This window comes from Gavia stellata, chromosome 35, assembly GCF_030936135.1.
Source record: "Gavia stellata isolate bGavSte3 chromosome 35, bGavSte3.hap2, whole genome shotgun sequence".
In the NCBI taxonomy this organism is placed as follows: Eukaryota; Metazoa; Chordata; class Aves; order Gaviiformes; family Gaviidae; genus Gavia; species Gavia stellata.
The window spans coordinates 1-126,953 of record NC_082628.1 but is presented as its reverse complement, the minus strand read 5'-3'; the positions used below and the strand labels follow the sequence as shown (position 1 = coordinate 126,953).

The 126,953-nt window shown below is 61.2% G+C and overlaps 8 protein-coding genes across 11 annotated transcripts; 5 read left to right on the top strand and 3 right to left on the bottom strand.

Annotated features, from left to right (window-relative positions):
- Positions 1-4,636: 4,636 nt before the first annotated feature.
- Positions 4,637-18,843, top strand: POU6F1 (POU class 6 homeobox 1). Its single transcript, XM_059832602.1, has 11 exons — positions 4,637-4,646; positions 7,400-7,496; positions 8,322-8,520; positions 10,338-10,459; positions 10,913-11,138; positions 11,856-12,091; positions 12,486-12,614; positions 12,770-12,988; positions 15,932-16,070; positions 16,777-16,951; positions 18,448-18,843. Exons 2-11 carry the CDS (start codon positions 7,443-7,445, stop codon positions 18,791-18,793), a joined length of 1,845 nt encoding a protein of 614 aa, XP_059688585.1. The 5' UTR covers positions 4,637-4,646; positions 7,400-7,442; the 3' UTR covers positions 18,794-18,843.
- A 2,012-nt stretch (positions 18,844-20,855) lies between these two features.
- TFCP2 (transcription factor CP2) lies at positions 20,856-39,419 on the top strand. Of its 3 annotated transcripts, none has more exons than XM_059832578.1 (15): positions 20,856-20,988; positions 27,486-27,637; positions 28,269-28,345; positions 28,770-28,875; positions 29,091-29,197; positions 29,877-30,029; positions 32,435-32,545; positions 33,350-33,438; positions 33,931-33,979; positions 34,488-34,581; positions 35,218-35,308; positions 36,231-36,337; positions 37,639-37,781; positions 38,454-38,505; positions 38,636-39,419. In XM_059832578.1, the coding sequence occupies exons 1-15, from the start codon at positions 20,867-20,869 to the stop codon at positions 38,671-38,673; spliced, it is 1,491 nt and encodes a 496-aa protein (XP_059688561.1). In that variant the 5' UTR covers positions 20,856-20,866; the 3' UTR covers positions 38,674-39,419. The 3 variants fall into 3 exon arrangements, with proteins under 3 accessions (XP_059688561.1, XP_059688560.1, XP_059688562.1); XM_059832577.1 differs by having other exon boundaries at positions 33,931-34,009; XM_059832579.1 differs by lacking the exon at positions 29,877-30,029.
- An 11,387-nt stretch (positions 39,420-50,806) lies between these two features.
- Positions 50,807-54,357, top strand: CSRNP2 (cysteine and serine rich nuclear protein 2). Its single transcript, XM_059832601.1, has 4 exons — positions 50,807-50,957; positions 51,467-51,726; positions 52,921-53,217; positions 53,476-54,357. The coding sequence occupies exons 1-4, from the start codon at positions 50,807-50,809 to the stop codon at positions 54,355-54,357; spliced, it is 1,590 nt and encodes a 529-aa protein (XP_059688584.1).
- A 2,755-nt stretch (positions 54,358-57,112) lies between these two features.
- Positions 57,113-64,093, bottom strand: LETMD1 (LETM1 domain containing 1). The gene is made up of 9 exons (XM_059832600.1): positions 63,969-64,093; positions 63,166-63,317; positions 62,896-63,011; positions 62,539-62,621; positions 60,503-60,689; positions 60,279-60,380; positions 58,958-59,110; positions 58,534-58,630; positions 57,113-58,063 (listed from the first exon to the last, which is right to left on the bottom strand). The coding sequence occupies exons 1-9, from the start codon at positions 64,091-64,093 to the stop codon at positions 57,993-57,995; spliced, it is 1,086 nt and encodes a 361-aa protein (XP_059688583.1). The 3' UTR covers positions 57,113-57,992.
- Positions 64,094-64,526: 433 nt separating this feature from the next.
- SLC11A2 (solute carrier family 11 member 2) lies at positions 64,527-90,396 on the top strand. 2 transcript variants are annotated; one of them, XM_059832662.1, is made up of 19 exons: positions 64,527-64,557; positions 66,064-66,236; positions 66,937-67,015; positions 73,994-74,080; positions 75,373-75,512; positions 76,260-76,385; positions 76,761-76,880; positions 77,984-78,090; positions 78,765-78,835; positions 78,919-78,986; positions 79,402-79,557; positions 79,972-80,130; positions 80,451-80,537; positions 81,050-81,169; positions 81,393-81,542; positions 81,866-81,939; positions 82,098-82,251; positions 83,845-83,898; positions 89,285-90,396. In XM_059832662.1, exons 3-19 carry the CDS (start codon positions 66,967-66,969, stop codon positions 89,360-89,362), a joined length of 1,800 nt encoding a protein of 599 aa, XP_059688645.1. In that variant the 5' UTR covers positions 64,527-64,557; positions 66,064-66,236; positions 66,937-66,966; the 3' UTR covers positions 89,363-90,396. The 2 variants fall into 2 exon arrangements, with proteins under 2 accessions (XP_059688645.1, XP_059688647.1); XM_059832664.1 differs by lacking the exons at positions 64,527-64,557; positions 66,064-66,236; positions 66,937-67,015 and adding an exon at positions 68,271-68,301.
- Positions 90,397-91,661: 1,265 nt separating this feature from the next.
- LOC132320324 (glycoprotein-N-acetylgalactosamine 3-beta-galactosyltransferase 1-like) lies at positions 91,662-99,128 on the top strand. The gene is given in 6 exon segments (XM_059832599.1): positions 91,662-91,811; positions 92,315-92,421; positions 93,816-93,994; positions 96,926-96,999; positions 97,001-97,588; positions 98,961-99,128. Coding segments are annotated over 6 exon segments (1,266 nt in total).
- A 2,320-nt stretch (positions 99,129-101,448) lies between these two features.
- Positions 101,449-117,782, bottom strand: AGAP2 (ArfGAP with GTPase domain, ankyrin repeat and PH domain 2). The gene is made up of 19 exons (XM_059832666.1): positions 117,623-117,782; positions 110,621-110,679; positions 110,453-110,540; positions 109,718-109,803; positions 109,500-109,641; positions 109,285-109,419; positions 107,555-107,676; positions 107,298-107,450; positions 106,731-106,817; positions 106,544-106,648; positions 106,303-106,465; positions 106,106-106,219; positions 104,778-104,927; positions 104,373-104,432; positions 103,916-104,067; positions 103,746-103,836; positions 102,791-103,013; positions 102,444-102,699; positions 101,449-101,655 (listed from the first exon to the last, which is right to left on the bottom strand). Exons 1-19 carry the CDS (start codon positions 117,780-117,782, stop codon positions 101,449-101,451), a joined length of 2,553 nt encoding a protein of 850 aa, XP_059688649.1.
- A 1,704-nt stretch (positions 117,783-119,486) lies between these two features.
- Positions 119,487-125,446, bottom strand: LOC132320323 (uridylate-specific endoribonuclease C-like). The gene is given in 9 exon segments (XM_059832598.1): positions 119,487-119,517; positions 119,832-119,910; positions 119,913-119,980; positions 120,076-120,218; positions 120,685-120,791; positions 122,939-123,055; positions 123,139-123,341; positions 125,176-125,221; positions 125,224-125,446. Coding segments are annotated over 9 exon segments (1,017 nt in total).
- Positions 125,447-126,953: the final 1,507 nt, after the last annotated feature.

Here is a 126,953-nt window from a genome sequence, read left to right as displayed (position 1 = left end):
TGGGGAACCGGCGCGGAGGGGAAAACGGGCGGAGAGCGGGGTGCAGCGCTGGGGGGGGGGGGGGGCACCGGGATTCTGGGGAGGGGATGCCTGGATTTGGGGGGGGAAGGCAGCTCGGTGGGGTTTTGGGGGGGCGTCGGGATTAGGGGGGGGGCAGTGGGACTTGGAGGGGGGTCACTGGGACTGGGGGGTGGTAAATTGGGGAGAACTGGGGGACACACACATGCTAAGAGTGGGTATGCGGATGGGGGGCAGCGAGGGAATGATGGGGGGCACGGAATGGGGGGGTTAGGATTAGGGGATGCCAGGGGAGACCACGGCTAGGTGGGGGTCCCTGGGGGGGACCCCGGAGCTCGGGGTGTCCAGGAAAGGGGGAAGGAGGGGGCTGGCGAGCCCCAGAGCGGGGAAAGGGGGTGACTGCCCTGGGGAGGGCTTGCGGGGGGGGGGGCAGGAGAAATTGGGAGCTGTGGGAGATGGGTTTTGGGGTGCAAGAGAGGAAAAACAGGGCTGGGGATGAGCAGTGCTGGGGGGAGCAGGACAGGAGGACAGTGTTGGGGTCCTGCCGGCGGAGGGCAAAGGGACCCCCGGGGTGGGAGATGAGGGAGTGGCCCTGCCCTTGGGGTGCGGGTGCCCGGGGGTGCAGGTGCCAGGCAGGGATTTGGGTGCCCGGGCGCTCCGGGGGGTGAGCAGAGCCCCGGGGGGGGGGGGGGTTGGCTGCTGCAGCTGGGGGGTGTGGATGGAGAGTAGGGCCGGAGGGGGTGCAAGGGCATTTTTGGGGTGCTGTGGGGCAGGGCGTGGGGTGCTGCGAGGGTTTGGGGGGGCTGTGCACCCCTTCAGGGGGGTCACTGCCCCGGGGGCAGCGCCCACAGTCACCCTGTCCCCCTCGGTTTGTGTTTCGGGGCGGGGGGGGACACCTTTCCTGGGTGCTGCAGAGCCCCGGCTGGCAGAGGTCCGGCAGCGCAGGGGTGGGGGGGTACGGGGGATCCCGACCACCCGGGGCGGGGTGAGAAATGCGATGGGGGGGCTGCGTTCGCTCCTTCCCCGCGGAGGGGAGGAGAAGGGCTGTCCCCCCCACTTAGACCCTTCCCCAGCACCTGCAGCCGCGGCCGTCTCGGGGTCAGGCTTGGTCTTCAGCCGATGAACCCCGCTTTAAAAGCCCCTGAAGGGGCCATGAGGGGCAGACCGCTGCCCCCCACATTGCATTTCATGGAACTGTAGGCTCAGTGGGGGGGCCCTGTGCCCCCCAAACCGACTGTGATGTCCCCTGGGCCCTCGAGGTGGCTTCCAGTCCCGGGGCGTTGGCAGGGCAAAGAGTGATTGCTGCTCCGGGCGCTGTTTTGGGGGAGACAGATGGGAACTCCGAGTGCACTGTCTTGGGAGATCCGAAATCTGCTCCTGGTTTTGCCACGCTCCTCTGGCATGACCTTGGGAGGTGAACTTAATCCAGTCATCTCCTCCATCTGGGAATAAAAATACTTTCCCGTCTCTCTGGAGAAAGGAACAGATTCCTGGGAAGTCACCGTAAGCTGATCCGGCTGCTCCCTGTGCTGGGCACCGCACGGCAGCCGGCAGGACGAGCCAGCTGGGGTTTGCGTTGCAAACAGGCAGCGAAGAGGGGACCCCCATCACCCTCAGCACGGCCACACGGGCAGGAGGTTTTATTCAGGATCAGGCTTTTGCCCCCAAAACCCCGTGAAGGTGGGAAGCAAAGCAAAGGTGAAGAGATTCAACCGAGGCCACGCAGCCCGGCGGTAGCAGAGCGGGGTGCAGCATGCCGGTCTCCCATGCATCTTCCCGTTCGTGAAAAAACACGCCATGGCCGGGAGAAAAATGTTTCTCTTTGGTGATGCAAAGAGGATTTTGCAAATAACAGAGATAAACCGCCAAACTGGCAGGAAAGCCTGGTCAACTGGTTTTTTCAAGGAGGTTTTGGGACCCTCCGTTGGGTATTTCCACTCCCAGAGTGTCAACAGACACTCTGATGAAGTGATTAAAAGATCATCTGTTTCTGCTCAGGATCGGGGTGCCGGAGCGAGCTGTGCTTGCACCGGGGCTCATCGCTGGCAGCTTTATGCAGGCTGCGGCCAAATCGATGCCAACCAACCTCTCCGTCTCCTGCTCCCATGCCGTTTGCATCTTTCGAGCCAGATAATCCAGGCTGGGAAGCACCCACTACATGTCAGCAGCTCCCATTTTCTCCACCGATGCAAATTCCCTTCCTGAGCCGGCTCCTGCCCTGCCAGGCTCCCCATGGCCACGCGTCCGGGCTCAACGGAGCCCCCCGGTTTGCTTGATAAACTTCATGATCAGCCCGGAGCGGCCCCGGCTGCGCCTTTTCACTGGCGTTGGGAGGATGAGTTGGGCCGGTAGATGAGTTTTCCCAAACTGTCCTTCAGGATTTGGCTGCCCCAGCCCTGGCACGAAGTTTTCCAGGCATGAAGTTGACTCAATACTGTGGATGAGGAATGCTGGGGAACTGCCATGTCTCTTCCAAAAGCCTCCCAGCGGAAAAAAAACCTCCGTCTTAAAAAAGATTTCACCGTCCTGCCAGTATGGATGCCACCAGCTTTCCCTTACAGTCCGATCTTCAGGAATTTTACAGCTGGCTGTAAAACCGTGCTCAGCAAGGCGCTGCATCAGCTGTCTGCAGGCCTGTGCCCGGACCCGAAGCCGGTACCACGTCGGGGGTTTGGTGCAGGGTAGAAATGGGGTAGAAATCAGATTTACATCATTTTGCTGCTTAACAGAAAGGTTTTGATCCGGAGGTTGGGGCTGGCTGGTTCAGCTCCTCTCCCACCAGATGGGATTTGAGGTCTGCCGGAGGCAATGCGTCGCATCTCATCCCCTGCCTCAGTTTCCCCATCAGTAAATGCAGTAAAGCCTTAAAAGGGATCAAGTTTAGAAGGGTAAAAAGGAATTTTATGAGGGAAGCTGATTTGTGAGGAGGGGAAAAAACCTTGCAAATTGCTCGGGTGCGCTTGGGTCCAGGACTCCACTGCTGTGACACGTGGAAGTATGCGCTGAAAAATAATTCCCGCTGATGGCATCATTTCCAGCCTGGACCTTTCCACTCCGAACGTGGTGGAAAAAAAAAACATGCGAGCTGGCGAGACCACGGCGAGGGGTGCTTGGGGTTGTGTTGTTACCGTAACGCTTCATTTCCAGGGCGCAGGACCACGACCCGGACCTGTCCCCCCTTTGCATCGGCCACGGCTTTGCCGGGAGGTGTCGGGGTGCCTGTACCTCCGCGTGCATTTGCACGCTTGCCACGTTGGGCTGCGAGCGTGCAAACCCGCCTCGGGGCAGGAACCGGTGTCTTAGCGCCGGCTTTTAGGGCTTGTCGACCTGAAGCCGGTGTCTGCTTATGGCGCGTTCGAACTCTTCAGCCTGGGATCGGAGCGTCCATCCAAAGGAATTAATCCAGGATAACGACAGCGAGTAATTAGCGAGCTGTAGCTGTGTCCAAAATGTCTTCTGCGCGGAGCAGGTTTAATTAACCTCTTAGGGTTTCTCACCTGTGGCAAGTTTGTTCAAACTTAGATTTCCACCCACTTGGGATCCAAGTGGCTACATCTCTGACTCATCAACACTTGTAATTAACACGGCAATTATATTCACAGTGAGACTCGGAGCATCTTAAATTATCCTTCCCCTTTTTTTTCCACCCCTTTCTTTTTTTTTTTAAATATTATTATTATTTTGTGCATTTCATTTCCTTGCCGCCATCTGTTGCGAAATGGCTGTCTTCTTGCTGCGTGCACTTAACACCACCATCTGGACAAATTATTTGTCCCATTAATTGCAAAAAAAAAAAAAAAAAAAAAGTGTGAAGAAACGAAATGAAATGGTACTGCCGACCTGCCGATCGTCTGCTAAAGGAGAAGCAGCCCACTCCGACATCCGAAGCACGCCGCCGAACTGCATCCAGCCTGACATTATGAAATGTCTGTTTAATCGTCTAGCGCGCTAATTGGTCTCCTTGCACGGCACCGAGAAAAATCTCTCTCTCCTCTTCACTCCGCTTTATTTGAGTCTTCCCCCACGGGGCAGGCCTGAACATATCTACGACTCGCACGGAGATAAATCCAGCAGTCGGAGCAGGGATATTATGCCCTCTTCAGCCTTTCGCCGCTCCGGTCGTGCTAGAATAAATCTGCAGTTCTGAGAGAGGCTCTTTAACTTAGACTGGGATGGATGGGGATGGATAGCAGCAAGGTCTGGTGTTTGCAGCGGCGTTCAGTGCTCCTTACGTCACCAAACTCCGAGGCTCCGAGAAAAGCCAACATGTGCATTAACTTTTCGGTACCGCAGACTTTAGGGGCAGCTCTCCAATTCAGCTCGAGTTCCCAAAGCTCCTCTGCCTTTTGGCAGCGATGAGAATAAGAGAGAATTAAGTTGCGAGGATGGGGATGCTTTTGAGTTGTCCCCTCTCGCCAGGAGCCTGGCGCACGGTCTCCTGTTGCTCCTCATCTCTTTCGGGGACTGTGGGAGCAGGCAGAGCTCAGCACCGAGACAGCTCTGGTTTTTCTTTCCCTACAGCCTAAATTCGGCGTGCCGCAGCCCAGCAGCCCGCCCTGAGGAGCAGGACGCAGCAGCCAGACCCGTCTCCTGCCAGGAGCATCCTTTCACCCCAGAGCAAACAGTGAGTGAGTACCCAGGGCTGCCGCCTCTCCCCACACTGCCCTGGAGATCACCTCAGCCTCAGCCATCCCACGGGATTTCGGCTCTGGGCTCCCCGCGCAGCAGCCCGGTGCTCCCCATCCGCTCCAGGCTCTGCTCTCCAGTGGCTCCACGGGTGGTTTTGGGTGTGCCAAGGCTGTGCAGGAAGGGTCTCCCCGCAGACCGAACCGCCCCTCGGCCAGCCCTTCCCTTCCAACTGCGGTCACTGTGCCCTCGCCTGCCAGTTTGGGATCTCGATTTGGGTTCAACTACCCCCTCTGATGAAGACCCCTATGTGACAGCCAGGGAGGGATCCCTGGGGCAGCGACAGTGGCCGGGAGGTGATGGGACGAGAGCAGGAAGCTTTCGCGCCTCTTCCAGGCTCAGGTGTAGGAAAAAGCTGCCACAAGACGCTGGGGAGTTGCTCCTCGTTAGCAGAGCCCGAGGGGCTGCTCCACTTGTGCCGGGATCCATCCCGGCCAGCGGGATCCATCCCGGCCAGCATGGCCCAGTGGTGCAGAGGGAAGATAAAGTGATATATAGCAGCTCCCCGGAGCAAGTGGGTTGCACCCTGCGGGGTGAATTCAGCAGGACATAGGGTCAGAGCCCATCCTGTGCCCCCAACAACCCTCCCCATTGCCAGCCACTCTCCAGAAAAGTTCCGAAAGCTCCTCCGGAGCGTTTTCCTTCCCTTGCTCGCTCTTCTTGCAGCGGGACACTTTGCACCTTTGTTTTGCTGGTTTGCCTGCGCTGCCTGCCCCTTGCAGGCAGCACAAATATCCCATGCTCCGGCTTCCTTGCCGTTTGCCGGGCTCTGGCTGCTGGAGAGCTCATTAACTTTTAATAATGCCAGCTGCCTGCATAAGCCACTCGCTTGTCCCTTGGTCTGTTCTCTGTTGCACTAGAATAAATTGTTAATTAAACTGTGCACCGGCATCCCAAGGTGTTTGTCTGCTCTGAAGCTAAGGCCAGGTTTAAAAATTCACAGCGGCTACCGGAGATCAGTCACCGGCTGCTCTAAAAATCCTCGCTGAATCTGGCAGCGGGGCTGGTTCTGGGTCCTGCGTGAATTTTGGGGTTAAGCCTGGCAGGGCCAAGGAAGGGGGAGAGCTGCGGCGAGCGGCTGGCGGAGGAAATAGCCCCGTCTCTGCTGGGACCCCAAGCGTCACTTCACTGCAGATAATAAATAACGAGTGGTGTGTACAAAAGCCAGCCTAAGGGAATTAGATGCTCGGCCCCTGTTGAGTTTCAAATGAGAATTTGGCTCTTAATTCAATTTAGGCCCCTTTGGATCAACAGGATCCAAATAACTACGTTTACTAATCGCATACAAATGCCGGCTACGGCTCAGGATATGCTCGGTGGCCCCAGCAGGAGCCTGGTGGCTTCTGAGACGCAGAGAAATGATAAAGGGCTTGTAAAACGGTGCTGGGGGATGTTTCCTGGATCCTGGAAATGCCTCCTGGGCTGACGTGATGGGCCGATGTATCATGGCGGAGCAGAGCAGCAGGGGATGCCTGCGCCGCACCGGATTCCCTGGCAGAAGTAAAAACCGATGGATGAAATGCACTAACACAAGTTTGGGGCTGAAATTCCCTTTTGGATGAGTTGTGAGCCCAGGGAGGCTCTGCCCGAGCTCTGCCTCCCTTTAACACGCTCGGATCTGCAGAGCTTGCTGGTCTGCGCGATGCCAGCATCCCTCGTGGGGCAGAGGCAGGATCAGGCCCAGCACAGAGGTGGTCAGCACCCAGGCTGGAGGTGAGCAGACGCTGCCCGGCGTTTTGGGACAGCTCGGGCAGGGAGAGCGGGGTCTGGCTGCACCTACCAGCGTCAACGTGCCCCCAGGCTCCCGAGCAGTTACGCAAACAAGGACACCTTCGCACATGCATCGAGTAATTTTGAATGTCATCCAGGCTGGCTGGTTAAAAGCGTCCCCGAGACATTCCTAATAAAAAATTCATAAGCCTCTTATAAAGGCAATTATGCTTCTGCAAGGCAGCGAGGGGACAATACGTGACCAAATGAGTCAACGAAGGGCGTTGGAAGAGGAAGAGTTCCTTCCAACAGGTGTGCCGAGCCCCTTCCCTCCATGAAAGACTCATTTCACCAGCTTAATGAAGTATCCCCATCAATTTAGGTCCCCTCAGGAAAGAGCAAATTGACTCTCCCACTTCTTATGGCCAGTGTCAGGGGCTTGGGGGAGCTGCGAAGTGTCATGCAGAAATTTTGGGGACTTGCTCTGGGCTTCAAATAGGGAGCACAGGCGGCTTCACGTGGGCTTTGCTGGTTTTTTTAGGGTTTTCGAAGCAGGCTGTAGGAATTGCATCTTCATCTCCCAAAGGAAGAGGAGAGGGGGAAAGTCTCGGCCCTCGGAATAACCCTTCCCTTGCTCTGCTGCTTGTGTATTTGATGCTCACCCAATAAATTACGCTACCCCACGCCGTCACCTCTTTGCCAAGAGGATGGGAGGTGGTGGGAGGTACCTGAGACACCAAAGCCTCCCCCGGGGAGGAGCATGTGTCCCCACGGCGTGGGGCAGGAGGGCATTAGCAAGCTCTGCTCTGCCCCAAATCGCAGCCGGGGCCAGCACGGAGCGGGAGAGGTGGGTGGTAGAGCCAGAGAGGAGCGAGGAGGCGGTGGGAGAGACCAGGTTTGCTCTGCACCCTGGGTCGAGCCAGCGTGTGACCCCCGAGCCACTCGCTGGGTTGGTGACGGACCCTCCCGTGTCCCCTGCTTGCAGCATGTGGAAGGTCTGAGCCCTCTCCCACCTTCGCCGGGACACCATGGACACCGAAGCCGTGCAGCCCCAGGAGGCTTCGCTGACGGTCAACGAGCAGGTATGGGCATCGCCAGCTCCATCCCCGCTGCGCCCCTTTGCACCCCACAACCGGAGGGCCAAAGAGTGGGGAGTTGGGGTTCAGCAACAGCCTGAGCCCCACTGCGTGAGGTGGAAAAACACCTTGTGCCTGCCCCACGCTCACAGCCAGCCTGTTTGCCCCCACGCTTGGGCACGCAGATGTTCAGCTCCATCTTTTGAAGCTTGGCTGCCTCATCTCGGGTTTTTTTAATGACGAAGAGGAGGCGCGAGGTCCTCGTCCCAGCAGCCCGGCGATGCTGCGGGTGCTGTTTGCAAGAGGTCTTTGCTCTGGGCTTTGGCTGCCTGCAGCCGCGGGAGAGCTGGAGGAGGAGCAGGTATCTCTGCTCGTCACCCTCCGTGTGTCCTCGAGTAATATCACACAGGGGAAATCGTATCATCGTTCAGAGGGCTCGCCCAACGCCGAGCCATGGGATTACAGATCAGCACTCGCTCTAGTGCTGCAGATACGGTGCTGCCGGCTCTGCCGGGGGTGCTGCGGCCGCCGACAGCCGTGTTCTACATGCTGAAGGCATCGCCTGCCGATGCACGTGGGGCTGGGGTTAATTAACTAGAAGCTGTTGATTAACTAAAGCAGCGAGGTGCTGGGGGGGCTGCGATCGCCCCATCCATCCCTCCTCGAGGGGACGGGGTGGGCTCTGCTTGGTTTGTTTTAAGGGTCACCCTAAGACGTGTCCCGCGGGGCAGGGAGAGCTGCTTCGCTCTGCCCTGGGGTGCGTGGCCCGGGGGGACACCGCCGTGGGGTCGGGTGCCTGGAGCTGATGGACATTTTGGGGCACATTTGCAGGTTATTGTCATGTCCAGCCATGAAACCATCCGAGTGCTGGAGGTCGGCGTGGACACCCCGCTCCCGGCCGAGGAGGACCGGAAAGCCTTGGAGATGCCACCAGGGGAGGTAGCGCGGGGCTCCCTGGGAGAGAGTGGCCACCCGGGCAGAGAGGATGTCCTACCCAGCACCCAGAGCTCATGCAGCGGGGAGGCAGCCGGTAAGACGCCTTCCTTCCCCGGGGCGCATTCCCTGGTCCATCCATCCCTGCAAGTGACGTTGGGCTCTGGACCGATGGGTTGGAGCCGGGAGAGGAGCTGCACCCATGGGTGCGAGGCAGACTCACACCCCACTCTGGAGCATCCCCATCCCCGGCGTAGGAGTTAGCAAAACGAATTCCTTCTGCGGGGGCTGATGGGGAACAGCACCCTGCATTGAGGACAGCCCTCAAACACCCGCTTAAAATAGAGAGGACATTTGTTGACGAGATGTTTTGCTGGGGAGCTCGGTTTTCCTGCAGCCCCGTAGAGCAGGGGCTTGGATTTCCTCTCCCCCTCGCCCCGGGGCGCTGAGCTCGCTGCGGGTGCACCCCTTCTCGCACAGGAATGCAGCTCTGGAAATAAGCCTTTCGGGGAGATCCCGCTTTATTCCTCGCTGCTTTTTGGCCAGCACCCCAATCCTCCTGCAGATGCAGCCTGGATCCGCCTGCAAGCGCCCCTGTCCCGTCCCCTCTCCTGCCACTCCTGTGCTTTAGTCATTACTAGGACTTCTCCCTGGTTGTCACCTCCGTGCTGCCTTCAGAGCCCTGCCAGATCCCCGTGCTTTTGCCGGAAGAAAATGGGCAGGATTGTAGCTTGTTGGAGGCCAGTTGGTAAGAGGAGGAGGTGAGCATCCCTCCACACTGGGGGATGCTCCGGGCTGGAGGGGAGGAAAAGCCCGGCAGGCTGCGCAAATCCCATCGGACCTGGCAGCATCGCTGCACGGTCTTCGCAATTTGGGAAGTGCTGGGTGTTACCTGCGCTTGGGTTTGGTAGGAAATTTAAAAAAAAAAAAAAAAGGAAAAAGGCTTTTTTAAATCTTCCAGACCTGTAGTTATTTCTGGGCGAGGAACCAAACCTGAGAAACGTCTGGCTCTTAGCTGAGAAAAGTGTTTATTTGGTAAAACTTTTTTTCTGCCACAGGAAAAGGCAGGAAAAGGGTGTTTTTCTTTTACAAAAATAGAAGAGGATTAAGTGGATTTTATACTCCAGGGTTGCCATTATTAGAAGTTGAGCAGAATAAATACAAGACGTTGCTCAAAAAACAAGTATGTCTTTTGCAAGTAATAAATATGGATTAGGAACAAGGTTTCCTCTTACTCGGATGTTCACGATAACTAAGGAATATGAATATATTCTGTGAATTTGGGCGGAGGGTTGAAAGACCCCACACGAAGCTCAGCCCACAGGGGAGCCGGCCGCTCTGCCGGCCGCTGGCCGGGCTATCTTGGTCCCTTCCCTTTCCAGCTCCCCATTCCCGTGTGAGCGGTTCGGGGGCTGACACCGCTTTAATTGCTGCTAATTTTGGAGCCGGCAGCTGGCAGAGGAAAATACCTCCTGCCGGATCCGACAGCCCAAGAGAGGCGCACACAGCCCAGCAAACCACTTACATGCAACCGCTCCTTTTCATCCCCTTAACCCCGCTATTTCCCACACTTATTCCTCCCCAAATCACCCAAACCTCTCCCTTCTCCCTCCCTTGCCTCCTCCGCAGAACGTCCCATAAGAAGCCCCCAAATGCCCTTCTCCTGCGTCCCGTAACCTGGGCAGCGACCCCACCCTGGGGCGCCTGGAGCGCTGCTCCCGAGGATGCCCCACGCTGGGTTTCACGCCGGCCCATGGGGCTGCGGCTTCCCCGGGACACCCGTGGGAGGGTGCTCATTCCCTGGGAGCACGTAATTTGGGTGCCCCCCACCCTCACCCCCATACTTTGCGCAGAGGAGCTGCTATCGCTCAACTGGCAGCACCTCTCCAACCCATCGTCTCTGCCCTTCCCCAGGCAAAGCCAAACCGGCGGCCGGAGTGTCCCCCAGCACCGTCCACTCCGTCGGCACCTTCAGCCACGCCACGAGCCAGCAGCCGCAGACGTTGGCCCCGCTGGCCGTGCAAGCCACCCCGCAGGTAACTACCCCGCAGCCGCGGAGCGGGACGGGAGAGGGGGAGAGGGCTGGGGTGGAGCGGGGGGGACACGGTGGGGACCCCCGGGGAGGCGTCCGCTTGCTGTAGGCAAACCCCGAGGGCAGAGACGACCGCTCGTGGCACGGGGTGTAGGACCTACGCCCCGAACCAAGGCGGTTTCCCTCTGCTTGGCGCCCTCGCCAAGGGCCTTGCGCCGCCGAGGTGCTGCCAGAGACGCGTCGGGTGGGGTGCGAGGTGGGGGGATCCCCCCCTGCCTCCGTCTCCCCACGGGGAGGGGGCTCCGCGGAGCTGGGAACCCAGCTGCTGAGATGGGAGGGACCCCGGGCCGCCCGGCCGCCGGGTCTGCGCGCCCCTTTGCAAAGACTTATGCTCCGCTGATGCTATCTGCAGTGGCGTTGATTTTTGTTCTTTTTTAAATCTTGTTTACTTTTGCAGGTCTTGACTCAGGAAAACTTAGCAACAGTTGTGACAGGAGTAATGGTTCCAGCAGGGACAGTTACTCAACCTCTTCTTATCCCCATCAGTATTGCAGGTCAAGTGGCAGGTCAGCAGGGGCTGGCTGTGTGGACATTTCCTACAGCAACGGTCGCTGCCCTTCCCGGATTGACGGCTGCTTCTCCTACAGGGGGAATTTTCAAACCGCCTATAGCCAATTTGCAAGGTAACCGGTGCTTTTCGGCTTTGCAGCCTCCTTAATCCGTCCTCCCCTAGCTTGTGCCGTATCCAGGCCGTCCTCTCCAGGAGGGGTCTGAAACGGCGTTTCATTTCGGGCAGTTGTTTGCGGCTCCCCGAGAACGAAAGGAGCCGGGAGCGTGGGAGAAGGGGAGGGCAGGATGAGGATGGCGACAGGGAGGAAGGCAGCGAGCGCACAGGGACGGGATGTGAGGTCCTGGTTAGATTTGGGGCTCTGGGTGTGGCACCCCGTTGCAGCGGCTGTGGTTCTGTAAGGGGGGAGACCTGCCGGCATGAGAGCAGGGGGATCGGTGCCTCTCCGGCAATGCCCGGGGCAGGATTCATGCCCTTCCCTGTAGGAGGGAATCGTCTCTTCATGAGCTCCCACAAGGGAAGGAGCCCGTCCCAGGAGTGATTTGTATTCAGCGGAGGTGCCGGGACCCCGGCAGTGCCCCTCACCCTCTGTGCTGGCAGCAGCGCCTGGTTTGGGTTAGACCCAGCACCCAGCCGGGCAGGATGGGTCCTGCTGCAGCTCTGCCTGTTACGCAGGAGCTGGGGGACCTATGACTGCGATAACACAAGCGTGCAGAGATGAATCACCTGGTGATTCGGTTCCCTTTGGGAAGGGACAGTGAGCAGTGGGGGGACACCGACGTCATCCCTGTCTCTCCCCAGCTCACGCTCTCTCCGTCTCTTTGCTTCGCAGCCGCTGCCGTACTGAACACAGCCATCCAAGCGCCGGTACAGCCTGCCCAGCCGCTGCAGGCTGCGGTCCAGCCACGGCCCCCCCTCCAGTCCCCCAGCGTCTTCCCTGCTGCGCCCGGCCAGCCCCCCATCCTGCCACAGCCCGCCGCAGCGCCCACGCCGCCCGTGGCCAAGCCTTTAGAGACGCAGACCCAGATCACCGTCCAACCTGCCGGATTTGCCTTTAACCCTGGCATAGTAAGGAGCCTGGCAGCCCGCGGCGTGGAGCCGGGCAAATTCGGCACCCGCTCCCCTTTATCCGGTGCCTTACGTGGCCGTGGAGAGCCACAAGAAGTCGTGCTTCCGCGGGCACGAAGCGTTCTGATTCAGCCATCATCTCCCGGGGGATCATGCAAGGTCCCAGCCTCAGTTTCCCCATCCCTGGCAAACGACAAGCGACCGAGCAGGCAGCATTGCTTTAAACAGAATCTAAAGGACGGATTTAAGGACATCAAGCGACTGCATCCCATCGCGGCGGCGAGGCAGGAGTTACCCTGCCACGGGGAATGGGGTGGCCGGCCGTGCGCGGGGGGGACGCGGTGACCTGGGTTGCCACCCACGTCTCTGACCCCTGGCTTTCGGTTCCCCGCAGATCAGCGCGGCTTCTCTGGGGGGCCAAACCCAGCTCCTCGGCTCCTTGGCAGCCACCCCCGTGATTGCAAACGCCATCTCCAGTGTGCAGGGCATCACGGGCCAGATCCTGACCAACGCCCAGGGCCAGGTACCGCCGGGGAGGGACCTGCCCTTGCAAACCCACCGCCATCACCGGCTGCCCCCCACGGGGAGGGGATGGATGCCGCCGGTGTGTCCCCCACCCCGGGGAAGGGTGTTTGCAGGGTGCCACCCCCCAGCCCTGGCTCTCCTCCCTTCGCCCAGGTGATCGGGACGCTGCCGTGGGTGGTGAACCCCCCCGGGATGGCGGCAGCCAGCCCTGCCCCGGCCGCGCTGCCGGCCCAGAATCTGCAGGTGCAGACGGTGACGCCCCAGCTGCTGCTCAACGCCCAGGGCCAGGTCATCGCCACGCTGGCCGGCAGCGCCATCCAGGCGGCCGCCATCAAGAAAACCGGCACCCCCGAGCCCCCCACCAAGAACGAGGTGAGCGACGGGCACGGGGCTGACGGCCGCGTGGCCAAAGGGCTGGCAGCGTCCCCGGCTGCGTGGCTTTGGGAGCATGGGAGCGTCTTTGGGACCCAGCCGTGTGGCTTCGGGACCCAGCCACGTTGCTTTGGGAGGATATGAGCATCTTTGGGACCCAAAGGCGTGGCTTTAGGAGCGTGGGAGCATCTTTGGGATGCAGCCACAGTTGCTTTGGGAGCACATGAGCATCTTTGGGAACTGGCCACGTTGCTTTGGGAGGATATGAGCATCTTTGGGACCCAAAGGCGTGGCTTTGGGAGCACGGGAGCATCTTCGGGATGCATCCACGTTGCTTTGGGAGCACATGAGCATCTTTGGGATCCAGCCACATTGCTTTGGGGGCACGTGAGCATCTTTGGGATGTGGCCACATTGCTTTGGGAGCACATGAGCATCTTTGGGACCTGGCTGTGTGACTTGAGAACCTGGTCACATTGTTTTGGGAGCACATGAGCATTGTTGGGAGGTGGCCATGTTGCTTTGGGAGCACATGAGCATCTTTGGGATGTGGCCACGTTCCTTTGGGACCCAGCCACGTTGCTTTGGGAGGATATGAGCATCTTTGGGACCCAAAGGCGTGGCTTTGGGAGCACAGGAACATCTTTGGGATGCAGCCACATTGCTTTGGGGGCACGTGAGCATCTTTGGGATGTGGCCACGTTGCTTTGGGAGGATATGAGCATCTTTGGGACCCAAAGGCGTGGCTTTGGGAGCACGGGAGCATCTTCGGGATGCATCCACATTGCTTTGGGGGCACATGAGCATCTTTGGGATCCAGCCACATTGCTTTGGGAGCACATGAGCATCTTAGGGACCTGGCTGTGTGACTTTAGAACCTGGTCACATTGTTTTGGGAGCACATGAGCATTGTTGGGAGGTGGCCATGTTGCTTTGGGAGCACATGAGCATCTTTGGGATGTGGCCACGTTGCTTTTGGAGCACATGAGTGTCTCTGGGACTTGGCCATGTGGCTTTGGGACCTGGTCACGTTGCTTTGGGAGCACATGAGCGTCCTTGGGAGGTGGGGAGGTGGCCATGTTGCTTTGGGAGCACGTGAGCATATTTGGGATGTGGCCACATTCCTTTGGGACCCAGCCACGTTACTTTGGGAGGATGTGAGCATCTTTAGGACCCGGCCGCATGGCTTTGGGAGCACGTGAGAATCTTAGGGACCTGGCTGTGTGGCTTTAGGACCTGGTCATGTTGTTTTGGGAGCACATGAGCATTGTTGGGAGGTGGCCACGTTGCTTTGGGAGCATGTGAGCATCTTTGGGATGTGGCCACGTTCCTTTGGGACCCAGCCACGTTACTTTGGGAGGATGTGAGCATCTTTAGGACCCGGCCGCATGGCTTTGGGAGCACGTGAGAATCTTAGGGACCTGGCTGTGTGGCTTTAGGACCTGGTCATGTTGTTTTGGGAGCACATGAGCATTGTTGGGAGGTGGCCACGTTGCTTTGGGAGCATGTGAGCATCTTTGGGATGTGGCCACGTTCCTTTGGGACCCAGCCACGTTACTTTGGGAGGATGTGAGCGTCTTTGGGACCCAAAGGCGTGGCTTTGGGAGCACGTGAGCATCTTTGGGATGCGGCCACGTTGCTTTGGGAGCACGTGAGCATCTTTGGGACCTGGCTGTGTGACTTCAGAACCTGGTCACATTGTTTTGGGAGCACATGAGCATTGTTGGGAGGTGGCCATGTTGCTTTGGGAGCACGTGAGCATCTTTGGGATGTGGCCACGTTCGTTTGGGATCCAGCCACGTTACTTTGGGAGGATGTGAGCATCTTTAGGACCCGGCCACATGGCTTTGGGAGCACGTGAGCATCTTTGGGACCTGGCTGTGTGGCTTTGGGACTCAGCCATGTTGCTTTGGGGTGTGGCCCCATTGCTCTGGAAGCATGTGAGCATCTTTGGGACGTGGCTGCATTGCTTCTGGACCCGGCCACGTTGCTTTGGGAGCACATGAGCATCTTTGGGACCTGGCTGTGTGGCTTTGGGACCCAGACACGTTGCTTTAGGGGGACATGAGCATCTTTGGGATGCGGCCATGTGACTTTAGGACCCGGTCACGTTGTTTTGGGAGCACATGAGTGTCCTTGGGAGGTGGCCATGTTGCTTTGGGAGCACGTGAGTGTCTTTGGGATGTGGCCATATTCCTTTGGGACCCAGCCACGTTACTTTGGGAGGATGTGAGCATCTTTAGGACCCCGCTGTGTGGCTTTGGGAGCGCGTGAGCATCTTTGGGACCCAGCCATGTTGCTTTGGGAGCACATGAGCGTTGTTGGGATGTGGCCACGTTGCTTTGGGAGCATGTAAGCATCTTTGCGACGTGGCCATGTTGCTTTGGGAGCATGTGAGCATCTTGAGACCTGGCTGTGTGAACTTGGGACCCAGCCATGTTGCTTTAGGGGGACATGAGCAACTTTGGGACCCAGACACGTGGCTTTGGGAGCCAGACACGTTGCTTTGGGAGCACGGGAGCATCTTGGGGACTTGGCCACGTTGGCCCGTGAGCATCATCGGGACATTTCCCCTCCTGCCCCACAGTGCTGCCCCGTGGGGCACCCTGCTCTCTGTGCCCACCAAATTTCCCAGCAGGGATGGGACAGACCAAGCCTCACCTTGGCGTGAGCAGAGGTGCTGGTCACCCCCAAACCGACGTGGCAGGACATGCCAACCCCAGTATGCAATTGTCACCTCCCCATTCCCAGCACGGAGCTGGGTGGCTTCCAGTGTCACCTCTCCATCCCAGCCTGTCTCACTTCCACCATCAGCAAAGGCAACACCGTGGCCGCTCTCCTGTCATGGCGCGGATGGAGCCGGTGGGCAGGGAGCAGCCCAGCCGTGGCGCTGGAAGAGGGGGAGCCCCCGCTCTGGGGGTGCTGACCCTCCCCTCTGCCCCAGGTCCAGCCCATCCAGCCGGCCCCGGCTCTCTCCCAGCCGGCCGTGGTGATGGCAAACCCTGCCGCCACGGTGAAGGCTTCCTCCGTGCCCGTCCCCATCACCTGCTCGGAGACCCCCACCGTCAGCCAGCTGGTCTCCAGTGAGTCACGGCGGGGGGTACTGGTGGGATGCCAGGGACTGGGATCCCCTGGGAAGAGGGATACTGGGGTCTGGGATCCCCTGGGATGGGGAGAAGATGCTGGGGATACTGCGGGGATGCCGGGGGGATTCCGGGGTCTGGGATCCCCCAGGAAGAGGGATTCCACGGTCTGGGATCTCCTGGGATGGGGAGAATGGTGCTGGGGATACTGGGGGGATTCTGGGGTCTGGGATCCCCCAGGAAGAGGGATTCTCAGGTCTGGGATCCCCTGGGATGGGGAGAAGATGCTGGGGATACTGGAGGATGCCGGGGACTGGGGTCCCCTGGGAAGAGGGATTCCCAGGTCTGGGATCCCCTGGGATGGGGAGAAGATGCTGGGGATACTGGGGGATGCTGGGGGGATGCCAGGGTCTGCGATCCCCCAGGAAGAGGGATTCCGGGGTCTGGGATCCCCTGGGATGGGGAGTGGATGCTGGGGATTCTGGGGGGATGCCAGGGTCTGGGATCCCCTGGGAAGAGGGATTCCGGGGTGCGGGATCCCCTGGGATGGGAGGAGGGTGCTGCGCACCCGTGCCCTGCATCCTTGGGGATGACAGCCAGCGCCCATTTCGTTAGGGAGCCTAACGAAGGGGATGCTCATTATGGCGGGGGGTGGAGGTGGCTCCGTGGCCGTTTCACGGCAGCCTCCGCGTCCCTCCACCGGCAGAGCCCCCCGCTCCCAACAGCAGCGCGGAGGAGGACGGGATTAACCTGGAGGAGATCCGGGAATTCGCCAAGAACTTCAAGATCCGACGCTTGTCCCTCGGCCTGACACAGACACAGGTGGGACAGGCCCTGACGGCCACCGAGGGACCTGCCTACAGCCAGTCGGCCATCTGCAGGTACCGGGGCCACGGCCGGGGTGACGGCAGAGCCCTCCTCCGGAGCGGGGAATCGGGGAGCAGGAGGGCAGTTCGGGAGCAGGAGGGAAATGGGAGGAGAATAGGGAAGTTAGAGAATGGGAGGGAAGTTGGAGAAAGGGAGGAGAATTGGAGAGAAGGGGGAGGATTGGGGAGAAGGGGGAAAATTAGGGAAGGGGAGGAAAGGAAAGTTGGAGAAAAGGAAAATTGGGGAAAAGGAGGAAAAACAGATAAAAGGAGGAAAAACAGATAACAGGAGGAAAATTGGAGAAAGGGAGGAAAATTGGATGAGAGAGGGGAAGTTGGAGAAAAGTTGGAGGAAAATTGGAGAACGGGAGGAAAATGGGAGAACGGGAGGAAAACGGGAGAAAGGGAGGAAAATTGGATGAGAGAGGGGAAATTGGAGTAAAAGTTGGAGGAAAATTGGAGAACGGGAGGAAAATGGGAGAACGGGAGGAAAACAGGAGAAAGGGAGGAAAATTGGATGAGAGAGGGGAAATTGGAGAAAAAGTTGGAGGAAAAATGGAGAAAAGGAGGAAAACTAGAGAACGGGAGGAAAATGGGAGAAAGGGAGGAATATTAGAGAAAGAGAGGGAAGTTGGAGAAAAGAAGGAAAATTGAGGGAAAGAAGGAAAATTAGAGAAAAGGAGGGAAGTGGGGAAAAAGGAGGAAAATCCGAGAAAGGAAAGTCAGGGAAAAGGAGAAAAATTAGAGAAAAAAGGGGGAACTGGAGAAAGGGAGGAGAATTGGAGAAAAGGAAAATTAGGGAGTGGGAGGGAAATTGGAGAAAAATAGGAAAATTAGAGGATGGGAGGGAAGGTGGAGAAAGGGAGGAAAATTGGAGGAAAGAGGGTAAATTAGGGAAGGGGAGGAAAGGAAAATTGGAGAAAAGGAAAATTGGGGAAAAGGAGGAAAAACAGATGAAAGGAGGAAAATTGGAGAAAGGGAGGAAAATTGGATGAGAGAGGGGAAATCGGAGAAAAGTTGGAGGAAAAATGGAGAAGAGGAAAACTAGAGAACGGGAGGAAAATGGGAGAACGGGAGGGAAATGGGAGAAAGGGAAGAAAATTAGAGAAAGACAGGGAAGTTGGAGAAAAGAAGGAAAATTGAGGGAAAGAAGGAAAATTAGAGAAAAGGAGGGAAGTGGGGAAAAAGGAGGAAAATCCGAGAAAGGGAGGAAAATCAGGGAAAAGGGGAAAAACTAGAGAAAAAAGGGGAAATAGGAGAAAGGGAGGAGAATTGGAGGAAAGGAAAACTGGAGAAAGGGAGGAAAATGGGAGGAAAGGAGGAGAATGGGAGGAAAGGAGGAAAATGGGAAGAAAGGAGGGTGGGTGGGGTCGCTGCCCACGAAGCTCCTCGCCGCGGCATCGCTCCCCGCCGCGGTCTCACCCACCGAAGGCAGCGGTGCCCCCAGCCCCGTCACGGTGTCCCCCCCCATCCTCGCCACGTCCCTGAGGGCTTCTCGGTGCCCGCCGCAGGTTCGAGAAGCTGGACATCACCCCCAAGAGCGCCCAGAAGCTGAAACCGGTGCTGGAGAAGTGGTTGAGCGAAGCCGAGCTCCGTAACCAAGAGGGGCAACAAAACCTGATGGAATTCGTGGGGGGGGAACCCTCCAAAAAGCGGAAGCGCCGTACCTCCTTCACCCCCCAAGCCATCGAGGCTCTCAACGCCTACTTCGAGAAGAACGCCTTGCCCACCGGCCAGGAGATCACCGAGATCGCCAAGGAGCTCAACTACGACCGCGAGGTCGTCCGCGTCTGGTTCTGCAACCGCCGGCAGACCCTCAAAAACACCAGTAAACTCAACGTCTTTCAGATCCCCTAAACGGGGGACGGGGATGGGGACGTCCCCCCACCCTCCGTGGCCCACCCCGACCTCCTGCCATCAAGCACTTTTGCCACCGACTCTGTCCCCCAGCCCCGCGGTGGGTGCCGGGGTCTCCACCACCCCACCGCGCCCGTAGGTGTGTCCGTGTGTCCGTCCGTCCCCTTTCCTCCGCATCACACATGACCTAAGCGTGTTCGCGTCGGGCGTCACGCCTGCCTCATGCCTCCTCCTGCCTGTAACGTGCGTGGTGACGGACCCCCTGCCTGCACGCGCCGCCTCTCCTGCCCCCCAAGTGTGTGTCCCCCCCAAAAAAAAGGAGTGGTTTTCATTTTTTGGCCGTTTTCCCGTGTTTCCGAGGTAGCGTCACGGCTCGCTAGGGGTGAGCCCCAATTTAATTCCACCCCACCTTCAATTTCAGCGGTCCCCCACCTCGTGCCCACCGGCACGAGGGGCTTCTCGGTGCGACCCCCCGCACCGTGGGGACGTCGCTGTGGGCGGTGGTTGGGGACTTCACCGGGCTCCCCACCGTCCTGAGAGGGTTTTCGGGGGGGGTGAACCCCGTAACGGAGGCAGCACCCCCTCCCCGCCCCTCCCCACCCTGAGCCTGGGGGCCAGGTGGGTTGGGGGGCTCCATCCGTCGCCCGGGGAGCGATGGGGAGAGGCGACGGCTGGAGCGGGGAGCTTGGGGGGGACGGGAGGGGACACCGGGTCGCCCTGCCGGGGACACGGCAGACTGATGCACTTGATGTAGTGGTGTGAAATAAACAGTATTTTTCTTTTTTCTTTTCCTTTTCCCTTTTTTTCCGGAGTGGTGGTGGTGGGGGGGTGTCACTACTCCCCCTGCCCGGTCCCAAACTCGGGGGGACGCGGAGTGGGGGCTGCTCTTGGCACCCAGCCGTGGCTCCCCATGCCACGGGGTTTCAGGGAAGCGGCTCCGAGGATGGAGCTGGGCCGGCATCATTCCCTTCATCCCCGCTGCAGCCCGGGGAGGGAGAAAACCGCCGCCCCCGGCCCGCTGCCGGCTGAGACCCGCGCAACTCAGCACACGCATGAGCCGGGCTCGGGACTCGAACCCGCGACTCTCCGGCAGGCGCCGCGCCGCCCCGAGCGCCACACGCCGCGCCGCTCGCTCCCCGCCCCCCCGCCCAATCCCCGCGCGGCGGACCCGGCGCGAAGCTCTCTATTGGCCACCGCCCGCCGCGCGTCACCCGGCGGCGCGCTGCTCCCATTGGCTGGGCGCGACGGCGGGGTGGGGCCGCCTCCCCGCTGGCGGCGGGGGCGGCGGGTCCGCGGCGCCGCCGCCTCCATCTTGCGGGGGCCGCGGCCCGGGGCCCTCGGCGGGGCGGGCGCGGACGCGGGCGCGGCGGGACCGGGGGGGGGGGCCTGCAGCGGGGCCCGGCGGGTGCAGCCCCTCGGGAAGGCGGCCCTGGGGGTAGCGCGGGGCCTTGGGGGCGGCCGCGGGCAGCCCCTGGGGGGAGGTTGGCCTTTGAGGGGGGTCTGGGGCCAGGGCGGCCCCGTGGGGGTCGGCAGGGCCTGGAGGGGCCCCGCGGGGGGCAGCCCCTTGGGGGGAGCCGTAGGGCTTTGGGGGGGTTGTAGGGCCGGGGGGTCCCCTGGGGTGCAGCCCCTCGTGGGGGGAGGTCAGTGGGGTCCCCCGGGGGTGCAGTCCCTTGGGAGGGGGGCTAAGGGGGGTGGGGGTCCCCAGAGAGCGGGGCCCCCTCGGGGGTGTCTGTAGGCCTGGGGGTGTTTGGGGCTCGCACAGCCCCTTGGAAGGGGGTCTGAAGGGTTTTGGGGGGGGTGCAGCAGCCTGGGGAGGTGGCTGTGGGTTTGGGGGGGGTCTTGGGAGTCCCCAAGTTAGCCACCCCAGGAGAGGGTCCCCCAAGGGGCGTTGGGGGGGCTGGGTGCCCCCAGGAGAAGGGGGGAGCGCAGCTGAGGCCCGTCGGGGAGCGAGCTTACCTCTCCGCCGAGAGGGGTGACGCGCCGGGGCACCCGCCGAGGAGCCCCCCGCTGCCCTCCCCCACGGGGGACGCGGCCCCCTCGCCCGGGGCTCGCGCCCCGTGCCTGTGGGTGAGGATGGCCTGGGCGCTGAAGCTGCCGCTGGCGGACGAGGTGATCGAGTCCGGGCTGGTGCAGGACTTCGACGCCAGCCTGTCGGGCATCGGCCAGGAGCTGGGCGCTGGGGCCTACAGCATGAGGTAGGTGGGCGGCTCCGGCTGCTCCCGCCACCCTGAAGGGTCCATCCCATGCCTGGGAGAGGGGCTGGCCACCCCGGGGGGCTCGGGGAGGGCTGAGGAGCCCCAAAATGCACCTAAAGATGGGGGACCGAGCTGCTCGCCAGCACGTTTGGCGGCCGCGGCGTCACACCAGGGGACGGTTCAGGAGGGAGCCGGGCCCTCAGCCCCGGCACCAGCCCTGGGATGTGGTGGTGGCCACTTCAAGTTGGGATGGAGTCGCTGCTGCAAAGAGCCCGTCGGCCGGTCGGGGCTTTGGGGGCTCGGCGGGCAGCGGTTTCGGAGAGTGGGTGTGCTCGAGGGCGTGGGGCTGTGCAGCCCCTGTGCCGCTCTTGGTCTTTGGCCTCCTGATGTTCTCAAACTGCAGCTAAATCATCCAGCGTTAGTCCCACGCTTCTCCTCCGCTGCTGGTTAGAAGAGCCCGTGGCCGGTTGCTTTGGTTTTGTGCAGCGTACGGTAATCGCCCCGTACGGTAATCGCCCTGGGAGCAGTACTTCGCCCTAATTAATTGCCCTCCCAGAAGAACATCGGCATGTTTTTTTTTGGGTCAGACTAGCTCTGGCCTTCTGACTGAGCAAAACCAGGAGCAGAGGAGAGGAGCAGGACCCCCACGGGGTCAAACACCCCGTGCACGAGTGCAGCGAACGGATCGGGACCTCGTCGCGTCGGATGCTCAAACCGTATTGCACAAGTACGTGGTTGCTCCAGAGATGGGTCCCAGCTTGCTTCACCACTCTGCCCTCCTGATCCTGGCACTGGCATCCAGCCGCTCGGCCAAGCCTCCGTGCAGCGGTGAGGCCAAAGTGCTGCGTCGTGCTCGCTGTTCAAGACCTGGTAACGCCTCGTTTCTGGCTGCGTCAGTTATAACGGGGAAGCGCAGCCGGTGGATGAGGTGTTGGACTGGACAGGGTCTGCCGAGTCGCTTCCCAACCTCTGTCCTTGATTAATTAGCTCCGTCGTGGGTCAGTGCAGATCCAGTGCCATCTGCGAGAGAGCTGCCTTGGTGTAATCTGGAGTGAGAGCTTTATTAGTTCAAATGCGACTTCGTTCCGCTTGTTCTCCTCCTGGGATCCCCCTCGGCTGGACATGAGGAGGGAGGATGAGATGGATCCCTCCCCGCAGACCTGAGGCAGGAGTTGGGCACGCGGGCGGGCGGCGAAGAAGAGTCCGGAGATCGGGGCTGAGGTTGAGCTATCCAGGAGGAGGATGCCACAGGAGGACACCTTGACGCAAGACTGGGGCTTTCTGAGGGGGCTGCAATTGGAAATGGTAGAAGTCAGAATGAAAAATGACTCGCCGGTGACTGCTCGCGGTAAAACAGGCTGGGAAGCAACTTCCAGCCCGCTGCCCTTATCCAGGGGAAGTGGAAGAGCAGCTCTTCCCATCCAGCTACCGTCTCTCCTTCCTTCCAGGGACGAGGAGAGCCAGCACCTCCCCAAAGTTGTCCCTGACCGCTGTTAGGATCTGTCACAACCTTTGGGGTTTGTTTAATTGGAGTGCTTGGAAAAAAACAGTCCCAAAGGTGTGTGAGCTCGGAGGGAGCGCCTCCGTCGCCTCTCCCGGCCGTAGCAACACCGAGCGCTGTGACCAGCAGCTCTTCGGAGGGGGGATTCCTCCTTTGTGGCCTTTGCTGGGGAGGGAGGGAGGGAGTTTCCAATGTGTGCAGGGGAGGGTCCAGCTTTGCTTTTGGGGGGAGTCATGAAGCTTCAAAGCTCCTTTTCCACACCTTTCCCCTTCCTTTTGGGCGAGGGGTCCTGTGCACAAACACTCCCCCCTCAGAGAGGGCGAGCAAAGGTGTCGTGGATCATCTTAATGTCTAGACTTGCCTTCGTTGAGCTAAAACCCATTGACTGTGTCTCAAAGTTTTAATTGCAGAAGGAAATCTTGCAGCTGCGAGCTTCAAAGCATTTACATCCTTTACCTACCACAGCTGACCCAGCTGGGCACTGTTTTTCAGCGCCGAAGGTTTGAGCGGAGGTTTCCTGAGGCCGCAGCTCTGCACGTCCCTGTGCCGTGCACCAAACCGGCTGCAAAGCTTTTCCACGCCGGTGCAAAAGGGCTTTGAGCTCCGTGTTGGCGACGCAGCGGTTATGCCGCTGCTCTGAGCCCGAGCTGCGCTCCCCGCAGGGCTCGCTCGGCCGTCTGAAATCCGACTCTCTTTTTCGGAGACTTTTCTTGACCTACGCTGCCCGTAAATAGAGCGTGTGCCCCCGTAGGTGAGCGCGCCGACCTTCCTGTCCTGACATCTGACATTTTCGCTCCGTGTCACGGGAAGGGGGGAAAGGTTTCAACAGGCACCTCGGGTTTTGAGTGTGTTTGTGGCTTTTCTGTGCTTGCCCCGTGGGGGTTTTCCGCTTTCATCCCTTCTCCCTATGGAAGAGGCACATTACTGCCTTGGGAACGAGCGCTGGTAGGTGGTGGATGATGAGGGTTGTCGCTTGGCTGGAAGCTTTTTCTCGTTTGAGTTGCACAGTAGGATCGTGCTTTGCGTTTGTTAACGAACCTCAATTCTTGGTGTTGCTGTTGTTCCCTGGAATTAGATTTTTAGGAGGGCAGAGGAGGCTTTGGAGGTGATAACGGAGCATTGGCTGAATGCTTCCATCCGCAGAGTTTTTCTGGAATTATTATTTTCCCTCTTTTCCAGGGGATTCTCTCCCACCCCAGAACCAGAGGCCTTAAGTGAAGAGTCTTTCCCTAAAAACATGTTAAATGGCACAGTGAAATACTGTTTTTTTAAAGGGAGGTGTGTCCCCAGGAGTTGCAGGAACTTCTCCAGGTGCCTTTGGAGCAGGCAGGACCGTGCGTGGGTTTGTCTAAAGAAAAATCCGCTGATGGCTGCGGGGTTTGGCCACGCTGGGCATCGCGGGGACGTCGCAGGCGGCTGCTCATGGGATGTCAGTACCTGAAGGACTCGCGGCTTCCTGGCCGGCCCCAAACAACCCCCAAAATGACTGCTCTTGAACTCGGTGGGCGATGGCAGGGTGGGAGGCTAGCAGGAGGTGAAATAACAAAGTGCTTTCTGTGCTGCCGTGAATCGCCTTGCATCGGCCGTGGCTGCGGTGTTCTGCTGCCGTTTGCAGGTGGCTGAGGTTGCCGTCCTCTGGAGATGCCGTGAAGATGCCAGGCCCAGGAGCTGCCGAGCTTTCCCCTGCTGTTTTATAACCGTGTTGTCTCTATAAATATTTAATTTTTTATTGCGCCCTGCAGCGCGTAACGCAGACCCTATTACCTGGGTCCTATAGCGCAGACACCTAACAGCGTCCGAGAGACCGGAGGTCACAGCCGAGGGGCTCTTGGCAAAACCCGTGGCCGTTGCGACGGCGAAGGATCGCTCCCGGCAGGCAGGGGTGTCGTGGCAATGCTCTGCCAACCTGTCCGTGTGTGCAGAGTTGCACCGAAAGCAGCTCTGTGCTTCCCCAATAGCTGCTTGTAAAAGCAAACTGTCATTTGCTTGATGATTATTCCTGATTAATTGGGTTGGACTCTTGTTACAGGGATGCGACTACCCTAAGTTTTTTCCCCTTTTGCAGCTCACAGTAAAATGTGGGTTTCGGATTGTGGTTTTGCGGGGTCTTAGTGAACACAAATCTGGAGGCTGGATTTGGGGAGGTTTCACAGGGATGGCTCTGCCCTTCCTCTTGGCAGGCTTCCGAGCAGCGTTAGTGGTCGTGTGGAGCTTCTGGAGCCCTGAAAAGCCGCTTGTGATGTTACAGCAGACCTCTGTGCTGCGTAATGTGGGTCCAGCATCGCGTGAGAGCTCCGTGTGCACGGGGAGCAGTGAGTGAAAGCTGGGATGACGGCGATGTGCTGCCTCTCCGTGTGGGGTCACAGAGCTTTGCCTCTTTCTCACCCAGACTGTTTTTGTGCGAGGCAAAGCAAAGGCAAGAGCAAAACCCGGGGTGCCCCGAGGCTGCAGAAGTGGGATTGAAGCATTGCCGTGTCAAAGCCTATGAGGAAAACGAGCGCTCATGCGTGCAGAAGTGCATCCTGCGTTCCTCCGGCTGCCGGGATAATTTGTGCAGGGTGTAGCCTTTAAATTAATTTTCCCATCTGTCTGGGCACAGCAGGTTAGTGCTGGTCTTCCCCGTCTTCACGCCTTCTTACGGGGATCGGTAACATCCGTGCTCCGTCCTGCCTCGGCAGCCTGCTCGGGCGAGAAATCCTGCGGGAGGAAACACCATTCCTCAGCTAATGAGATGGAGCTGCAGGGAAGTTTGTCCTCCGGGTTGTGTTATTTGCCTAATTGTGTACACGCGCCTTGATGCATCGTCGATGCTGAGATCCGGGCATCCGCACAGCTCTGTGTAATGTCTGATAAATTGGGATTTGGGCAGGGAAGGGCTCTCCTGTTCGGGTTTGGGCAGCAGTGATGGGTGTTACTTGCACAGCGCTCGAGGAAGGGTGGATATTTGATCTCTTGAGACCGACGGGTTAAAGCCCTGTTAGGGTGGGAGCTGGTATTTGGCCAGATAAGTCCAGTTTTTCCTTGGGATAGGTTTTTAATGTTCAACTAAAGGGAAAAAAAAGCTGATTTAACTCCTTCTTCATTGTACTCCCGTGAGCCCAAGGCCTGTAACGGGAGGGGCAGGCGACCTGACTCTTCATCAGGGCTTAGTGCTTTGCTGCTGCCCTTCGAAGGGACCCGAGTAGCTCTGTCCCCACGCTGCCTTTCACCTGGGGCAGTGGGATGGTGCTGGGTGGCCCTGGCCATGGATCCGCAGCTCTGCAGTCACGTCCGTGCCGCTTGAGTGCGTTTGCTTTGGGCTCTGCTTTTGCTCCAGGCTCTCCTCGTGGGGATGGGTGGGAGGATGTTCTGGTTTATGTACCACGGAGTAATCACTCTTGGCCATTGTTACAGCTCAAAACAACTGCCAAGAGTCAGCTTCTGAAACAATTTCTATTAAATACATGTCCATAGGCTCAGGGGTATCGCTGGTGGCTTTTTAAATTAACGTTATTCAGCAAGTTCTTGTTGTCACGTGGCCTTCTGAGTGTAAAAAAGTGTCTGTGATCGCAGGGGAGTGGAGACAGTGAGCGTTTTGCATAATCACAAGGACTTGAAGACATCCTTCTCCTGGGAAAACTTGGTAGCACGGGGCTTGAACACCCTCGCTTTTCCCAGCCAGCGCCGAGAGCAGCGTAACAGCGTCCAGAAGGATGACAAACCCAAGCTCATGCCAGCTGGAGCAGCTCCGTGCTGCTCTGTGGCACGGCGTGGAGCTCCCATATAACTCATCTCCTATAATCTGATAGCCAGGAAGGTGCTTGGGCTGTTGCAGGTTAATGGTTTGCGGTGAAGCCATCCTGACGGCTCCCCAGGGCAGTTCCTCCTGTCGTTTAAACATAGACTGGGCCGGAGTTGTGGCTGCGCAGGAGTCGTGGCGGCTTTTGGCAAGGGGCAGACCTGTAAGGTATAAAAGAGGTGCCTGCGCTTGTCTCAGAAACCTGGGACTGGTTTCTCCCACGTCCCGTGGCATGGCGACCCACAGCGTGAGCTGTGCCGCCCGTGACGTGCAGCATCTGCTGACCTCCGTGGGCATCCCAAGCTCTGGGTTTGGGCCAGGGCTGGCTGGTTGCGTGGTGCCCAGCACCAAAGGGCTCTTGGGTCTGGGGGCTTGTCGATGAGTTTGGGGAAAGCTGAGGGTCCATCTCCTGCTGCCTTCGTGCTGGAAGGGCTCTTTCCGTGTTGGAGCCTGCAGGATTTGCTCCACCGAGATGTTTGTGTGCATCGTGCAGCAGGTTACGGCTGTGGGATGGAGGGTTTGGTGCTCTGAGCACGTGTCCCCCCCGGGTCCGATGTGCCCCGAGGTCTCTGCCTCCGCTTTGGCTGACACCCCTGTTCGCTGGGGCGGTGGGGGGCTTCTGTAAGTACAGGGGAGGCCACGGCGAAAAAATTGACGATCTTGACCCGAGCAAGACTTCGAATTCCTGCCAAGCCTCTCCTGGCAGGTAAAGGAGCCCCTGGCCGCTCTGCTTGGAGCAGGGGAAAGGGTTAGGGGCCGGTTTGCTGGCAGAGGTGAGCAGGCTGGTACCACGAGGAAGAGGATGGGCCTTTATCGGCACAACACGGACGTTGTTCTGCACGCATCTGTCTTTGCAGCAGCTCTGCACTGAGGCACAAGTGGCGCAGGAGTCGCGCTGCTGGAGCAGCCGGGCTTCGGTCTGAAACACGAACTCTGTTGTCTCTTAGCTTTGAAGCAAGAAATGTGTGGGTTTTGGGTGGATAGGGAGGCTAACTTGAAAAAAGCTTTAGCATGAGCGGGTGTCAGGTCCTCTTCTCAGACTACTCGGTCTGCTTTAATGCTCCTTTGCAGTTCTGCAGAGAGATCTCAGGGTATGTTGGTGGGTTTTTTTAACTAAAAAAAACCTCAAAGCTCTTCCTAGGAGGAGGAACTAAATAACAAACGCATCATCTCTCTAGCCAGAGCTGAAATGAATCTGTCTGACAAATCTCTTCGCAGCGACGTCCTTGCCCTGCCCATCTTCAAGCAGGAAGAATCGAGTTTGCCTCCTGAAAACGAGAACAAAATTCTGCCTTTCCAGTACGTGCTGTGTGCCGCCACTTCCCCCGCCGTGAAGCTCCACGACGAGACACTCACCTATCTCAACCAAGGTGAGAGAAGCTCCGTGGGCCGCGTGCGCCCCATGTAAACACCCTGAAAAATAAAATTCTGCCTTTGGAAATTTCCTCTTGGGAATGGGAAGCGCCTGGATAGTAAACCCCAGATTGCTCCTGTTTGGAAGCGCACTTCCTTCGCTTTGCTGCCTGCTCTCTGCTTACGGCGGTGGCGTGAATTGCCTGTAGGACTTAACCTAATTAAAATCTGTGCGATGTGAGGCGGTTAACTGGTGTATCTGCGCTGGGGTGCTCTGCAGCGGGTGTGTTTTACAGGTTCAGGCTGTACCCGCTGCTTTCAAGTAGAACTGGAAGATCAGGGCTGGTGACCAAAGCCAGATGAAGCTTGTGTAATCAATTTCTTCCCTGTTCTTGGTCTTGGGTTAATAAGGGTAATTCCTGGAAAGTACTGCTGCAGGAAGAGGGGGGATTATCTGTTCCTGGAGAGGGGTGTTAGAGCTGTGGCTCTAATGGCTCCTGCTCATATGACCTCCCCACTAAAACACAGCAAGAAGATCAAGTGGCACATCTAGTGTGGCAGAAAAAGATGTCAAAATGCCAGAGGAGGGGCAGCAGCCAAGGTCCATCCCCGACTAACCGCAAGATGCCCTTGTCGTCTTTCCCTCAGGGCAGTCCTATGAAATCCGGATGCTGGACAACAGGAAAATCGGGGAGCTGCCGGAGATAAATGGGAAACTGGTAAAGGTAAGCGGAGAGCGTGGGTACGTGTGTCCAGCTGGGGCCATCCCCTGGAGCAGCGAGCGAGGCCTTGTCCTGCGTTCCTGCAGCAGCGTGTGTGGGATGGGTCTGGCTTGGTTGGGGGGTTGTTTTCCCTTTCCCCTTCTCCCACCTTGCTTAGACCAGCCTGGCTGGGGGTGTCCAACCAGTCTCGTGGGGCCTGGGGTCAAGCCAAGAGGCGATTGCTGATCACTTAGTGTTTGGGAAGGATAAGCTGTCGCCTTCATGCTTCTGTCGCAAGGGTCCGTCTGGGCTTTCTTTTATTGCTTTGGCTCCTTCATGAAGCCTTCAGGCCCCTCTGCTCCCCTCTGTGACTGGGAAATGCCTCGCAGCTTCAAGACTGTCAGGTTTCCTGGGGCAGCTCCAGGCACTGACTGTTTCTCCCCTCTAGAGCATATTCCGAGTGGTGTTTCATGACCGGCGGCTGCAGTACACAGAGCATCAGCAGCTGGAGGGCTGGCGGTGGAACAGGCCTGGGGACAGGATACTGGACATCGGTGAGTGCCCGTGGCAGCACCCTGGCCAGGGCTGGAGATGTGGGTGCCTGAAGTGCCGCCAGCCGGGCTCCCGGTCCCTTGACTCTACGGGACAAAGTGCTGTCACGATTCTGCACTTTGAGAGACATGGCTGGTTCTTCCATATGTTCCCTGTGAATCTCCTCCTTCTCCTTCTACTACAAACAGCAGCTTGTTCTCCGTATGTGCCCCTATAGATATCCCAATGTCCGTGGGCATCATTGACCCCAGAGCAAACCCAACCCAGCTCAATACAGTGGAGTTTCTATGGGATCCTTCAAAGAGGACTTCTGTGTTTATCCAGGTAAAAGAGGAGAACTGGGGAAATTCCTGTTGCGGGGGCCTGGGGAAAAAATAAAAGTTTTCCAAGGGGGAAAAAGATGCTTTTTTGGTTCAGAGCTCTGAAATAGCAGCCAGATGCTACGGTGGTAGAAGGATGTCAACTAAAATACACCCTACCTCCTGCCTCAAGCAGTGCAAGAGAGCAGCGGTTCACACTCTAGCGAGGCACAGACGCAGCTGACCACCAATAAGTTGTTTTACATGTTTTTGTGGTGGTTTAGGTCCCGCTGGTTTTGTGATTTGCGTCTCCACCTTGCTTAGATGCTTTTGCAGATCTCGCCAGCTGCCTAAACCTAAAACACCTCTTGGAAATCTGGCCCTCCCGCCTAGGATAAACAGGCTGCAGCGCCTGGAGGCTGGTGCAGCCGAACTCTCTGCCCTGCTGATCCTGATTGCTTGTAACATTGAGAGGTTGCAAAACTCGTTGGAAGAATGCGGCTCTGCCTCTGCTGCGGCATCCCCTTAACTCCTTAACGCTGGGGGGTACCCGGTGTGGTTCCATCCCAGCTCTGTATTTCACCCTTCTCACCGGGCTGCCCTTTACATGAGCGCTGTCCTGGCTCCCACGAGGGGAATGGGAAGTTCGTGGTCAGTCAGACACGGCAGAATTACTAACCGCAGGATGCCTTGCCTTCCCCCAGGTTCACTGTATCAGCACAGAGTTCACCATGCGGAAGCATGGAGGAGAGAAGGGAGTACCTTTTCGGGTCCAGATAGACACGTTTAAGGAGAATGAGAACGGGGAGTACACGGAGCACCTGCACTCTGCCAGCTGCCAGATCAAGGTCTTCAAGGTACCTCGGCCTGTGGGGCAGACGCTCGTCCGATGTGTCCTTCCCCTGCTAGGAAACAAACTGGGAGTCAGTCCCAGTTCACGCTGCAGCCCCAGCGAACGCCACGGGTGCAGGACCGTGGCCAAGCTTGCCTGCAAAAGGGCCTGTCGGTCCTTCTGGTCTTGTGTTGCTGTTCTCTCCCTGGTTCCGCTCTGTCAGTCGAGTCTGGATGCCATTGAGGCTACAAAACCAGTAAGCCAAGAACAATATACAGGGGGAACGTGGGTTGTGTTGTCTCTGTCTGAAACCTCCCACGTTCAGTCTTGAGTCTTATCAGCTTGGGAGATCCTCCAAGGAGCTTTGGTGTCTGTCTAAACTTCTGGCTATATTATTACCTGCATCTGATGGTCCATCTGGATCCAGCCTCTCCAGCGGCACAGGCGTCAGGTCCCTGTGGCGAATCATTTGCAGAAACCCAAAGTCACAACCGGGCGGTGGCAGCCGCAGCAGCGTGATGGCGCGGGTGGCCGAGAAGGGTCATGCCACGGGGGTGGCTCTGCAGGGAATAAGCGGGGGCACGCCATGCCCATGCTGTCTGGTATGCTGAAGTTGCCTCCGTTACCCCATCCTCCCGGTAACACCCCGCAAAATCTTGGCCGTGGCTGCTCTCTTCTTCTCCCTTTAGGGGCACTTGGTGTGCAGCGGGGTCGGTGGCCTGGCCGGGCGCCTGTGCTGCTTTGCAGTTCTGCCGTGAAGTTGCTGCGGGATATCGGGCAGCGTGCCCTGCTGCTGTTGACTTGGCATCTTTCCCCTTCTCTTTCTCCTCTTTCGCCTATTTGGATTATAACGTTTCGAGGGCAGGGGTGTGATTTGTTAGGGCTTGTTTGAGCTCTGGCTGGTATCTTGATGCAAATAGCCTAAGCGGATGGCTGCGGAGTAGGGAGTTAAGGGATAAGGTTGGTCGCAAACAAGCACACGGAGGGGTAGTGAGATTGCGAGGCATCTGGCGCTGTGTTTCTACTGAGCTTCAGCTCTTTGTGCCAGGGGATGGGTTGGGGTTTTTTGGCTCTGATAAGCTTGAACCAGGAAAACCCAAAGCAGGGAAGCTGTGGCTTCAGGGCACGGTCTCCCAGCAGAGGATGGTCTCTGATGGTCTCAGCCTTACCTCCTGCTCGTTTGACGCAGCCGCTGTCCTGGGGTCAGGGCTGCTGTTTAGGCAGCAGACTCAACACCGCATGCGTGTTTCCCTGTGCCTGCGTGCAATCTGTTTGCCTCAGGGTGTCCTTTGTGGGTTAACGTGATTGGGGCTCCTGCCCTGCTCTTTCCTTTCTCCCCCCTCTGCCCTTAAAGCTGGGAGCATATCAGTGCTTTCAAAATAGCTGCCGAGAGCCCCTTACCCACACTTGTTGGTGTCTGGAGCACAGATCCTTTCTAGCTGCCAGAAGCAGCAGCGCTGACCATGGAAAGATAAGAGCAACCATTAGATTTTCACAGCAGGAACTGGCTAATCAATCCCCAACTAACCAGCACCTCCTCGCCCAGCTCAGAGCGTAGCTTGTTCAGGTCTCAGCTTTGCTGTCCAGAGGAAAAGAGATTTGGAGCTTGGGGGAGTGGGAAGGCTGTGGTACCTGGCTGTATTTGTAGTCCTAAAGCTTCCCCGCCGGTGCCGTGCATGCTGCTCATCCACTTGGGAGGCGTCTGCGTGTTGGCAGGCAGCTGGGTTGGTCCACCAAGGCCAAATTCCTTTCACTTGTGAGTGCAGGCAGAGGAGCCAAGGCAGAGCCTGCGCACAGCCAAGTTTTAAGGGAATTTCTTTAGGGTTCTGCCGAGGAGAGCACCGGGATAGCTTTGGTGGTTATAACGGCGCTCTCTTACTTCCTGCTTTCCCAGGGCTTTGGGCATTTCATAAAGGCAGCAAGTAGAATCATCTTAATCTTGCGTATGAGAAAGTGCATGGTTTTTCAAGGTTGCGGCAAAGGCAAGGGCATAACTGAGCTCTCTCGTGTTCTGGTGCAGTTTGTGCTGCTGAAATGCCGCCTTTCAAAGGGGTTGATGAAGGTGCAGAAGACACAGCTCGGATATGTGACAGCAGAAACTGGCCTTTGTCTCCTTAGAGCCAACGTATGCTGTCAGGGGGAGTTTCTTCCGAAAAACGTTTCACCTCCTTGTTCAGATATTCCGGGCCCCGTTTTAGGGGCGTGTGTGTAGATCAGGATATTGGGGTTGTTACAGACGTGATGCTGTTGCCGTAGTTAATTCTCTGTGCAGATCGTCCCAGCCTTCTTCCTTTTCCCTCTGTAAAGCAACAAGTAGGTAAATAGAAGGATGAGTCACCTTTTCAGGTTCTTGTATTTCTTGCACATCTATCCAGCTGTCTGCTGCCGCTTTTCCACGCTGCTCTTCTAACAGGAATATCTCCTTTCCAGCCCAAAGGAGCTGATCGGAAGCAGAAGACTGACAGGGAAAAGATGGAGAAGCGAACACCTCATGAAAAAGAGAAATACCAGCCTTCCTATGAAACTACGATACTCACAGAGGTGGGATGCTCTTTCACGCAGCGCTGGGCATCATTGTTTTAATAAAACCTGGCTTACCTCGCTCGCAGGTGGCAAGGAACTGGCTGTTCTGCCATGAAACGTTTGGCCAAGTTGTTAATAGCAGCAAGACAAAAGCAAGATAAATTTTGTAGGCAGAGGAGGTGTTTCTTTCTAGATCTGAAAAAGGGCTCTTGTGCCTGGAAACGTGATGGGTTTTCCCTACTGTAATAGATCATCCAATTAAAGATTTTTAATCTTTAAATTTAATCTCTCCCTGCAAGCTTCATTTTGCCCCTGTGGCAACTGGCCACTGAGGTTGGGAGCTGGCAGAAAACCCCCTTGTTTCCTCCCTGTGCTGGTGGAAAGTGTCAGTCTCTTAAAATGCGATTGTCTGAGGGGTCAGTGCTGAACAGCCCGGGGGAGGGAGCCCTCATCCTGCCCCGGTGAATTCGGGGATGCTCGTCCGTGCCCGATTCAGGCTCAGTCCGCTGGTGGCTTGCTTCACGGAGGAGCCCAGGCTGGCGCGTGCCGTGTGTGTCAGCCCAGTGCCAGAGCGATGGTTTAGATCCCAGATCTCACTGCGTTTGAATTTTGTGTCTTTTGGCCTTTTGAGATTAAGAATTGCTAAATCTGAGCTTTGTGACCGTCTGCAGTGAATTGGCATGGCTTCTTTTAATCCCCTACTTTAATTCTGTTTCCTAGTCGGTTGTCGGTCAGCACATAGCTGTTAACCTGTGCCGATCAGAGCAGATGTGCGCGCTTGTTCAAAGCAATCCTGTGACTCTTCTGGGTTTTCCTTTCTAGTGTTCTCCCTGGCCAGAGATAACGTATGTCAATAATGCGCCATCCCCTGGCTTCAACAGTTCCCACAGCAGTTTTTCCATTGGCGAAGGGTAAGTCCGGAGAAGAGGCTGGCTGGCTATCAATTTCTGCCTTGCACAAGAGTTTGATGTGTCTGAGCTGGCAGTGACCGCTAGTGAAAGGAGGGACCTGGTTCCGGGATGTACAGGGGGGTGGAAGCAGCCTAAGAGGCTATGTCAGTATGGGAAAACCAAATTAAAGCCCTTGAAGCTGAGCGCTGTTACCTCTCCTGGCTGCAGCAAAGCTCGGCTCTTGCACAAGAAGCCTGCAGCTTCCAGCCCGCTTCGCTGTGCCTTTCCCCATCGTGCTAATACTCCAACATAAGCCGTTTGGTCTCACAAAGTACTGCACTGCAACAATGACGGTGTTGCCGCAGCCGCGTAGCTGTCTGTCCCTGTGTTTTGGTGGTCTTGGTTATGGGACTTAAAGGGTGGTGGTTGCTCCCTGCCGGGATCCCGTGCCGGAAGGGGAAGAGCGGCGCTAACCTCGTATTCTGCTCTGTCTGGCTCTTTTCCACAACCTAGCAATGGCTCTCCAAACCATCAGCCCGAGCCACCCCCTCCGATCGCAGATGTAAGTCACACCTCAGAGCTTATGCTTGTGGTAAGGATGGTGCACAGGTCAGAAAACGGGGATTTGGGGATGGGGCGGGGGCGGGTTCCTGGGTGGCTGCAGTTTGCTGGGGAAGAGACTGCCCTAGTTTAACATCTTTGGGGAGTTATAACTTCTTTTTGACTCCTAGTTGGAAAAAGAGGTGACAGGGTGAAAAATGTCCAGTACAGCGATGCAGAGCTGTGAGCAAGCTTTTTGTAGCTCGCTGTGACCTTTACATATTGCCTTGATCTTCACTGTGCTTTCCCCTTTGCTTCCTTCCTCTTTCTCTGTCCCTCTGAAGGCTTTTAAATCAAAACCTGGCCAGTCTGCAGCCTTTATTTGAGCGTGTGCTGTGAGCCTGGCTCACTAGGGTCTCGATTTAAGACTGTGATTATAAACACTGACTGAGCTGACCTGTGCTCGTTCCTCAGTGGAAATGCTTCCACGTCACCTCTGAGGCTGTGACCTTTCTTTTCCTACGTTGCAGAACCTCTTGCCCACCAGCACACCCCAGGAGGCCCAGCAGTGGCTGCACCGAAACCGCTTCTCCACTTTTTCTCGGCTTTTCAGAAACTTCTCAGGTAGGTTACGACATCCCCTCTGTGTCTGCCCCTTCTCTGTGCCGAGTCGCTCTGCCTCCTCTTGCTCCTGAGGTCATCTTCCTGTTAACCATTGCAAATATAAATGTTTTTTAAAATCTCATATTTTTTGTAACACAATAAAACTTGGCTTCCTGAAAGCTGTGTTCTTCATTTCTCACCTCGGTCTCAACTGGCAAAGTAGTGGGGACTGGGGTGGTTTCTCGTCTGAGAGCTCGCAGCACCCTCCGATCTTAAAACAAGCTGGGAAATGCTGATCTGGGGGAAAGCACTGTGCGTAAAGAAATGCTTCGCATTTATTTTCCTCTCCTTCCCTGGTGATACGGCCTCCGTTATCCAGGGTCACCGAGGCGCTGGATAGCCGGCTGTAAATGATAATACGGGACACAGGGTGGTACCGAAACACACTCTTGCAAAACCAGTCTGGAAAAAAAATCTTGCAAGCATCCTTCTGGGGGGAGCAGAGGGAGGTTGTTAGCAGAAGGCAGAAGCAATTCGGGAATGGGGTGAGCTCTGCGAGCGGGAGCCGGCACCGCTGCGGTGCCCAGAGCGCCCCTGTCCCGGACACTTTGGGCTGGATTGTGTGACTTTCTCTCCTTTTGATTTTTAAAACTGTAGGTGCAGACTTACTGAAGCTGACCCGAGAAGATGTTATCCAGATCTGCGGCCCTGCGGACGGCATCAGGCTCTTCAACGCATTAAAAGGACGGTATGTTGTTTGCTTAAAAGCTGATTGTGGATGTTAGGTAAATTGTATTTGTTTTAGCCTGTTTGCTTGGCTCTTGCTATTAGAGAGAAGAGAGTTTCATTAGCCTTCCTGAACCTCTTTCAGTCAAATTTAATAACTTAGCTAGCAGGGTAACCACTCCAGAGACAATTTGGGGAAGAAAATCCATGTGGGAGAGAAGCGTTAGGAATGATCTTACTCTTTGAGCATCAGAGAACCAAGCCACCAGCCAGAAAGTCCTGCCAACACAGTACTTGTTCCGTCCGTCCTCTGAACCGCCTCGCAGTGGAATTACCTTCCCAGAAAGGGAATATTTCTTTGCACCTTTCCCTGAAGAAGCAGGGACTGGTGTTTACTCTGACCTCCTGTCTGAGCTGGAGCCAGGTGGAGAGGCACAGGGTGGGCTGTATCCCGGAGGGAAGATCTGGGGAGGCATTGGCATGGGTGGGAAGCATTCCAGGGGGTTAATGTACTGCCTCCGATGGCTCGGGAGATAGCGGGGAAACGTGGTCGTGCTGTGCTGGGGAGAAGGGCACAAAGGACGGGAGACGCTGCCGGCTTTTGCACAGCAAAATGAGACTCCGAACGAGAAGGAGCGTGCGTGCTACCAGCAGAGCTTGGGCTGAACCGTGGCCACTCTGTCCTCAGGAGCGGACTGTCTGATGTAGCTGCTCGGTAGCCAGCTGGCACTGTGTCCCCATGCCGACTTCGTCCCCTTCTTATAAAAACCTTTGCTGCATCAGCGAGGTGGGGACGACCACAATGGTTTTGCTTTGAGATGATTTCATTGCTCTCCTCTTTTCCTTCTGAGGATACTGGGGAGGGAAGAGCGCTGGCAAAGTGTCGGGAACTGGAGGTGACCTTGAGCAAATCCGATGGCGTTCACTCGCTGCTCTGTCCGTAGGATGGTGCGGCCCAGACTGACCATCTACGTGTGTCAGGAGTCCCAGCAGCTGAGGGACCTCCAGCAGAAACACGAGGACGGGGACACAGTAACCAGTACTTTTTTTGGTAAGGGCCTGGCTGGGGGTACGTGGGCTTGGGTTGCTGCTGACAGGGCTGGGGGGAGAGTAACAGCCGGGGGGTTCAGCAAACAGAAATGCGGTGGGGGCTGTTTCCAGCCCCACCGGCACTGCCCACAGGCGCTCAGCACCAGTTGCCTCCGATCCCTTCGTCCCCACACTGCTGCCCTGCGGGTTTTGGGCTGGCAGAAGGCCTCTCTCGCAGCCAGGGCTGCGTGTGTTACCAGAGCCCACTGAGCCCGCACAGCAGCTCCAAGAGGGTCTGTGGCTTTTGCTTTCAGCTGCTACGCCTCATATTGGCTGCTGTCATTCTTGTCCCTTCGCTGCAAGGAGGCAGCGAGCTCATGTGCAAGCTCACCTGCAACCTTACGCAGGGTCCGTACACAAACCGAGGGGCCGTGCATGCTCCCCTTTGGTAAGGGTGCCGAAAGATTGTGGCAAACCCTTTTTACTTGCCCTGGTCCTACCCAGCTGATTTTTCTCCTTGTCCACCAAATGGGTGGCTGCAGAATCTGACTGTCGGCATGTTGCCTGCTCGGAGCAGACAAATGATAGCTCCTGCGAGAATCCAGCATTGCCCAGACAACAATGAGTGACCTACATTTGTGAAGCAGCCAGGCGCCAGTTTATCCACCTCTGTGATTGGAGCGGCAAGTGCAAAAGCAAACAGCTCGTCCTTTCCTTGCCCTGCTCCAATTCGGATCCTCTTGCTTCCCCCCAGGACCTGCCTCGCGGGAGTGGGGGAATGGGGGGGCTCTGGGGAGGCGCTAGGGCAGTGTTTCCATCCTGCTGGGATTGAAAACTGCCAGGAATGGTACAAAACGCTGCTCGGCTGATGCTAATCAAAATAGAAGCTTTTCGGGGCAAGGACCGCATAAATACAGGGCAAGCATTGCAGGACATGGATGACAGCCAGGTTACTGTGGAGCTGATGCTGATGTAGCTCAGGGCACGCTGCAGCCGCGTAGCAAGAACAGACACCAGAGACACGCTGCAGTCGCGTGTAGATTTAGCAGCTTGGGCTTGGAAAGATGATAGCCGCCTGAGTCGGGCGCAGCAGAGCGGGTGTTTAACCTGCTGAAAAGCAACTCTCGATAGAGGGGCCGTGCACAGTCCCTCCCCAACGGGGCTGTGATGTTCCTGGGCAGAGAGCAGCCTGTTTGCGGTGCTCCTCTAAGCATCTGCTCCCTGGGTTAGCGTGTGTGGCACTAGCTGAAGCATCTCTGCATCTGCGGTGTAGACATCGAAGCTGTGCTCGGTGTCTAGCTATAATAGTTCTTCTCCTCGCAGTGTACCACGCTATTTACCTGGAGGAACTGACGGCAGTGGAACTGACGGAAAAGCTGGCCCAGCTCTTCAGCATCTCTTCCCAACAGATCAGCCAGATTTACAAGCAAGGGCCAACAGGGATACACGTGCTGATCAGTGATGAGGTAACAGCCTCTGGGTGCTCCTTATTTTCAACCTCCTGTGCTGGGTTGCTTCAGCTGGTTCATGTCTGTGCTCTGAGCTCTGCTGTGGAGGTTGGGCAGGACCCTGGGGAAGGGGTCCCCCGGGCTGGTCTTCAGGAAGGGCCCTGCTCAGTCGCCTCTGGTTTCCAAAGGGTCGGAGTTAATTGTGGAAGCCTGCAGAGCCAAGAATGTTGGTGCTTGGGGACGCTGCTCTGTTGCCGGGGGCACCTCACTTAAACCCGTGAGGTTTATCAGGCGTGAAGAGCTCTCCCTGAGCTAGTCCAGGCTGCGTGCACACCTTCCGTGATGCTTGGATTTCTTCTAGCTTTGCTATAAAAAACAGGGAGGGGAATTGCTGTGGGAGGACTTTGCTTTCAGACCTGCATCCCGGAATGCCATGGTTTCTCTCTCGGCTTGCTGGTTCAGACCTTCAGTTCTGGAGAGCTGGAGGAAGGAATAAATATTTATGGCTGGTGCCCTTCCTACCTCCCAGAGCACTAAGCTCCTGCCTGAACAGCTTCTGACCCTTTTGGTACTCTAAATCTATGCCCATTGCTGAACAGCAGAACACAAAGCCTTCACTTAAGGCTGTGAAGCACTGCTGCTGTGTTTAAATACAGCTCAGACTAAGCTGGCTTTCGTGGCTTCTTTCAGATGATACAGAACTTCCAAGACGAATCCTGTTTCGTTCTGGACACCATGAAAGGTGCGTGGATGCCCAGGCTCCGTCTTGTATTTCCCTTCCTACTTCTTGGGGAGCTCTTCTGTCAGATCCGCTCAACCCAGCGGATTCCTTTCCTGTTGCGGGTGGCTCATGAACTTTGCTTCTTTTGCAGCTGAAACCAATGATAGCTACCACATCATCTTAAAATAGGAGGGGCTGGGATGAGGAACACCCACGATCCTCTCATCGCACATGAAGACCCTTCACTTCCAGCACAAGGACACGAGCAGAGATCTGGAAACTCCTGGGCACCCTCTGGAAAGACCCCGAGCTGTTGGTTACTCGGCTGTCTTTCTTGCAGGGGACTGCCTTGCTCTGATGGCATCTAAACGGCCATTGATGGTAACGTGCTGCTTAATTGCTGAAGCTCTGAGGCTTGAAGTTACCAGGTCGTGCTCTCGTGTAGCTCTCAGTAGAAATTTGCCGTTGGGACCTAAGACCTGCGTGAGAGCTTTTTCTGTGACAGGCGTGCTCTGCTTTTCTGAGAGGCATCAGCTCCCGTGACGCTCGCAGGCTGGCAAGAGAACATGAATTAAACTGGCCCAACAAAGCCAACTGGCCCTCGGGCACGTGCTGAGCTGAGCAGGTCTCAAATACGCTATGTACTGTGCTGATGGAGTGGTAGGCTAGGGCTGGGAGGGATTTTCTTAAGAGAATTTGTTAAGCTTTCATTTAATATTACTACGCATCTGTTAGACAAAGGTGGTGACTTCGTTTTTCTCCTCTCCACCCACCCCGAAAATGGTGTTGGCTGTGTGTGCGCGGGTGTGGTTGCGGTGCCATCCTTCCCTTGCGAGTGTAAGGTCGTCAGGAACTTTTATATACAGATTGAGTTGTATAAAGCTGGAGCAGAACGTGGAGTGAAGTGGCGTTGGATAAAGAAATAGCTAACTAGCTTGGTCTGTGGGATTCTTTTCTGCATGTTTTAGGGACAGAAAAAAAGACTTAGCTATCTCTGCTGAGTATTTTGAGCGATGTCTACCCGCTGCCTCGTTTTCTGCCCCTGCATCCCCCTGCCCAGCCTCCGTAGCTGCCCCGGCGTTGGTGTAGCCCCACGTGCACTAAGGAGGAGACAGAAGCAATTCAAAGGGTTATTGAAAGCAGTTGGACTTGATGGTGACAAAAGTGCCTCCGTGCAGGTTTCCAGGAGAGCCGTGAAGTCTCTGGGGTGAAGGATCTGCCACGCCGTGCAGGTGATGGATCCTATTCCCCGTCCGTAAGATCCCCCAGTAGCGACTGAGATGCCCGGGGTAACGCCTGCCTCGAACCATCAGCACTACCTGAGGACGTTTTGAGGCAAAAAATAGGGGAAAAATACAACGTAAAGCAGGGCTTTTATTTTAAAATAAGGCTGCAATGAGATCCAGGCCAAGGCAGGTGCTGTCGGTTGTGGCTCAGGCCGGGGGGGGCCCGTGGGGTGAGTAAAGGCACTGGTGGATGTGACAATTGTGACAGCCAGGTTCCTGCTGCTAAAACAGCGGCTGCTCTTCTGTGTTTGTAAGCCATAAAAGATTCTGTTCCCATCTTCCTCGGCCAGCTGTCTTCTTGGAGATGCAATCAAGATACCTAGCACAAATTAGAGCTGCTTCAGTCCTGGCCAAACCATCCCATCCTTCGCTTTGCACTGGCCGAGCTCCCGCAGCCGCTGCTTGTGACTCCGTCCTGGTGCAAAGGGCACCGTAGCATCCCTGTCTCCCTTCTCTGTCACGCGTTATGCTGCTCAGCGTGTGCTCGCTCCGGCACTGGAGGCAGGATGGCGCTGGAGGCAGGACGTAGGTCAGCAGCTCCCCGAAACTTGTTCAGGACTGTGGCAGCTCCCCCTCGCCCCCAAAATCGCCTCCCAGCTGCATGCAGGGCTGGGCAGCGTCAGGTTTGGCGAGGAATCAGAGGATCTGGAGGTTAATCCAGGGAATGGTCATAGCCGAGTGCTGGCAGCGGTTATCCAGGATCCTCTCCAACCTGGGCTTGTTCGCTCGGCGCCGCGTGAACACCAGGGCCGAAACCACTGGCTGGTAATTCCAGCAGGGAGGAGGAGGCCGCTCGGTCTTCTCGCCTGGCTTTGAGACAGCTCGCTTCTCTAACCCTGGAGCAGAGATGCAAGCACACCCCAAGCCGCTGCGGGTCCTGCCCTGAGCCGCCAAAGCCTCGTAAATCGGTCAGGGGTAAAGATGCCATGAAAAGTCATTAAAAAATGGAATAACTTTGCTCGCTTCTCCCTGTAAAAGCCAGCGAGCAGCCGGATTGCCAGCTCCGCTGGTGAAGGTGCTGGTCTTGGGCCGCTCGCCTTTTGTACACGGTTTGGTACCTCCGCGGATTGGGAAGATGCGTTTCTGCCATCCTGGTTTTTTTTCCGTTAGTATAAGAGACGTGCAACGGACCTGTACGGTAGCGACGGGGGTTTGGTAAACTCTTTGTATGGATGTTGCTGGGTGCGTGCAGCTGATTGTAATCCCTCAGCTGAGGAAAATGCCGGCAAGGTGATTTGTTGCACATGGTGGCTCTGGGAGGAGAAGGAAAGCTCCCAGCTGGACGGGGTAGCAACAGGCCAGTCCTTCCTCCAGACCCGGTTGCCGGCTGGAAACAAGGGCCGAGCCCAAGGGCTTGGAGCTGGGGCGATGAAGAGGATTTTTAATCCTATAACTTGACCTGCTTATTAGTTAATAACTCAGCTAATCCGTAATCCAGGGGGGAAGCGCTGCAGCCGCTCGCTGAGCTCTCAGGAGGAGCGTTTCGGGGCCGGGGGGGGGGGGGGGGGGGGGGGGGGGGGCTGCCGAGGTGAGTGCGGGGGTCTCGTGGAGGGGGGAGAAGCCGAAAGGAGGAGACCCCCCCCCCACCCTGGAGCTGCTCCGGCTCCTTGGGGCCCGCAGCCCTGTTCAGCCTTGCGCTGGGAGCCTGGGGACGAGGAGGACGGAGCGGGGGGCCGGCTGCCTTCGAGGGGGGCTGGCTGCCGCCGTACCCCCGAGCCGGGAGGGCCGAGGACAGGCCCTGGCCGGCCCCCCCCGTGCCCACAAGCCGGTTGAGCCCCCCCGTGGTGAGCTGCCCCGTGCCCTCCCCACCCTGGGAGCTGCAGCTGGTCCATTATTGCTAAAATAAGGCGCTTTTGGCCTCTTCCTGCTGTTTCCAGCCTCGCTAATCTCCTGTCTAGACTCCTCGGCCGGGCGGCTTTCGGCCGCCCCCCTCCTCCGGCGGCGTTTCCGCACAGCCCGGGGCTGCGGCCTAGAGCCCGGGGCTGCGGCCTGGAGCCCCCCCGGGAGCGGGTTTGGGGTGCCCCCCCTGTCCCCCCGTCCCCTTCGGGCCCTTCCCCAGCCCTGGAGGGGGTGAAGCCCCCCCAGGGCCCCGCGCTGGGTCCCGGCGAGGGCGGCGGGCACCGCTCCAGGCCGCGGACAGAGGAGAGGGCCCGGCCCGGTCCCCGCCCGCCGCCACTTCCGCACTACACTTCCCGGCGTGCCCCGCGCGTCTCGCTCCCGCCGCCGGACTCGCTTTCCCAGCCTGCCCCGCGGCGCGGGCGGTGGCCGGGCGGGGGGGCGTGTCCGTCACGTGACGCGGGGTATATAAGGGGCGGCGCAGCGCCGGCGGCCCCATTGTTGTCGGCGAGCGGCGGCGGGGCGGGTCCGCGCGGCCGCAGCCCCAGCGCGCGCCCAGCCGCCCCCGGGAGCCGCCCCCGCCCCGCCCGGCCCCGCCCCGCCCGTGGGGACCCGGTGAGTGGGGGGGGGGGGAGAGGGGGGGTCCCGTCTCGCTGCCCCTCCCCCGCCCCGGCGGGCTGAGGGGGCCCATAGGGGATTGGGGAGGGGGGGCGGCCTCTCCCTCCTCTTGCGGCTGTGGGGGCCTGTGAGGGATGGGGGGGCTTACACTGAGGGGGGCTATAGGGGCTGGGGGGGGCCCTTACACCTGGGAGGCCTATAGGGGACGTGGGGGCCTTTTCCAGCTGGGGGGGCCTATAGAGGATGTAGGGGCCTATAGGGGATGTGGGGGCCTTTTCCAGCTGGGGGGGCCTATAGGGGATGTAGGGGCCTATAGGGGATGTGGGGGCCTTTTCCAGCTGGGGGGGCCTATAGAGGATGTAGGGGCCTATAGGGGATGTGGGGGCCTTTTCCAGCTGGGGGGGCCTATAGGGGATGTGGGGGCCTTTTCCAGCTGGGGGGGTCTATAGGGGATGTAGGGGCCTATAGGGGTTGTAGGGGCCTATAGGGGATGTTGGGGCCTTTTCCAGCTGGGGGGGGTCTATAGGGGATGTGGGGGCCTTTTCCAGCTGGGGGGGCCTATAGAGGATGCAGGGGCCTATAAGGGATGGGGGCACCTTACAGCTGGGGGAGGCCTGTAGGGGATGCAGGGGCCTATAGGGGATGTGGGGGCCTTTTCTAGCTGGGGGGCCTATAGGGCATGTGGGATGCCTGTAGGGGTATGGGGGCCTTTTCCAGCTGGTGGGGGCCATAGAGGATGTAGGGGCCTATAGGGGATGTAGGGGCCCTTACTAGAGTCCTATAGAGGATGTAGGGGGGGCTTTGCAGTTGAGGTTCTGCCCTCTCCTGTGTTTTGGGGGCCTGTGAGGGATGTGGGGCACCCTTATATGTGGGGGGGGGCTATAGGGGATGTGGGGGGCCCTTGCAGCTGGTGCTCTCCCTTCTCCTGTAGCTGGGGGGGCTGAAGGTCCTATGGAGGATGTGGGGTGCCCTTATAGCTGCTTTGTCCTCTGGGGACCTATAGTGGATGGGGGGGGCTTGTAGGTGAGGCTCACGCAGTGTGGGGGATACGGGAGTCATGTTGGGGTGGTGGGTGGGGCCGTTACGGGGGTCCCCGAGAAGCCACGTAGCGGAGGGGCCCCCGCGGGGTGGTGGGAAGGGGCAGGTGATGATGGTGGGACGCGGTGGTGGGACGGGATGGTCTGAGAGGAGCCGTCGTGGGGGCCCTGCTCGGGTGTCCCCGAAAGCGGGGAGGGACCATTGCATGGGGCGGTCGCCCCCATCGCAGGCGTTGGGAGGTGAGGGGGGGGCCGGGGTGGTCCCCCTTCGTGGCGGGCGGTGGCGGGCCCTCCACCAGCCCGCGGTGGAGAAGGTTCCTCCTTGCCCAGCGCCGTGGCCCCGACCCTCCTCAGGGCCGTCGCGGCAGGAGCCGAGTCCTGCGCGGGAGCGGAGCTGAGCCTGGTGGTCTGGAGCCCCGCGAACTCGGGGTGCTCCGGGGCCTCCTCCTGCCGTGGTGGCCAGGACCCGCTGCCTCCAGCTGTCCTCGGCCACTGGCCGGAGGCAGCCCAGGAGCCCCGGTCAGCCAGCGCGGGAGGTCTCGCCCCTCTCACCCAGGTGAGAAGAGCATCCGGGAGCGAGGGTTCAGCTCCGCAGCCCCGCGCTCACGCTCGGGAGGAGCTGGATCAGTGGGACAACCACAGCGACGTTCTCCTACTGCCCTGCCCTCGCCATCAGGGCCTCCCTTTGCCCTCACCTTTGGGGTCTCCCTCACCTTCAAGGTCTCCCTTGGCCTCATCTTCAGGGTCTCCCTCGCCTTTGGGGTCTCCCTTGGCCTCGCCTTCGGGGTCTCCCTCACCTTTAGGGTCTCCCATGCCCTGGCCTTCAAGGTCGCCCTAGCCTTCGGGGTCTCCCTTGGCCTTCGGCATCTCCCTCACCTTCAAGGTCTCCCTTGGCCTCATCTTCAGGATCAACCTGGCCTTTGGGGTCTCCCTCGCCTTCGGGGTCTCCCTTGGCCTCACCTTCAGGATCTCCCCGGCCTTTGGGGTCTCCCTCGCCTTTGGGGTCTCCCTTGGCCTTGCCTTCAAGGTCTCCCTGGCCTTCGGGGTCTCCCTTGGCCTCACCTTCAGGATCTCCCTGGCCTTTGGGGTCTCCCTCACCTTCAGGGTCTCCCTTGGCCTCATCTTCAGGATCTCCCCGGCCTTTGGGGTCTCCCTCACCTTCAGGGTCTCCCTTGGCCTCATCTTCAGGATCTCCCCGGCCTTTGGGGTCTCCCTCGCCTTTGGGGTCTCCCTTGGCCTTGCCTTCAAGGTCTCCCTGGCCTTCGGGGTCTCCCTTGGCCTCATCTTCAGGATCAGCCTGGCCTTCGGGGTCTCCCGCGCCTTTGGGGTCTCCCTTGGCCTCGCCTTCAAGGACTCCCTGGCCTTTGGGGTCTCCCTCACCTTCAGGGTCTCCCTTGGCCTCATCATCAGGATCTCCCCGGCCTTCGGGGTCTCCCTCGCCTTTGGGGTCTCCCTTGGCCTCGCCCTCAAGGTCTCCCTGGCCTTCGGGGTCTCCCTTGGCCTCATCTTCAGGATCAACCCGGCCTTTGGGGTCTCCCTCACCTTCAAGGTCTCCCTTGGCCTCATCTTCAGGATCAGCCTGGCCTTCGGGGTCTCCCTCACCTTCAGGGTCTCCCTTGGCCTCATCATCAGGATCTCCCTCGCCTTCGGGGTCTCCCTCGCCTTTGGGGTCTCCCTTGGCCTCGCCCTCAAGGTCTCCCTGGCCTTCGGGGTCTCCCTTGGCCTCATCTTCAGGATCAACCCGGCCTTTGGGGTCTCCCTCACCTTCAAGGTCTCCCTTGGCCTCATCTTCAGGATCAACCTGGCCTTCGGGGTCTCCCTCGCCTTTGGGGTCTCCCTTGGCCTTGCCTTCAGGATCTCCCTCACCTTCGGGGTCTCCCTTGGCTTCACCTTCAGGGTCTCCCTCACCTTCAAGGTCTTTGGATTGAGGTGTTCTGTGGAGCCACCACGCACGATGTGGGGTGGACCTGCCTTTATGACTTGATCCTGGTGACAGGCAAAGGGACCGAGCGGAGTTTTTTGGGACCAGCCTTTTCCGTAGCGCCCGCCTGACCCTCCCCAGGAGGTCCGGCAGCAGCCTGGGAAGATCTGCCCGTCTTCCGCAGGCACACAGGGGTGATTCGGGGGTCTAGGACAACCGGGACCCATCGCTACCGACTGCGATGCTGGTTGCGTAAGCGCAGGCTCCAGCGCCAGCGGTACTTGAGCTGTGGGAGCTGTAGCCTAGATTTATTTGTTAGCGTTCGGCAGCGTAGAAGAGGAAAACGAATCTTCCGCCGTTTGTCATAAAAACCCAAAGCCGGTCACTCGTTGAAGTGCCGGTGGCGTAAGGACCGACCCAGGCTGAACTCGGATCTCCGGTGTGCCGACCGGCCGCAGCATCCCTGAAAGGCAGCCCAGTGAATCCATCAACCTTCTGGCTGCAGAGGGCAACGGCCGAATCCGTTGGGAAAGCCTCCGACGACTCATTTGTAAACGAGCCGAACTGCTGAACTCTTCACGGTGGCCAAGCAGCCCTCCCTCCCGTCCCCACCGGGGTGGAAATTATTTAATCTTGTTTCTGGGCTCGTCGATACCAGCTTCTGCCCTAATTCCTGCCCCAGGATAACGCCGGTTTTCGAGGGGCCACGGGCTGGGAGCAGCGTGCTCCGGGCCGGGCGTTGAGCCGGTGGAGGTGCCCCCAGATCCGACCATTTTTTCTGGCTCTTGGTTTAATTGTGCAGCGATTATCGAGCGTGAGCTTAATTTTTTCCCCCTCGGAGGGGGGTTTACGTGCTCCGCTGTGTCCAGCCACGTGCTCGAGCGTGCCCGACCCTTCCCAAGCAGTGCCGACCCTAAACCAAAGCCCTTCTGCTGCCTCGGGGGGGTGCTGGGGGGGCTCCCCGTCCTGTCGGTTGTCCTTGAGGAGGTGAGCTGCTTTATTTGCTCTTCGGAGGAAGCGCGGAGCGAGGCTTCGGCTTCTCCGTGGGTTTCTGTTTGCTTTCCCTCGGCGATATACGCCCATTTCCCCGTCCTCGGTGGGGCCGGGGCTTTGCCGGACGCCCTGGGGGGGGGCCTTTGGAGCGATGGGGGGAGCTGCTTTTCTGCTTTCCGGGGAGCGCCGAAGGCTGTTTTATTCTGCGCGACCGCAGAGCTATGGGGCTGCGGTTGCTTTCGGGGCCGGCAGCGAGCGGGGGGTGCTCGGCACCTCGGCGCGCTCCCCCCCGACGTCACAGCGTGATGCTCTGCAGTGATGCTGCCGTGTCATCCCCGGCAACGCTAATCCTGCTGCATAATTGGTAACGAGGCAGAGAGCTGAGCCGGGGGGCGACGGCCGGAGGGGGAGCCCCTTTTCGGGTGGGTTTCACCCGGGGGTGAGATGTTATCCCGTTGAAATCGCTGCCGAGAGCCGTCCTTATCTCGGGGAGGCGGCGGGGGGAATACGAAATTGCAGCCCGGCTCCTTCCAGCCGCCGGCGCTGCCTTTGCGCCCCGGCGTCGCCTTCCCAGGAGATGCCGAGCGCTGCAACGGAATAAAATGGGCTCCTTCGGTTATTCCTTGATTATGTTTTTCTGGCTTTATCCTGCGTGCCGTGATCCGGTCTTAAATACGCCCATTGTCACCCGGGTTGGGGTTGGGATGCTTCTCCGATGCCCGGCGGGCTGCTGCTTAGCCTGGGGGTCTCTCCCTGTATCTATATATTTATTTTCTTCCTTCTTGCGTATCGTTCCCACCCTCTCCTCGTCCGGCTGCCGAAATAATCCCACGTCCCTGTGTTTGATACCTCTGATACCTTGAAACCCCGGAGGCTTTGTCAGGATCCGCTTTCGGCTCTTTTTTTTTTTATGGGAAACTTGTTTAAACCGACCTCCCCCCAAAAATTGATGCTCGAGGGATGCGGTTAAAGCAGCTCACAGAGGGGAGGAAAAAGGAGGAGGAGATCTTGAGCATCCTCCGAGTTACTCGGTCCTGGAGCCCTTGATCCGTGGGAGATTTTCAGGAGCAGCAACAAAACCCAGAGGATGCCCAGAGGATCACAAAATCCACCGGCTGCTCAGAGGGTCCCCGCCTGGTAATTACTGATTACTAATTACTCCAAATATCTGGAAATAAAACCGCTCGTCACTCCAGAATTGCTATTTCAGTCTCTGCCTGGACAAGCTGCGATGGAGGAGCAGCCCGGCAGCGCATCCGATGTGGATCGAGGATCGTCGGAGGAGACACCAGAGTCATGGGAGGCGGAACGAAACTCGTTAGCGGGAGCTGGACCGAGGGCAACGCATCCCTCAGCGGCAGCAAACGAGCTTTGGGGCCCACAGAGCATCCCCCTCCCAGAGGGGCTCCCGCCCTTGCTCCTCTCCCGAAAGCTGGGAACCGGCAAACTGGGAGCGTGGGGTTTTTTTTTTTGCAGCACGACAGCATTCATTCCTCGTCATCATCTGAGCTCGTTAATCAACCCTGGATGAGCTTCGAGCCGGCAGGTTTTCCCGATCGGATCTTGGAGCCCCGTGGCTGGACCGGCTCTGTCTCGGGAGGCTCTTTGCATCCATGATCATGCGAGTCCCGTCTCTCTCCTGAGCTGCTCCGCGCTCCCAAAGGCAATTCCAGCAACGGCTGACGTGGGAAAAATTAATATTTTTAGTTGAGCTCCTTTCAGTGTGGTTTAATAGCGGAAAGAAGGGGAATGGGGGTCGCATGGCCCCTCCCTCACAGTATTTGAGTCAAGTTGTTTCTTTCCCCGTCCCGAATCCCCTCCTTGGGGCTTTATCTCCATTTGAAAATGGAACAAAACCAGCAAACGTTTTATTTTAATTTTCCCCCCCCTGCTCTGATTCTTGCCACCATTGTTAATAGATTTATTATCATTATTTTTTTTCCCCAGCCGTGTCTTTGGTTCAGGGGGTGAGGAGGGAGGAGGAGAGGCTTTCCCTGCGGGAGGGTCCGGGATGAGCGTCCCCGCCGTAGGGGGGATGCCGGCTCTTTGCCCCCTCTCTCCTTAAACCTCTGCTCAAGCAGACCCCGACCTCGGGGCTGAAAATCCTCGCCCTGCCGCAGAGCACGATCCACCGCGAAGGTGAGGGTCTCCCGTCCTCCCTCGGAGAGGCTCCGGGGCTTCTCCGGGCACACGGAGAGGCTCCATGCGGGGTCTCGGGGGCTTCCGAGCTGCTGCGCTCACCTCTGCGTCCGGGTATTTTCCAAAGTGGGGGGTTTTATTTCCAAAAAAGGGTAATTTGAGCGAATAAATGAATTAAAGTGGCCTTCGCGGCGCATGGGGATGGCTGCTGCCGTGCCGGTGGAGGAGGAGGAGGAGGAGGAAGAGGACGCCCGCACGGGCAGGGGAGCTTCTACCGTGGAGAAATGAGACGGAAACTTCATTTTCCGTCTGCCTCATCGCCTCCAGCGACTCCCCAAGCTCCTCGCCGCTCCCAGCTCCCCGTCCTCAGCCCCAGCCGTCCCCCGGCCGGGCGCCCACCTCCCCGCCTTCGGCTTCTTTTCCCCCAGCTCTGGGCGGCTTCGACCCCCCCGCCAGCACAGCGAGTTGGTCCTTTCAAAGAAACGCAATCAATATGAACCATCTCCCGACGGATCCATCCGGGGAAGGATCCGGCCTCCGTCTCCGGCCGGTGATGCTGCAGGCGGGGGGCGTCCACGTGGACGCCGTCGCTGATTTTCCTCGCCGTAAGCGCCCGAGGGAGGGGGGTTTTAGGTGATATTTGAAAGATTTGCTTTGGGGGGCAATGGGAGAAGGTGCAGAGGCTCTGCTCGTTAATTATCTCCTTCCTAAAACGAGGCGGCAGCTCAGCCGGGTCTGGTCATCAGAGACCCCCGGAGCCGGGGGGGGGCTTGGCTGAGCCCCCGGGCCGAGCGTCCCCACGCAGGCAGCACCCGCAGGAGCCCGGCCGGGACCTCCTGGACGCGGAGACGGGGCCGTTTTGGGGCGATGGAGGTGGTCACATTAAGGTGGGGGGGGACACGGTGCCGGGGGGACACGGTGCCGGGGCGGCAACGCTCGAGCGGATGTTTTCTGCCTCCGCTTTTCCCCTTGGATCGTGTGCGGGATCGGTGTCGTTAAATCAGCTCCTTCACTGGGCCGACGCTTACGCTGCTTCAACAGCTGCTTCAGCGACAGGATTAAGCAATTTGCCTACAAAAGAATACCCCAAAAAGCCGTATTTAAACCCAAGCCGTGAATCCGTGGGGCCGGGATATCGCGCCCTGCTCGGGGGCTTCACCCCGGCCCCGGAGCCGCTGCGGCTTTGGCACCGGCGCGTCCTTTTTGGGGGGAGAAAAAAGGCACCAGCGTTGTCTTTTTGGCTTTAAAGACGCCGGAGGCGATGCGGAGCCCATCCCTGAGCTTCACCCGGGTGCGGGCAGTGCCTCCCGCTGCCCCTTTGCCCCCGAATTGCATCCCAAAACCCTCTGATCCCCCCCCAGGCTGCCGTGCCCGGGGTTCCGCGGGGTTCTGTTGGGAGGCCGTTGGCCGACATACTTTTTTTCGAAGCCGGTTGTTCCGTTGCCATGAGAACGGCGGTTGGAGCTGAGGGAACACAAAGCGCAGAGGAGAGGAGAGGAGACAGCGCAACCGGGTGGGTGCTGGGCTCCCCGGGGAGGGCACCGGGCATCCCGGGAGGCTTCCCGCTCCAGCCCGGCCCTGGGGACGGGGACGGGGACGAGGGCTATGCCCTGGGTTTGGTTCAAAAGCGGACGCCGCTGGTGTCGCGGTGACCCGAAAGCATCGGGAGGACGAGGAGCGGTGCTCGCCGGTCTTCCCACCAGAGGATCGGCTCCCAAAAATTCTTCACCGAGCATTTCCCGGCTTCCCATGGGCAAGCCGCCTTTTTTGGAGCATGTAGGCATGAAAATGCCGGAGACTCTCCCGGCAAAATCCTACGAGGTTTTTTCCCCTCCCCTACGGCTTGGATGGAGCCGTCGGTCTGGCGTTGGTGGTCAGTGGATAACCCCCGGCGCGTCCCGAGATTGTTTTAAACTTTAGGGTATTTTAGCGAGAGAGTTAGCGGGAGCGCCGAGCCGCTGGCAAAGGTTATTCCAGGGGTGAAGCGCGCGGTGGTTGGCCGTGCCGGGGTGGCACAAGCTCCTTTCTTTATAAAAGCGGCATCTCCTTTTCCTTGCAGTTAATTCGGTTAGAAATCGGTTGGAAGGGAGCTGCAGCCCTCACCCTGCCCAACCTCCTGACCCCTGCAGGGCTGCCCAGAAATTAAAGGATATTATTAAATAATATTAAATAGCCGCGCACGGCTCCCTCCTGCAGAGCAGACGCAGGGCGGATGGGCTCGCCTTGGCGACCTACGGTAACGCGTCGGGGATCGGAGGCTTTTTCTGGGGTGAGGACAGCGGGGATGGGGAGAAGCTGCTCTTAAGAGCCAGGGAAGCCTTTCCCGGTTATCCTGACTGATGCTGGCTTATCCGAAATGCCCTTACGGCTTCTTGCCTTTTCCGCAGGGACGCGGTAAGCCCACTGGCAGCTCTGGGGGCCGGCGCCGGAGAGCTGGTGGCAAAGCCTCCCCCCCTTGCCGCCCGCCGGCTCTCCATGCGAACCGCGGCCAAATGGATGCGATCGCGAGCGCCGGCCTCAAGAGGAAGTTTGAGGATGCGGACGTGGGCTCGCCGGGCTCCAACTCGGACGACGAGATCTCCAACAGTGACAGCGCCGATAGCTGCGACAGCGTCAACCCCTCCAGCTCCACCGGCTTCATACGTGAGTGGTCGGGGATGGTCCCTGTCGGTGTTCCCAGCCTCCGGCTGCCTCTGCCGTTGAGCACGAGGCACCTGGATGTGGGGCTGCCTCCGCTCTTCCCCTCTCCATCCCTTATAACCCGTTTGGGGTGATGAGCAGAGCCCTCCTCCCGCTCCCGTGAGTACGGGTCATGCCAGACCCTGGGGAATTTCAAATATTACACCCCAGACCGGTTGTCCAAGGTCTGTCCTGGACCTTTTCTATCCCTCTCCCAGTGTTCGCCCCTACTGAGATATTTTGGCGGCTGACCGGGGTGATGATGGTGTGGGGGAATGGGGATTAAGGGGGTCGGTCTAGGTGGCACGGAGGAAAGAGCGCAGCCCGTGCGCCAGCTTAGGGCCACCGGCACGAGCTCGACCTGCTCCTGGGAGCAGAAAAGCCACTTTCCAGTGGGGTGGGAGGTCTCTGCGGGACCCCCCCGAGGGTTTTTTTGCTCCTAACAGCCCCTCTCCGGCTTCCCCGCCCCACAGCCACCTCCATCCTGAAGCGACAGAAGCAGCTTCGCAGGAAGAATGTCCGCTTCGACCAAGTGACCGTCTACTACTTCGCCCGACGCCAGGGCTTCACCAGCGTCCCCAGCCAGGGCGGCAGCTCCCTGGGCATGGCCCAACGCCACAACTCCGTCCGCCGCTACACGCTCTGCGAGTTCGCCCAGGAGCAGGAGGTTAATCACCGGGAGATCCTACGGGAGCACCTCAAGGAAGAGAAACTCCATGCCAAGAAAATGAAGGTATTGCCGGGGAAGCGGGGTGTCGCTGGTGACATCCGGGCGATGCCGCAGCCGGGAAACACCTCACTGAGCTTTGGTGGAGCTTGAGCATAAGCCAGGTCAGAGGAGAGAGATCGAGGCTGCCGTTTCACATCGGCTGGGGATGGATTTATCGCCGCTAAACTCTTCCTTTTCATTTCTTTTACCTCTTTTTTGTGTCAATGCTGCGCCCGCACGCGGGGCCGGCCAGGCAGCATCAACCTGTGCCGGGTTCGGCGCTGTCGAGCAAACCTCACCAGGTCCGTGCCGGTGGAAATTCCAGTCTGGGAGGAGGCAGCCGGGCTGTGTTGAGGGATGATGGGGATCTCGGGTGGCTCTGCCTGTTTTCCAGCCCGTCCCCCGGGTTGGGTCTGTGCCCTCAGGCAGTGCCCGGAGGCTGGGCTCCGCTCAGCGGGATGCTCTGCAGAGCCTGTGATCCGGCTCCCACTGCCGTGACAGCTTGCTTCCGGCAAAGGGACGCAAATCCAGCGGGCCACCTTTTTATTTTCTTTATTTTTTAATTTTTTTTTAAACATAGGCTTTTCCACCAGCTCCTCAGGAGGCTGTGGACGCCTCCGTCCTCTGCCTCTGTGCCTGCCGGCTTTCAGACGGCTGGGAACCCCCATTTATCCTCAGTGCCAAGATTTGGGGGTATTCGAGTGCGTGGGGAGGAAGGGAGGTTGAAGGCACATTGCAGGATCCGGCTCTGGCCCCTCCGTTGCTTTCAAACCTCATTTTCCCCCGGGCGGGGCGATGCTCTGCAGCTCCGCTGCTGCCACCGCTCTCCCAGGACCCTGGTATTTTAAGCAGCAGCGACCTCCTTTTAGCTCACTATTTGCAGGGCACTGTAGCAGAGGGAAGACGGAAAAGGGATTCTCTGCTCTAAATTCTTTTATTATTTAATTTTTTTTCCCCCTCCCTGCTCCTGTAAACTGCTGTGAGCCCACCCACCGTCTGGCTGGGGGGGAATCGCATGGGGACGGCTCTGCGGGGGGCTCAGCTCGCCGTGCCCGACCCTGCTCGGTGCTGGGGGACAAGGGAAGGCTCTGAGCGGGGTGGTGGGTGGTTGGCAGGGGCCCAGGAGCCGGATGGAGGGACGTATATCCTCCATCCTGCCTCATCGCCGGGTTCGACGTCCCCCTGGGTGGGCGCTGACTCTGCCCCGCTGCCCCGCAGCTCACCAAGAACGGCACGGTGGAGTCGGAGGAGGCGGACGGCCTGACGCTGGAGGACGTCTCGGACGACGACATCGACGTGGAGAACGTGGAGGTGGATGACTATTTCTTCCTGCAGCCGCTGCCCACCAAACGCCGCCGAGCTCTGCTGCGAGCCTCTGGTGTTCACCGCATCGACGCCGAGGAGAAGCAGGAGCTGCGGGCCATCCGCCTGTCCCGGGAGGAGTGCGGCTGCGACTGCCGCCTCTACTGCGACCCGGAGGCCTGTGCCTGCAGCCAGGCGGGGATTAAATGCCAGGTGAGTCGGGGAAGGAGATGCCAGCGGAGAAAGCGGGTTGCCGGGGCTCCTCTTGGTGCCGGCACGCTCTCCTTGGGTGCCGGCTGCTCCTGGAGGGGCCGGGGTGCAGCTCCAGCTTGGTTTGGGGACAGCTCGCAGGGGAAAAAAATCTCCCCCAGAACCAAATCCCCGATGTCAGGCAGCACCGGGGTGGATTTTAGGCTCTGGGGAGGGATCCTCTGGGATCCTGGAGCTGCCACGTCTCCATCTCCCTGCCAGGTGGATCGCATGTCCTTCCCCTGCGGCTGCTCCCGGGACGGTTGCGGTAACATGGCCGGTCGGATCGAATTCAATCCCATCCGGGTGCGGACTCACTACCTCCACACCATCATGAAGCTGGAGCTGGAGAACAAGCGTCAGGGCGGGCGGCCACCGGCGCCGGAGGAGGAGGCGGCCGCCGCCGCTGCTCACAGCTCCACCGGCGACTGGCTGGGGCCGCAGCCGGCTGAAACGCAGGACTTCCAGGAGTTTATGGCGGAGAACGAGACGGCCGTCATGCACCTGCAAACAGCAGAGGAGTTGGAGAGGCTGAAGGCTGAGGAAGACTCCAGCAACAGCTCTGGCGTGGAGAGCTTGGGCGTTTGCATCCTGGAGGAGCCCCTGGCTGTGCCAGAGGGTTTGTGCCCGGGTCTCGCCGCTCCCATCCTCATCCAAGCCCAGTTACCGCCGGGCTCGTCCGTCCTCTGCTTCGCCGACGGCGCGGAGCAGGCGGCCTCGGCGGTGGGCGACCAGCCCTACTTGAACGATGGGCCTGTGGTCTACTACCAGGTGGAGCAGAGGCCGGTGCTGGGCGCCAAGGGCGAGAGCAGCCCGGCGGAGCCGCCGGCACCATCCTCCTGCCCGGGCGAGAAGGACCTCGGCGTCCTCCCCGTCCCCGTGGTGACTTGCAGCCGAGCCGCCACTGCTGCGAGCAAGGGGGAAGCATCCAAAAATCCTCCCTCGTCCCCGGAGGCTGCGCCGTCCTCCGAGGGCTGCCAAGCGGCGGCTGCTCCCCGCTGCCCGCACTCCCCGTCCCCCGTGCCACCGGAGCAAGCTCCGGAGCGGGCGCGTGAGCCGCCCTCCGCCGAGGAGCACTCGCTGGGGCCCGTCCTGCCCGTGTGAGCAGCCCCGTCCCCCCCTCCGGCGCTCCTTTATTTATTGACAATAATATTTTATGGACCAGGAGCGGCCACTGGTTATGTACAGAGGATTTTAAACGGCGTCCCCTCGCCTGGTGCCAGGAGCCTTTCGCTTGCCCGGCAGAGACGGTTTTCGCGGCTCGGCCAATGCCGGCAGCCGCTCGGTCGCTGCCCACGTGCCGGGACACGCTGGACCTGGAGCCTCCTGCTTCCCATGGCGGCTCTTTCCTGCCCTCCATCCGCTGAGCTGCCCCCACCGCAGCCCCTGCCCTCCAGGCTGCCGGGAGACCTCTGCCCTCTTCGGTTTTTAACAAAAAAAGACCTTTTTTTCCTTTTTTTTTCTTCCTTTAATGAATGTTTACCGGGTCGTGTCACAACCCAGCGCCTCCGAGTGCTGCTCCAGCCCCTTCCCTACGGCACTGTCCTGCCGGCCACCGCAGCCAGCATGAGGGGCCAGGATGGATCGGGAAGGATCCGGAGCCAGCTGGGAGGTTCTAATTGCACAAGAGGGGTGAGACCGCGGCCAACAAACTCCCAGAAAACTGGGGGGGGGTTAACCACCTGGATTTGAAGAGTTTGATCTTTTTGCGACTGCAGCACAGCCGTGATTGATGGAGAACCGCGTCCATCCATCCGGCCCTGTGCTCCAGGCTGCCTTCGAGGAACGGTCAAGGCAACCAGCTGCCGCGTCCCCCCCCCCCCCCCAGCCAGGCAGTAAAAGCACTTTCCACCCTCCCAGACACCCCCCCGGCTCCCCCAGCGCCGGGACGGGGCCCCCCCTTTGCGTCCTGCCGAAATCGGCCCCGGCGAAGGTCTCTGCGCTGCGTCTCGAGGGGCAGGATTGGTGGGGGGGGCACTGCTCCACACTCCCCTCTCCCCAGCGGCTTTAACCTCTGCCCTCGCTCCAGCCTTATCCCGGCTGAGGGGAAGCATCTCCCCTCCGTCCCCCACCATTTACCGGACTCCGGCTGAGCAAATCCGCTCTTTTTAAGGAGAGAATCAGGAGGAGAGAGGGGAGCAAAGAGTCCCCGATGCCCACGAGCTTCCTCTGCCGGAGGGTTCAATCCAACACAGCCCCGCGGCTGCCGCCCTCACTCCTCCTCGGAAAAACAACCCCGGCGCTGCTCGCAGGGGATGCTGCTCCCAAGGGAAACGTCCCAGCTGGAGAGCAGGGATATGGGATGGGGGGAAGCTGCGGTCTGACAGTGCTTTAATTGTTTGGGGTTTTGGGGGGTTTAAGGCTCTTTTTGTGCTCCTGGTGGTCGCCTTCCTCTGCCGAAAGGTGTTTAAAGGGGCTTAAAATCCCTTTGCTGCTCTCGCCGTCTGGGCGAGTGGGTCCAACTGAGCCTTAAGCCTGGCAAAGCGGCTCTTCCCCAGCCGTGGGACCGAGCCCTGGGGATGCCATCCCCTTCTCCCGGGGCAGAGCCGAGGGGAAGGGGTTGGTTTCCAAACCTGGGGGGCTTGGTGCACGCCACCCGGCTGGCGCTTGATGCCGGCAGCAGCTCTCCCTGCCCTCGGCCAGCACACAAGGGCTAATTTCGGGAGGAACAAAGCCTTACCCCTTGTTGGGCGCTTTGCCGGCGGTGTCCCCGCACCCCTTCCCGGCGGGGAGCCGCCACCGTGCCAGGCACCAGTTTGGCCGTGGGGGTTTTTCAGCTGCCGCAAGAAACGGAGCAACTCCGAGCTGCAAAAACGGAGCAAACGGTGACACTTGAATGGGCTAAAGTCTTTATTTTCCCCCCTTTTTAATTTTCAACGGACTCCGTGCTCCCTCCCCAGCTCTGTGTCCCGGCCCTCGGCCACCGCAGCCAGGCCAGGACCCGCTCGCGCCGGGACGCGACTCGTTAGGCGAGCCCAGAGGCTCCGTCAACCGACAGAATGAATCCTACGACGCTGGTTAGGACGGGTGCTTTCACACTAAGCAAAGAACTAATAGGATTTATTCTATTTTTACAAAGATAACTATGCTGTTAATAGTGCAATGAAAGCGCATTTCTGCCTTTTATTATGAGTTTTTTGGTTGGTTTTAACGTACTCACTGACACTAATGCTGGTTCCGCGCTGGCTCCTGCTCGATTCATCGCCGTGTAAGAAACCAAACAGCCCATCTCCTCTCTGGTGCTACCGAGCCGCTGCGGGAGCCGCGTCGCTGTCGCAGCGCCGAAACCCCGGCGTCCCCGGCTCCTCGTCCTATTTAAACACTGACTCTGCGACTCCTAAACCGCCCCGTCTCTCACACGCTGTCTAAGGTGGCGTTTTATTTTTAATTTTCCAGTGTGAATCCAAAGCTTGTCCTCCGCCTATTTTTATTTTTTTTTCCCCCCTGGCCTGTTCTGTTCTTTTCATGGTGATAATGCTGTATTTAAAGAGAATATTTAAGTGTAAAAATAAAAGAAATGCTCAAACTTGCACGGCGAGTTGCGTCTTAAAGGTGGTTAAACCCACCCCGGTGAATTCCTCTTGGTGGGGGTCTCCAGTTCCTGCACAAATAGCGGGGTCAGGGGAAGGGTTTTCTTCTCGAAGAAGCCAGGGAGGAGCTCGGAGCTGGCCTGGTGCACAGGGAGGTCATTTCTACCCCTCCTTTATACCCAAATAATGCTTAAAAGAGGCAATTTTCCAGGCGTTAGCGTGCCCCGTCCGCGGGTGGAGGAGCCGGTGGTGGGACACGGAGTATTTCACGGCGCAGGAGGCAGGTGGGGGTCCCCAGAGAGACGCTGGAGCCACTGGCTTGATTTTGTCTTTAATAAACCACTTACAGTTGGTTTAAATTCACTCAACAGCCGGGCGTTTCTCATGCAGTGACGGGGCGAGGTGAGACAAGGGCGGGTTTTAACCCCGCAACGCTGCCACTAAAGCGCCCGAAGCCGCCTCCGCCAAGCAGAAAGCGCAGGGCTAATTAGGCAGAACTTGACGAACGCAGCCCGTGACCTCAGCCGAAGGCGTCGGTGCAGATCAGCGCTGCCTCTCTGACCCCATCGGTGTCGGTGTTTCCAGCCCTGGCGTCCTCCCTCCATCAGCCAGCACCGGCAGCGAGGGGTCCCCAGGCGAGGGGCCGTGACCGGGATGCTCCGGGAGGCAGCCGCAGCCGAACAGAAGCACGGGAGTCCCCCTGAGGCTCTGGGTAAGGTCCCACGGGGATTTGGGGTCTTTTTTTAACCCCACAGGGAGATTTTGATATTTAAGACTGCTCAGTGATAAAGAAACTAAGTAAAAACCCTCCATGCGAGGCACGGAGCAGCAAAACCCAAGCTGAACGGAGCCTGCTACTACAAGATCCTAAGGGAAGTGCCCACAGGCAGCGGAGACGCTCGGTCTCCCCTCCCGTAGTTAAAGTGACGCAGTTTCAACGCCGACAGAGGGAAGACAGGGACGGGGCTCAGCCCCGCGGCATCACCAGCCCGCTCCGACGGCACGAAGGGGAAGAGAAGAGCCGGCGCTGGCACAAACCTCTCACGCAGGAGGGAGGGAATCGCGTCTTTGCCCCCACGTCGGGGCCCCTCTCGCCAACTCCGGGCTGTGGTTTCACATCACCAAAAGGTGTTTTTGCGGCACCAGACCAGGAATCACCAAGTCGGCGCATGATGCCGGGGTGAGGGCGCGCAGCCGGCGGCTTGGCCATCACTCCTTGGCCCTGATGTAGTTGAGGGACAGCAGGACCATGCTGTTGGCCAGGAGGGAAGCTTCGGAAGCTGAAAAGATACGGCAGCGGGGTCAGAGTGGCGCTGCCGCAGCCCAACTGATCCAAACGTGCTCATCCCGAGCTATCAGTGCGGCACCAGAGGCTGCGGGGCTCCCCCCCGCCCCTGGCCCCGCTCTCCGGGGGCTTTTTGCTCTGCTCTGGGTCCCCCATTTCCCTCCTGCCGCGGTTTTGCTTCTCCCAGTGCTGCTGCAGGGTTCGAATCTGCCACCACGAGGTCCCTGCGGGACAGGGACACCCGGGCACAGGCTGGGTATTCCAGAGGGACACGTCCCTGGAGAGAGCCAGCGTGCTCTGTCCCGTCTTCCTCTCAAGGACAAGGCCCCGGGGGATCGGTGGGGCAGCCCAGAGGGGGCTAAAGCCACCGTTTACCCCAAATTTCCCCGGAACCGACGCTCCCAGTGCCCAGAGAAACTCGAGAGGCTCCCAGGACCCCCCTGCCCCACCCTCGGCCGCCGTTACCTTGCAGCTTGCAGGAGAGTCCCAGCCACTGCTCCAGCCACGCTCTGCACTCGGACATGCCGAGATGAGTGGAGTTCAGGCCACGGAGGTAACAAGCCTGCGGAGCAGGGGAGAGGAAAACAACACGGACATGTTCAGGGACGGGCACTCCGGGTCACACAGAACGCCGGGGATCGTGCCACGATCCTTCCTCGGCACAAAGCAGGGCTGAGCAATGGTGAACTGTGCCCCGCGGTGCCCCGGCGTGGTCCCGGCACGGAAAACGGGCTCATAAAACGCCTTCCCGGAGGAGAGCGACCACAATCTGCCTCGCGGTGGGTCTGGAGGAACGTGCCGTGCCCCGATGCAGCTCTGCTAACGATGGGGAGGGCCGGGATGACGCAACGTAAAGCAGCCGGCGTGGGGCTGGAGGAGGCATCCTCACCGCTTTCAGCTCCTCCTCGGAGAGCTGGCCCAAGCCCAGGCGCAGCATGGCGCGGTCCAGGTGCCGGATCTCCAAGACGTGGCTCCGCAGGCGATGCCTCAGGAAAAAGGCCGGCAAGTGGGGGGTCAGAAACAGGACCTGGCTCAGGGCTTTCTGAGAGGGAAAACAAGGGCAGGGTCACCAGTGGGGATGTCCAACCCCTCCAAAAATGGGTGTCCAACACATTCAGGCACAACTTAAATCAGACAAAGCCTCTCCCGTTCCAGACACGCCCTGTATTTTGTTCCCCTTTAATTATCCGGCTAATTGTCCTGCCCTCGCTGAAACCCCGAGCAGCCCCTGGCAGGTCTCGTTACACCCAGCTCGGCTGCCTGGCCCGACGAGCGCGGCAGGGAGCGGGTGCCCAGAGACACGAGCTCTGTCCTGGGCTGGACGTGGGTGTCTGGGGCGAGTTCAGGTGTGTGGGACGGCTCAGATGCGGCCGATGGTCCCACCGAGCCAGGGACCTACAGCAAGGAGGGACCAACAGTCTCGCTCTGGGGCTGTTCTCATGGAATCACAGAGTGGTTTGGGTGGGAAGGGACCTTTAAAGACCCTCCAGTCCAACCCCGGGCCATGGGCAGGGACACCTTCCACTAGACCGGGTTGCTCAGAGCCGCGTCCGACCTGGCCTTGAGCACTTCCAGGGATGGGGCACCCACCTCGTCTCCGGGCAGCCTGTGCCAGTCCCTCACCACCCTCAGCGTAAAACATTTCTTCCTTACGTCCAAGCTAAACCGACCCTCATTCAGTTCAAAACTGTTGCCCCTCATCCTGTCGCTACAGGCCCTGGTAAAAGTCTCCCTCCACTTTTCTTCTCAGCCCCCTTTATCTATGGAGAGGCCGCAGGAAGGTCCGCCCGGAGCCTTCTCTCCTCCAGGCTGCACAACCCCAACTCTCCCAGCCCTTCTTCAGAGCAGAGCCATTCCGGACCTTGGATGACTTTTGTGGCCTCCTCTGCACCCGCCCCGACAGGACCATGTCTTTCTCGTACTGGGGACCCCAGAGTTTGATGCAGTGGGGGCTCCACTGCAGGTGGGGTCTCATCAGAGCGGAGCGGAGGGGCAAAATCCCCTCCCTCCACTCTGGATGCAGCCCAGGACACAGTTGGCTTTTGGGGCTGCGAGCGCACAAGGTTGGCTCACATCCAGCTTTTCATCCACGTCTGGACTGGTTTTAGGGCACACGACCCTGTTTGGGGCACAACTGAGTGGATTAGCACCTCGGTGCTCCTCGGTAAGAGCCAGCTCTGCGCTGCCGGCAGAAGAAAAGCTGCACTTACCACATGAGACACCTGGAGCTTGTTCAGACCCAGCGGAGATCCTGAAAACAAACTTCTCACAGCATAGAGCTCGGCCACACGCGGCTGGGAACCTCGCTGCACCTGAAAGAGCCACGGCGTGCGTTGCTGACACTTCCCACGGGCGTTCATCACCACCCGACAGGGCTGAGACGGCGGCAGCGGCACAGGCAGGACGGGCGATACCGGCTGCGGCATTGACATACCTCAGTGCAGAGCTCCTGCAGGCGTTTTTGGAGCTGCGGCTCAGGCACGGAACGCGCTGCCAGCGCTAAACTCTCCAGCACATCCGGATAAGAGTCTCTCCGGATGGCGTCGTAGGCATCCAGGAACTCAACCTGCTGGTTGGGGGTCCAGAAGTAGCGGATCAGGAGCTGGCGTGGGAAGAAATACCTTGGAGAGGAGAGGAGACAGGGATTCAGGGAGGAAAATCGCAGCACGAGCCGGGGCAGTTGGATTTCATGCTGCTGGAAAGAGGCACAAGCAACGTCCTGCACGGGGGCAGCTCATCTCGCCCCTAGGAGCTGTGGACGTTCGCCCCTCCAAAGGGGTGAGCTCGGGAATTGTAGAATCACTGAGGTTGGAAAAGACCCTTACGACCATCGAGTCCAACCGTTAACCCAACACTGCCGCGTCCACCACTAAACCCCGTCCCCAAGTGCCACGTCTACACATCTTTTAAATCCCTCCGGGGATGGTGACGCCACCACTGCCCTGGGCAGCTCACAGCCCTTCCGGTGAAGAAATCCTTCCTAATCTCCAATCTGAACCTCCCCTGGCGCAACTTGAGGCCATTTCCTCCCGTCCTATTCCAGCTCCCTCAGCCGCTCCTCATCAGACTTGTGCTCCAGACCCCTCACCAGCTCCGTCGCCCTTCTCTGGACACGCTCCAGCACCTCAATGTCCTTCTTGGAGTGAGGGGCCCAAAACTCAACACAGCATTCGAGGTGCGGCCTCACCAGCGCCGAGTACAGGGGCACGATCCCCTCCCTGCTCCTGATGGCCACACCATTTCTGATACAGGCCAGGATGCCGTTGGCCTTCTTGGCCACCTGGGCACACTGCTGGCTCATACTCAGCCGGCTGTCGACCAGCACCCCCAGGTCCTTTTCCGCCGGGCAGCTTTCCAGCCACTCGTCCCCAGGCCTGCAGCGTTCCATGGGGTTGTTGCAACCCAAGCGCAGGACCCGGCACTTGGCCTGGTTGAACCTCATACAATTGGCCTCGGTCCATCCATCCAGATCCCTCTGCAGAGCCTTCCCACCCTCAACAGATCCACACTCCCGCCCAACTTGGGGTCATCTGCAAACTTGCTGAGGGAGCACTCGATCCCCTCATCCAGATCATTGATAAATATATTAGACCAGACCGGCCCCAAAACTGAGCCCTGGGGGACTCCGCTTGTGACCGGCTGCCAACTGGATTTCACTCCATTCCCCACGACTCTCTGGGCTCGGCCGTCCAGCCAGATTTTTACCCAGCGAAGAGTGCGCCTGTCTAAGCCACGAGCCGCCAGCTTCTCCAGGAGAATGCTGTGGGAGACGGTGCCATGAATGAATCAGTCAGATCCGAGAAGGTAGACAACATCCACAGCCTTTCCCTTCTCCGCTAAGCGGCTCAGCTTGTCACAGAAGGAGATTTACTCCTCCAAAGGCTGTGGCGAGCTCAGGAAGGAACGCTCCGGGCAATCGGATCACTGCCGTGCCCGGCTGGAGCTTCTCCACTGTGGCCGAGGCTCAACACAACACAGAGATCTCCACCTCGTGCCATTTTACACAGCGGGGCTCTCACTCACCCGCAGGACACGAAAGCCAGGGAGCAGAATTTAAAAATCCAGGGATTTAGCCCGGATTTAGCTCCAGCAGCCAGACAGCTGGCAGGGATAGGGACGTTCGAAGGACTACAGGGACAGCTGGGAGGGAATTGTGCAAGGAGGTTTCTCCAGCCAAGCACGCACAGGGCTGTTCCCTGCGTGCCGGGGATTATTTCTCCGCGTTAGAAACAGGGAGCCGGGCGGGTTGCTGGCACGCAGGAGCCGGTATTGCGAAACGATCGCTGGGCTCGTCAGGCTGAGGGTATTTTTTATTACAGCGAGAGGTGGAGGGAGGAAGGGAGGCTGGCTGGCTGGATTTATAACTCTAAAAAATCCCCAATTCCATGAAATTTAAGATATCAGCATCAAGGAGCCCAAAGATCAGGGCCATGGCCGAGCCCCGGCAGTCACCGCGACACCGGTACTCACATCAGGACGATGACCAAGAAGTTGGCAAAGGGTGGGATGGCGATAACTCCGATGGGAATGGCCTTGATCACGTCCCTGCGAAACTGCCTCCGAAAAGAGAAGAGAGAATCAGGATCTGACACCAAACCCGCAAAATTCCCTCAACATTAACAGCCCCAGCGACAGCGACAGCTTCCAAACCCTGTTTTTAGGCCGGGAACGTGCCACACCCGGAGGAATCGGCCTCTTCAACCCCCCACCAAAGCCCCACACACGAACTCGAGCCCCTTTTTGTGGGGAGGAAACATCCCTGGCGGCAGCGGGGAGGCAGAGCCGGACACTGCGGCACTGAAACGCGTATCGAGCGCCGCACCGTACCTGCCGCAGCCTCTCCATCTCCCGGTAGGGAAGCTGCTGAACGCTCAGTTTCTGACGGGACATTTTAGATTTGATTTTTCTTATTTCTTTGACTTCCAGAAAGAGCGCTTGGATTCCTGCCGAAACAGAGAGCACCTTCTGGTTCCGATTCCCAGGCAAACGCCTCTGGCGGTGCGGTTTTTAGCCCCGGGAAGGGAACAGGCAGTGCATTTCCAGCTGCCTCCGTTCTGCCCGGAGAAGCGGAAACGTCCCCTCCTCCCTGGGACCCACCTTTCGTGAAAGTCGCGTACAGCACGTAGAAACGGGGGAAGGTCCTTTCCAAAAACCTCTCGTACCTCCCGTTGATGCGCTTCGCTTTCGACGCCAGGGAGGCGAGAACGGACCTGGAGCCGGCTTTCGTGGAGAAGCAGCACACCGGGGACCTGCAGCGCAACACCCCCCGCGCCCCCCCCCGATGTTATTTCTGTCAGCGTTTTGCGGAAAAGGCTCTGAGGAACGCGGAGGTTGGCCCGGAGAGAGGCGGGACACTGGGCTGTGGGACTCCCGAGCCCCCAGGGAGGGGAGAGGGCGCTGGGAACCCCCCCAGGCCCCGGCCAGCCCCCGGCAGCTGCCTGAGACAGGGCTCAGGGCCACGGCCAGGGCGGGGGGGGCAGCACCGGGGCGGGGGGGGCTCAGGACCAGGGCCTGGAGGGGGTTGGAGACTCCCTCAGTGGCTGGGGGGGTCGGTGCTTGGCGCTGGGGGGCCAAGGGGGCACGGGCAGGGTGGGGAGCAGGGTCGGTAACGGGGGGGGAGCCCGCCTGGCGCGGGGGAGGCGGGTGTGGAGCTCAGGGTGGCGGGGGACACCACGGTGAGTAACGGGGGCACGGGGGGGGCCGGGATCGGGGGGGCACTGGGGGCTGGGGAGCGGGTGGGGGGTATGGCCGGGACCGGGGGGAGGACAAGGCCGGTAACTTGGCGGGGGGGGGGGCTGTGGCCGGTATTTGCGGCGCTCGGGGCTGTGGCGGGGGCGGGTGGCCCCGAGTGGGGGGTGTCACGGCCGGCCCCGGGGGGGGGTGGATCGGTCCCCGCTCACCTCGGCGCCCCCCGGGCGGGGCGCGGCTCCAGCAGCCCCCGGGCGCGGCTGAGGCCGACGGCGGGGCCGGGCCCGGGGCCGAGGCGCCAGAGCACCCCGCGACAGCCGGCCCTGGACAGCGCCATCTTGGCGGGTCACCGCCCGGGGCCAAAGGGCGAAGGTCACGGGCGGGGGGGGGGAGTGGAGAGCGAGCGCTGGGACTGAGCGCTGATTGGCTGACGCGCCGGTGACCGCGTGACGGCGGGCGGAAGCGCCCCGCGGCCGGTCATGTGACCGCAGCCGGAAGTGGCCCCTCGGGGCCGCCGGGGCGCGAAGCGGGGCCTGGACCGGGCCGAGCCCCCCCCCCCCCCCCCCCCCCCCCCCGCCCCGTTACCGGCGCCCTGGGCCCGCGCTTGGGGGCCGGGCACCCCCCGGAGCTCGTGGTCGGGCCCCCGCGGGGGTTCCCCCTCTCCAGCGCTGTTTTAAGGCCTACAGAGCGGCGCCGGGGGAGCCCGGAGGGGCCGCCGCGTTCTCCCGGGCTGCCCCTCCCCTTCCCGGGCCCAGCGGCGCCGGTGGTTACACGATAGAGTAGTTGGTGAATGCAGGCGAGGTGAGCTGGGCCCTCTCTCCCCCTTTACCTGCCGCAGCGGGTGGTTGGCAGCGGGGCCGGGGGTGAAAGCCCTTCCCTGGCCCTTGGAGCAGCGGGGCCGGGGGTGAAAGCCCTTCCCTGGCCCTTGGAGCAGCGGGGCCGGGGGTTAACCCCCTTCCCTGGCCCTTGGAGCAGCGGGGCCGGGGGTGAAACCCCTTCCCTGGCCCTTGGAGCAGCGGGGCCGGGGGTTAAACCCCTTCCCTGGCCCTTGGAGCAGCGGGGCCGGGGGTTAAACCCCTTCCCTGGCCCTTGGAGCAGCGGGGCCGGGGGTTAAACCCCTTCCCTGGCCCTTGGAGCAGCGGGGCCGGGGGTTAAACCCCTTCCCTGGCCCTTGGAGCAGCGGGGCCGGGGGTTAACCCCCTTCCCTGGCCCTTGGAGCAGCGGGGCCGGGGGTGAAACCCCTTCCCTGGCCCTTGGAGCAGCGGGGCCGGGGGTTAAACCCCTTCCCTGGCCCTTGGAGCAGCGGGGCCGGGGGTTAAACCCCTTCCCTGGCCCTTGGAGCAGCGGGGCCGGGGGTTAAACCCCTTCCCTGGCCCTTGGAGCAGCGGGGCCGGGGGTTAAACCCCTTCCCTGGCCCTTGGAGCAGCGGGGCTGGGGGTGAAAGCCCTTCCCTGGCGCTTGGAGCAGCGGGGCCGGGGGTTAAACCCCTTCCCTGGCGCTTGGAGCAGCGGGGCCGGGGGTGAAAGCCCTTCCCTGGCGCTTGGAGCAGCGGGGCCGGGGGTGAAAGCCCTTCCCTGGCCCTTGGAGCAGCGGGGCCGGGGGTTAAACCCCTTCCCTGGCCCTTGGAGCAGCGGGGCCGGGGGTTAAACCCCTTCCCTGGCCCTTGGAGCAGCGGGGCTGGGGGTGAAAGCCCTTCCCTGGCCCTTGGAGCAGCGGGGCCGGGGGTTAAACCCCTTCCCTGGCCCTTGGAGCAGCGGGGCCGGGGGTTAAACCCCTTCCCTGGCCCTTGGAGCAGCGGGGCCGGGGGTTAAACCCCTTCCCTGGCCTTCCAGGGGGTGCCCCTGCCCGTGGCGGGGCTGTAAGTTGCCCTCAGCTGCTGCTGCCCAGCCCCGGGCACAGGTGGGAGATCGAATCCCCGCCGCAGGTCCCCAGCGAGGGACGGTGTGGCAGCAGAGGGGCCGTGGTCCCCCCCAGAGCCCCACGGCCCCCGCCCCGGGTGGCTCTCCCTGCTCTGCTTCAGCTTCCTTGGCCCGCAGCTGGGCCCAGGCACTGGAGCTGCGCAGGACACCTCCGTCCGTCTGTCCCTCCCGCAGATAACCTGCGCGCTGAGCGACCGAACCAGTTCTGCAGCTGCCCCTGGGTAGTTTCTCATGGGTTGTGTTTGCTTTCTCAACTCCAAGTGCCCTAAGAAACGGTGTCGAAGGCCTTTCGAGAAACAACCGCTGCTTCTCCCCCTGCCCGTAAGGTCTGCCGACTCCTTTCCCCCCAGGCACCGCTAAAACCAGGCGCTACGTTGCCTCTTTCCAGGTCCCTGGCAGCTCTTCCATCTCCTGTGAATCCTTGGGGATGCTTTTCTCAGCCGAGCCCCCTCTCCTCCCTGCAGCCAGACCGCAGACCTGCCCCGCTCCCCTGCAGCTGCCCCGGGAAGCTGGAGTGCGTGGTGCCGGTCACGCACGCCCGTGTCTTTGCCCTCCCGCCTGGTGAGTCTTAAAGCGTTGCACATTCAGCTGTTGCTTATCAGAAAAAGGCACCAGGGGCCTTTTTTACAGAGGAGAAAAGGAGAAAAAAAACCCCGCCAAACACGGGGTTATCGCTCTGCCTCGGCAGGTTTTGGACCAGCGGGGATCGCTGATAATAGATTGTATTGATCCAAGCCGGGAAGGGATCGCGTCTTATCAGCGCTGCACGTACCGGCGGCTGGAAAATGCCCCGTAAGTGCCAGTTTGGGCTCTAATCTGTCAGATAGCTCTGGTGGAGCAGAGTCCAGGCCGTCTTGTATGCTAATTATCAGAGCACATCTGATGCTCGACCAAACGGCCTTTTAATTGAGCCTCCTGGGTTGATAATGTGCCCCGGGCAGCACGTAACCCACCTTTTCCCCCAAGCCCAGCGCTGCCGCTCGCCCCGGGGACGAGGCTCTGCGTCAAAGCGTTCGGCCGTCCTATTAAACCCTCTTAACTCGGTGGGTTTTATAGGTATTTAATAAACGATAAGGCCAAAGCAGATGCAGTTGTTTTTGAGAGACTTTGAATTGTCTCCTGAGGTCCCCTCGGGGAACTCTGCACCGCCGGATCGGTGTGGGTGCTGCGGGCGGAGGAGAGAGGGAGGGGAGCCAGCGGGGAAGGGTGGGGACACCTCTTATATAGAGAGAGGAACGCTGACCGGGCTGTCTGCTCCCAGAAACCGTGGCGAGAGAGAAGCGGCAACGCCATGCCCAAGAAATACACCCTCAAGCAGAGCTCGCCCAGCTGCGAATTGAGTGAGTACCGCTAACGCCGATCCCGGCGAGCTCGCCGTCCCTGCGGGGTGGTCTTGCTGAAGGAAGGCATCACCCTTATCCCAAAATATCCCGGGATTTGGGGAATAATGTAAATTTTCCAGCTTTAGGCCAAAAACTGTTGGCAAACCACCTCCTGCGAGGTTTCTCGCACCTGTAGGCGCTTTCGGCGAGGCCGGCCGGCACGCCGGCGCGGTGCGGGTGCCGCACTCGCGTTCCCATGCGGGAACAACGCTGCGGTTTGGTCTTAATTTCCTTTTCCAACGCCGACGCTGTTGGGTCAGAGGTAAGGTTAAATCCACAGCGGTGAAGTCTCCCTGTTCCCGGATTTCTCCTCTTATTTTTCCAGGATTCAGTCATTTCAGCAACATCCTGTGGGGGTTTTTTTGTGTTTAAACAATAAGGAACGCAGGTTGCAAAACCTCCGCGTTTGGGAAAAGCAAGGAGCTGCCTTTCCCGCTGCCGGCAGCTTTGCTTGGCGAAGGGCTCTGACTTTTAACGAGCCGTGCGGGTCGGTATGTCCCGCTCCCTTAGCCTGGATCCCCACACACTCTCCCGTCTGTTCACGGTCAGGCCGTGCTTCCAAACGAGCGCTCTCGGTGATCTACCAAGAAATTAAAAGGTTGGGGTGGTGGAGGTAAGAACACGGAGTGCTCGTGTGCTGCTGGAAATGATGCGGTGCTGCTCCTGCCATGCGCTGCTTCCCGGGCCGGTGGGTTTGTGTGTCTCACCGATTAAATCGGTTGGTTTAGTTCTCAGGAAGGGGCTGCCTAAAAAAAATTATCCTAAGATTTCGAGGGAATGTGCAGAGTAAGAGGAATTCGGTGGAAGAGCAGCATTTCTCTCTGGAAAAAAAGAGGAAACCAAAGAAAAGCCAAATCAAGACACTTCTCCCCCAAAATACGGAGTCGTCCTTGTGGGAGACGGCTGCATTCGGAAGTAATAACGTAACTGCGGCTGCAGCCGTTTGCCAGCAGCCACAAATCTGGAAATTTGGGATTTTGGCATGAAAAGCGCCGCTGAGGTCGGTGGGGATCCTGGCGGAGCCCCTGACGGATTCGGATCCGCGATTTGGGGTGGAATAAGCCGCTGTGGGGGAAACCTCGGCCTGAGCAGGGCCGGGGGCTGAGCAGGGGGACACTGCGCTCGGTGTGTGTCCCCCCCCCGCACCGTCCCCCCCCCGCAGCCTCTCCCATCTCTCGGTCGCGCTGAGCCGCGTCACGGGGCGGGCCGAGCCCGGCGGGGCCGGGCATGGGGCGGCTGAGGCGGTGAGTGGGGCGGGGGTACCCCGGGAGTGGGGGGGGGGATCCCCCCGGGTGAGCCCTGGGGGCGATTGGGGGGAGGGGGGGGGAAGGATTGCATGGGGGAGCCCGGGGTGTGCGGGGGACGGGGGGGATTCCCCCCCGGGGGGTCCCCTGGGCGTGCTGGGGGGGATCCCCCCCCCCTTGAGTGATCCCTGGGGGGACCCCTGGGTGTGCTGGGGGGGATCCCCCCCTTCAGTGATCCCTGGGGGGTCCCCTGGGTGTGCTGGGGGGTGATCCCCCCCTTGAGTGATCCCTGGGTGTGCTGGGGGGGATCGCCCCCCTTCAGTGATCCCTGGGGGTTCCCCTGGGTGTGCTGGGGGGGATCCCCCCCGCCCTTGAGTGATCTCTGGGTGTGCTGGGGGGGATCGCCCCCCTTCAGTGATCCCTGGGGTGTCCTCTGGGTGTGCTGGGGGCGATCCCCCCCCTTCAGTGATCCCTGGGTGTGCTGGGGGGGATCCCCCCCCTTGAGTGATCCCTCGATGGTCCCCTGGGTGTGCTGGGGGGGATCCCCCACCTTCAGTAATCCCTGGGTGTGCTGGGGGGGGTCCCCCCCTTGAGTGATCCCTGGGGGGTCCTCTGGGTGTGCTGGGGGACATCCCCCCCTTCAGTGATCCCTGCGGGGTCCCCTGGGTGTGCTGGGGGGGATCCCCCCCCTTGAGTGATCCCTGGGGGGTCCCCTGGGTGTGCTGGGGGACATCCCCCCCTTCAGTGATCCCTGGGGGGTCCCCTGACTGTGCTGCAGGATCTTCAGGTCAGTTTTGCAAGGGGGTGCTGCTGGGGGGGCACTGCCTCCCCCCCCTCACCACCCGCCGCCATTGCTGGGGCTCAGGGACCCCCGTGAGCCCGGGCTCCCTGGGCGCTCGGTGACCTTGGGGTGTCCCCTGGCCCTGGGGGGGTCTGAGGACAGGCGCTCCTCGCCCCACCGAACCCGCTGATGGCTGGCGTGTGCGGTGGCTTGGCCGGCCCGGGGTCGGATGCTCCCGAGCCTCATCCTCTGCCTTCCTCCCCGAGGGCTGGGTCACATTAATCCTCCCCTCGGGGTTTGGGTCCCAGATTGCTCCAGCCTTGTCCCTCGTGCGCCCGAGGGCTCGACACTGTTTACGTATGAATTTCCTAGCCAGGCTTGGGTGTGCGACTGCAACGAGGGGACAGCTCTCGAGGACTTGGCTCGCTCGGCCGCTGCCCCGTGGAGCTCTGCCTGCCCGGGCTGAGTGGTCTGGGACACGCATTTCACATCCTATTATCACCGCAGAGCCACAGTCGAGCATCCCTGGGGTCCAAACTCCTGCGCCTGCTTCGGGTTATTGCGGTGGGGAGGACGAGGCCAGCCGGTAACGACGGCTCCCGGTGCGGTTCTGCTGCCTGTCTGATGCCGGGCCAAGCTTGGCGAAGGTCAGCGAAACCCTGGCAGGGATTCACGTACTCGGCCTCAGCCTCACCCTTCGGAGGTGCAGTCCCGAACCAAAGTCCACACGTGACTGCAAGCCAGACATTTCCTCAGAGGAGGGATATGACCTCTCCTGCAGTGAGCACAGCTCGTTAAATGGGTAGTGGGAACCGTCAAACGAGCTCTTGAGCACAGGAATTTGTTGGGAGAGCGGGACGCTGCGGTTGGCGATAACGGCTCCGTGTTTGATGCGGGACAAGGCTCGGGGCCCGCGGGGCGATACGACGACCCCCAGCCCCGCTGCCCCACCCCGTGCGGTGGTCCCACAGCTCAGCCTCACTGCTCATCTCTTTTTTTCCCCACTTCACAGCACTTCTTAGCCAAAGTTTCCACAGTCTCATGCGCTGCCTTAGGGTTTTTTGAGGGCGTTTTTAATCCCTAAGCCTCGTGGCTGCTGCCAGAATAGAGTTTTTCAATCAGTGTGGTTTATTACATGTTGTGAAAATGCTCAAAGTCTCAGGTGTGCATCAGCCCCCCCTTTTCACGCTTACAAAAAGCAAACGAGAGCAATGGGGAGCAGCTGCTGGCTCCTAAATCCAGGAGCCTTTGGATCGAGCAGGCTGGGGAGGGGAGCTGCTCCTTGCTTCCAGGTTGTTGTTTCCCAGGTGTTCCGTAGAACTACGTACACCATGTTATGTCTTTCTAGGAGAGTACGCTTGGGTGAGCAGGGCGGGCTCGTCCCCCCGCGCCTCGTCTCGGTGCCCTCCTGCATCCAGGGCATCTCCCGGCTCAGGTGCGTAGTACGGCGTGAACAATTAGCAGGGAACGAGCTTGTCCGACCCTTTAGGAGTCAGCCGGCTGACCGGCCTCAGCACGGCTGAGGGGGGACCTCAGCGATGGGAGCGAAGCCAATGTCACAGCCTGCTTTTATCATCTCCGGTCATCAGCAGGAGCGTGGGCGAGGAGGAATCCCATGGGGACAAACCCGTGGTGCTGCCGCCCTGGGGTGACTCTCCGCCAGGTCCGTGCGGAGGAAAAGGTTTTCCAGGGCCGGGACCCGGCGGTGCTGGTGCCCGCAGAGCGGCGTGGGTGTCTGGAAAGTAGGCGAGGGGGTGAGCTGGTTGTGCGGGCAAGGAGTTACCCCTGTTCGGACGGCGAGTGATTAATCAGGTTGTCTGCTCCGGTTTTGGTAGGTGTGTTGCGCTCAGGGCTGCCCCTGTGCCACTTGTGTAACAGGAGCTGGAAGGAATGGGGTCGGGTTTTCGGTGTGACCGTGTAAAGGGTTGCCCGGTGCGGCCAGCCCATGGGAGTACCTGTGTACGAACAAAATGCCACGCTAACGAGACGTCGGCCCCAGAACCGCTCTAAAAGAGTTAACGATCGTGGCGTGCCCCGCAGGAACCAGCCAAGTTCAAAGCCTGACTTCAAATGCAGAAATCTCAATGGCAGGAACTGCTCCCAGCGTGAGACGAGGCCGTGCTCCTTGTTGTCTAACAAACCCCTGTGTCTCCACGTTGAGGATGAGCGAGCAGCCGTCGTCGGCTCCTCGGCTTTCCCCTTGTTGGCTTTGCTGCCTTTCTGGCTGTCAAGAAGAAAAGACCCGTTGGACCGAGGCTCGTAGTTTCATCAGTGAAAAGGGAGGGCGTAGATGGAAGAATGATCCGTTGTTTGCTCCATGGGTATTGAAGGTCCGGACAGCAGCACTAGTGTCTCTGCTTTTTTGATTAGAGCAACCTCATGATATTCTGCTCTTGGCTTTTTGTCTTATTCCAAGGAATATTCCTCCTGGGAAGGCGACTGCCTTGCCTGAGCGAGAATATCACGTCTAAAGTCAAACCCAGCAGTGGTTACAGTGAGTGTTTTACCTCCAGGAGGCAGAACGTGGCCTGGCGAGCCCACGCCTGGTGTTGAGGAACCGCTTGGAGATGTTCACAGAGGTTATGGGTAGAAGAAGCGATAAATTCCCATCTTTTTTTCCCTGCAATTTCTTTATCCTCTAATTTCATCCACGTTGAGAGCAGTGGCAGGGTGTCACGAGAGCCGTTCTTTTAGAAAAGCACCCAGGCATGGAGTCGGAGTGGGCAAAAAACATCCCTCAGATGCATTTTCACCGTCTATTCTCTTGACAGCTCTCCGGTTCCCAGCTAGGCTGGAAGCGTGCGAAGCCACGCGGGCGAAATACCCGCATCCGGCTACAGCCGGTGGCTGCTCTTATTGGAGCTCCGTGGCGGAAGGATCTGCGAGCAGCGTTTCCAACCCGGCACATGTAGGAAAGCGTTCCCTCCGTTGGGTCGTGAATGAGCGTGCCACGAGCTCGGCAGCTGCCAGTGGAGATAGGGGAAGCAATTTCACTCCCGCCCAAGCTGGGATGTGTTTTGCAAGGAGATATTTAGGTCAGTCTCGCACTGTAACGAGCATTCGCCATGTGATCTTCTTCCTCTTCACCTTTATTAATGGAGTGAGTGTTTCGTAGGACTTGCTGCCAGGGTAAGCGCTGTTCCTCCTGAAGGAATTAGGTTTCGGGGAAAAGATGGCTTATTGCTGAACTTTAGCTTTTTTTTTTTTCAAGGGAAGCCCTTAGGGCTGTGCTTTAAAAAGGAGCCTGTAAAGAAAAAAAATAGCGTGAGCGTGTGCCAAGGTAAAAGCTCTGCTCCAGCCTTGAGGTTGTCCCCGTCCAAGTGGGAGCTGCTGGAGGGAGAAGCCTCGGGCAGAGGCGCCGTCGCTGTGGAGGCTGGAGAGGTGGCACTTGTCCTCTCCGTGGGCCGAGGTGGCAGGAGGTATTTACTCACCGTTTCTCCCCACAGCGTGTAACGATTTGGTGGCAATTAAAACCTGGAAGGGGCAGGGGCTTTGCAGGGCCCTGATGTGTTTCAGACCGCGGTGTCACAGCTCTCCGCGGTGGCATCGGGCGTCCCGCTTCCTTCCAAGTCGTGCTCAAGGAGCCACGACAGGGCAGCCCCGCGTCCTCACCAGCCCTCCCGTCCCCGGGCGAACATGTCGCAGACCGGAGCTGCTTTCTGCCGCCCGACACGAGGCTGGAAGAGCCGGTGACTTTACGCCGGGTTTCTGCTCTGCAGGAGAGGCAGAGCTGGCTGGCGTGCAGCCGCGTGGGAGCAGCAGAAAAAGCAGGACAGGAAATCTTACGGTTTGGTGAAACCTCAACGCCTCGCTCCGCGCTGGCACAGATGAGTTCTCTTACGTGCTCATCCGGAGCAAACGCTCGAGATTATTTGCAAAGTGGCGGAATAAGCAAACTCCTTCCCCGAGCGCTGCGCCTTGGCAGGTTTGTTGGTGGGCAGGAGCGGCGAGTTTTGTGGAGTTGAGGGTTCCCCGAGCGTGCTTTATTCACCCTGTTGCCCTAGAGTCAACACTTTAAAATCTTGAGTATGTTTGGATAGATAAATAACGATTGTAGCCCTGCCTACAAGAAAGGGTATCGCTCCAGCCCTGCATGAAGTAACCCTCTCTGGATTATTTTAGCGTGCCTGGCTTGGTTACAAACCACCTTTGGAGCTGGTTATGGAACTGGGGAATTAATTTTTGAAAACCTAAACTTGGTTCAAATCACTTAGAATGAATTCCTGGCTAATGTTTTCCTTTTATGTCTTCACTGAACCAATATTGCCTTGTTATAAGGAAATCTCCTGTTAATATACAATGGGCTTTGAGGGAGATTAAATGCTTTACATACCAAACGTATATACTGTTGGTAGTTTGACTTGTCCTTGAGGGGCTTGGGGGGGGTTGACCTTTTAAAGCCCCGAGGACGCCAGCTTCATCCGAAGTTCTGTACCAGATCCCGGTTCCTTTCTGCGTGGACTAGATTTAAAAATACACCGTGATGAAAGAGTTACATCGGGCCGTTAAAAGAAACTTCAGATGCCCTGTAAAGGGTGCAGCGTAGATGTGATAATCGTGCCTGGAAGGGGAGGGATGGTATGCAATTTTTACACATAAAGGAAATTCCACTATTGTTTCCTTAGCTGGAGTTTCACAACAGGCACTGTCCTAAGCCTGGCTGCTTGCAAACACAGACGTCGTGTCGGTTTGCCCGGTCGGTCCACTCAGCCCTTCTTCGTGTTGTTGCAACAGGGGTTTCCAAGCAGGTCCCAGGCAAAACACTCCTCTCCGGCCCCTGCAAGGTTCTTCAAAGCTGGAAAACGGCCGGGGAAGTAAATCTGTCCCTGCCAGGAGCTGTTGGTTCGGTTGGCTCTCTCGTGGGTTTTTATTCTCCTTCTTGACAGGTTTTTTCCCCCCTCTCCTTTGCAGCCAACGTGGCCAATCTAAACCTGTTTCCAGGCCACGGGAAGGGTTCCACCATGGGGAACTCCGACACGGACCAGAAGGCATCCTACGGTAAGGCTCGCTTTGCGGCACAGCAGATTTGCTCTCATACATCGACCTTTCATTTAATTAATTCCTTCATCCTGCAAAAACCACCCCAAGGATCCGGTGTGCCCGTTTACCGCCCCGTACTCTTGATTATCATAGCGGACACCAACCCTCACGCTTCTGGGATGACCCCAGCAGGAGATTTACAGTTCCCGGGGCTCACTCAGCCTTGCTTAACTAGATGAACGAGCCTCTCTTGTGCAGACCGATCTCTTTCCTGCCCGCACACGGGCAGGTAGCTCTAAATCCATTATGTAAACGGGTCTGCCGGCAGGGCAGGCAGCCCTGCCAGGTATTTGGGAGGCAGGGAAAAAGGAGGAGCAATAAACTTCAGTTTACTCTGGTGATGCAATAGGAAACTTGGTAAAAAAGCTGGCCTTGTTTTTAGTCCTCCTCTTACAAAGGCTGGGCGCTCGGGACACATGCTGCTCTTCAGCTCTTAGAGCAAAATGCCACGTAGGGCGAACAAAAGTGAGTATTGGCTCGATTCGGGAGAAGGGGCTTTTTGCTGGTCAGGGGAGCAATCGGCTGGTATTGCACGTGAAGACTTGTAATCTCTGGGAACGTGCGTTTTTATTGCTGGAAAAAATCTGCACGCCTTCCTCACCAGTTTAAATTTAGAAACTGTCCTGAAAATTCATCAGGGCTGGCTCTGCCGCGTGTCTCTAATGCCTTAGGAGAAGGGAAGATTGTCAGGCAGACTCCTGACTGTCACTTGCTTCCACACAAGTGCTGCATTGTGCGTTCCCTGGATAGGAGCCGGACTCCGCGCAGGGTAGCAGGGTCCTTCCAGGACTAAACTCGCAGACGGTCTGTTCAGCCGGGAGAGTTTGGAGTAATGCTCTCTGTAATGGTGCAAAAACAGCCACGGGGTTCTCTTGGATCTGGCTTGTTCAGTCCAGTTAATCATTATGGCAATACTGCGGCGCTGCCATTACATCATGCAGTGCTCTGTGATGGTTTTTTTTTTTTTTTAATTAATCTGAATAAATAAACTGCCAGCTAGCTGGCCTCCTCTCACCCTGTGGGAGAGGGAGAGTTCAGGCAAGGCAGCGTGGTCTCCTAGGGTGGATTTACAGCAGTACGTATGATTTTCATTTGATCGTCTCTTAATAGCATCGTCTCTAATTAGCATTAGCTGTGAGGGCGGAATATTCTCATTTTGCTCTACCTGTGGGTCTTGCCAGGCCTCTGCCGGGTGTTTCCAGGGACCCTCACTCACTCCTTCCTTTCCTGCTTCCCTTTCGCCCCTCCAGAAGATGCCTCTGGGGAGCACGGGGAGGTCGTCAGCACGATTTCCAGCAGCATGAACCCACTGCAGCCACCGGACGCCTCCTCGGAGGAGCCTTTCACCACCTACTTTGATAACAAGATCCCAATTCCCGAAGATGAAACGGTAAGTGCAGCCGGGCCCTCCTCCACTCGCTCCGATAGGAAAATCCGATCGGAAAGATCTGCGAGCGCTTGGTAGCCGTGTCACTCATTCCCCTGGGTGCCGGTTCCCCTTCTTGCCCAGACTGGGAAGGGTAGCCGGGCTGCTGGTTGGGGATCTGGGGGAGAAGAGGGAGCGAGATCTCCCGTGCCTGCTGTGGAGTTAATGATTCATCACTCGGGATTTGTCTCCTGCGAAGCTGCGAGCAGCAAGGCCTGATAGAGAGCAGAGAAGTGTCTTGTTTGTAGCCCCAGGGGAGGGGACCTTGGTTCTTTGTTCCCTTATCAAGGAAAGGGAGCAAGAGTGCTTCGCTGGCCTTTGTAACAGCATTGTCCCCTTTGCAGGGGGGTATAGGTGCCCTCTTTGCTTTTGATTAAGCAGCAAGGCAGGATTTTCAACAGCAGGCACGGGAGGATTCATCTCCTGCCCAAGAGCGCGTCCTTGGCTGTCCCAGTCTGGTCCTAAACTCTTTGGATTAGGACCAGAGATTGCTGGAGAGTTTAGGATTGGATTAAAGAACAGGCTGATTGTACCAGCGCCGCTTTCTGTTGTGGCAGTGAGGAAATGAAAATCAAACCCTGACTTGTCTCTTGCCATTTTTTATGCCTGATAGCTGGGGTGGTTCGTGGGGACGACGCGTCCCCTGCGTTAGGAGAGGGCTCCGTGGCAGGGCTGACTTCTGATGTCTCGATCCTCTCTCCCCTTTGATAGCACTCGTGCTTTAGTTTCCGCAAGCTCTGGGCTTTCACGGGGCCGGGCTTTCTGATGAGCATCGCCTACCTGGATCCGGGCAACATCGAGTCAGATTTACAGTCTGGGGCTGTCGCAGGATTTAAGGTGGGTGCAGAAACCTACAGATTAAGTGCTGGAAGTTGTGCAACCCACGTACCCATACGCATTTTAGGGCAGGAGTACTGGTAGTGGTGGTGTTGCTGCTGAGCTGAAAACACCCCAGAGAAGGAGAAGGGGAGAGTGAGGTGCTCTCGTATGTCCTCTCCAGCAGTAACTCCTGGCTTTGTATGCATGTGGGTCCTTCCTGTGCCAGCTCCACATAAAACAGCCTCCGAATGTCAATAATGCGTATTTTAAAAGCCCTGCGATTCCTAAAGGTGCACGCGGGGCGCAGGCATCCTAGGGGATGTGGGACCTTGTTTGCGGCCGTTGTTTCTTGCTGCCCCAGCGCACCCACTCCTGCCTTCGTGTCTCCCTCAGCTGCTCTGGGTCCTGATGCTGGCGACGATCATCGGGCTGCTCCTGCAGCGCCTGGCCGCGAGGCTGGGGGTGGTGACGGGGCTGCACCTCGCCGAAGTGTGCAACCGGCAGTACCAGAAGGTGGGTGACCTCCTGGTCCTCGGCGATACGGAGCGGCTCTTCGGCTAGTCCCGTGGGCCTGGGTGGGTGTCCTTCCCTCGCCTGGGGCTGGCAGGTCTCAGGGGACTCGTGAGGAGTCGCTGCTGCCCGTTCAGTGTCAAATCCTCCTCAGGAGAAAGTCTTTTGGTTGCTGAAATATATTTTCATCGTCACATCTTGCTTTACTGTCCGAGAAGCTGCAGAGTTAAGTTGATTTCTTCTGGTTTGGCTCACAGTTGGAAGAAAGGCAGATTTAGAGGAAGATTTTAATTGTAGCACTAATGTAGCGCCAGAGAAGGGCTCATTAAGAACCTGGGCTGTTAGGAGAGCAGATGGGGGACGCTTCAGGTCCCGTTGGTGTCTTCCCCATCGTGGAAAAAGGAAAGCACAGGGTGGGGTGAATGTCCTGGCATTTGCCAGTGAATTGCAGACAGAGTCAGGAATAAAAACCAGGATTTCAGCTTTTCTGTTTGGACTGCTGCCTCCCAAAGTTGAAATACTTGTTGCTTAAATAAGCTCAGGGAATCATGAGGAGAGAAGTGGCCCTTTAGAACAAGAACGTTCCCTGGCTGTTACATTTCCCTGCTTAAGAAATCTTCACGGCTTGTGTAAGAAAGGACTCTGCATCTCGTTCAGCTGAAGATGAGTGGGGCTGTCCTTTGGGAAAGGGCTTTGGGGAAGTCGGTGATGTCCCCAACTCCGTGCAGTTTGACATTTCTCATCCAACACCTGAGACTTTGTCATTGGTCTGACCACGTGAAATATCTTCCGATGCTCATTTCCAGCACCTCAGTACACAGAAACGTCCAGTTGCGCTCTCACAATGAGCGAAATGTGTTGAGGCGAGTAATTGAGATTATATAAGCGACCCGGGAACCTCCTCCAGCGATTGCCACAGGTAACCTGGATTTCTGCTCTGGACCAGCCATAAAGTGGCAATCGTCAACATGTTTTCCACACCACGGAGCGGAGACCATTCCTGAATGCACAATCGCCACAACCTTGTGCTTGTCTAATCTAGGAAATTAAAGGGAGAAGGTGTTTTCCCCTCTTTTTAATGGTGTTGGATGTTTCTTTCCCTCTAGGTTCCTCGGATTATCCTGTGGCTGATGGTCGAGCTCGCTATCATTGGATCCGATATGCAAGAAGTCATTGGCTCGGCGATTGCTATTAACCTCCTCTCCGTGGGGAAGTAAGTTGGGTTTGTCGTCAGAGGGCAGCAGGAAATGAGTGCTCCCCTCTAGGATTAAGAAAGTGGCACTGTCTCTGCCAAAAAAGACTCATTTATTTCCTATAAATCTTCCAAAATAAGCTCTTTGTAGAGGGTGATTCATCTACGCTGTGCTAGCTCTCTTAGATGACTCAGCCTTTGGTGCATGTTTCTTTTTTTCGGCTATAAGGAGAACTGCGGGTTCTGGCTATTATTTTAGCTATAACTGACACATGCCAAAATTGGGCTGCAGCTTTCCTGGCAAATTTTATATTCCTAATAAAGGACGACCAGAAAGATGTCTTCTTCAGCCAGGAAGGCTGGAAATGCAAACGTAACACGAAGCTACAATTTTGTACCAAGTAGCTATTAAAAGTCTCGCTCATTCCTGTCGTTCTCAGTGTGCACATGGGGTTTGCGCCCGAGATTCGGGGAGAGAGCTCTTATCTGAGCTGTTTGTGCAAAAAACAGTCCCGTGCTCCATGCAGCCAAACGTCTTGTCAGACTGCAAACAAACCCTTGGACAATGCAGTTCCATCCCCAAACAAGTGCTCTAAATAAAAAGGGATTTTGGACTCTGAAGTATTGTTGTGGCTGGTGGACGAGGTCCAAGTGTTTTGTAGGCTGATGTCTGCTCGCGCCCGTCTCTCTCGCAGGATCCCGCTGTGGGGTGGCGTGCTCATCACCATTGCTGACACATTCGTGTTTCTCTTCCTCGACAAATATGGTAACTTCTCCTCCTGAATTCCAGAAACTAAATCTGACATTCAGCTTTTCTCAATTTGCTGATGGTCCTTTTTCTTCTCACAGGCTTGCGAAAACTGGAAGCGTTCTTTGGTTTTCTGATTACCATCATGGCTCTAACGTTTGGATACGAGGTACCTTCGCCGTCTCTCTCTGTGTTCCCAACCAGAGCTGTTTGGTGACACGGTCCCCTCTCCCCCCACCACTCCTCCTGTGCCCGACCGGCACCAAAACGGGGGCGCGGACACACTTAAAATTAAGGACGTTTGAAGCTGGCTCTGTGTTTCCCATGTGTGGCCATCAGCCAGCCCATACCCTGGCCGCAGCGCGGGCTGTATTGAACACCGCCTCTCCGACGCGGAGACCGGCACCTACCACAGCGCAGCATCCCCAGTTTGATTAAAGAGCAGACGATTGCACGTTGCGCTTTTGCTTTTTACCAAAGCGGCCACATTTTGGCTTTCGAGTATCTTCAAACGGGCAGCCTAAGCGGCTGTGCGACACGCATCGCGCTACAAATACCCGCCTTTCTTTTGTCTCTGTGCCCAGTATATCACAGTAAAACCCAACCAGCAGAAGCTGCTAGAAGGGCTCTTCATCCCGTACTGCCAGAACTGCGGCACAGCCCAGCTGGAGCAAGCCGTGGGAATCGTGGGCGCTGTTATCATGCCGCACAACATGTACCTGCACTCCGCCTTGGTCAAGGTAAGCGGCTGCGCTGCTTAACGTGTACGGGGATGGCGCGCTGGGAGGTCCGAAACACTCGGGCGTCTGCTTCAAGCATTTACTTCGGTGGGGACATAGCGAACTCCCTGAAGGAGGCTGGCTGGGTCCCTGGCACAGGGAAAGCTGTGAGAGCTTCGGGACACGTCTCCTCTACGTGTGGATGTGGGACTGGAAGTTTGCGTCTCCTGGTTGGCACCGCCACACTGGCAAAACCGGCCATTCCTTGTTCTGCAAACGCTGGGGTTTGCTTTTTCTTCCCTCCGGCGTGTTCTCTTCCCATCCAGTGACCCGTGTCCCACTGTCATTTTAATATGGTAAAATTACAGATACAAGTAGTGAATAATAGTGAATTCCTGTTTCTCAAGCCTGCTGTTGTCATCGTCTCCTTTTCAGTCCCGGCAAGTGAACCGTGCAAACAAGAGGGAAGTACGAGAAGCTAATAAGTATTTCTTCATCGAGTCCTGCATCGCTCTCTTTGTCTCCTTCATCATTAACATCTTTGTTGTCACCGTCTTCGCCGAGGCTTTCTTTGAAAAGACGAACGCGGATGTGGTGAGTTGGGGCTGGGACTTTGCTGGGGACTGGCCGAACCGTGGGGCCGTTAGAGCAGTAACGGGGACCGTGTGAGCAGAGCGGCAGCCCCGAGCCTTGTCAGTGCCCCTGGGTCAGGCAGAGCCCATATATTCTGTGCGTAAAGCGGGGGCAAAAAGAACAAGGGTGCTGATTCTTCCCATTTAAACCAGTCTGAAGAGGCACCCAGCACCTTGGGACCTCCCGCGCCCGCTGCTCCTCGCCTGCAGCCTTTTCTGCTCGTCCTCGCTTCTCTCTCGCTGAGCAAACCCAACCCCTCCTGCCCCTTTGTGTCGTTGCAGAGCAATGTCTGCAGGAACACCAGCAGCCCGCACTCCTCGCTCTTCCCAAACAACAACCAGACGCTGGAAGTGGATATCTACAAAGGGGTGAGTGACCCGCAGGGCGGGATGGCCTCGTCTCCGGCCGCCGGGCGTCCTTGTCTGGTAGCAGCTGCTTCTTTGGGGTAAACAGGGAGTGTTGAAGGCTGGGACCTGTAATGGGATCGCCAAAAACAGAGCTGGAGGAGAGCCCTGGGGATCCTTGAGCCCAGGCCTTTGACCAAGCAAAATTATCTATCCCTTTGCTAATCGTGCTGCACCTAACCTGGCCCCAGAGACTCCCCAGCTATCTGTTCCCCTCTTTTATTAGCTTGGCCGTGACAAAGTTTTTCCTTGCATCCACCCTGAATCTGCTTTGTTAAAACTGCAGCCTGTGAGGTACTGCCTTATCTGCTGCCGACGTGGGGAATGCTTTTCCCTCTCCTACAAATGGATTATTCCTTCTCTTTCAACTCAACGCCTGCAATTAATCTGGTCACGAGGGAATTCGCCTGCTCGTACTTGTTCCCGCTCTCAGATGTGGGACTGAACCGACAGGAGACTGCAAATCTCTCTTGCAGGGCGTCGTTCTGGGGTGTTACTTCGGCCCTGCTGCTCTCTATATCTGGGCAATCGGGATCCTCGCCGCTGGCCAGAGCTCAACGATGACAGGGACGTACTCTGGGCAGTTCGTCATGGAGGTAATTAGCACTTCTCGTGGTTGCCCACGTCCCCACTCTCTCTACTCCCGAGCCTCTAAAGCTCGTATCGATGATTCCCCTCCTTGGACACGCTTCCATAAAACGCCCTGATGTGCCTTTCAACCAAATCAGCTTCTAATCCTGCCCCGAGCCCCCCTCTTCCTGCTGCGCTTGCAGCTTCCTTACTGCTTTCACCCAGCAGCTGCTCTGTTTTTTTCTGCAGGGTTTCCTGAACCTGCGGTGGTCCCGTTTTGCCCGGGTGCTGCTGACCCGCTCTATCGCCATCACCCCCACCCTCTTCGTCGCCATCTTTCAGGACGTCGAACACCTGACTGGCATGAACGACTTCTTAAATGTTCTTATGAGCCTCCAGGTGAGCAGCAGTGCCCGGTTTGGGGGTCAGGTCTCGGAGAAAAACGTCTAGCACTGAATATTTCTGCGTCCGATGCCTAAGGGTTTGGAGGAGCTGCTGAGCAGAGCGAGTTACTGTCAGGAGATGCTTGGGGGAGGTGGAGAGGATCAGCCAGGGTCTGAAATTGCTTCCTTCTTCCAGCCGGGGGAAGTCCCTTTGACTCACTTTACAATAGCTTTGGGGAAATGTGGTCAGATATGAGCAAGCCTCGGATGTTTGTCCGTGCTGAGATAATCAGAACAATTTCCACTCTTTATTCTTCTTTATTTTCTTCTTTATTCCAGCTTCCGTTCGCTTTGATCCCTGTCCTGACATTCACCAGCCTGCCCAGTGTCATGAATGATTTTGCCAACGGATTGTAAGTACACAGGGAATCGCCTCCGAGCAGGAGACGGCATGGTGCTCACCTCAGGCACACGTTTCATTCCTCTCCTCGCCTCGCGGCCTAGAGCATCTCCTCCAAACGTGAGAGCGGCCCCTCCACCTCACCCCGTTTTGCTCTGATTTCGCTCGCAGGTTCTGGAAGATCGGCGGTGGTGCGCTGATCCTCCTGATCTGCAGCATTAACATGTACTTCGTGGTGGCCTACGTCATGTCCCTGAACCACATGGCGTTGTACGTCGGGGCTGCGATTCTCAGCGTGATCTACCTGTCCTTTGTGGCGTATTTGGTAAGTCTGGTTCGAGCTGAGACTCCTTGTTGGTGGGATAAGCCGATGGATTTCTTTCCTCACCATTATATTAATATCATTGCATTTTGCCGGCATTAAAGTTGGCCACAGGGTCAGAACAGATGGGGAAGTTGAGGCTTTTGCGGACAGATTTGCTTGGGAATCTGTTTTGTGCTGTGCCTGCTAACCCGCACGGCCTCTCCCCTGCTTTTTCAACCATCTTTTTAGCGACTCACCTTTTCGCTCTTCCCAAAAAGGCCTCGGTTTAATGTCGCAGCAGGTGAAAGGTTGGCGGAGACTTTGGAATAACGCACGGTTCCTCTGTACGTGTCTGTATACTGCCAGAGGTGTAAAATCGTAGAATGATTATCAAATCACAGAGTGGTTTGGGTGGGAAGGGACCTTTAAAGACCCTCCAGTCCAACCCCGGGCCATGGGCAGGGACACCTTCCACTAGACCGGGTTGCTCAGAGCCGCGTCCGACCTGGCCTTGAGCACTTCCAGGGCTGGGGCATCCATGTCGTCTCTGGGCAGCCTCTGCCAGTCCCTCACCACCCTCACGGTGAAGAATTTCTTCCAATATCTAATCCAGATCTCCCTTCTTTCAGTTTAAAACCGTTATCCCTCATCCTGTCACTACACTCCCTGACAAAGAGTCCCTCCCCATCTCTCCTTTAGCCCCTTTAAGTACTGGAAGGCCACTAGAAGGTCTCCCCGGCGCCTTCTCCAGGCTGAACAACCCCAACTCTCCCAGCCTGTCCTCACAGCAGAGGTTCTCCAGCCCTCTGACCATCTTCGTGGCCTCCTCTGGACCCGCTCCAACAGGTCCACGTCCTTCTTATGCTGGGGGCCCCAGAGCTGGACGCAGGACTAGGTGGGGTCTCACCAAAGCGGAGCTGGGGGGCAGAATCCCCTCCCTCCGCCTGCTGCCCGCGCTGCTCTGGATGCAGCCCAGGACATGGTTGGCTTTCGGGGCTGCGAGCGCACGTAGCCGGCTCGTACTCAGTTTTTCATACCCCCGAGTCGTTCTCCGCAGGGCTGCTCTCAATCCCTTCACCGCCCAGCCTGTATCCGTGTTCGGGATTGCCCCAACCCGGCTGCAGGACCTCGCACTGGGCCTTGTGGAGGTTCTTGAGGTTCACCTGAGCTCCCCTCTCCAGTCCCAGTCCCTCTGGATGGATCCCTTCCCTCTAGAGTATCAACCGCCCCGCTCAGCTTGGTGTCAGCCGCAAACGTGCTGCGGGCGCAGTCGATCCCACCGTCCACGTCCCCAGCGAAGGTGTTGAATAATACCGGTCCCAGTATGGACCCTGAGCGACCCCGCTCGTCACCAGTCTCCACCCAGACACCGAGCCCTTGACCACAACTCTTCGAGTGCCACGTTCGGCCAATTCCCCCTCCACCGACTCGTCCACCCGTCAGATCCATCAGTGGTGCCCGTCAGTGCTTGTTTACCTCTAACCCACGCCCCTATATTACCCCAGATGACAATTTATTTACCGTGAAGCACGTGGTAACACTGAAAGGAGCAGAGGCTGGGTCTCTGCGATATTCCGCAGCCTTTCTGACGGCCGGCACCTTCTTCCGTTGCAGAGCTGGCTGTGTCTGATCGCTCTGGGAGTCTCCTTCCTGGCCTGCGGGAGAACGGTAAGCGTCACCAGGACACTGCTCACGGAAGAGTCACCTTCTCACTCCGCTAAGTAGACACAGTGTCCGTACACAGCGAGTAGCCATCAGAGCCAGTGCGTTTCTATGGTTTACTGTGTGAACGTAGACGAACGTATGTGCGGTTTGCACAGGGAATACCCGTTTAAAAAAATAATAATCAGATGTACATATTGGGAAATGCGTTGCTGCTGAAATACTCAAAAATCGGATGTTTTCTTTGCTGAACGCCTCTAATCACGCTCGTAAGGAGGAGCGTTACGCTCGTTGTGCAATACAGGAGCTGCCTGTTTTCCAGACACGCATTTCGTAGCGCGGAGGGAAGCACGCCGTGCTGCACGCCGACTCCTCTTCCCGGCTAACCTTTGCTCCAGCCTCTTTTCGTTTCTGCGTTAGCGGCAGACTCTCTCCTCCCTCAGCATTTTAATCCATGTAGCAGAAACACTGAAGCTCCAGGTAATTCCTGCTTCTGCACTGAACTGGAGAATCTAGAAAAATAAGCTAGGAAATTCAAAACGCACCTTTGGGGCGACGTTTGAAGCACGCTCCTGCCGCCGACGCTAGGCAAAGCGCGACGCGGTGACACTACGTCCAGAGTCTACCTCTGCGGTCAGATTGCGGCTGCCGTTCACAATCTGACTGGATTTGATTATTTTATTTTTTTTTTCACTTGAAAATACTAATTCGGAGTGGGGCTGAACGCGAGGCGCAGCTTCCACGAGGGCGGAACGACATAAGGATGGGAAACCGCAGCATTAGTATCATCACTGATTTTCGTTTTTCACTCACTGTGGCGTGTGATTTTGGTGGTCAGCAAAGGAAACGAGTTGTAACGTTTATGGTTATTTATGGTTTTGTGAGTTTATTCCCTATGGATGTGATTAATGGAAACGCTCTTTGTAGTTCTCAAAAATCTCTGGTTTATGGCTCAAAATGTCACGTGGCAGAGGATGCCGACAGCGTCCTCCAGAGGGGTCACCACTGTAACACAACTTCGGGTTTTTATTTGCCGATCCTGCTTGGCCCTGCTTTAAATTCACTACAAAACCTTTCTCGTTGCCCTTCTTGTTAGCATTTAATGAGTTTCAGTTACCTTTTCGGGAGACGCCTTCGCCTGGAAGGCGACCTGAATCCCCTGTAGCGAGTTAGGACAGAGAGAACGGTACGTTTCGCTTCTGCGATTAGAAAAGGTCGTCCCTCGTTTCTCCCGGCATCGGATGAATTTCGAGGTTACGTCCCGCGTGGCGCGGTGGGTTTAGATGTCTCGATCGGGAAAATTGGCCGTCGGAAGCTGTAAGCCAGGGGTTATTTAGTGAGGTTTCTCTTCTCGGACCATCTGGAAGCCGTGGCTGGCTGGCGCAGCTCCACAAAGGTTTTTTTAGGTACCGAAATGCTTTTCCAGATCTGAAAGACCGGGTCCGGGCTGTTTGGTGTGTCGCAAACAACCTCTGCTCGTAGCTAGCCCCGCTGACTCGGAACTGAGCCCCGGCTGATGGGCTGCCTGCAGCGAGGGCTCGGGAACGGGCTCTGCCGCGCTCTGCCCGTGCTGGCGCTTTGCAACCTTCCCCCTCCGGAGCAGCGAAGCCGGCTTTCTGACACGCGGTTTATTTTGGAGAGTTTGGCCAGGACTGCCCAGCGCGGGGTCGTTAGCGGGTTGGGCTCCAGCCCTCATCGTTAACGAGGTTTTCTCAAGAAATTCATCGCGTTTCTCGTGTGCCCTCTAGTCCCAGGCAGGGAATTGCTCTCTGAAATAAAAGCCCCGCGGCGTTCAACGCCTCGGAGGGAGACGATCTGCAGGCGGTGCGGTTCGGGCTTGGTTTTAATTTTTCTTGTATGAACGCGCCCCAGGCCTGCGGCGGGTGGTGAAGGGCACGGTCAGGGGCAGCGCGCTCACGTTCTGAGCCCTCAGTAGCCTTTTAGCCCTCGCTCCCTCAGTTTTTTTGGGAATTTCGTGATGCCAATGACACATTTCTTAGACGCAGGTGACAAAACTCAAAGCACAGCATGAAAACTCCGTTTTAGTTACCGGCAGGATCCTTTACGCTATTCCTGCCCTTTACCAAACCAGCTGAACTTCGCTTGCTCCCCCCTCGAACTGAGCAAGGATGCAAACACGATGTATTTCTCGTTTTCAGATTATTAGTTCAAAAATTCCAGCGGGATTTAACCCCTCTATTGTAACGCTTGTAGGTTTTATACCGATTTCCACAAAGAAAAAGCTGGCCTGTGCGTTGTAGGTGGGAATTGGTGGGGGCTGTTGGGCTAGAGGGGTGTTTGTGGCCAGCCGTCCTCGGCCGACGGGTGCCGTAATCCCGCTGTATCCCTCCCTCTGATTTTCCTGTATTTGGGATTTTTGTAAGGGGTCAGAGGAGATTCTCCTGGCCGCTCTGCTGAAAGAATAACTTTAAGACGGTAGCTCTGCACTGGAGCCTCGGGATCGAGTTCTCATTCTGGGCTTCTGCTCCTCATGAAACTGATTTTCTTTTCCCCCCCGTATCTGCCTTTGCACCACTTTGTACAAACTACCTTTGCGATTAAAAGACAGATACTTTTTCAACTTGGCTTCTTGGGTCTTTTTTTTTTGGGGGGGTTGCTGTGAATCGCTAGCGATACCTGGCTATAAAGGAGACCCCCGACGGCTCCGATGCCCGCAGACGACGCTGGCAGGACGAGCTCCCGGAGGGGCGTGCGGTGCCATGCCGGCACCTTCCCCATCCCCACGGGATCCAGACCCCCCCAGCCTCCGTTGTCTTTGCTCCTGGCTTCCCCGTGAGCCCGCAGCAGGGTCCGCTGTGACCGTCTCCCCCACCAAGAGAGCCCAGGATCAGCTCGCCGTGAGCCCTGCGGCATCTTCCCCGCGGGGATTGCTTTGGGTGGGATCCAGGACACGGCGCACGCATCCTGCCCTGCTCTCGCTTTATTGGCTTTTCCGCCCCCGGCGCTGCATTGCTCCTGTCTGCTCCTCAGCCAAACTATCAGCCTCACTGAAAAAAAATATATTTTACTGTTTTTTATACTCCCTGGAGCCTTTCCTTTAGCTGCAGCTAAGCCTGAGTGTAGGTAGAAGCCAGGGTTACCCGGCGGGTTGGTGACACGGGAGGTCGGAGGGACGAGCTCATTGTCTCTCGTGGTCTAAAAAGCTTCGGGGAAAGCGCCGGTAGCGGCAGGAGTTGCTGCCTCGCTGCGTCCGCCCCCCATCCCGCCCCGAACACCGGCTCCGCAGGCTGGAAGTCGGTGTTGCTCCGAGTGCCACGATCTGCCCTTCCCACCCCGGCGAGCTTCCCACTCCCGTGGGAAGGAGCCGGGCGCTCCGCGTGCCTTCTGCCTCCCTCTCTCTCGGGTTATTTTATTCTTTATTCATTTGTACGCCTGCCATGATGCTCCGGGAGAGCGAAAGCCCTTTAGGTTTTGTTTCGATCCGGCAAGGAACGCTGGTGGTAAGTCTCGCTCTGCTAAACCCTCGCGCCCGCTGCCTTGATTTGCAGCGGCCGAGGGACATTTGCTGCTCACATTCACCTCTGGCAGGAGGCGGACGACCACCCCGCAAACATGTTCTCTTAATTAACCAGCCTGCCTAATCAGGGAGTGCTAATTAAGGCTCGTCTACACCCAAAATTCAATTCAAATTGAGAAGGAAATGAATTTAAACTAACGGAAGGGATGCTCTACGGAAGAGAACGGCTGTTCTAGAGCAGTGCTGGGGGTAGATCCCTACAGGGGATCGATTTACTAATAAACAGAAGTATTATTTGCGCCGCATCAAGTTCTGCCCGCTTAATAACCCCTAACTAACGAGGGCATGGCACAAGCTGATGCTGTAAGCGACGGTCGGCACGGCGCGGCAGCAGAACAGCCGCCTCGGCTGCCTCCGAGCGCGGCAGCGCTTCCCCTTCGCAATCAGCTGCACGCGGCCTCGGCGATTCCGTCGACGCTCCCTGCCCATTAATTAAGCGCTCGTGATTACCGAGCCTCGGTAACCGCCGGACCGCATGTCCGAAGAGCTCCAATATTGATTTATTTTACCCTCACGGGGAAAAAAGGTGCTTTGAGGCCGCTTTGGTTTGACTACCTCAGGATGGCAAACCGCGAAAGCCCAAACCTTGGGGTTCTGCGGGTGGAAACGTGCCAGTGAGCGGGACGGGGCAGGAGGCACCACCATCCCGGGGCTCCCCAGGAGCTGCCAGCCTCGCCCCGGCTGGTCCCGGCCTGGCCGGGGATGTGGGGCCGTGCCTGGGGCGGGGAGGAGGCTCCTCCGCCCCCCTCCTCACCGCTGGCACTCGGGGCCCTTGGTTCTCACCAAAAAACCTCTAAAGCTGAGCTTAAACCAACGCACGAGTCTCTGGTTGGGGCATCTTGTTCTTGTCAGGCTTCATTAAACCGGGCTCAGCTTGGGCTTCGTTAAACCCTGCTCAACTTGAGCTTCATTAAACCCTGCTCAACTTGGGCTTCATTAAACCCTGCTCAACTTGGGCTTCGTTAAACCCTGCTCAACTTGGGCTTCGTTAAACCCTGCTCAACTTGGGCTTCGTTAAACCGGGCTCAGCTCAGGCTTCGTTAAACCGGGCTCAGCTCAGGCTTCGTTAAACCCTGCTCAACTTGGGCTTCATTAAACCCTGCTCAACTTGGGCTTCGTTAAACCCTGCTCAACTTGGGCTTCGTTAAACCCTGCTCAACTTGGGCTTCGTTAAATCCTGCTCAGCTTGGGCTTCGTTATACCCTGCTCAACTTGGGCTTCGTTAAACCCTGCTCAACTTGGGCTTCGTTAAACCCTCCTCAACTTGGCCTTCATTAAACCCTGCTCAACTTGGGCTTCGTTAAATCCTGCTCAACTTGGGCTTCATTAAACCCTGCTCAACTTGAGCTTCATTAAACCCTGCTCAACTTGGCCTTCATTAAATCCTGCTCAACTTGAGCTTCATTAAACCCTGCTCAACTTGGGCTTCGTTAAACCCTGCTCAACTTGGGCTTCGTTAAACCCTGCTCAACTTGGGCTTCGTTAAATCCTGCTCAACTTGGGCTTCGTTAAACCCTCCTCAACTTGGGCTTCATTAAACCCTGCTCAACTTGGGCTTCGTTAAATCCTGCTCAACTTGGGCTTCGTTAAACCCTCCTCAACTTGGGCTTCATTAAACCCTGCTCAACTTGGGCTTCGTTAAATCCTGCTCAACTTGGGCTTCGTTAAACCCTCCTCAACTTGGGCTTCGTTATACCCTGCTCAACTTGGGCTTCGTTAAACCCTGCTCAACTTGGGCTTCGTTAAACCCTCCTCAACTTGGGCTTCGTTAAACCCTGCTCAACTTGGGCTTCATTAAATCCTGCTCAACTCGGGCTGTTCCCAGCTCTAACTCTTGTCCTTCGCCTCTTCCAGCGCCACCTGGGATTCGCCGCTCACCCTGAACTCTTCCTCCTCAACAACGTTGACGCAGACGCGCCCGTCACCAGATGACCCCGGCCGCCGCCATCGTAAGGACAGACCCGGTTTTAACGGAAACCCTTCTCGTGCCGCAGAGCACTCCCCTCCATCGCTCGAGCTTAGCCCAGGACCTGGCACAGGGCTGGGGGCTGCGAGCGGAGCCCGGGGTTTCTCCCGGTGGGATCAGTCCCTCCCGGGAGTGGCGAGAAAAGCGGCGGAGCCAGAGCCGGGGAAAGATCCCGGCTCCAAACCACGGCACCGCCGATCTCGGGGCCTTGCTTTTAGGTACCCCAAAAGTTTTCCCCACCCTTTTTTTTTTATTTCCCAAAATCGTTGATCTGATCCGGGAAAGGATTTGTCGCTATTTTCCCGATCCTGATTCAAATTTCTCCTGCCTGGCCGGCAGATCTGGCATGACGCTAAAGCCGTCATTTTTTTTCCTAATTTGGGGAAAATTCCAGGCTTGGAAAAGCGAGCGGGGGCAGAGTTGTGTTAGTCACGGTTTTATAGCGGGGGAGCTGCTCCAATTCGGACTGTGGGGAACGGCAGTGAGGCGCCACTGAGAACCCCGGGATTCGCGGCCAGCGGGGCGACCCCCCGTCCCTCTCCGTGCCCACCGGGTAATTACGGCTGGTTTTGCCGTAAAGCCTGGCCACGTCTGACCTCCTCAGCGGGCAGATCTCCCCCGCGAGATGGCAGCTGCTTCCCCTTCCCACGGGCGTTTTTCCCAGCCCGGAGCCGAGCCAGGGCCGGTATCCACCTCTGCGCCGGCAGCAGCCCAGATGCCGTTTCCAGAATTTCACTTAAAAAGCCGAATTTGCCCGCTGGGCTCTGTCCGGTGCTGGGCAGCGTTTCCCCACGTGGGATGGAGCCGTTTTCCCGGCATTTCAAGACGTTTTGGGTGCTGCCGGGACCCTCCTGCAGCCCAAAACTGATCCTCAGGCGGAGTTTAAGGTCAGCGGGCGCCACCAGCGATGCGCTTTTCATCCCCCCCCGTCCTCCTCCCCTTATTTTGGTTGATTTGGGCTAGAGGTCTCGCCTTTAATTAAACCTCCTGGTTTAATTAACTCTTTCCCCAATTGAAGCCTTTTTGTTCCTACGTACTTGGCACCGGCTTTATCCAACGCACCGACTACGCCGTGGCTCCTGATGAACGCAACAGAGGGCCGGGCTTTTCCGGTAAAATCACAGGATCACTACGGTTGGAAAAGACCTGTAAGATCATCAAGTCCAACCATCAACCCAACCCCACCATGCCCACTAAACCATGTCCCGCAGTGCCACGTCCACACGTTCCTTGAACACCTCCAGGGATGGTGACTCCACCACCTCCCTGGGCAGCCTCTGCCAGTGCGTCACCACTCTCTCAGTGGAGAAATTTTTCCTAACATCCAGCCTGAACCTCCCCTGGTGCAACTTGAGGCCGTTTCCTCTTGTCCTGTCGCTTGTCACTTGGGAGAAGAGACCAACACCCACCTCACCACAACCCCCTTTCAGGTAGTTGTAGAGAGCGATGAGGTCTCCCCTCAGCCCCCTCTTCTCCAGACTGAACACCCCCAACTCCCTCAGCCGCTCCTCATCAGACTTGTGCTCCAGACCCCTCACCAGCTCCGTCGCCCTTCTCTGGACACACTCCAGCACCTCAATGTCCTTCTTGGAGTGAGGGGCCCAAAACTGAACACAGCATTCGAGGTGCGGCCTCACCAGTGCCGAGTACACGGCACGATCCCCTCCCTGCTCCTGATGGCCACACCATTTCTGATACAAGCCAGGATGCCGGTGGCCTTCTTGGCCACCTGGGCACACTGCTGGCTCATACTCAGCCGGCTGTCGATCAACACCCCCAGGTCCTTTTCCGCCGGGCAGCTTTCCAGCCACTCGTCCCCAGGCCTGCAGCGTTCCATGGGGTTGTTGTGACCCAAGCGCAGGACCCGGCACTTGGCCTGGTTGAACCTCATACAATTGGCCTCGGCCCATCGATCCGGCCTGGCCAGAGCCCTCTGGACCTTCCCACCACCTTCCTCCTCCTCCACGGCGTCCTGCTGCCCTGGCCTGTGCCCCCCACCAGCCGGTACCCCCGGTTGATGACCCCCCCGGGGCGTCCCAGCCCCCAGCACTCTATGGCGTGGCCCCACCAAGCTCTACAGGTGGGTGACACCGTGGCGGGGGGCAGTGAGGCCACTGGACGGGGACCACGGGTGGTTTTGGGGTCTGTGGTGGGATGGGGTGGGGGTCGTGGTGGGCTCACCCACCCGGCTGCTCCAACTGGGATGGGGGACTGAGGGCCAATCCCCCAACCACATGCTGTGGGACCAAGGGGGTGGCCCCCACCATGACCAACGCAGCGCCGTCCCCCAGCCCCGCGGCGGCAGGCGAGGACGCCGGGGAGGCGCGGGCGCTGTACGAGTGGGTGCGCATCCTGTGCTGGGTGATGACGGGGCCCCGCACCCTGGAGACCATGCGGCCACCTGGGCACGCCACGGCAACTCTTGATGAGCTCGGAGCCGGACGAGCGCTTCCCCGCCGTGGGGCTGCCCGTCCGGGACACCCACCACCAGCTCTACTGGAAGACCATCCGCGCCTTCCAGTACGTGCACCGGCACCACCGTGACACCCACCACGGTCTCTGCTCCCACCACTGCCGGCTGCCCGGCAAAGCCACCCGCAGTGCCCCCCGCCCCCCCGGCCACGTTTCCTGGTGGGGGGGACCGCCGCTCTCTGGGGGTGCTGAGCGGGAGTTCAGAGCATCAGTGGGGCCGGCACTGCGCCACACCAGTCCGTCACCACCGGGCACACCCCGGGGGGGGCACCATCGGGGGGGGCAGGCTGCCCCCAGGGCCCCCCACCCCACTCAGAGAGACCCTTCCAGAGGCCACGGTGATGGGCTCAGGGTAGGGGGGTGGCCTCCAGCCCCCACCCTCCCTCCTGCCCTGTAGTACCAATGGGGGGGGGGAGCATTGGGTGCCCCCCCCATCTCTGCCCCAGGGCCCCTGGTGCTGCTCCGAGCCATCCGTGTCCTTCCACTACGTGAGTGGGGAGCAGATGTACGCACTGGAGTACCTGACCCACCGCCTGCGCCCCTACAGCTACCGGCCCCGCCACCGCCCCCCGCTGCCCCCCAGCACCCCCCAAACCCCCCCCAGCCCCCAACACCACCCTGCCCCAGCCCACCCCCCCTCCTTCCACCGGGACGGCTGCTCTCGGTGGTCATCGCTGGGGTGTCGGTGGCCACGGGGCTGGTTTGGGGGTCAGGGGCAGCGGGTGGAGATGGTGCCCTCCCCCACCTGCAGTGGGGGGGGGGGGGGGGGCTGGTGTGGGTGCTGCCCACGGGTGAAGGGACCACCTCCCCCGAGTGGGCCGGGAACGGGGACGGGGACGTGGTCCCCTCCCAGCGTGGCCCTGGGGAAGGGGCCGGGGGTCCCAGGGAGGGGCCAGACTGGGTTGGGGGCACCCATGGGTGCTGCCGTGAGGCCCCCGATCTCATCCCCCCCCCCATTTAAACCCCTTTGCCAGGGATGGAGGAGCCAGTTCCTCGTTTGGGTGCGTCCCTGCCACGTGGTGCCACCGCCACCGTCATCGTCACCGTTGGGGCCCTGCCACGCGGTGCCACCGCCACCGTCACCGCCGGGGCTTGGGGTGCAGGTCCCCCGCCCCCCCGAGACAGGGGCCCTCACGTTTGGGTGGGGTGAAGCTGGTCCCATGTTTTTTTGGGGGGGGTGTCCCTATAGTGGGGTGGCAGTTGGGGGGGGCCGGGCTGGGGCTGCCCCCGCCCTGGGGCTGGGCAGGATCAGGCCCTCCCCGGGAGGTGCTGGACGCGATGGGTGTGCGGGGCCACGGCAGGTACGGGATCCGGCACTGGGGTGGGGGACAGGGTCCATGGGGGGGTGGGAAGCCCCCCCTCCCCGCCACGTATGGCCCCATTGCTGCCCCCGTAACCCCAAATGCCCTGAGCCCCCCCCGGGCTCCTGCCCCCCCACCCAATGTCCCCCCCCTACCCCGGCCAGACCTGCGTGGCCCTAATTAGTGGCTGATAATGGGATTTACTGGAATTGGATGTCCCTGATCTGGTGGCGAGGGGGGGGCAGAGGAGGGTGGGGGGGGTCACAGTGGGACAGGGGGCTGGTGGCTTTGGGGAGGACGGGGGGAATGGGGGGGGACATGGGGCTGGGAGGAATCGGGGGCTTTCAAAGGTGGGGGGGGCTGGTGGCTTTGCGGGGGGGGTCAGGGGGACACACAGAAGGGGACAGGGAGGGGTTTGGGGGGGGGGGGTGTCCGCAGCGGGACATGGAGCTGGTGACTTGGGTGGGGGGCAGAGCTGAGGGCAGGGTCCCACTTCGATGGGGGGGCAGTTGCTGGGGGAGGGGGGGTTGTGGGTGCTGGGACCCCACGTTGGACCCCATGGCGGGGGGGGGTGGGTGGGGGGGGGACACCCAGCCCCCTCTGGGGAGACCGTCGCCTCCCGTCCCCTGTCCCCATCTGCCCTCAGCCCCCCGGGACGTCGTGGTGGGGCCATGAGGCCACGGGTGCCCTGGTTCCCCCTGGGCTTCGCCGTGGGGCTGGCCCTGGGGGGCAGCCTCCTGCAAGGCCTACGGCACCTCTGGGCCCCCCCGGTTCCCCCCGCAGCCCCCGGCATCACCCGCCTGCGCAGCCTCCCCCAGCCCACAGGTGAGCCCCAGCGCGGCCCCACGGGAGACGCCCAGACACGGGGTGGGGTGGGGAGCGGTCCCGGAAGCACAGACGGACACAGACACACACACGGGGACACGGACACGGATGCAGGGACACACACATGTGGGGACACAGACACGGATGCGGGGACGGGGACACGGATGCGGGGACACACATACATGGGGACGGACACACACACATGGGGACACACACGGACACACACATGGACACACACATGGACACACAGAGACACAGGGACACACACAGAGGGACGGACACGGACGCACAGGGACACACACGGACATGGACACACGAACACACACGGACACAGGGACACACACGGACATGGACACACATGGACTCAGGGACACACACATGGACACAGACACACAGGGACACACATACGGACACGGACACACACACGGACGTGGACACACACACGGGGGGACACGTGAACACACATGGACACACACAGAGAGGGACACACACAGACATGGACACACATGGACTCATGGATACACACATGGACACAGGAACACGGACACACAGGAACACACATACAGACATGGACACACACGGACATGGACACACAGGGACACGCATGTGCGCGTGCGCACACATCCAGGGGGACACATGAACACACATGGACACACACGGACACAGGGACACACACACAGACAAACGAACACACATGGACACAGGGACACGCGTGTGCGCACACACACAGGTCCATGGGAGGCAGTGGAAAGGGTGACGGGCACCGTCCCGTGGGGCACCGGGGACGGCTGGTGGCGAGGGACCGGGGGGGACACAGTGTGGGGTGGTGGCAGCTCTGAGCTGGGGACAAGGACGGGAGCGAGTGGCCGGTGGTGGGAGCTCTGACGCGGTGACAAGGAAGGGACAACGTGGCTGTGGTGGGAGCTGTGAGCTGGTGAAGGGTGGAAGGGTGGGGTGACACTGAAGGGTGACAGCTCCGAGCCGGTGACAGTGAAGGGACAGGGTGGCCGGTGGTGGGACCTCTGAGCTGGTTGTGACAGGAGAGCGTGGCCGGAGGAGGGAGCACTGAGCTTGTGACAAGGAAGGGACAGTGTGGCTGGTGGTGACAGCTCTGAGCTGGTGCCACTGCTGGGACCTTCTGGCTGTAGAAAGGGACAGTGCGGCTGGTGGCTGGACCGCCGACCTGGGGACAAGGACAGGACGGTGCTGGTGGCGATGGGAGCCCTGAGCTCGTGTCGGTGAGGGGACACGGGCTGGTGGTGCGACCTCTGAGCTGGTGACACGGAAGGACAATCTCGTCGGTAGCAGGAGCTCCGGGTTGGTGACGCAGGGACAGTGTGGCCGCTGTTCGGAGCTCTGAGCCGGTGACAGCGTTGGGAGCCCGTGGCCGGTGGCAGGAGCTCTGGGTTGGTGACGCGGGGACAGTGTGGCCGCTGTTCGGAGCTCTGAGCCGGTGACAGCGTTGGGAGCCCGTGGCCGGTGGCGGGAGCTCTGGGTTGGTGACATGGGGACAGTGTGGCTGCTGTTCGGAGCTGTGAGCCGGTGACAGCGTTGGGAGCCCGCGGCCGGTGGCGGGAGCTCTGGGTTGGTGACGCGGGGACAGTGTGGCCGCTGTTCGGAGCTCTGAGCCGGTGACAGCGTTGGGAGCCCGTGGCCGGTGGCGGGAGCTCTGGGTTGGTGACGCGGGGACAGTGTGGCCGCTGTTCGGAGCTCTGAGCCGGTGACAGCGTTGGGAGCCCGTGGCCGGTGGCGGGAGCTCCGGGCTGATGAGTAGGATGGGGGTTTGGGGCTGGTGGTGGGAGCTCTGAGCTTGGGACAAGGACACGGCAGTGGGGCAGTGGCGTTGGGACCTCTAAGTTGAGGAGGAGGAGGAGGATGGGCTCACAGCGAGTGACAAGGGACACGGTCGGTGGAGGGAGCTCTGAGCTCGTGACCATGATGGGACAAGGTGTGTGCTGGTGGGAGCTGTCGGAGGGTGACTGCCTCCCGGCCGCGGTGGGCTCTCTGCGCGTGACAAGAACAAGATGGTGTGGGGAGCGCTGTGACAAGGAGGGGACAGTGTGGCCTTTTTTGGGACGTCTAGGTGGATGAGGAGGATGGTGGCCTCGTGGCAGGTGACAAGGAAGGGACAGCGCGGAGGGTGGTGGGAGCTGCGAGCTGGAGGCGAGGACGGGACAGTGTGGTCAGTGGTCGTAGGTCTGAGCTGGGGACAAATTTGGGACCTTCTGGAGCATGGTGGGAGCTCTGAGCTGGGGACAAGGAGGGGACGGTGTGGTCCTTGGTGGTTGCTCTGAGCTGGTGACAATGTTGGGACATTCTGGGTGGTGGTGGGAGCTCTGTGTTGAGGAGGACGGGACGGTGTGGCCGCTGGCGGGAGCTCTGAGCTGGTGAGAAGTTGGGACCTTCTGGGCCACAGTGGGAGCTCTGAGTTGGGGACAAGGAGGGGACGGTGTGGTTCTTGGTGGTCGCTCTGAGCTGGTGACAATGTTGGGACATTCTGGGTGGTGGTGGGAGCTCTGTGTTGAGGAGGACGGGACGGTGTGGCCGCTGGCGGGAGCTCTGAGCTGGTGAGAAGTTGGGACCTTCCGGGCCACGGTGGGAGCTCTGAGTTGGGGACAAGAAGGGGACGGTGTGGTTCTTGGTGGTCGCTCTGAGCTGGTGACAATGTTGGGACATTCTGGGTGGTGGTGGGAGCTCTGTGTTGAGGAGGACGGGACGGTGTGGCCGCTGGCGGGAGCTCTGAGCTGGTGAGAAGTTGGGACCTTCCGGGCCACGGTGGGAGCTCTGAGTTGGGGACAAGAAGGGGACGGTGTGGTTCTTGGTGGTCGCTCTGAGCTGGTGACGGGTCCCCCCGGTCTCTCTGCCCCGGGGCGGGGGTGTGTGTGTCGTGGGACATCCCGCCACCTCCCCACCGCCCCCCCTGCCGCCCAGTGAACAGCAGCCAGGCGCGGGCGCTGTACGAGCGGGTGCGCATCCTGTGCTGGGTGATGACGGGGCCCCCGCACCCTGGAGACCAAGGCCCGGCACGTGCGGGCCACCTGGGCACGCCACTGCAACGTGGCCCTCTTCATGAGCTCGGAGCCGGACGAGCACTTCCCCGCCGTGGGGCTGCCCGTCCAGGAGGGCCGCCACCAGCTCTACTGGAAGACCATCCGCGCCTTCCAGTACGTGCACCGGCACCACCTGGGTGAGGCCGACTGGTTCCTCAAGGCGGACGACGACACCTTCATGGTGGTGGCCAACCTGCGCTGGCTGCTGGCCGGCCACTCGCCCGAGCGCCCCGTCTACTTCGGCAAGCGCTTCAAGCCCTTCGTCAAGCAGGGTTACATGAGCGGCGGGGCGGGCTACGTGCTGAGCAAGGAGGCCCTGCGGCGCTTGGTGGCCGCCTTCGCCTCCCAGACCTGCACCCACACCAGCGCGGTGGAGGACCTGGCCCTGGGCCAGTGCCTGGAGAAACTGGGGGTGGAGGCGGGCGACTCGCGGGACACGCGGGGCCGCGAGACCTTCCACCCCTTCCCGCCCGAGCGGCACCTCACCGAGCCGCTGCCCCTCGACCGCTTCTACCCGCAGTACTCCTACTACCCCGTGCAATGGGTGAGTGAGCACCGCGCCACCCCCCGCCCCGGGCCGAGAACCCACTGCGTCCCCCGGGTCCCCACCCGGGTGGCCCCGGCATCCCCCAAGACCCCTCTACATCCACCCAGCCCACGGTCCCCAGTGTCCCTGAGCCCCCTCTGCGTCCACAAGCCACCACCCGTGTCCCCCCAGCCCCTTCTGTGTCCCTGACCCCACCCGTGTCCCCCCAGCCCCTTCTGTGTCCCTGACCCCACCTGTGTCCCCCAGCCCCTTCTGTGTCCCTGACCCCACCCGTGTCCCCCCAGCCCCGCCATGTCCCTGACCCCCACACGTGTCCCCCAGCCCACCCGTGTCCCTGACCCCACTCATATCCCCCCAGCCCCCACCGTGTCCCTGACCCCCACCCGTGTCTCCCCCACTCCCCCGTGTCCCTGACCCCACCCGTGTCCCCCAACCCCACCGTGTCCCTGACCCCCAACCCGTGTACCCCCAACCCCCCCGTGTCCCTGACCCCACCCCTGTCCCCCCAGCCCCCCCCGTGTCCCTGACCCCCACCCATGTCCCCCCAACCTCCCCCGTGTCCCTGACCCCACCCGTGTCCCCCCAAACCCCCCCATGTCCCTGACCCCCACCCATGTCCCCCCAACCTCCCCCGTGTCCCTGACCCCCACCCGTGTCTCCCCTGTCCCCCCCCATGTCCCTGACCCCACCCGTGTCCCCCAAAACCCCCCCGTGTCCCTGACCCCCACCCATGTCCCCCCAACCCCCCCCGTGTCCCTGACCCCCACCCATGTCTCCCCCGTCCCCCCCCCGTGTCCCTGACCCCACCCGTGTCCCCCAACCCCCCCATGTCCCTGACCCCCACCCATGTCCCCCCAACCCCCACCGTGTCTCTGACCCCCCACCCGTGTCCCTGACCCCCCACCCGTGTCCCCCCACCCCCCTCCAGCATCACCGCGCACGTGGCCCCAGCAGGGTGGTACCGGCCCCGCCCACTTCTCCAGGCCCCGCCCACTACCTAACCCACCATGCCCACCCGGCAATGCCCCGCCCACCCAATGGGCACCACCCACTACCCACCTCTGGCTAAGCCACACCCCCTCTATTTGCATCGCAGCCCCACCCACCCATTGAGCCCCACCCACGGCCTGCCTCACCTGCCCACTCCCTGCTAAGCCCCGCCTGCCTTATTTGCATCCCAGCCCCGCCCAGGCATCAGGCACCACCCACCGCCCCACCTCTGCCAAGCCCCACCCACCATATTCGCATGCAAACCCCGCCCTCCCCAGTTGCTCAGCCCCACCCACTTCCTTTGCGCCCCGCCCCCAGGCCCCACCCTCCGAGGCCACGCCCCCTGAGGCCCCGCCCTGCTGACACGCCCTCCCCGCAGGCAGCTGCCTGCTGCTCCGACCTGTCCGTGTCCTTCCACTACGTGAGTGGGGAGGAGATGTATGCGCTGGAGTACCTGACCCACCGCCTGCGCCCCTACGGCTACCGGCCCCGCTACCGCCCCCCGCTGCCCCCCAGCACCCCCCAAACCCCCCCCCGCCGACCCTGAGCCGCCCCCGTCGGCACCCGGCCTGCTGCGGCACCCCGGGGTGGGGGGCGCGGGCACCGAGCCGTGGCACAGCTCCACCAACATGGCCCCACAGCACAGCTCTCCGGCACCGAGCCGTGGCACAGCTCCACCAGCGTGGCCCCACAGCACGGCCCTCCGGCACCGAGCCGTGGCACAGCTCCACCAGCGTGGCCCCACAGCACGGCCCTCCGGCACCGAGCCGTGGCACAGCTCCACCAGCGTGGCCCCACAGCACGGCTCTCCGGCACCGAGCCGTGGCACAGCTCCACCAGCGTGGCCCCACAGCACGGCTCTCCGGCACTGAGCCGTGGCACGCTTCCATCAGCATGGCCCTGTGCGGCGTTGCGCCATGGCAAAGGACGGCGAGCCTGGCCCCGCAGTTCTCCAGCACCGAGCCATGCCACAGCTCCACCAGCATGACAGCATGGCATGGTTCTTCGGCGCTGACCCACGGCACAGCTCCATCAGCGGCTGTCCCCACCACATTGCTCTCCAGCACCGAGCCATGCCACAGCTCCACCAGTGTGGCCCCACAGCACGGCCCTCCGGCACCGAGCCGTGGCACGCTTCCATCAGCGTGGCCCTGTGCAGCGTTGCGCCATGGCAAAGGACCGCCAGCTTGGTCCTGTGGTTCTCCAGCACTGAGTCGTGGCACAGCTCCACCAGCATGACAGCACGGCATGGTTCTTCGGCACTGACCCACAGCACAGCTCCATCAGCGGCTGTCCCCACCACGTTGCTCTCCAGCACTGAGCCGTGGCACAGCTCCACCAGCATGGCCCCGTGGCTCTCTGGCACCGTGGCACGCGTCCACCAGCGTGGCCCCACAGCGTGGCTCTCCAGCACCACAGGTGTAGCCCCACGGCGTGTCTTGGTGGCACCACACCATTGCACAGCTCCACCGGCATGGCCCTGTGGCTCTCCAGCACCGACCCGTGGCACAACTTTACCAGCATGGCCCCACGGCACAGCACCGCACCGTGCACAGCCCCACCAGCACCGCCCCGTGGCACAGCCCCACGGCACAACCCATCCAGCCACACCACAGGCCCATGGCGTGACTTGGACCTTCTCCGCGCCCCAACCGCGCCCCCGCTGCCCCGTGCCGCGACACCAGGAAGGAGCAGCCACGGTCACAGCGCCAAGTCTGACATTGTTACGTACTTACAGTTACAACCCGAGAGATGAAAACGCTGTACACGGCCCGGACCCCCCCGGCACGGCCCGGACCCCCCCCCCCCGGCACCCCCTGGACCCCCAACCCGGGGGCCCTGGCTCAGCCCCGCCGGCGCTGCCGGGGCGCAGGGCGCATCGGGGGCGTCACAGCAGAGGGTGCCCCTACATTCATGGGGGGGGTCCAGGATCGGGGGACGGGGTGGGCCCCCCCCCCAGGCCCACGGCCAGCGGGAGAGGTGGCGGGGGTCCCGCCGGCGGTTCCCCCCTGCCGGGCACCGTGGCGGGGGGCTGGCTCTATCCTAATGCTAAACGAAGCAATAAATTAAAGAGGTTCCCAAGGGGACGCCGAGAAAAAGGGGGGGACGGGGGGGGGGGGTCAGGCCACGGCAGGGGGGAGGGGGTGTACAAAAGGTTGTTGTAGAAAAGGAGGGGGTGGGGGGGGGTCTACTCTGCTCCTGCCACGGAGCCGGGGGGCTGTGCCAGGGGCGGCATGGCATGGCCGGGGGGGCACAGGGAGGGTGGCATGGCTGGGGGGGGCGGGGCGGGGCACAGAGTGGGTGGCATGGGTGGGGGTGACGTGGAGGGTGACATGTGCGAGCGATGCAGAGGGGGTTGCGTGGCCCCGGGGCGGGGGGCACAGGGAGGGTGGCACGATGGGGTGATGTGAGTAGGGTGCCACGGAGAGGGGGGGTGACCCATGCCAGGGGAGGGGGTGGCATGGGCAGGGTGTGGCACAGGCAGGGGTGGCATGGGTGGGGTGACACGGGCAGGGGTGTCACCAGCCGAGGCGCCAGGCTGGGACCCCCGGTGCCCAGACCCCGGTAGGGCTGTGCCGAGACGCGGTGCCCACCCTGCACCGGGGTGTGACGCATGGGGAGGGGGCCGCGGTGGCACCGGGCGTCTGGGCGGTGGCGGTGCCACCACCGTGAGCCCCGGTGTGGGGGTGGGACCTGGCACGGGCAGGGGGACAGGACCAGAAGAGACCCCGGCGGGAGCTGAATAATAAATAGAGCATCAAAAATACAAACCGTGGGGCGGCAGTGGGTGACGCCGGGGCCGAGCCGGGGCCCACGGGCACCCGCAGTCCAGGGCGATGCCGAGCAGGCGCCGGGCCCCTCGCCGGCTATACCAGGGCGGTCCGGGGCTCGCAGGGACCCATGCTGGCACAGCTGCTCTTGCGGCGCAGCCCGGGGGTGGCCGGGCCACCGGGGCCCTCGCCGGGGCAGCCGTGCTGCAGCAGGATGTCGGCGCACTCCTGGCTGCCGGCGCGGCGGGCGTAGAAGAGCGCCGTGCGGCCCTGCCCGTCCCGCGCCCGAACGTCCACGCCGTACTGCGGGCACAGCCGTCCCGTCAGCTGCCCCGTGTCGCCGGCCCTGGCCCCCGTGACATGGTCCCTGTGGCCATGCCACGTCCCCAGTAGCCATGCCGTGTCCCCCACGGATGTGCCTTATCCCCTGTGGCTGTGCCACATCCCCCTGGTCATGGCACATTCCCCCGTGGCCATCCTGTCTCGCTTGGCATGGTGCGAGTCCCCCATGGCCATGCCACGTCCCCCCATAGCCCCGTCATGGTCCCCATGACCGTGCTGTCTCCCCCGTAGCCGTGCCACAGTCCCCATGACCATGCCATGTCCCCCATAGCCACGTCATGGTCCCCATGACCCCACCATGTCCCCCATAGCCATGTCATGGTCCCCATAACCATGCCATCTGCCCTCTGGCCGTGCTATGGTCCCCATGACCACACCACGTCCCCCATAGCCCTGTCATAGTCCTCATGACTACGCCATGTCCCCCATAGCCCCGTCATGGTCCCCATGACCCCACCATGTCCCCCATAGCCACATCATGGTCCCCATGACCCCACCACGTCCCCCATAGCCATGTCATGGTCCCCATAACCATGCCATCTGCCCTCTGGCCGTGCTATGGTCCCCATGACCACACCACGTCCCCCATAGCCCCATCATAGTCCTCAGGACCACGCTATCTGTCCCCTAGCCATGCCATGGTCCCTGTAACCATTCCATGTGCCCCACGGGCACCCCATGCCCCCTACTCCATGCCACGGCCCCCCTGCCACCACCCCATCCCCCCTTTCACCCCCGCCCGAACATACCCACACCAGCAGCTGGGTGATGACCACGAGGGCCATGTCGCAGGCCACGTGCAGCGCCGTGCGCCGGTCCTTGTCGCCAGTGCTGACGTTCAGCTGCTCCTTCTTGCTGTGGGCCAGGAGCAGCAGCACCATCTCCAGGTCCTTCTCCTGCACCGCGTGGAAGAGCTGCTCCCCCAGCGGCGCCTCGGATGCCGGCAGCGGTGCCAGGAAGAGCCGCTGCTCATACTTGGCCCGGATCCACGACTCCCGCTCCTCCCTGGGGAGACGGGTGGCATCAGGGACCACGTGGCACCGGGGAGGTGGCACGGCGGCGACGTGACGGGTGGGGAGGGGGAGGAGACACCCACCGGGACGACTCGTGGGTGGGCTTGCAGCGGCCCTGCGGGTTCTTCTCCCAGATGCTGTTGGCAGTGGTGTTGCCGATCGACGTCAGCACCAGCGTGAGCTCCCGGGGCCAGTCGTCCAGGTCGAGGGAGCGCACGCGGGACAGGTGGGTGCCCAGGTTGCGGTGGATCCCCGAGCACTCGATGCAGATCAAGGCCCCCAGGTTCAGGCTGGCCCAGGTGGGGTCTGGGGGGGGATGCACAGAGACCGTCAGCACCACGCCGGGGGCATTGTGTGGCCCGTGGCATTGCCTGGCCCATGGCACAGCCCATGGCACAGCCCATGGCAGCGTGTGGCCATTGCATGGCCCGTGGCACCCCTTGGCTTGTGGCACCCCATGGTGCATAGCACGGTGTGACCCATGGCACCCCATGGTGCATGGCACAGTGTGACCCATGGCACCACGTGGCCCATGCCATCGTGTGGCACATGGCATCATGTGATCCGTGGCATCAGGTGGTCTATGGCACCATGTGGCACATGGTGCTTCCTAGCCCGGGGCATTGGGTGGCCCATGGCATAACATGGCCCACAGCATTAGATGGCCCATGGTGTCATGTGGCACGTGGTGCTTCCTTGCCCTGGTTATTGGGTGGCCCATGGCCTGTGGCACCGTGTCACCCCACAGCACCATGCGGCTCATGGCACACCTTGACCCATGGCACTGCAGGGCCCGTGGCACCCCGTGACCAATGGCGCCCCACGGCTCCACGAGGCCCACAGCACTGCATGGCCCACGGCACCACGAGAGCAATGACACTGCACGGCCCCACATGGCCCATGGCACCATGAGACCAACGGCACCCCAAGACCCATGGCCCCATATGGCCCATAGCACCATGCGAACGATGGTCCCCACATGGCCCGTGGCCCCGCGTGACCAATGGCCCCCCCACGGTTGCCCCCCAGGAGACTCACTGGGTGCCCCGCAGTCCACGCAGAGAGAGTTGCCCCGGGCGTTGCGGATGGCCTGGATAGCCACGGCTTCGCTCTGGCTGTCCATACGAGCCTGGGGGAGACGGGGCGGGTGGTGAGTGGGGCGGTGGGGCGGTGGCGTCGTGGCCCCCCGGCCGCCTGCGGGGTCCTACCTTGTTCTTGCTGCTCTCGCAGCACTGCAGGCTGGCCAGGATCTGGCTCTCGATGGCCTGCACCCAGGCGTCACGCTCCTCGAAGCTGCCCGCCTCGAAGTGCCACGTCTGGCCCGTGCTGGACACGATGATGAACTCGAAGTTCTCCTCCTCTGCGGGACCAGAGACCCCCCCGGCGGGCGGTGGGACAGGGGGCCGGAGGGCGCGGCGGGGGGTCCCACGCCCAGGGGGTGCCAGGCTGCCCCAGCACCCATCCCAGCCCCCCCACATCCACCCCTCTGCACCCAAAGGGGTGCCCACCCCGGTGGTCCCCACCCGCTCCCGGGGACCCCCCGTCTCTGCCCGGCCCACGGGCAGGGAAGGGAGGATGGGGCAGGGGGTGCGATGGCGGCAAGGCGAGGATGGGACACAGCCACATGCATGAGTGGAGCAGGCCACGCGCCACGCACCATGTTACCTGTTTTATAAATATTTCTTAAACTACCAAAGCTTTTTAATTTCCACATTTTGCGCTTGGCTGCGGAGGGTCCGGGGCAGCGAGAGCAGAGAGAGGAAAGGGGGAGAGAGAGTCACAAGAGGAGCCCGCAAAGCCCTGGGGGGGATGGCGGACAGCGCCGGGGTGCAGTGGGGTGGCAGGCGGTGGCAGAGCAAGAGGGGGGAAACGCGTGGGCAGGGCAGCGGTGGCTGAGCGTGGCAAGGAGGGGTGGGGGGGGCCAGGATCAGGCCCAGATCCTCCATTCACCAGAGCCCTGGAGCATCCTGGGGCATCATCCCCGCGGGGTGTGGTGGCGTTGTCCCCATGGCTCCGTGGCCACCGTCCCCGAGTGACCGGGGCTCGGGGCACCATCCCCACGGCTCTCACCTTCCGCCTGCCCGGCCGAGCCCTCTGTCTTGGACGGCGTCATCAGCTTCTTCCGTCGGTGCTTCTTCCTGTCGATCATGGGCGATGGTGGCGGGTCTCTGCCCGAGCTGCTGGGGCTGGATATGGCCTCGAAGGTGGGGGGGCCGTCTGCTGAGAGACCCGCAGGCTGGGGTGCTGGGGGCCACCGAGCTCGCCAGGGTCGCTGCGCTCAATAGGATCACTGGGGCCACCAGGGTCACTGGGGCCACCAGGGTCACAAGGACCAGTGGGCTCACCAGGGCCATTGGAGCCACCAGGGTCACCAAGTCCACCAGCACCACTGGGCTCACCAGGGTCACCGGAGCCACCAGGGTCACAAGGACCAGTGTGCTCACTGGCGTCATCAGGGTCACCAGGGCCACCAGGGTCACAAGGACCAGTGTGCTCACTGGGCTCACCAGGGTCACCAGGGCCACCAGGGTCACAAGGACCAGTGTGCTCACTGGCGTCATCAGGGTCACCAGGGCCACCAGGGTCACAAGGACCAGTGGGCTCACTGGCGTCATCAGGGCCATTGGAGCCACCAGGGTGACCAAGTCCACCAGAGCCACTGGGCTCACCAGGGTCACCAGGCTCACAAGGGTCACTGGGCTCACTGGGGTCCCTCGGACCACCAACGTCACCAAGTCCACTGGTCTCACCAGGCTCACTGGGGCCACCAGGGTCACAAGGACCAGTGGGCTCACCAGGGCCATTGGAGCCACCAGGGTCACCAAGTCCACCAGCACCACTGGGCTCACCAGGGTCACCGGGGCCACCAGGGTCACAAGGACCAGTGTGCTCACTGGCATCATCAGGGTCACCAGGGCCACCAGGGTCACAAGGACCAGTGGGCTCACTGGCGTCATCAGGGCCATTGGAGCCACCAGGGTGACCAAGTCCACCAGAGCCACTGGGCTCACCAGGGTCACCGGAGCCACCAGGGTCACTGGGCTCACTGGGGTCCCTCGGATCACCAGGGTCACCAAATCCACTGGTCTCACCAGGATCACTGGGGCCACCAGGGTCACAAGAGCCACTTGGCTCACCAGAGTCATGAGGGTCACCGGGACCATAGGAGCCACCAGGGTCACCAAATCCATCAGGGTCACTGGGGCCACTGGGCTTACCAGGGCCACCAGGTTCATTGTGGCCTCCAGGCTCGCCAGGGCCACCAAGGGCCACTGGGTCCCCAGGCTCACCAGGAGCCACCGGGCTCAGTGGGGCCACCACAGGCAAGGTCATGGCTCTGTCCTGGGGAGGTGGCCAGGTCCACAAGCGTGAGAGGTGACGGGGACACTCACCGGAGCCGGAGAGCTTGGCGCTGGAGGCGGAGGCGCAGCGCTGCAGGGACCGCTCAGCCTTGCCCGCGCCCTTCATCCCCGGCTCCGGGGGGAGGCTGAGCCCCACAGGGGAGGCGACGGCTGCGGGTGGGGAATGACCGGTGACACGGGGGTCCCCCTGGACCCCCCCCTTCCACCGCCACCGCTACTGCCCTGGTACTCACCACCACCCTCGGGCGCCGTCCCCCCGCCCACGTCCTTCACCAGCCCATTGATGCTGGCGGAGGGGCCGCAGGCGGAGATGGCACGGGGCGGGCGCTTGCCGGGGACCTTGACGGTGGTACGGAGAAGGTCCATCTCCTTCCCGTGGGTGCTGTGGATGTAGTCCTGCCACAGGGACAGGCAGGGGCTGAGACCGGGGCTCCCCCTCGCCGTGGGGACAGGGGTGGGGACGGGGACACTCACGTTGATGCTGGGGTGGTAGAAGAGGAGCCCGTTGCTGGACAAGGTCACGTATTTCTTCTTCCACTCCTTGTTGAGGGAGTTGCCGCTGCGCTTCAGCAGGAAGCTCTGGGGACGAAGGGACGGTGAGGGGGACAGGGAAGGGACAGCTGGGGACCCTGTCATGTCCCACCACAACCACCCCACCGACCTGCTTGATGGGGATGGCGCGGCCGCTGCCCGCCACCTCGCCCCGGCTGTCCAGGCTCCGCTTCTCCGAGTCGCTGCCCCGACGCGTCTGCGGGGACAGGGGACAGGTCGGTGGGACGTGTGGCACCGCTGGGGGCACCCGGGGTGCCACGTCCCCAACCACTGTGGGGACACCCTGGGGTGCCCCACACATCTCCCGCTACCAGAGCTCCATGGTGGGGACACCCCAGGTGCCATGTGTGTCCCCTATCACCACCCTGCTGGAGGGGGGGGGGGGGCACCCTGGATGCCACATGTCCCCCTGTGCCACCACCACCATGCCAGAGGGACACCCCCGGTACTGCGCACCCCCCACTGCTGGGTAGACACCCCAGGTGCCACGTGGCCCCCACTGCCACCACCCTGCCACGGAGACACCCTGGGTGCCACATGGCCCCCTGCCCAACCACCCTTCCAGGGGGACGCCCCAGATGCCACGTGCCCCCCTGTGCCACCACCACCCTGCCAGGGGGACACCTCAGGTGCCACATGTCCGCCACTGTCACCACAGGGCTCCTGGCGCACTCACGGCAAAGAGGCTGGTGCGGCGCTTGGCCCCACGGTGCAGGGAGCTGGGGGTGCCCAGGGGGGCCGGGGTCTCGCTCCGCAGCTCCCGGTGGCTGACGTTGGGGGTGGACGGCAGTGAGGACGAGTAGTCGCTGGTGTGGCCACCGTTGCTGGCCTGGATGGAACACGGGGTCAGCCCCGGCACCGGCACCCCACGGCCGGAGGGACAGGCGAGGGGGGGGCAGCGCCCGGCCGGGGCGGGGCAAGCCGGGGGGGTACCTGGCCAGGGTGGATGCCCCCGACGGGGGTGGATGCGGCCGAGTGGCTGGGGGTGCTGGGCAGGGACTTGCAGGACGCCATGAGCTGCTGCTGCTTCTTCAGCGCCACCACCTTCTGGGCGACTGCGCCAAAAGCCTTGCGTCAGGCGGGCCACGCTGCCGAGACCCCCAACCCGCCTGGCCACGGTCCCCATCCCACCTGGGTGTGGCTCCCGGCCCACCCTGGCCACAGTCGCCATCCCATCTGGCCGTGGTCCCCATCCCACCGCCGACACCGGCCACTGTCCCCATCCCACCCAGCCGTGGCTCCCGTCCCACCCCAGCCACAGTCCCCATCCCATCCGGCCATGGGCCCCATCCCTCCTCAGCCACTGGTGACGGACCCATCCTACCCCAGCCACAGTCCCCATCCCACCCCAGCCACTGGCCATGGTCCCCATCCCACCCAGCCATGACTCCTGTGCCACCCTGGCCACTGGCCACAGTCCCAACCTAGCTGGTCACCAGTCCCCAGCCATGCCAGCCACTGGCCACGGTCCCCATCCCACCCAGCCACGGTCCCCATCCCACCCTGGCCACTGGCCATGGTCCCCATCCCACCCAACCATGATCTCTGTTGCCCACTGGCCACGGTCCCTGTCCTACCTGGACACCAGCCCCCAGCCACGGGCCATGGTCCCCATCCCACCCAGCCATGGTCCCCATCCCACCCTGGCTACTGGCCACAGCCTCCATCCCACCCAACTGTGATTGTTGCCCACTGGCCACGGTCCCCATCCCACCCAGCCATGATCTTCATCCCACTCTGGCCACTGGCCACAGTCTCCATCCCACTCAACCACGATCTCTGTTGCCCACTGGCCACGGTCCCTGTCCTACCTGGACACCAGCCCCCAGCCATGCCAGCCACTGGCCATGGTCGCCATCCCACCCAGCCACTGTCCCCATCCCACCCTGGCCACTGGCCACGGTCCCCATCCCACCCAGCCATGATCTTCATCCCACTCTGGCCACTGGCCACAGTCTCCATCCCACCCAGCCATGATCTCTGTTGCCCACTGGCCACGGTCCCTGTCCTACCTGGACACCAGCCCCCAGCCACGGGCCATGGTCCCCATCCCACCCAGCCATGGTCCCCATCCCACCCTGGCTACTGGCCACAGCCTCCATCCCACCCAACTGTGATTGTTGCCCACTGGCCACGGTCCCCATCCCACCCAGCCATGATCTTCATCCCACTCTGGCCACTGGCCACAGTCTCCATCCCACTCAACCACGATCTCTGTTGCCCACTGGCCACGGTCCCTGTCCTACCTGGACACCAGCCCCCAGCCATGCCAGCCACTGGCCATGGTCGCCATCCCACCCAGCCACTGTCCCCATCCCACCCTGGCCACTGGCCACGGTCCCCATCCCACCCAGCCATGATCTTCATCCCACTCTGGCCACTGGCCACAGTCTCCATCCCACCCAGCCATGATCTCTGTTGCCCACTGGCCACGGTCCCTGTCCTACCTGGACACCAGCCCCCAGCCATGCCAGCCGCTGGCCACGGTCCCCATCCCACCCAACCACGACTGCCATCCCATGCTGGCCACGGTCCCTGTCCTACCTGCTCACCAGCCCCCAGCCCACCCCTGCCACCAGCCCCGGTCCCCACCCCACCACCAGCACGCACCCACCCGGCTACACCAGCCCTGCCGGTGGAGCTGAGCGCCCCGGGACACCCACCCTCAGTGAAGACCCGGTCGACGTTGAGGCCGTACGTGGCACAGGTCTCGAAGTAGAGGCACCTCTTCATGTCGCCGCAGAGCGCCTGGGCCCGGGCGTCCTCGATCACCCGGGGGTTGGAGGAGCTGATCTTGTCTGGGGGGGAGCAGGGGAGTGAGGGGGGGGGTCGCCCCTTCCCCGTCCCCGTGGGGCTGGTCCCACGTCCCCCAGCTCACCCTGGGTGCCCACCAGCGCCAGGGCCACCTCGCTGGTGCCCCGGTAGCCGCTGAGCAGCGCGTGCAGCTGCGTCACCTCCTCGAAGCTGCTTTCGTTCTCCAGGCTGAAGACGAAGATGACGGCGTCTGCCCAGCTGGCAAACTGGGGGGGACGCGGACGGGGGTCAGGGCTCGGCACTGGCCGGCACGGCCCCCCCGGCCCCCGGCCCCCCACGTACCTTGGCATCCGGGGCGCCTCCTTCCTCCCGGATGAGCAGGAGGTGGCTCTGCCCATCGACCATCACCTCGCGCTTGAACTGACCACCTGGAGCCGGAGGGAGGAGAGGGGGGGAGCCCTGTGGCTGTGCCGGGCCCCGTGGCCTCAAACATCCCGTGGCCATGCCCAGCACCACGGCCTTGGCCATGCCGTGGCCATGCCCAGCGCCATGACCTCACCTGGACCCACGGCCTTGACTGTCCCCGTGACTTTGTCCAACCCCCGTGGCCATGCCAAGAACCACGGCCTTGGAAATCTCCGTGGCCTGGTCCACTCCACAGCCATGCCCGGCACCGTGGCCTTACCTGTCCCATGGCCACGCCCAACCCTACGGCCTTGGCCATCCCCATGACCATGCCCAGCACCACGACCTTGTCCATCCCATGGCCACGCCCAACCCTACGGCCTTGGCCATCCCCATGACCATGCCCAGCACCACGACCTTGTCCATCCCATGGCCACGCCCAACCCTATGGCCTTGGCCATCCCTGTGGCCTTGTCCAGCACCATAACCTTCTCCACCCCACAGCCGTGCTCAGCACCGTGGCCTTGTCTGTCCCCACAGCCACGTCCATCCCCGTGGCCATGCCCAGCACCACAACCTTGTCCATCGCATGGTCATGCCCAACCCTATGGCCTTGCCCACCCCACAGCCATGCCCAGCCCCACGGCCACATCCATCCCCGTGGCCACTCACTCTCGGTGGGCTCCAGGCCCACGTAGGAGCCAGTGAGGAAGCGGTGGACGAGCGCTGACTTCCCGCTCTTGCTGCTGCCCAGGACGCCCTGGGGAGAGGGCAGAGGGGGCGTCAGGGCGGCCGAGGACGGGAGGACACGGGGCAAGGACACGGGGACACGGTACCCACCAGGCGGATCTCGGGGACGGAGCGGCCCAGGGTCCATTCCTGGCTGTTCACCAAGGCCTCTGCGGGCAGGAGAGAGGTGAGACGGTGCCCGGGCACCCCTGGCACCCCCCGGCACCCCAGCCCGGGGTGGGGACGGGACACGCGGCCGCCCCCAGCCCTGCGGCAGCGCCGCTGGCAGCATCCTGCGTGGGCAGCCACGAGCCGTCACCAAGCAACGGCACCGCACTGAGCCCGGTGGGGGCGGCGGGAGGGACGCAGAGACACGATGTGGCACGGACGGGGATGTGGCCGTGGGCACGAGGACATGGTGGACACAAGGATGTGGTGGGCACGAGGATGCAGCATGGTAGGAGGACGTGGCATGGCATGGGGACATGATAGGCACCAGGGCACGACGGGCACCAGGACAAAACGGGCATCAGGATGTGATGTGGCATGAGGACGCGGCGTGGCACAGGGACATGATGGGCAGAGGGACATGGCGTGGCACAAGGATGTGATGCAGCACATGATGGGCATGAGGCTGCGATGGACGTGGTACATGTCCACATGGCAGGCAGGAGGATGCAGCGTGGCACGAGGACGTGGAGTGGCCAGGGGACACGATGGGCAGAGGGACATGGTGGCAGCGTGGCACGAGGACGTGGTGTGGCCAGGGGACACGATGGGCAGAGGGACATGGTGGCAGCGTGGCACAGGGACATGGAGTGGCCAGGGGACACGATGGGCAGAGGGACATGGTGGCAGCGTGGCACGAGGACGTGGTGTGGCCAGGGGACACGATAGGCATGAGAACGCAGCGTGGCTCAAGGATGTGGGGTGTCTCGGAGACACGATGAGCACCAGGACACGGTGGGGCACGAGGAGGCGGCGTGGCACGATGACAGAACGGGCGCAAGGACGCAACGTGGCACGAGGACGCGGCGGTGCCCATGATGGGCAGGAGGATGTGGTGGACGTGGTGCACGCCAACATGGCAGGCACCAGCGTGTTTAGGGCACGAGGACGTGGCACGGCACAAGCACATAGCGTGACACAAGCACACGGCACGGCACGGCACAAGGACGTTGCCTGCGCCCCTCACACATCCAGCCCAGCACCCCCAGCCCGCCTCGGGCAGCGCAGCACCTCACCTCCTGCACCACGAGAAGGGGAAACTGAGGCAGGGCAGAGGGTCCTGCCCATCCTGTGCCTCAGTTTCCCCCGTGCCATACACAGGGCTGCCCCCCCACCAGGTGCGTGGCAGGCGAGGGGTTAACGCCACTGCCTGTCACCCTGCACATTGTCACTGAGCTGCCACCCACGGGTGTCCCCGCTGCCACCCCCAGGTCCCCGGCAGGCTCTGCCCACGCGCCCCACGGCACTGGGGAGGTCGGGGGTGGGAGCAGGGCGGACGGAGGGACGCAGAGGGATGGACGGACGGACCCAGGGTGGCTATGGGGTGGCCGGCCGGATGGACGTGGGGCGAGTGGGACAGAAGGACGGGCGAAATGTGTGACGCACGGAAGACGACAGGGACGGAGGAGCGGACGGACGGACAGACGGCGCGATAGAAAGACGGGTGAGGGGTCGGCGCCTGAGCCCGATGGAGCCAGCCCCGATGGGGAAACTGAGGCACGGGAGCCCCCGCCACGGCCGGCGCCTGAGGACCCCCATGTCGGCTGCCCCACGGGACCCCCCAAGGCCGGGCACGGGCCAGGACGCCTGGGTCCCCCCGCGTGGGGGGTGGCCCTGCCTGGTGGGTCACAGATCCCCAACCAGCCCCCCCCCGTGCCCCCGCACCCCAGCGATCCCCCCCCAGCCGTGGGGCGCAGACGGGTCCTTCTGCCCCACACAGGTCACAGCCCCACACGGGCACGGCTGGCAAGTGGACCCAGGCGTCCGCGAGCCCCCCCTCCGCCGCCGTCCCAACCTCCCCACGCCCACCTCCTGCCCCCCCCCCCGGCAACCACGGGGAAACTGAGGCACAGCACAACATCCCACGGCCCAGCCGGCGCGTGGACGTGGGCATCCGGCGGTACCCACCCCCCCCATCTCTCCCGCATCCAGGTCACCGAGGGGATGCAGGGGAAACTGAGGCACAGCACGGCGGACCCCGGCATCCGGGCTGGGCCCCCCCATGAGCCCCCCCCCAGGCCGGTACTCACTGGGGGAGGCGCCTCTGCCCAGGTCGGTGCTGAGCAGGGCCCAGGGGGGCGCGGGGTGGGTGGGGGTGGCCGCCGGGCTCTTGGCGAAGATCCCGCTGATGAACTTGAGCATCTTGCGGTCGCGGGTGGAGGCTCGGCCGCCCTCGCGCCCCCGCTTCAACCCCGTTTCGGCGAGGGGGGGGAGCGGGTGCCGGCACCAACCCCCCCGGCCCCGGGTGCAAATCGCTGTTATCCAGGGTCTTGCTTTTGCCTTTGCGGGGGGAGAGGCGAGCCCGCGCCGGCGGCCGGGGTGCCCCCTCGGCACCCGCTTTGCCCCCCGGTTTGGGGCGCCCCTTGCCCTCGCCCTCGGGCCAGGAGAGGCGGCTGCCGGCGGTTTTGTGGGTGCCTTTGCCCGTCTTGGCGTCGGGGCCCACCTTGGCACCGCTGGTGGTCACCGTCTTGAAGGGTTTGGTGCTGGCCAGGCGTAACCGGCGGGCGCCGGCGGACGGGTGCGGGGAAGACACCCCGGGTGCCGGGTGGGTGGGGGGTTTGCCCCCGTCCGGGGCACCCTCGGGGTGACCCCAGCTGGCTTGGCCCAGCAGCGGGCGCCGGGAGGGTGCCGAGGGGTGGGGACCCTCCTGGGGTGCCCGACCTCGCTCCCCCGACGCCTCCAAGGTGCCCTTGGCCCCCCCGGGCGAGGACGTCGGTGCCCGACCTCGCTCCCCCGACGCCTCCAAGGTGCCCTTGGCCCCCCCGGGCGAGGACGTCGGGTTTGGGGGGCAGCAAGGCCGGGTCGGGTTTGGGGGGCACGGCCGGGGGAGCGGGCAGTGACGCCAGGTCGGGTTTGGGGGGCACGGCCGGAGGGGGGGGCAGCAAGGCCGGGTCAGGTTTGGGGGGCACGGCGGGGGGCAGCGAGGCCGGGTCGGGTTTGGGGGGCACGGCGGGCGGGCCGGCGGCGGGCGTCGAGGCGGGTGAGCGGGGACGAGCGGAGCCATGTCCCCCACGGGGTTCGGTCACCCGTGGGGTGGCTGAAGCATCACCCGTGGGAACCGGACCGGGACTGGGGGGTCGGGGGCTACCGGGGGGCAACGGGGCGTCGGGGGGACCGGTGGTACTTATCCAGAGAGCATCCTGGCGCTGGAAGAGCCGCTCCGGCCTCTTGCCTTTGCCTCCACCGGGGTCCTCGGTGCGGGCAGCGGCCGCCACCGCCCGCCCGGGGGGTCCATCGCCGCCCCCCCCCCGCCGCCGCTGCCACCACCACCGCCGCCTCCGCTTCCCCCGGGGCTGCCACCGACTCGAGCTTGACCAGGGTGAGGGAGATGAGGTAGGTGGTCCGGCGCTGAAGGCCGGTGGTCCTGCTCATGGGTGCGGGCAGGGCAGACCCCGACACCCCACCCCCCCCACCCCCTTTCCCTCTGTTCCCCCCCCCCCCCTTTTTTTTTCCTCCCCTCCCCTCCCCGGCTCCGCGTCCGCCGGTGCCGGGAGGATGCTCGGTGCGGTCCCCACCCCCGGCCCTGCCTCCCCGAAGCCTTCCCCGCTCGCCCGCCCCCGGAGGGGTTGGCACCGCCGCCGCCCCCCCCCCACACTTCCCAAATCCACCCCCCCCCCCCGCCGGGATCGGGCCCGCCCCCCCCCCCCCCTCACCCCCACCCCACTCACCCCCACCCCGGGTTAGCGACAGGGGGGCATGGGGAGGGGGGGTGGGGGGATGGGGGGGTTATGGGGATGGGGGGAGGGGGGAAGGGGGTTACGGGGGGGGAGGGGGCTGTGGGGAGGGGGGTTATGGGGCGGGGGGGGCCATGCGCGGGACCCCCCAGCCCCGGGGCTCACGGCAGCGCCCCGACGGGATCGTCCTTGGCGGCGGCGGCGGCGGCGGGGGGGGGGGGGGGTGGGGGGTGGGGGCCGGGGCCCGGCGGGGGGGGGCCCTGCGCGGCCGGGGGGGGCCGGGGCCGCCGCTCTCCGCCATGCGCCGCTCCCGGGGCCGGGCCGGGGGCGGGGGCCGCTACCGGGCAGGCGCGAGCGCTCCCGGGCCCCCCCCCCCCCGCCCCGCTCCCCACCCCCACCCCCCCCCCCGCCGGTCCCGGCACCTGCCCGCGCGGCCCGACCCTCCCCCCGCCCCTGCACCCCCCCTCCAGCCCCCCCCCCCCCGCCCCTCCATCTCTTCCCTCCCCCCAGCACCCTGCACCCTCCCCACTCCCCTCGGGCAGCGGGGGGGGGGCCGGGGGGGGTCTGGGGAGGGACCATGGGGCAGCCGTGGGGGACCAGGGGAGGCGGGGGGGGGCATGGGGGGCCGGGGGGGGGCAGGGGAGGCTGGGGGGGGGGGACCACGGGGGGCCGTGGGGGGCCATGGGAGGCTGTGGGGGGTGCGTGGGGGGGCCGTGGGGAGCGGGGGGGGCTGTGGGGGGGGGCGCGGGGGGGGCCGTGACACGAAGCAGTCCCCGTCCGCCTCTTTTCCGGCATTTTTTAGCAGCGGCGCGGAAACCCTCCGCATCCCGTTGCCACGGCAACGGCAGGGCTGGTGATGGGGGACCAGTCGTGGTACCCATCAGTGGCACCCATCGGTGGCACCCATCGGTGGCACCCGGGCCAGGCCCGTCACCGCCACGCCCGGCCACCTCCCCGGCCTGTGTGACCCCCCTCCCGCCAGCGTGACCCCTCCGGCCACGCACACCGCCACACCGGTGTGTCCCCACGGCGCAGCCCAGGGAGGGACACAGGGCCTGGGGACAGATGGAGGGTCCTGGGGGGGGGGGGGGACATGGGACCCTGGGGACAGGGACAGGGCTCAGGGACAGACACAGGGCCCAGGGATGGACACAGGATTGGGGAGGGACACAGTGTCAAGGGACAGACGCGGTGCTTGGGGACAGACGTGGTGCTTGGGGACGGACGCGGGCCTCCGGGACGGACACAGCACTTGGGGACAGACATGGCCCTTGGGGACACGGCGCCTGCTCAGGCTCGGCGGGGCAGGACCCTCTGTGCCCACCCCAGGGTGCCCGGGAGGTGGGTGCTGGCACCCCCGGCACCCGAGAACGGGGGGACCCAGCCCCATGACCCCTGAGGGACAGAGGTGCCCAGGGCCGAGGGGACACGGGTGGCCCGTGGGGCGGGGGGCCGAGTGTGTGTCCCCCCCCGCGTGGGGTCCCCGGGGAGCTGGCACGTCTCCGGTGCTCGTGACGGAGCCGGGCGCGTCGTCCAGCAACCCGCCCACAGCGAGCCACCGCGGCGTGGCCCCCCCGGCACCCACCAGGGATGGGGGGACACCCCCTGAGCCCCCCCTTGTCCCTCTCTGTCACCCCCCCTTGTCCCTCCCTGTCACCCCAGCCCTGTCACCCTGGGGTGGCACGCTGTCCCGGCCGGACCCTGTCCCCATGCCGCGCTGGGGGGTCTGGCCCCTCTCAGCCCCGCCATGGTGCCATGCTGCCCCCCCCACCCAGTACAGCCCAGTCCCTCCCAGTACCCCCCAGCAGCCCCCCCGTCGCTCAGGGGTGGCCGTTGTGGCACCACACCATGGAGGGGACAGGGGTCACGCCGGGTCTGACCCCCCCGCCGGGACAACCGTGTCCCCATCCCATGTCACCAGGCCCTGCTCCCCCCACCCCCCAAGTGCTTCCCCCGGAGTTGGGGGTCGGGGGGGGGACGGGAGGGAGGGGCAGCGCACCCCTGGGGTGGGGGCACAGCGGGCAGCACCCCCCGGGCAGGAGCTGGGTCCTGGGGGGCACCGGGGGGGCCTGGGGAGGGTCCCGTGCCCCCTCCATCGGTGCTGGCGGTGGGTACCACTTTGCGGGCGCTTAGCAACAAGGCATCCCCCTGCTTCCCGTCGCCATGGCAACCGTGCTGGGGAGATGCCAGCACATAAGGGGGGGGGGGCACAGGGATGCGGGGGTTCGGCACCCGGCTGCGGGGTGTGCACCAGCACCCCGTGCCCCCGGTGACACCATCCTGCTGGCCACCCACCGGGGGGACCGTGGGGTGGGAGAGCCCCCCCCCCCCAAAAAAAACTGCGTGGGGGCCCCCCCCAAAGCAGGGCCCCCTCCCCTGGCAGCAGGGCCCCCCTCGGCGACCGCCGGAGGTGAGGAAACGGCTCCACGTCACCGACCGCAGCGCCGGGGCTGTTGCACCGGAAACCACCCCGACGGCAGAGCAGCGGCAAAGGGGGGGGGTTGGCGACCCCCAACCCCCCCCTGCCCTCGGCGGGTCCCTGCGCCCACCCCGTGTCCCCAGGCCGGTCCCCATGGGGGGACGGTGCTGCGGGGCCAGCCGGGCCCTCGGCACGGCACCGGGCAGGATTGGGCCCTGGCCGCAGCGGGGTGCCAGGCACCGGTGCCCCACGGTTTGGGGGTGGCCCCGCTGGAAGTGGGGCCCAGCGACCCCCCGAGCTGGGACGGGCACCCCAGCATGGCCGTGGGTGCCAGCGGGCAGCACCACCGGGTGCATGGCGCCGGTCAGGGAGGCCCAACGTCATCTCCTGTCTGTCTGTCCATCCATCCCTCCGTCCCTCCAGCCGTCATCCAGCCAGCCGCCCGTCCATCTGTCCGTCTGCCCATCCCTCCCCTTGTCCATCCATCCCTCCGTCCATCCATCCTCCAACCAGCCACCCGTCCGCCTGTCCGCCCATTCCTCCAGCCGGCCACCCGTCCAACTGTCTGTCCGTCCATCCCTCCCCTTGTCCGTCCATCCCTCTGTCCATCCATCCCTCCAACCAGCCACCCATCTGTCCGCCCGTTCATCCCTCCACTTATCTGTCCATCCCTCCGGCCGCCCCTCCATCCATCCCTCCGGCCGGCCACCCATCCATCCGCCCGTCCGTCCCTCCCTCTGTCTGTCCCCCCGTCCCCCCATCCCTCCCCGCCGGGCCCCGGGCTGCCCGTACCTTGCACCACGCGGAGGGACGCGGTGAGGTTGGCCCGGAGCCGCGGATCCGGCACCGTCTCCACCAACCGAATCAACTTATTCACGTGTTTCTTGGCCCCTTCGTGCCGCTTCACCTCCGCCCGGATGGCGGCCAGCACCTGCTGCCGGGGGGGGGTCATGGCACCCTTAGGTGCGGGCAGGGTCCCGCCGGGTCCCCGGGGTCATGGCTCAGCCCGGGGCTCGGCCCCGCTTGGCATCGTCCTCCCCTCGGTTCATCCGGCCCCACCGCCGCGCTGGGCCGCGCTTCCTGGCTGGCGTCACCTCGGTGGGGTTGGCGTCACCTCGGTGGGGTTGGCGTCACCCCGGTGGGGCTGGCACGGGCGCCCGCCGGCGGGTGCAGGGTTGGGCCTGGGAACCCAGGGAGCACCGGGGCGGCGTGGCGGTGCCCGGCCCCGTCGGCGCGTTGGGACACGCCGAAGCCCGTCGGACGGCACGGCCCAGCACGCCCGCGCCCACCGCCTCCGGCGGCCCGCGACGAGTGGGGACGCGGCGGGGAGACAGGCAGGACCCGGCAGGGGCGGACGAGTGGGACAGGCTGGGGACATGCCGGGGACGCGGGCGGTGGGGACAGCGGCACGGGAGGGACACGCGGCTGCTGGGCCCACCAGGGACGTGCACACACGGGGACACGTACACGCGGGGGGACACACATGCAGGCAGGTGCTGGTTGGGGACATGCCAGGGACATGCGTGTGCTGGGGACACACCGGACCGCTTAGACATGCACCTATGAGAGTCTTGTGCAGCCCCAGACACACTGGGGACACGTGTGCAGCCACACAGACACGCTAGGGACATGCGTGCATACACACAGACACGCTAGGGACATGCGTGCAGACACACAGACATGCTAGGGACATGCATGCAGCCACATGGACACACTAGGGACATGTGTGCAGCCACATGGAGATGCTAGGGACATGCATGAAGCCACATGGACATGCTAGGGACATGCATGCAGCCATATAGACACGCTACAGATATCTTTACAGCCAGACATGCTAAGGACATGCATGCAGTGACATAGACACGCTAGGGACACGTGTGCAGCCACACAGCCATGCTAGGGTCATGTATACAGTGACAAAGACACACTAGGGACATGTGTGCAGCCACATAGACATGCTAGGGACATGCATGCAGCCATATAGACACGCTAGGGACATTTGTACAGCCAGACATGCTAAGGATATGCATGCAGTGACACAGACATACTAGGAACATGTGTGCAGCCACATGGACATACTAGGGACATGCATGAAGCCACATGTACATGCATGAAGCCGCATGGACATGCTAGGGACATGTGTGAAGCCACACAGACATGCTAGGGTCATGCACGAAGTCACATGGACATGCTAGGGACATGTGTGCAGCCACACAGCCACGCTAGGGTCATGTATACAGTGACAAAGACACACTAGGGACATGCATGCAGCCACACGGACACGCTAGGGACATGTGTGCAGCCACACGGACATGCTAGGGACATGCATGAAGCCACATGGACATGCTAGGGACATGTGTGCAGCCACACAGCCACGCTAGGGTCACATATATAGTGACAAAGAAACACTAGGGACATGTGTGCAGCCACACGGACACGCTAGGGACATGCATGAAGCCGCATGGACATGCTAGGGACATGTGTGCAGCCACACAGCCACGCTAGGGTCATGTATACAGTGACAAAGACACACTAGGGACATGTGTGCAGCCACACAGACATGCTAGGAACATGCATGAAGCCACATGGACATGCTAGGGACATGTGTGAAGCCACACAGCCACGCTAGGGTCACATATATAGTGACAAAGACACACTAGGGACATGTGTGCAGCCACATGGACACGCTAGGGACACGTACACAGTGACACGGACACACTAGGGACATGCGTGTAGCCAGGCGGACACGCTAGGGACACGCATGCAGCCCATGTGCACGCAGCCACTCACCCGCCAGGAAGACGCTCACCCCGCAGACCACGTCCCAGCCCACGCCAGGCGGCCGCGGGCTCCCCCGGGGAGGGGACGGGGGGGCCCTCGGGGACGTCCCTGTCCCCAGCCCACCCCGGGGGCCAGGCTCAGGGTGCAGCCCCTGCTGGCACCCAGCACCCACGGGGCGGGGGGACAACAGCAGCCCCCCCCCAAGCAAAGACGGGGAGACGGGGGGGCGAGCGGAGGTTTATTGGGCTGGGGGGGCTCAGGGCTGAGGGGGTACGAGGAGGCCACGAAGCGCCGGTTGTCCCGTAGAAGGAGTTGGCCCAGGAGTAGGTCTGGACGGTGGCGGCTTTGCCCCCCAGGCTGACGTGGCACCTGCGAGGAGAGGGACTGTGACCCCCCCAAAAGCCCCGCCGCACCCCGCCGCGGCCCCCCCCAAACCCCAGCCCAGCCGTGGGTCCCCCACTCACTGGCGGTCGGGTCGGGTCTTGTAGCAGAGGGTGTAGAGGGCCAAGTCGAATTCGGGGCTGGAGCCCACGAAGGTGGAACCGATGCTCTTGAGGTGACCGCTCCAGCGGTACTGCAGGGCCAAGACGTCGGGGAAGGTGGCCCACTGCGGGGAGGGGGACACGTTGAGGGGGGGGACATTGGGCACGGCCACCAAGGGGGCACTGGGTACGGTCACGGGGGGAGACCCCGGGTACGGTCACGGGGTGAGGATGGGGACGTTTGGGGATGCTCCGGGTGGGGGAGATGGTGGTGGGGGGCGAGCGGGAGGGTGGGGACGGCTGATGGGACGCGGGGCTGGGTGACAGGGGCGCTGGGGACAGGGAGAGTGGCAGGGTGGGGGGGTGAGGCCAGTCATGGGGTCTCTAGGGACATTATTGGGAGGGGTTAGCGATGACGGGGACCTTGAGGGTCCCCGGCACCCAGGGGAAGGTCACAAGGGGACAGAGGCCCTGGCTGGGGACCCTGCGGGTGCTGGTGGCGGGGATGGGGACCCCGGGGGCTGGCAGGAGCCGGGGTCCCTGCGGCGATGGCAGCTGTCCCCACCCGGGTGTCCCCGTCCCCGCACTCACGGGCCCGTCGTAGCTGTAGCTCAGGTAGTTGAGCTGCCCCGAGCGCTCCAGGGTGTAGAGCTGCACCCAGCTGTGGCACCCCGACACCTGCCCCTTCTTGATCTCCCCTGGGCACCGCAGGTGAGGGCGGCGCGTCCCCGTCCCCGTCCCCGTGTCAGGCGGTGTCCCCCACCCGCCCCACGGCCCCCAGCCCCACCTTCCCCATCCCTTCAGCCCCACGTCGCCTGTCCCCCCAGCTCCAGCCTCCCCGTCCCCCCGAACCCTCCCCGCGCCATCCGCCCCGTCCCCCCCAGCTCAATCGTCCCCACCCCTCCGTGTCCCTTCAACTCCGTCCCCAATGTCCCCACTGCGTCCCCCCGCTCCATCCTCCCTGTCCCCCACGTTCCCCCAGCTCCATCTTCCCCATTCCCCCCCGTCCCCCCCACTCCATCCCCCCGTCCCCTCACGTCCCTCCAGCTCCGTCCTCCCTGTCACCCCTGTCCCCAAACTCCGTCCCCAATGTCCCCATGTCCCCTCAGCTCCATCCTCTCCATCCTTCCTGGGTCCCCCCACTCCATCCTCACCCACCCACGCCCCCCCAGCTCCATCCCCCGTCCCCCCACTCCATCCTCCCTGTCCCCCCCGCCCCCCAACTCCGTCCCCTGTGTCCCCACATCCCCTCAGCTCCATCCTCCCTGTCCCGGCGTCCCCCAACTCCGTCCCCTGTGTCCCCACATCCTCCCAACTCCATCCCCCCTGTCCGCCCCGCCCCCAACTCCGTCCCCTGTGTCCCCACGTCCCCCCACTCCATCCTCCCTGTCCCGGCGTCCCCCAACTCCATCCCCAATGTCCCCACGTCCCCCCACTCTATCCTCCCTGTCCCTTCCACCCCCAACTCCGTCCCCAATGTCCCCACGTTCCCCCCACTCCATCCTCCCTGTCCTTCCACCCCCCAAATCCGTCCCAATGTCCCCACGTCCCCCCCACTCCATCCTCCCTGTCCCCCCCGCCCCCCAACTCTGTCCCCAATGTCCCCACGTCCCCCCACTCCATCCTCCCTGTCCCTTCCACCCCCCAACTCCGTCCCCAATGTCCCCATGTCCCCCACCTCCATCCTCCCTGTCACCCCTGTCCCCAAACTCCATCCCCAATGTCCCCACGTCCCCTCAGCTCCATCCTCTCCATCCTTCCTGGGTCCCCCCACTCCATCCTCACCCACCCACCCCCCCAGCTCCATCCCCCGTCCCCCCACTCCATCCTCCCTGTCCCCCCGCCCCCAACTCTGTCCCCAATGTCCCCACGTCCCCCCACTCTATCCTCCCTGTCCCCCCCGCCCCCCAACTCCATCCCCTGTGTCCCCACGTCCCCCCACTCCATCCTCCCTGTCCTTCCACCCCCAACTCCGTCCCCAATGTCCCCACGTCCCCCCCACTCCATCCTCCCTGTCCCCCCCGCCCCCCAACTCTGTCCCCAATGTCCCCACGTCCCCCCACTCCATCCTCCCTGTCCCCCCCGCCCCCCAACTCCATCCCCAATGTCCCCACGTCCCCCCACTCCATCCTCCCTGTCCCTTCCACCCCCAACTCCTTTCGCAATGTCCCCACGTCCCCCCAACTCTGTCCCAATGTCCCCATGTCCCCTCAGCTCCATCTTCTCCCTCCTCCCTGTGTCCCCCCCACTCCATCCCCCCTGTCCCCTCATGTCATCCCAGCTCCATCCTCCCTGTCACCCCTGTCCCCCAACTCTGTCCCCAATGTCCCCACGTCCCCTCAGCTCCATCCTCTCCATCCTTCCTGGGTCCCCCCACTCCATCCTCATCCATCCACGCCCCCCCAACTCTGTCCCCAATGTCCCCACATCCTCCCAACTCCATCCTCCCTGTCCCCCCCGCCCCCAACTCCGTCCCTGTGTCCCCACGTCCCCTCAGCTCCATCCTCCCTGTCCCGGCGTCCCCCAACTCCGTCCCCAATGTCCCACGTCCTCCCAACTCCATCCTCCCTGTCCGCCCCGCCCCCCAACTCCGTCCCCTGTGTCCCCACGTCCCCCCACTCCATTCTCCCTGTCCCGGCATCCCCCAACTCCGTCCCCAATGTCCCCATGTCCCCCCCAACTCCGTCCTCCCTGTCACCCCCGTCCCGAACTCTGTCCCCAATGTCCCCACGTCCCTCAGCTCCATCCTCTACCTCCTCCCTGTGTCCCCCCCCACTCCATCCCCCCTGTCCCCCTGTCCCCTCAGTGTCCCCGCTGTCCCCACGGCGTGTTCCCCCCCCCGTACCGTGGAAGACGTGCTCGAAGCCGGAGGAGTCGAGAGCCTTCCCGCCGGAGCGCGAGTAGAGCCCGAACCACATCTCCTTCAGGTCAGCCCGGAAAGCCTCCTCCGAGGGGTACAGCCCTGGGGGGACACCGCCGCCGTGGGGACAGCCACCCCCCGCCCGGCCACCCCCCCCCCCGGCCCTCCTCATCCTCACCCCCTACCCTTGGCGAGGAAGAAGCCCGTCAGCGTGGCCATGACGCGGGTCTGGAAGACGGCGTCGAGGAAGGCCTCCTCCTCCTCCTCCTCCTCGGCCGTCACCGTCTCGTCGCGGCCCGTCACCTCCTCGTAGTTGTCCAGCAGGGCCAGGAAGCGGGAGAAGGTGGGCTGGGAGAAGAGCCGAGCCTCCGCCACGTAGGAGAAGAGCCTGGGACACGGGGAGGAGGGCGGTCACGGGGACGGGAAGGGGCGTTTGGGAAGGGGTATGGGGTGGATGAGGGACGGGACGGAGATGCGGGATGGAGATGCGGGATGGAGATGCGGGATGGAGAGATGTGGGATGGAGATGCGGATGGAGATGCGGGATGGAGAGATGCGGGATGGAGAGATGTGGGATGGAGAGATGCGGGATGGAGAGATGTGGGATGGAGAGATGTGGGATGGAGATGCGGGATGGGGAGATGCGGGATGGAGAGATGCGGGATGGAGAGATGCGGGATGGAGATGTGGGATGGAGAGATGTGGGATGGAGAGATGTGGGATGGAGAGATGTGGGATGGGGAGATGCGGGATGGAGATGCGGGATGGAGATGTGGGATGGAGAGATGCGGGATGGAGAGATGCGGGATGGAGAGATGTGGGACTGAGAGATGCGGGATGGCGATGCAGGATGGAGAGATGTGGGATGGAGATGCGGGATGGGGAGATGTGGGATAGAGATGTGGGATGGAGATGTGGGATGGAGATGTGGAATGAGAGATGTGGGATAGAGATGTGGGATAGAGATGCGGGATGGAGATGCGGGATGGAGATGCGGGATGGAGAGATGTGGGATGGAGATGCGGGATGGAGATGCGGGATGGAGAGATGTGGGATGGAGAGATGTGGGATGGAGATGTGGGATGGAGATGTGGGATGGAGAGATGTGGGATGGAGATGCGGGATGGAGATGCGGGATGGAGAGATGTGGGATGGAGACATGTGGGATGGAGATGTGGGATGGAGATGTGGGATGGAGAGATGTGGGATGGAGATGCGGGATGGAGAGATGCGGGATGGAGATGCGGGATGGAGATGTGGGATGGAGAGATGCGGGATGGAGAGATGCGGGACGGAGAGATGCGGGACGGAGAGATGCAGGATGGAGAGATGTGGGATGGAGATGCGGGATGGGGAGATGTGGGATAGAGATGTGGGATGGAGATGTGGGATGGAGAGATGTGGGATGGAGAGATGTGGGATGGAGAGATGTGGGATGGAGAGATGTGGGATGGAGATGTGGGATGGAGAGATGAGGGATGGAGATGTGGGATGGAGATGCGGGATGGAGAGATGCGGGATGGAGAGATGCGGGATGGAGAGATGCGGGATGGAGAGATGCGGGATGGAGATGTGGGATGGAGATGTGGGATGGAGATGTGGGATGGAGAGATGCGGGATGGAGAGATGCGGGATGGAGATGTGGGATGGAGATGCGGGATGGAGATGCGGGATGGAGATGCGGGATGGAGATGCGGGATGGAGATGCGGGATGGAGAGATGCGGGATGGAGAGATGCGGGATGGAGATGTGGGATGGAGAGATGCGGGATGGAGAGATGCGGGATGGAGAGATGTGGGACTGAGAGATGCGGGATGGCGATGCAGGATGGAGAGATGTGGGATGGAGATGTGGGATGGATGGAAGGACGGGCAGACAGGTGGGTGTGGATGGATGGACAGAAAGGTGGCTACAGGTGGACAGACGGATGGGTGCGTGGACGGGAATACGGGAGCAGGAGAGGGCGGATAGTTGGACCTCAGGGGCCGGGGTAGACAGACAGATGACCGGAGAGACAAACTCATGGACGGACAGACGGACGGGCAGGCAGATGGATGGACAGAGGCCAGACGGATGGACGGACGCCCGGACAGTTGGGTGGATAAATGGGTGGAAGGATGGACAGGTGGGTGGGTGGATGGACGGACGGACGGACAGCCCGGCGGGTGAGGGGAGGTGCCCAGGGCCCCCCACCCTGCCCCGCTGCCCCCCTCAGCCCCCACCTTTGGGTGGCATAGTCGATGCCGGCGCCGACCTCGTCGGCGGTGACCGGTGCTGCAGGTGCAGGACGATGTCCTCGCTGCCGGCGCGGTTCTCATCGGCGCTGTACAGCTGCTCCGAGACGCTGCTCAGCTCCTGCTCCGACACCGAGAGGACGGCGACGGGGGCCATGTCCCGTCGCGGCTCCGGGAGGGGGGACGCCAGGCCGGGCCCCCCGCCGCCCCCCACGCTGGCAAAGGCCACGAGCCAGAGCAGCCCCAACGCCGCCGTCATGGTGCTCGGCCGCGCCGGCCCGGCCGGGGGGATTTATAGCCGCCGCTATCGCCGCCGATAAGGCCCGAAGGCCAGGCCGGCGGCAGCTGGCCTCGCCGACGAGGGGGGGACCCCAGCGCCCGGGAGGGGGGACACCCCAAGCCTGGCCAGGGCAGGTTGCGGGGTTCAGCCGTACCCCGGAATAACCCCGGCTTTCTCCGGGCACCGGCACAGCTCAGAGCCCGCCCGGCCGAGGGGCAATTTGGGGACACCCCCCCCAAATTTTACCCTGTCCCCCACGGCTGCGCAGGACAGGGGCTTCCCAGCCCCCCCCACTTGGGTGTTGAACACCCCAAAATCCCCGGGGACCCCCCCGGGGAGCGGCTCCGCAGCAGCCCCTCCCTTATCGCCGGGGCTGTTTAATATTTAAGGGACCAAATGTGGCCCCTTCAAGGCCTTCCAGGGACTGGGGGGGGGGGCACGGCCCCCCCAGCCCACCCTGCACCCAGCTCTGGGGTGAACCACGGGGGTCTTGGGGTACTGGGGGGGCTGCAGGGGCCGTAAGGAGGGGATAGGTAGGTTATGGGGGGGTCTGGGGGGGGCCATGGGGACCTATGGGTGCTGGGGAGGGCTATGGGAGACCATGGGGCAGCCTAAGAGGATTGGGGGGGGTGCCTGTACCCCATAGATGACCCCCCTGGTATTTGGGGGGGGGTCTGTAGGGTACATGGGGGGGTGTGGAGAACCCGGGAGGGCTTCGGAGGACTACGGGGGGGCTATGGGGTATCTGGGGGGGGGGGCTATAGGGGACCGTGGCACAGCCTGGAGAAGCTTGGGGGGGGGGGGGGGGCAGAGTCCCCTGGGAGCTATAGGGGTCTTTGGGGGTGTCTATAGGGGTACGGGGGGGGTCCATGGGGCAGCCGGGGGGGGGCACGGAGGTCAGGGAGACTTGGGGGGACTATAGGAGGTCTGTGGGCCCTGGGGGGGTATAGGGGACTGCAGGAGGTCTGGAGGGGGCCTGGGGGAGTATGGGGGGCTTATGGAGCCCGGGGGAGTATGGGGGGGCTTATGGAGCCCGGGGGGGGGGGGCTGTAGAGGACCTGGGGGGCTATGGGGGTCCTGGGGGAGCCATGGGGACCTGGGGGGGGATAGAGACCTGGGGGGGATAGGGGGGTCCCTGGGGGGGGGGTAGGGGACCTGGGGGGGCTGGGGGGTCCGGGGGGGGGGGAATAGGGGACCTGGGGGGGATAGGGGACCGGGGGGGGGGCTGGGGGTCCTGGGGGGGGCTAGGGGACCTGGGGGGGATAGGAGGGTCCTGGGGGGGATAGGGGGGTCCTGGGGGGGGGGGGGTAGGGGGACCTGTGGGACCTGTGGGGACCTGGGGGGGGGATAGGGGGGTCCTGGGGGGGGCTAACAGGGGACGTGGGGGTCTATAGGGAACCGGGGAAGCTCCGGGGGGGCCTGGGGGGCCCTCGGTGACGTGGGGGCCATGGGGGCCATGGGGGGCCATGGGGGGTTAAGGGGGTCA

Bases quoted from the DNA above. Each gene is read 5' to 3' on its own strand.
- POU6F1 (XM_059832602.1), top strand. From the start codon at position 7,443: ATGGACACCGAAGCCGTGCAGCCCCAGGAGGCTTCGCTGACGGTCAAC. The intron at 10,460-10,912 runs GTAACTACCCCG...TTACTTTTGCAG, and splicing joins CCGTGCAAGCCACCCCGCAG to GTCTTGACTCAGGAAAACTT. The intron at 12,989-15,931 runs GTGAGCGACGGG...CCTCTGCCCCAG, and splicing joins AGCCCCCCACCAAGAACGAG to GTCCAGCCCATCCAGCCGGC.
- TFCP2 (XM_059832577.1), top strand. From the start codon at position 20,867: ATGGCCTGGGCGCTGAAGCTGCCGCTGGCGGACGAGGTGATCGAGTCC. The intron at 27,638-28,268 runs GTGAGAGAAGCT...TCTTTCCCTCAG, and splicing joins ACTCACCTATCTCAACCAAG to GGCAGTCCTATGAAATCCGG. The intron at 34,010-34,487 runs GTAAGGATGGTG...CCTACGTTGCAG, and splicing joins CCTCAGAGCTTATGCTTGTG to AACCTCTTGCCCACCAGCAC.
- CSRNP2 (XM_059832601.1), top strand. From the start codon at position 50,807: ATGGATGCGATCGCGAGCGCCGGCCTCAAGAGGAAGTTTGAGGATGCG. The intron at 50,958-51,466 runs GTGAGTGGTCGG...CCCGCCCCACAG, and splicing joins CAGCTCCACCGGCTTCATAC to CCACCTCCATCCTGAAGCGA. The intron at 53,218-53,475 runs GTGAGTCGGGGA...TCTCCCTGCCAG, and splicing joins AGGCGGGGATTAAATGCCAG to GTGGATCGCATGTCCTTCCC.
- LETMD1 (XM_059832600.1), bottom strand. From the start codon at position 64,093: ATGGCGCTGTCCAGGGCCGGCTGTCGCGGGGTGCTCTGGCGCCTCGGC. The intron at 62,622-62,895 runs GTACGGTGCGGC...TTTCGGAGGCAG, and splicing joins AGATGGAGAGGCTGCGGCAG to TTTCGCAGGGACGTGATCAA. The intron at 58,064-58,533 runs GTAACGGCGGCC...GTATCTTTTCAG, and splicing joins ACTCTCCTGCAAGCTGCAAG to CTTCCGAAGCTTCCCTCCTG.
- SLC11A2 (XM_059832662.1), top strand. From the start codon at position 66,967: ATGCCCAAGAAATACACCCTCAAGCAGAGCTCGCCCAGCTGCGAATTG. The intron at 67,016-73,993 runs GTGAGTACCGCT...TCTCCTTTGCAG, and splicing joins CTCGCCCAGCTGCGAATTGA to CCAACGTGGCCAATCTAAAC. The intron at 83,899-89,284 runs GTAAGCGTCACC...CGCCTCTTCCAG, and splicing joins TCCTGGCCTGCGGGAGAACG to CGCCACCTGGGATTCGCCGC.
- AGAP2 (XM_059832666.1), bottom strand. From the start codon at position 117,782: ATGACCCCCCCCCGGCAGCAGGTGCTGGCCGCCATCCGGGCGGAGGTG. The intron at 109,804-110,452 runs GTGAGTGGCCAC...CTCCGGCTCCAG, and splicing joins GGGCCTGGAGCCCACCGAGA to GTGGTCAGTTCAAGCGCGAG. The intron at 106,649-106,730 runs GTCGGTGGGGTG...CTTCGTCCCCAG, and splicing joins GCGCCATCCCCATCAAGCAG to AGCTTCCTGCTGAAGCGCAG.